Raw genomic sequence first — 132,145 nt, forward strand, 5'->3', positions numbered from 1 at the left:
TACATTCTTCTTCTTCCATGGTCTGTAAAATGATCCAGGCCGTCCACACACTGGACCTCACGTCAGATACGCTATGGCTCAAATCTTGATCCTAAATTTCCAATCCACAAACTTTGGTGGATTTACTCGTTCTTTTCTGATATCCATTTGTACAGGACCAAATGGACATTGAGGACCGTTTGATCTATCTCGATTTCTGTGGTGACTCATCCACGCTGGACCACTAGGAAGAGTATCGTGGTCATCAAGGAGGATTACTGAGTTTTCTGCTTTCGTGGAGTACCGTAATTTTCCTACGTATTTTTTTTGGGAAGATAATTAGTAGAATTAAAAAAGCCACTCATCCAACGGTTATCCGTGGTGACGGGGACACTTACCTTCATCCTCGTGTGGCTCACCTTGTGAACGGGATAGATGGAATATAAACATCGCAGTGGGCCCCAGAAAGGCTTCAATGGTGGGCGTCCCCATCCCTAATTCCCTGTGTTGTAGCCTAGTTGTGTTGTGGATCGGCCTGATTTTTCGATTAACGGCCTAAAATAAGATTTCTTAAATGATGAACGGAGAGGATTTCCGACACACATCAGGGTGGACTCCAAAGAAGGGATAGGGTTTGTTACGATTGACTGTGCATAAGCTTCCCGAAATTCCCATTTTCTGTACAGCGTTCCATATGTATAGGACATCCGAACCGTGCAGTAGGTCGGACCCATTAGAAAGATTAACTGAGGTGAGATCGGGCCAATTTCACTCCTCAGGTGTGCCACGATGTATGTCGGGTTAGATCATACGGCCTTCCATTGATTAGATGTTATGCCTCATGCGATCAGTGGGTCGGCATGATTTTCATTCTGGGTCCAACTCATTGCACGGTTCGATGTCCTACACATGTGGCCCTTTACCGGGACATTGGTACATGATCTGGACCATTCGTCGGGTGGGTCCCATCGTGCAGAACCCATGGTAGAAACATCTTTTATTAAACGAGATTAACCGTTCGATTGGTGGACCATATCTTTTCAGAACTGCACTGATTGGACCACATAAAAAGAAGCCCATCGACTGGATGATCTGGTGAGCACTAAAAGGCCTGCAAATCGACGGTTAGAATTAAAAGCCAACCTTGCTTGACTGCGGAGCACAATTTCTCACATGATACGCCGCAGTCAATCGACCATGCTCATTTTCAATTCTAGCCGTCCATTTTGGAACCACATTCTATCAAACGAATCTTTGAATCTCTTATCTTATCCCAAACCAGGCATCTAATATGGCTCATCCACAGTCCGTTCAGCTGAATAGTTCTAATCAGCAAGGGTGGACCGTTGGAAATGGCTGAGCGGCTACAATTTTATGTACTCGTGCGAGCTACCATAACATTAAAACACCCGCATTTTTCTCCGGTATATATAAACCCCATCCCCACCAGAAGCCGTTTCAAATGCCTCTCCGTCGGTATTTCTGTTTCTTTCTTCTCTTCCTTCCTGCGAAAATGCTGCAACCCTTCTCTCTCCAAACGCTTCCAATCTGATCATCTTCCATTCAAATCCCTATCAAAAATCAGATCCAGATTCGTATTCTCTCTACGGTAAGACTCGTCTCACCGTTTTCCAGTCTTCCTCTCCACCAGATCTCCATTTTCTTGAAAACTGTCGATTTTATTTCAAAATTTTCTGATTTTTGTGAATTTTTACGGATCTGATTAGATTGGACGGCGGGGAATAGAGGTGTAGGAGTAGGAGGAGGAGATATGGGCCACAGGATCGAGAACGAGTACGATTATCTCTTCAAGATCGTCCTGATCGGTGATTCTGGTGTGGGGAAATCGAACATTCTCTCGAGGTTCACGAGGAACGAGTTCTGCTTGGAGTCAAAATCCACAATCGGCGTTGAATTCGCCACGAGGACGTTACAGGTCGGTCCTGCTTGATCCTAGCCGTCCCTCTGCTATCTGATGATTTCCTTGTGGTCTTGTCCTGAAAAATCGATCATTTTTAGGGCAGGGCAGCCCAGGGCTGATCAGTTTTTAGGCCTGAAATTGAATTATGGCCTAGTTCCGAGCCAGAGCCTTTCACAGCCTTAAACAACCTGTAGCCGGGCTGCAACGTTGCCTGCACAGAAATGCTCTGAAACATTATCCCAGCCCACTTATGTGTCGGACCCTGAATTTAGGCTTGGGTCTGACCAACATGCCTAAAATGCATCCCAAGCATAGCCTGGCCCAGTCCTGCCCATCTGAGCCTGTCTTGGGCCATGCCCGGCCCAGCCCATCTTGGGTCAAGCCTGATGGCCCTATCGGCTGTCTAGGTGACAAACCTAGATTCAATTTTCTTGCAATTTATGATGATTATCTGTGTACTATCGATATTTTTTCATGCAAGAATTGAGATGAACTCTCAATTCGGATTTCAATATGTATTTATGTATGTGTGTATGTATGTATTTATACATTTTGAGATTATAGTAAGGCATTTTTAATCGATGCTCAATCAAGGGTTTAAAAAACGGCATTATGAGACGATGACAGTCAACCATTCTTACAATTATACAGCAGTAAATAATGGCCGTCATGAAATGTGAAAAAGGGACAACCGGGAAATGGGAAATCCAGGCCATGGAAAATAATGGGTGGTATTGCCGAAAAGGGTAATGATACAATACATGATGCTGTATTGTTATAGGTTAATCCACCAATCATTTTATGCCTCCGGATATTTTTTAAAATCTGGAAAGGGGGGAAAAAGCTGGATTTTTTTTTGAAAATTGATTTTGTATATTCGACTTGCCCATCACTGATTGCATTTTGCTATTTAATGCTGTTATGGAGAAGCCCCTGCCCCCTAGATTGCTTGGAATTTTCAATTGGTACAAGTGGTGCCGGTTATAGTGGTAAAATTCGTTCACTGTAATCAACCTATGTAATAGACTATTAGATAGCACTTTGATTGTAATCAACCAATGTAAGTCTGTTACATTGCGCCTATGGGAGTTTTATGTTCTCGTTGCCGGTCCCCAACCTAGATACAGGAGGAGGGTTATGTCAAGTTGGCAGCCGGCATCAAACTTATGCCAAAATTTCCAACATAGCCGACCCTAATTAGTTGGAATAAGGTTTAGATGATGATGACAAGTGGGACCCGTGGTTCAGTTATGCAACATGTTCATGTGGTTGGTCCCACCATTTATTATTAGTCATCCACAAAAATTCTCCCTCATTGGATTCTTTTTAACAGCTAGCCTTTGACGCTTTCTTCCGTCAAATGTAAACCATTGCTATATTTTCTCCCCTATTTTTCTGTTTCCAAGTCCCAAGTTGAAGGATTAGGATTTTCTCATCAGGGAAATTTTTGGCACATGGCACGTGGTTGGATGCTTGAGCTAGTTATGATGTTCTTTTAAGAACTTCGTCTCAATCCAAGCGTATCTATGGATTGCTTGGGGCTGGTTGGGCCCATGGTTTAATCTTGCAACATGTTCATGTGGTTGGTCCCACCAAGGATTAGTCATCTACAAAAGTTCTCTGATGAGGCATTTGCAGGAAGAGATCCCATGGTGTATGTTGTTTGCAAATGACATAGTTTTGATTGACAAGACAAAGGAAGGTGTAATCACAAAGCTAGATTTATGGATAGATGCTTTAGAATCTGAAAGATTTAAAATTACTTGGACTAAAACAGAGTATATGGAGTGCAATTTTAGTTATTAACTTATAATATGAGTGAAAACAAGGAACTAGATAAGATTGTTGACCAAGAAGTATCCCAAAATGACCACTTTTGATACATTGGATTAATAATTATGAGTGAAAACAAGGAACTAGATAAGATTGCTGACCAAGAAATTTCCCAAAATGACCACTTTTGATACCTTGGATTAATAATTATGAGAGAGGAGAGATTGTAAAGGATATTGCCTTTAGAATTCAAGTTGTATGGAAGCAATGGAGATCTGCCTCTAGGAGTTTTATTTGATCATGTCCCACTCAAACTGAAAGGGAAAATTTAAAGGATAGCTATAAGACCACCCATGCTTTATGGGATAGAATGTTGGGCAGTTAAAGAACAACGTGTTCATAAGATGAGTGTAGCTGTAATGAGGATGTTGAGATGGATGAGTGGCAAGATGAAGAAGGATAGAATCAGAAATGAATGCATTCGAGGGAACTAAGGAGTAGTAACAATAGGCAATAAGATAAGGGAAAGTAGACTTAGATGGTTTAATCATGTGCAATGGAGAGAGACCAAGAATCCCGCCGGTTACAAGAAGTGAGTTGGTACAAGTTAAAGGGATCTAAAATGGTAAGAGGAAAGCCAAAAAGGACGTAGATGGAGGTAGTAAGAAAAGACTTGATGGCCTATAGTCTAACTGAAGGTATGGCTCTTGGTAGAGTGAAATGGTGGAACAATATTCATGTACTCGACCCCAATTAATTGTGATAAGGCTTAGATGATAATGATGATGATTGGATTCTTTGGAATGGTGGACCTTAGGCCCTTTCTTGTGTTGAATGTAGACTATTGTTATATTTTCTCCCTTGTTTTTCTGTTTTCCAGGCCCAAACTGAAGGATTAGGAATTTCTCATCAGGGAGATTTTCGGCACATGGCTGATGGCTGGATGCCTGAACCAGTTACAATGTTCTTTTAAAAACTTTGGCTCAATCAGATTGTATCTTTTGATCACTTGGAATTTTCAATTGGTACAAGTTGGGGCCATGGTTCAGTAATGCAACACGTTCATGTGGTTGGTCCCACCATGGATTAGTCATCCACGATGATTTTATTTTATTGGATTCTCTGGAAACAGTGAACCTTTGGTCCTTTCTGCTGTTGAATGTAGACCATTGCTATATTTTCTCCCTTTTTTTTTTTTTTTTTTTGCTGTTTCCCAGCCCCAAACTGAAGGATTAGGATTTTCTCATTGGGGAGAGTTTCGGCACATGGCACATGGTTTGGATTCCTGAATCTGCACAAACTGAAAAACCTCAGCAGACAATGGATATTCTCGGGCTTAGCTGTATAATACCTGTTAAGTTAAGTGGACCATGTAAAGATTAGAGGCAGTTTTTGGTCTCAGGTATCTGTGATTTTTTAAAACCAATTCCTTTATTTTTCAGTATGTGAAAAGTGATTAAGATTTATTTTTTTTTTGGAAAAGTTTGGCATGTTTACAAAGGGGTGGTAATGAGTGGTGTTGGAAGTTGGAATAATTTTGCGCTTGATGTTTTAACTGATCTGGCGAGGTTTCTCAGCCCAGGCTTGGCCCATTGCTACCTCAAAAATGCATCCACACCAGAATAATCTATGTGCATGCCGAATCTTTTGTAAATTGCAGTTGAATTTGTTTTCTATGATTCATTCAATTGTGCTACATTCGGTGTTTGGCTGTAAATTATAGTTTGAAAATCAGGCTGGTCAACGTAGGGCTTACCCAAATCAACGAGGCTAGGAAATCAGGCTGTTTCTGGTTTCAGGAATTACCTGTTTTCGAAGAAGCAACAAAAGAAGACAAAATATGAACTGTCCACAAGAACTCGTGAAATGCTCACCTGAACACCAGTTCTCACGAGAACTCGTGAGAACTTTTTGAGAACTCATCTCACGTGATATGAGCACAAAATCTGAACCGTCCACGTGATGCGGCACCCCATGAGACCCCCAGGGCCCAACTTTCACCCTCATCCAAAACTCTGGTGGGCCATGGCAAAAGAAAATAGTTACCTCCCTTGATTTCTCCTCTCTCTTTGCTATATGGCCCACCAGAGTTTTGGATCAGGGTGAAAATTGGGCATTGAGGGTTTCATGGGGTGCCACATCACCTGGACTGTTCAGATTTTGTGCCCAGGACACGTATGCAAAGGTGCGCATGTAAAAAAGGTGCGCAGATGAGCATGAATCTCTCTCTCTCTCTCTCTCTCTCTCTCTCTCTCTCTATAATAATAATAATAATAATAATAATAATAATAAGAAAATGTAGTAAAGAATATTTTTCTTGATCCGCCTGGTTGACCCACCGGGTCTTGGGTCGACCAGACCTAGGAGCAATTGATTGAGTCCTGAGCCAAGTCCTAGTTTGCAGACTTACTATAAAATTAAATTCTTTAGTAATGATATAAATACAATTTGGCATCTACAATATACAAAATGGCATCTTATCTTACTGTGCTGTGTGCTAGACAATCTGATAGCTGATCGCCTACCACTGGTGAGAATATCGGGAAAATGGGAGATGAGAGGTGATGGTAGAAGATCAAGCTAGGGTAGGATTATTATTTTTATTTTTATTTTTTCTGATAGGTAACTGAGGGCTTGAATCTGAGACCTCAATTTTGAAATGCACTCTGTATGCCACTGAAATGCACTCAATTTTGTTTTAGCATTTTAGGTGCTACGTATCTTTAAAATCAGGGGCATAGAGATTGATTTATGCTTTTTTCAGTACTATGGAAGATGAAGGGTAGCTCCCAGTGGCCGTCAATTGGGATTAGGCACATAACATTCATTTTCTTTGTTGTTGACATCCTTAGAAGGAAATAGGAACAGTTGAGGAACTGTAGGTGAATTGTTTTGAAGTGAAGAACTTATCTAACTCGAAATTATCTTCAGAGTTGAATAGGCAGTTATAGTAGAAAATTAAGGGTGTTTAGTTGCTGGTTTTTATATTTCTCAGCTTAGTAATTCCTTAGTTTTACAGAAAACAAGCTTTGTTCACACATTTTGGTCAGTTTTCGCATTTCTAGGGAATTCTATTCCCCATATTTCCTGAAAGAACTTTTCCCAGCCAAAAAGCTGGGGTATGGAAAGCCTGTGGAATTAAAACAAAATTTTAGACTTTTCCCATATTCTCCAGAAAACCTGGTGTATCAACCAAAAAATTTAATCATTCTCCGAGAAAGATACTATGCCAACTCTAACATTCCCCGGGGAACATAAAAATGGGTGAATGAATTCCCCAGCAATCAAACAGGCTCCAAGTAATTGGCCTGCTTGCACAATTTGTTATGTGGGGAGGTAATTGGCCTGCTTACATAATTTCTATGGTGGATGGCCCATAGTAACACTTGAAATAATCAAGAAAAAAAAATGAAAACTGGATTTTTGAGATGATCTGCTGCTACATGTTATCTCAACTAAACAAACTGTTACTTTTGTGTCTCTAACCAGGTTTGTCAAGGCTGCATGTGCCTCCTAGAACTTTGATTCTTGAAGAAGAAATATATTATATGTTATGTGAACGACAGCTTCTGAATTGGAATTATCCATGTCTCATCAAGCACCATCTAATAGTTTATTATATATGTTGATTACAATTCACAAGCCATCCTTCACATGGACGGCTTGTTTTATTTTAATGGAATAGAAAAGATAATTTCTGCTCTATTGCTTTCCATCGTCTACAACTAGTGCAATTCAATGAAGTATATTTTGCATGATCGTTAAAAGAAGATCCAATTTTTTTTTCTTCACTACGTTGATGCATTTATCCATTTTGATGCTTTTACATGAGAAAGAATGTCCTGACTCCTGTGTTATGAATGATTCTTATACTTGTTTCATTTAGCGAATAAGTTTCCATCATCCACACAAAGATTTCCAATGATCTGCCACCCGCAATCAGACTGGTTGGCTCACTGGTTACCTGGTCAAACTGTGGATTCCACGTGTGCACAACTGATGTGGCACAAAGAGGAAATTGAATCTTAAGTGCTGGGGATTGATTCCTCCAATGGATTCTCCACATTTCTCAATAACGCCAAATTGCAGCAGTTAATAGATAAAATAATGAACGATGTGTGGAGCCTAAAGGAGTTGCACAAAAGGGGATCTAGAAGAATCACTCTTCTAGGCCTTGCATCCCATCACAGGAGACATAAGACCTAGTTTTATTCTAGTGAAATCATCATAATATCTGTCCCTAAGAGTTACATACTTGTGGCTTTATAGCCATGTTACAAAGTCCTACGCAAAATAAAAGAAGCAAAGGCTAAAAGCCTATTGACCCAATAAAATAGCCTTCCTAAACTGTAATCAAAGAGAGACATTAGAGGAAACTAAATAAAGTGTTCTAAACTTATTATATTTCTCTATATAACAACTGTATGCCATCTTACCCATTGTCCAATCAGTCAAAGTATTTTTTCCATCTGGTTGGACTTGTGGGCCCTGCAGTTCAGCTGGACATAAAGATCTCATCTAATTGATTTTATGGTGTTCACCAGTCAGTTGGTTGATTTTCCTTGTTATCTGGGGGCTAATCTGGGGACCCAATGGTGGTGATTAGGTGGTCTGGTATCATCTGTTCACATGTATGCACTATTCACATCTGTATGCATGCATGGCTTAGCATAATTTACAGGTTAGTTTCCCAGTTCTAAGTCATGTTTTTTATTTTTATTTTTATTTATTAAGAAACTATTTTTAGCAAAGTTAAGACAACTATGGTTATAATCAAAATTGGAAACAGTTGTAGGAAGAGCCTATGCACACAGGCTTGCATGTATTGAATAGACATCATCACCATCTAAGCCTTATCCCAGCTAATTGGGGACATGTTGAATATAAAAGGTTAGTTATTTTTTGAATAAAACTCATAATTTTACTTCATTGCTTGATGACTTTTTAGAATAGTAATTCTTCTACTTTCCTTCTAGAGGTGAGTATGTCCTAGAGGGCTGTTTTAGCCATTTCAACGGTCCTGATCATCTAATCCCTGTATTCCTTTGTTGTACTGAGTTCAAAGTGCTCTGGATATACACGAATGAGTACATGGTACACTACTTCAATATGTAGTACACCAGGGCCTGGATAATGTAGGTCTCTCCAATACATACACGGAGTATCTGCAATGTAGTTGTGTGTACAAACTAATATTGTTATTTATATATTAAATGGTTAATTTTGTTATTATAGATCCCGCAAGCATAACATTATATTTTCGCCCTTCGGAAGAGATCGATGGTTCTCCCCAACATGAGCAGTATGTGCATGCAAGATGCAGAGTCGGTAGACCACCTATTCATTCATTATCTGTTCGCCAAATCAATGTGGGAAGGTCTGTTCAATGTCTTTTAAGTGTCGTGGGTGTGTGGGGGACCATTGGAGGCTTATTTTTTGCATAGCACGGAGGCTGGTCTGGGAAAAAAGGACGGGAGATGGAGGCCTGCCTTGTTGGCTGGCCTTTGGGCCCTTTTGGTGGGGGGACGGCTGTTTTTGGGGAACCGCAGCGGATCCCCTTTGGAAGTTTTTAGGAGGGGAATTATCTTGTAGTGGAGTTTATAGTGGGCTTGTTGATTTTTTTGGTTTTCCTTTCATGCTTTGGCTTGTGTTTTGGATAGCTTTTTGCCCTTTGGGCTTCTTAGTAAATCTCACATATCTATATTCAAAATATAAATTTGCATACAACTTACTCAACACTAAGTGTATAGAACCATCATTTTGCGTCAGTAGTAGTGATCTGATTGTAAATGACCCGTAATCCAGATCCTGCGATTTGGAATTGAAATGTAAGAATATTTGGCTATGATGGTGGGTGTTATATGAATGCAAGTGATCATATGATTGATTTATTCTTTTCTCTTCTTCTTAGTTGAAGTTGTCTGCATAAGAGACATCACATTTATGCAACTAGTTTGATGTCTTAGCGCAAGGTGTTTGAGTGTGCTGCCAAATTGTGGTTGGTGGAGCTTCCCAGATGCAAGGTGTTGGATCTCTTAAAATGTGCTTGATGTTTGGGGCTGCATGGAATGTGCAACCTGCATAAGCAGGTTAACATTTTCCAACTAACCACAATTGGTAGATGAAAATGGGAATGTCTAGGCATCATATGTTATTGGGGTTGTCAACAATCTGGACTTGGGGTTGGCTTGGGCCTGATTTTGGAACTGGTCGCCAGACTCCAGCCTTGTTCAAAATTTTGGTTTTGCTTGGCTTGGACCTGGCCCTACTCAAAATTTGGCTTGGCTTTTCCCCGGCCTGATCCTATTGTAAAATGTTGATTTGCCTTGTCTTGGGCGTGGCTCATTGACAACCCTATAGGTTATAATGTACCAATGCAGTGGGCCAGCCCATCAAGCTGTTAGACTTTGCTGTTATGGGCAAAGCTTGGGTCTAGGCTCCTAGGCCTGTCAGATCTGGTTTAAAGGTACAGCTTGATTAGTAATTGGTCCATGCTGGGGTTAAGCTCATTAGTCTGTTGGTGTGGTTGGGTTAGGCCGAGTGTCGTCCATTATGGCTGGAAGGGTTTGATCACATCTTCATTGTGCCTTTTCATGTTGTAGTATGTGGAACCTAATTGACAGTTTGTATCAATTGAATGGCTTGTCCAAGTGTCCCAATGCAACTTGGAACAGTAACTTAAAAGTGCTTAGGAGCAGTTGAAGCACTGGATCATTTCATACATACATGTGCATTCTGCATCCATACCGAACATCTACATATGGCATATGATGATCTGGTCAATCACATCTGAGACAAGAAAGCTATGCATGCAACAAGGGGAAGCTATGTATGCACGTGAGCAATTAATTGCCTATAAAACAAACTTCTCATGTTATATAAGAGCCAATCTACTAATATAAAAAAAATTATCATTTTTCTCATTCTGTACGTATCATCGCTTGTTGTTGACATCTAGATATGCAAACAAATCTGTAATAACAGCCTAACTGGGCTACCCCATTAAGAGAGTCCCGTTGAGAGGCTTGCGTAGAGGGCATAATACACGAGGGAATAATGCACAAATAGTTACTTCTAGGAAACAAAGATTCAGAAATGGGGCAGAGGCCTTGTCCAATCAATCTGGGGTGGCCAGCAGGGTGGCTGGGTTGAGCTGGGAGTTGAGGGAGCTTTTGGGGGGATTGTAGTGGTTTGGGGATGCTGGAGTGTTGGCAAAATGAGATTTTTGGGCTGGAAAATTCTCTCTTATGGTTACTTCAGGAACATTTCTGAATGGGAAAGCTGGATGTCCCCATCTCTTTATAGGCCAAATGAGTTGAGCTTGAGGCAGGAACTGTGGGATGAACTTGGATCTTGCTGCCTGGCAAGTGGATCACACCCCCTGCTTTACCCAATTCCCTCGCGATAGGAATGGTCACAAATCTACCTCCTTCTGTATGAGACGTTTTTCTGATTGTATTTAGAGACATGTCGTGATTGACCTCCCCCTGGAAGGGTCAGCGTATGCCTGGTCTAACCATCAAGATTCCCCTGTCACATCTTGGATAGATTGGTTTCTTGTATCTGGAAGCTAGGCGGATATCTATCCTGAAGTTCTACAGCATGTTGCCCCTAAACCTGTATCCGACCATAGCCTGAACCTTCTATCTTCTAAATTGGATGGGTGTGGTCCAATTCCTTTCAGATTCAAGCTCATGCGGCTTGAAGAAGAATTTGTGTAGAACATCAAAGATTGGTGTAATGCTATGTATATTGCAGAAAGTGTGTGCAGAAAACTTGGTGAGGAGCTAAAAAGTCTTAAAAGCAGAATCAACGTATAGAATGGAGACAGAGACTCGGCAGGGTTGAAAGATTCGATGGCTGCAATCCTGGCTGAAAACGATGATATCAACCAAGGACTTTACAAAGCAGACTAATAAAGAAGAAATCATGTGGTGGGTATAAAGGTATAGGGCTCTTTAGCTGAAAGGAGAAAGGAATTATGCATTTTTTCATCACATGGTTAGTGCTCATTGAAGTGTAAATTAGATCCAGGCTTTGAATATCAATGGTGATGCAATGGAGGGTCCTCAGTTGATACGCTCCGAGATAGTGGAATTCTGTAGAAATTTGTTTTATAGAGACTCAGTCAGTTGGCTAGAGCTGGAAAGTTTAGTTTTCAACTTAATCAGTGAGGAAGAGGCAAATATGCTCTACAAGCTCGATTGAAGAAGATGAGAATTGGGCAGCGGTTCAGCAGCTCGGGTCGGATAAGTCTAGATGATTTCCCAATGGCATTCTAACTAGTCATTTTGGCAAGAAATTAAGGGGGATGTCATAGACTTCATTAATGACTTCTATGACAATGGTAGATTAGCAAAGGATCTAGGAGCATCCTTCATTGCTCTCATTCCTAAGAAAGAAGAGGTGAAAGATTTGGTGAATTTTAGGTCAATTAGCCTTATTATTGGTCCATATAAAAATCCTTGCCAAGGTGTTGGCCTCCAGGTTGAGAAGAGTGTTGGAGCATTATTTCTTTCTCCTAGGGTGCTGGTGTGAAAGGGCGACAGATCCTAGTTGGTGCCCTCATCACCCACAAATACATAGATCTTAGACTTAGAGAGTTCAAGCTTGGGGTATTTGCAAAATTGATTTGGAAAAGGCTTGTGACAATGTGGATTGGGGATTTTTAGATTATCCGCTTCACCAGATGGGCTTTGGTGTTAGGTGAAGCTAGATGTGAACACGTGTCTTGTATACCAGATATTCAATTTTGGTTAATGGGTTGCCGGATGGTTATTTTGAGAGCTCCGAATGGATTAGACAGGGGGCTACGCTCTCTCATTTCTTGTTTTCCACGACTGTAGAAGCCCTTAGTTGGATTCTGAATAAGGCTAGAGAGGGAGGGTTAATGAATGCATTCAATATTGGGTGAGCTATTCTCAAAGTTTTGCACTTGCAATTTGCTGATGGTACTATTATCTTTTGCATAGCCAAGAGGGATTATTTGTTAAGTTTAAGATGAATCCTGAGGTGTTTTGAGGTGTTGGGGCAGAGAGTGAAATGATGAGGATAGATCTGGTTGGTAATGCTGTTGAGGAGCTTGTGGCGATTTTGGGATGCAAGTTGGGATCTCTTGGGTTACCTCTTTGTATCATACCACAGTGAAAATGCTTTGGGATCTGGTGATTATTAGAATGGAAAAGATGCTAGCAGCTTCAAAAGGAATGTATCTTTCGTTGTAAGGGAGCATCACGTTGATCAAGGCGGTGATGTCAGCTATGGTGATATATTTCATGTCTCTATTTAAATGTCCAGCTAGTGTGTTGGCAAGGCTTCTTGAGGTCAGGGGCAGCTCAAAGGGGTAGGCAGGTGAGGCAGTCGCCCAAGGCCCTCTAATTATGAAGGCCGTATATTATAGCAAAATTAAAATTTCTTAATTATGAAGGTCCTATATTATAGTAAAATTAAAATTAAGAAGAAGAAAAAAAGCCTAAATTTTTTGAAATAAAACTTATTGAAAGGCCTACAAAACAGGAACATCTAAAAATTAGTTCACAAATTTGAAATTGAAAATAAAAAACAAATCCTAGAAACTAGCACTATCAATAATAACAGTTTAACTCTATCGTCTCTTTTCAAAATAATAGCATCATTCCCAATAAATTCTTCTCCTAAAACCTAGGACCACAACTACCTACTTTATTGCTAATTAAGTTTTCAAAAAATTAAATTCTAACGTCATTTTTCTAAATTAAATTCTAACTTCATTTTTCTAATAGTTAGGATTTATTTTCTGATTTAAAAGTTTTAAAAGAAGTTGCAAAAACAGAAATTAATGCTCAAATTGAAATACTTAATCTAAGAAAAGAACTAGATCGTTTTCCAAATTGTTTTATTGCATATAGAATACTACTTACCATACCTGTTACAGTTGCATCTGCAGAAAGAAGTTTTTCAAAACTAAAGATTATAAAAAATTATTTATGAACAATTATGTCTCAAGATAGATTAAACGGTTTAGCAATTTTATCTATTGAAATTGATTTAGTGGGTAAATTTGAATACAAAAGTTTAATTTGTAATTTTGCATCTAAAAAGGCAAGAAGCAAATTTATGGTTTAATTTTGAATTTTTTATTATTATTTTTTATTTTTTAAACTAAAAAGCCTCATTTTTATGACTTGCCTAAGGCCCAAATGTTGAGCCGCCCCTGCTTGTGGTGGGTGTCTGAGGTGAACCACAAATTCCATTGTTGTACTGGAAAGAAGTTTGTATGCCTACAAATCAGGGGGAGCTGGAATTAAGCCTTTAAAGTTGATGAATGATGCACTGCTTTGTGAGTGGATTTGGCAGTTTGTCACTAAAGTTTCAGCATTGTGGAGAAATGTGTTAGTCGCTGAATGCGGTATTTGAAATGATGGTAGAGGCATCTGTAAGACAACTAGGTATAGAAGGTCTAGGTGTTGGAAAGCAATTTTGTTTGTAGAGCCTACTAGTCTTCAAGGGATGACTCTTAAAATTGGCAACAGCTCATCGATGTTTTGGGACTTTTTCTGGTGCGGAAGTGAGATTTCTTGGTCTACAGGTTGGCGTGAAGTCAGATTTCTTGGTCTCCTGTTTTCAGGAGAAGTCTTTAAGAGATTGAGATTTGATTTCCTTAGTATGATGGGCTTGCTTGTGGCTGTGGTGATTGAGCAATCTAGGGAGGATAAGTTTATATGGTTATGGGATCCATCTTGGAAAATTTCAGTGAAGTCTTTGGTCCAAAAGCTTTTCAAATGTTGTAGAATCATGTGCTCCCACAGGTTGGATTAAGAAATTCTCCAAGGGTTATTGCATTTGTGAGGTTTGCAGTTGCAACCATATTCTGACAAATGATTGCCTTTGTCAAAGAAATTTCATTAGTTAATGGGTGCTTATATGTATTTGAAAGATGCGGAATGTGTGGATCACCTTCTCATCCACTGCCCTTTGTATTGGCAGTTTGGGATTGGTGTCTCTATCAGTTTAAAGTGGCATGGTCCATGCTGAAGTCCATCCAACACCCATGTGAAGCCCGTAGTTTGTTCTTTCTATTGTAAGGGAAGAGCTTTATTTATATATTTACTATTCTTAGGGCTATTCTGGAGGAAAGAAACAACGGCACTTTCAATAGTAAAAGTGATCTGTTCTGCTGTTATCTATCAAGTTAAACATCAATGCAATTCATTGGATCAAGTCTAGGTGTATCCTATGGAAGTCCACGAAATTGTGGACTTCCTTCTACCATGTTTTCAATTGGCTAATTCTAGGACAGATGTATTGGCCAAAGTAGTTAATTGGGAAGGCCATTTGGTCTCAGACATTAGATTGTCTCTGTTTGATCCCCATGAGTATGGGGTTTTAATAACATTAACTTGTCCAAATCAATGGACCTGACCTAAAAATTAGAGGGTCAGATTGACCCTCTATTAATGCACATGGGTTGGATCAACCCAGTGGGTCATTGGACCCAACTTGAAAACTAGAGGGTCTAGGTACAGAATTTAGACCCGTGGGTCAGGTTTGGGTCCAAAAATTTCGACCTGAACTGTTAAATAGGTCCGGTCTGAGTCCTCTCAATACCAACCCGGCCTGGACCCTGTTTTTAAAAGGGTCTGATTTGGGTCATACTAAAAGGGACCCAAATCCACAAAAATAAAATAAAAAAAAAGAAAAAGAAAAAGAAAAAAAGAAGAAAGAAAGTTGGTTTTGTATGTGGTGTAGATGGATATTGATTTACTAAATAGAAAGTCATGTTTACGACGATAGCCCATAGCTCCTTGCTTAACTCGTCATTACTCAATATACTTCAGGCTTTTTCCAAAAGAGTTTGATTCATACATACAACCACATCATTCTGCTTTGGTGTATGCCTCATGATCCACTCATATTTACTGTATTAATTAAACTCCCTATAAATATATTTTTCGCCGTTACCTTTCCTCATAATTTTCAACTTTCGCCCTATGTGCTTTTTAACCACTATCTTCGATGACTTGAAAGTAGTGAAAACATCATATCTATGCTTCATGAAACAAACTCAAACCTTTTTAGAGAAATCATCAATGAATGTAATAAAAATGAGGAGCCTCCTTCAGAAACAATGGGCAATAGCCCCCACACATCCAAATGTACATAATCGAGCCATCCTTTAATAACATGTTTCCTAGTTTTAAAACTCAACTTTGATTGTTTTCTGTATATGTAATACTTACATATATCTAAAAATATCTAAAAAAAAATAAAATTTAAAATAAGAAATTAAATTATAATTAAAAAAAAGGGATATTCATACCGCGCTCGCTCATGTGGCCTAAGCGTGAATGCTACACACGTGTTGATGTGAAATCTGCTGAAGACGCTGCAACTCTACCCGAAATGGAATTCTTGCTCGACCTGTAAAGGTTTCCACTCCTCTATGCCTTCATAACAGTGAGTGCCCGTTTAGAAACTTTTAGTACACCGTCGTAACCGGCAAATTTACATCTAAACGCATCTAGAGCTCCTAGTGAAAGACTTGTAAACTTGTGAGGTTGACCGTACACTTCAGTTTTGGTGTAGACATGTTCTCGACGGACTAGATCTACGAACCTTCATAATCATTTATTGGGCCCACTGATATATGGTTCACAAATCCATCCCATCCATTATGTGTTGGATGAGGGGTCATACCAAGTTTCAGCTGCATCCAAAACTCAGTTGTGCCCCACCAAGTGCTTTTATATATTTTAGGCATGTCTTTACGTGGTTTATATATATATATAGAGTCATGCTCCCCTGCGCACCTACGCACGTGCGCACCTTTGCACACGTGTCATGGGTGTCTAATCTGGACGGTCCATGTGATGCGGAATCCCATGAAACCTCACGTGAGAAATTTTCACCCTAATCTAAAATTCTGGTGGGCCATAGCAAAGAGAAATGCAAATCAAGGGAGGAAACTGTTTTAATTTTTCATGGCCTATCAAAGTTCTAGGTCAAAGTAAAACTTGGTCTTGGGGGGTTTCACGAGGTGCTGCTTCACATGAACGGTTTAGATTTTGGATCGACATCACATATGATGGGTTCTCAACAAAGTTTGTATGTAACAGGTACGAACTGGTTCGCAGGTGAGCGTTTCCGTGTGTGTGTGTGTGTGTGTGTGTGTGTGTGTGTGTGTGTGTATGGCATGACTGCATGTTTGAATATCTGTTGTCATGATTTTTTATTATTAAGAAAGTTTGTTAGATGCATAGTCCTGTTAATGGGTGGGATCCAGCGGTTGAAAATCCCATAGATGATGTTTAGGGCATTAATGGGTTTGGTTTATACATGACAAAATCCAAATTTCAAATGGATTCGGCACAAATCAATCCCATGTCTGACCCATTGACAGCCCTATGTATACATGTTAATGAAATTAGAGCGGCCAATTATGATATGTCAGAGCTTCATACACACTTGAATCATGATAGAGATGTCCAAGTTAGCCAAGAAAACACTTTGAACACCGAAAGATATTTTCTTCTCTTCCTTCTATTCTTCCCTATAATGAGTGAAAGAAACTGCAAATACATTCTATTTATATTTATATTAATAAAAATATTTTGTAAAATATATGATACTGTATAAAATTATTTGATATAGTATACCCTTACTCTAACAATCAGGTATACTCGTAAAGAATGCCTGACATTTAACTGATTGAACCACAAATTATAGTCACCCAATATATAGTTAGCCATAACTTCCCGGTATGTCGGATGTTGGGAGAACCGCGAAAGCACACAGAGATGAATCTAGAATAGCAATTCAAAAGCACTAAGCAAACAAGAGAAGAACACATCGATTTAACATGGAAAAATCCTTAAAATAAAAAATAAAAATCAGGGCACAAAGCAATAGATGATCACTATGAAAGTAGAAATTATAAAAAAAGAATGCAACTCAAATTGAACTAAACTCTTTATAATTGTTTTATACATGCCACATGTCCATTTATTTTGACAATTCAAAATTGAAGCATATCCAAAGCTCAAGTGGACCACACCACAAGAAACACGGTTGAAACCTTACTAGTGGCTACGATAATGTTTATTTGTCATCCAAACTTTTCATAAGGTCATACAAACCTAGCTGAAAAAGTGCTTATGCGAGCACAATAGCTTTTGTTTGCTGGCTTCAAAGCCTATTAGATGAATGGAAAACACAAATATCAGCTTGATCCAAAACTTTTGTGGCCACGAGAAGTTTTCAATTGTGTTCAATCCTCACTGTTCCTTGTGGTGATATGCTTTGATTTTGGGCTCGAGCCTTAAAATGAGCTGGCAAAACAGATGGACAACGTAGATAAAATTTGGGCTCATGCCTTAAAATTAGTTGGTAAAACCGATGGATGACGATAAAAAGAAATACATCACGGCGGATCCACAGAGTTCTGACACTTGGAATTTGAACATGTGCCACATGTATTTCAAAGAGAATATCCAATGGCCCACATTCAATATGTTGGGCCCATCTGCTGACTTGGCCGGATTTGGACTGATATGTAGGCTAAACTGTTATTTCCTTAGGACGTCCATGATAAAGGCTTGAACATGCACTTTGACATGGCCCAACCAACATGCAGTCATCTATATATAACTCCCTATTCTAAATTTTCTTTTTGAATTTGGTCCAAGTCCATCAAAAGTCAATCAGATGGCCAGCAATTGTATGGTTTTTGATTGCCTAAATCTCACTCTGGGTGAACTTCATGATGATGGGCCCACTTATTGTGTGGTTCGAAATGTCCTACACATGACACATGGTGAGAAAAGAGTGTCACCACCCAAAATTATCCTAGCAATTCGATTTAAGTTTATTTTTGAAAGTTAAAGATGGTGGTGGGCTGTCTACTGTGAATTTAATCCACACCATCAATTGATTTTCCTGCATGGTGGTGATACATACTCGAAGGCAGTTACTGCAATCAAAAGCTATGTGGGGCCCACCAAGCTGTTCAAAAAAATGAGGCAGATTCAAAACTTAAGTGAACCACACTATAGGAAATAGTGGGGATGGAAATGCCGGCCATTGAAACTTTCCTGGATTTTATATGTCATCCAAACCGTTCATAAGGTCAGCCTAACTGGGATGAACTAAAAACACAAATATTAGCCTAATAAACGCTTTGTGGACCTGTGATTAATACCCTAACATGAGCTGGAGAAATGGCTGGATGGGTTGGATTTCGCACAGACATCTTGGTGGGCCCGGCGTAGCTTCCCACTGTAGTGAATTCCTGTAGGTGGGGCAAAGGCAAGAAATAAATGATCAATATGAGATTCTCCTACTGATTTTCATGACATACCTGTTTCGGTTTTGGATGGGAATAAAAGGCTTGTGATATGCAAAACTCATATCTTTAATGTGATTTCTCCTGTTTTAATGTGATTTTGGCTTATAAAAGTATGATACATGTGATGGAATTCCACTACATCAAGAAAAGGTTGAGATGCATAGATATGTTACAGTTTCCAAAGGTGTGTGTGTGTATATGTATATATATATATATATATATATATATATATATATATATATTACTTCTCTCTTGATTATCATTGTTTAACATAATTATTTATTTGTTTGTGATTGAATAGTGTAAATTTACTCAAATAGCATTGAAATATTGGAGGAAACCAAAAATACAAAGTATAACTCATAACCTACAAACCAATAATGAATTTAGCAACTATTGGCATTGGGTAGTGGTGATTGATGTGATTGCAAGATTGATATAATAAAATAATAATAATACACAACATTGCTCCCTATTTTTCCTAAGATTAAAAGATTTGGTTTTTTAGGTCTCATTTCTTTTTCTTTTTTTTTTTTCTTTTTTTTTTTTTCTTTTTCTCTAGTTTTACTTTTTCTTATTATTCTTTTTTAAGGCGTTAGAAATTGCCGGCTAACACATCTGTGTTTATATAAAAAAAATTTTAAAATTATTTCTCTCAATTTTTTATTTCTGTAACTTTTTTTAAAAAATGTATGTTCATTTTATTTGCATGCAACACCGGTAAGCCTCAGTCATTTGATTGCCAGCTAGCATTCAATTGTTAAGTGGGTCACACCCATATAATTACACCTTAAACTTCTTGGTCTACATGACTTTTGATTTTTTAAATAATTATTTCATCATACTGAGGCACATCACACACACACACACACACACACACACACACACACACACACACCATGGTGGGACCTACACAAAACTTACGGTGGGTGTCCCATGCCAACTAATTCCTATGGATACACTTAGTGTCGGATCACAATGAGGTTTTTTGTTTTCTTTTGGGCTAGACTATAGCAATAGCTCACAACCTTTTTTCTAAAATGTGGTTACCATCACTACCTGTGACAATCTGGACCATGCAAGATGGAAAACATACCAAAAATCACACTAATTGAACTACCTCGACCATTTAATTTTACCTGTTGAATTTGGAGTGCCAGCCATTTTATTTTTACCATCTAAATTGATAACCACCACTAAGTGGATGGTATGGAATATTATTTTTGTGAAAACTCAATTGTAGTTTCTCTACTTGACCCAGACCTGACCCATACAGTAAATGAGGACCGAGACTCAACCCATTAAATTAATGAGTCTACTATTTTCTGACTTCAACCTGATCCATACCCTACTGAATTTTAATGGGTTGAGTTTTGGTTCAAAATTCTGACCTGATCTTAATGGGTTGGGTCCAGGGCGCCTATCGACCTGATCCATTTGCACCCTTACTAAACTTGACCAGGCTGTGTCTATCGGTAGCAGCTGACATAGTTTTGGCTGGGCCAGAATCCAATTTGAAGTCGGTGTTTTCAACGTCTGCATTCTGAGTTTCCACAATTCCTTGTATGAATGTAGATGGGTGTTCCCCATTTTATAGCAGCCTAGTATAGTAACGGTTTGTCTTTATAACAGGTAGATGGAAAGACGGTAAAAGCTCAGATATGGGATACTGCAGGGCAGGAGAGATATCGAGCCATTACCAGTGCTTATTACAGAGGTGCTGTGGGGGCGCTTCTGGTCTATGACATCACAAAGCGGCAAACATTTGACAATGTCCAGAGGTGGCTCCGTGAGTTGCGGGACCACGCGGACTCGAACATAGTCATCATGATGGCCGGCAACAAGTCCGACCTGAATCATCTGAGGGCCGTCCCAGAGGAGGACGCCCATGTCCTGGCCGAGAAAGAGGGGCTCTCGTTCCTCGAGACGTCTGCTTTGGAAGCTCTCAACGTCGAGAGGGCATTCCAGAACATCCTGACTGAGATCTATCACATTATAAGCAAGAAGGCGCTGGCTGCGCAGGAGGCAGCGTCCACACCCGGGCCTGGCCTAGGGACAACCATCAATGTTACAGATACTTCAGGGAATTTGTCAAAGAGGGCTTGTTGTTCTGCTTGAGGCCTCCTTTGAGAGGAAGAGAAAGAGACAGTGGAGGTATAACAGAGCCAACAGAATTCTTTAGGCTGTGTTTGGATGCACTATCAAATCGAAATGCAATTATTAGTCTAATAAAGCGGAAATAACCAGGTTGAATTTTCCTCCCTTAGCATTCATATCGAAGGGTGCTGCCTTCAAATTCCAATTATGTTTAACTAAGTTATACATGAAAGAGATGCAAGTGAATAGTAGGGAACACTGTCCAATTTTTTAAATCATTTCCTCTTGATTAAGCCAAATGTCGCAATCCGATTCACTTGTGCATCCAAACACAGCCATGTGCATCTGAAAGTGGGTGTGTAGATTATTTTCTCCACTTCTCCGAGGAGATGTGGTTGGGAGGCTGATTCGTGCACATTTCTTTATATCAGAACAGAATTTAATCAAATTGAAAAGATGGAACTGCAGTGTTGTAGGCTGTGGCTTTTCTCTTATCTCTTATTTGTTTTTTTTATGGAACTGACTTGTGATCAGGTGATGATAGGGCTCTCTCTCTCTCATTGTAAGTGTAGTGGTGTGTGTGGGTCTTCTATTGTTTTTTGAGCTCTCTTCCTAACTTCATAATAAAGAATCTGTTGTTGTTTTTTTTCCCCACATGAGAGTATCAGATTCATTTGACACGAAAATCCTATTATCCTTATTGGGTTGTTTGTTTGAATTGGGTCTATGTGGTGGTTCAGCTATCTAGACTGTTGATCTCATGGGTTTGCCTGAAAATGCCCCCTGTTGAAAGATTCTATCTGTCCAGTCTTGGTTCTCTCTCTGAATGCGGACCACGGCTGCTTAACTGTCTCCTTGGAGGCTAATAGTGTCAAAGGCGTTTTGGATTGCTCTATTGAGGAGATTCTTATCTCATGGTCCATCCACTAATATCTCCATGAGCCTCACATGCTTGAAAATGACTTTCAATACATTGAATTCTTCTTTTTGATTTGATGTTGTTGCATGGCCTTTGAAAAAAATAACCAAGACATATCAAGTCACAAATCCTCAATGCGAGATCTTTATGTGCTGTGTGATGGCTGACCCCACTCCTGACTAATGAGATCGATGGCTACGAGAATGAACTGTGTTTTCATCCGTCAAAGCTTCCACAGACCCAAAAGAAAGCAAAGCTGATACATGACAAGCCAACACTACCTTCTGTGTAGAAGTGGTCGGTACTGGTTGCAGTTTTAAAGATGCTTTTGCGCCGGGCAGCATTACGCCTATAGGACAGTGACAAGGAGCCCAAACAACAATCCAGATCACCCATCAATCAATCAGGCATTGCCTCACAAGGCGGCCTGCTTTATTATCGCCATCCAGTGAATCTAGTCACTTAAAAATCTTATCGTCACGTGTCTATTGGCATCTTTTAATTTCATCATGGATATGTTTTTTCTTTTGAAGTATTATGAGAACCAATTCACTTGCAACTAGGGTGTGTGACCTACACCTGATTCTACATAAGAGTTAGCAACCGCCCCTTTGGATCAGGACTGGACCCATTAGCTTGGCCTTGCATGTATGGCCTAATTATTTTTTGAACCAGACTTGGGTCAGGTCATTTTAACCCAACCTGGCCCGGTCGGATTTCAAATGCATGTGTTCTATACTACAAATATTACTTTCTGATCCTTGGTTAGGGAATGCATGTATCTTGCATATAGACGGCGGGTTTCATTTCTAAATCTCCTTTTCTTTGCATGGCCCACCTGATAAAGAGATACGAACCGGATGGATTAGGAGCTTAAACGTGTAAATTTTTGTTGGGCTGGAGCAGGTCGAGCCCTTGTCCAACTAATTTTTGTTGGGCTTCGATTGGGCCTTCTATGGTAGGCTCATTCTGGTCAAGCCTCAAGCCTTTGACCTTTACAGTGTCTTGCTAGTCCTAGCCTAACCCAAACCAAACCCAGCCCATTGCCACCCTATTATAGGTAAAAGGGTACAAGTCACCCAATCTGCAACCTGACCCGAATCGTATTCTAACCCGAGGTGCCCAAACTGAACCCAGTAATTATTTTTTGTTTCTTTAATTCAATTTCTTTTTTTAACCACCTCACTGTTTTTCTTTCAAGGATGTGGTAATTCAATGCATTAATTAAAACTTGATACTCTAGCCATGTAACACAGACTTCAACTTGATACACGTGATGTCTAGCCTTGCTTGATTTTGGACCACTGTAAATTTTTGGACTTTACACCCCCAAAAATAAATAAATAAATAAAGCAATGGTCGGATGTGTTGTGTAGACGTTCATCACGCGTTTGTGGCATTCGGTAAAGACTAACGACTCTTCTCTGATACTTAAGAGAAGGTTCTTCAAAATTAGCGGCGTTTACATTTCCCCTCCGAATCCTTTCAATTTCAGTCCTTCCTACTTTATGCTTTCAGATTGTATTAGTGCCACGAAAGATTCGACAATGTCTGATGGGCCGCTGTCACTCCTCCCGACTCCGATTCCGTCGGTGCTGGAAATGCTCTGTGGGCCCCACTATGATGTATGCGCAGCACTCGTCTATCCGTTTTTCAGCTCATTTTAGTTCACGAGTTCAAAACTGAGGTAGATCCAACTCTCAGGTGGACCACACCACAGTAAACAATAGTGATCGAATGTCCACCGTTAAAAACTTATTGGGGGGCAACCACAGTTTTTCAGTTTTGGATCAAACTGATATTTACGCTTTTCACATCCACGTTTTAATGGTAGCCATTCAATCACCAATTTTTCCTGTGGTGTGGTCCACCTAAGAATTGGATTCATGTCATTTTTCTGCTCGTGTCCTAAAGTGAACTGAAAAAAAGGATGGACGGCGTGGATAAAATACATACATCATGTTGGGGCCCACAGATTTTCCAGCGCCGTGATAGGTCGGTAATGGAGGGGTCCCTACCGAATCCGAGTCCCAGTACTAGTCGTTCTCATCCCTCATTAGCTGTAAAGCAAGCAACCTCCAATGTTTTATACCGTACATGTGGCATATATGGAAACCATGATTGATCTCTTCCCTGGTGTGAAGTGTCGGCAAATGGGCCATGAATAAGGGGGAAAAAAAAAGAAATCACACTGACCAGACAATCCTAACCGTGTAAAAGATGTTATAAGAAAAATCACTAACTGGGCTTTAGTAATTTTTGTATCCCGTTTAAAAATGGTTAGGATTGTGTGATCGTTGTATATTTTGGTGTACGACACATTAATGATCATCCCTGGATGATGGACGGTTTGGATCAGCACAAACATATGACACGTCCACAGTATAGAGAGAGAAGGATAACTTCACCATTGCAACTTGCATGCAATGTGGATGTATGATATCCAACCGTCCATCAGCGCCCATGATATGATGCCCATTGTTTGATAATCAATCCGATCCATAAATCAAGTGGGCCACACCATCATGACATGGAACAGTGGGGAGTGGACGGATGCCGACCGTAGGTTTGTGTGTGAGGCCACTGTGATGTTCATATGTCATACGACCGTTCATTATGCGTGCCATCTTATATGTAGGGACATAATAAAAATCAGCCATTTAAAAACTCAGGTAGGATTCTTAGTGGTTGTAGGCATGATTTAAAGGACGACGGATTGTGTGGTGAGACGGTCACCACCCTTTACCGTGGTGTGAAGACTCTGTGGGGCCCATGGTGATGTATGTGTTTTATCACACCGTCCATTCGTTTTTCCAAGCTCAAGTGGACCAAACAACAGGAAGGAAACAGTGGGAATTGAATGTTCACCGTTGAAAACTTACTGGGGCACACAAGTTCTGGAACGGACGCGGCGTCCGTCTCGAGCTGGGAACGGGCAGGAGCTTTGAGTGGCCACTGTGATGTATGGGTCTTATCCACACTGTCCGTTCATTTTTTAGTATCATTTTAGATAATAAACCCAAAAATGAGGCAGATCAAACTCTGAAGTGAACCACACCACATGAAGCAGCTGTCATAATGATTCTCACTGTTGAAACTTTTCTAGGGTCTACCGTGATGTTTATTTTCCATCCAACTTATTCGTAAAGTTACATAGACGTGGATGAAGAGAAAACACAAATATCAGCTCCATCTAAAACTTCTGTGGCCTCAAGAAATTTTCAACAGTAAGAGTTTAATCACCATTATGTAGTTCATTTGAGCCTTGGATCTACCTCATTTTTGGTCTTATACCCTAAAATTATACGAGAAAAATGAATGGACCGTGTGGATAAGACCCATACATCACGGTGGCCACTCAAAGCTCCTGCCCGTTCCCAGCAGTAAACGCGCGGGGTAGGACGCAACCCGCATCCATATTAAGTAATCCGAGGAACACTGTAGCAGTGTACTCTCTCTCTCTCTCTCTCTCTCTCTCTCTCTCTACACGTTTCCTAGGCCACACCACGCATGAGATTACAAAATCAGGACGAGGATTGTGCACTGAGTCGCTGACCACCCTTTACCGGGGTGTAAAGACTACGTGGGGCCCACTATGACGTATTTACTTCATCCGCATCGTCCATCTGCTTTCTCATCTTATTTGAAGGCATGAGACCAAAATTGAAGTATATCCACCGTTGAAACCTTGCCATGGCCCACAGTGATGTTTACGTATCATCCAACCTGTTCATAAGGGAAAACACAATAAATAAATAAATATATAGCTTGTTTGGGAAGGACGTGGATAGCGTCCTACCCTGCCGGTCTCCAGCTGGGAACCGGCAGGCGCTTTGAGTGGCCAGCGTGATGTATGGATATTATCCACACCGTCCATTAATGTTTTAGTATAATTTTAGGCTATTAACCTAAAAATGAGTCAGATATAATTCTCAATTGGACCACACAATGAGGATTAAAAATATTACCGTTGAAAACTTATTGGGGACACAGAAGTTTTAGATGGATCTGATACTGGTGTTTTCTCTTCATTCGGTTCTATGTAACTTTAGGAATAGGTTGGATGGAAAATAAACATTAAGTTGGCCCCTATAAAAGTTTCAACGGTAAGAATCATTATGAACGTTGTTTCACGTGGTGTGGTCCAATTTAGTCTTTGATCTGTAATTTTTGGGCTCATAAAAAATAATAAGAAAAAAATTGATAGACGGTGTGGATAAGACCCATACATCAGGGTGGCCACTCAAAGCTGGGAACGGGCTGGGTTAGGACGCAATCCGCGTGCACTTAATATCTGTATCCGCTCTAGCCTTTTCTGTCCTATCTAAAATGTCAACACTCAGATAAACCTTACAAAAGGCGATTCAAACCAGTATAGTGGTGGGTGGCACACGTGTGTAACACGTAGATCACTAATCAGTCGGGCCCACCATGATCATGGAAGTGCGTAAAAATCACGCTTGTCCATGAGCACAGAATATCGGAAAGCTGGTCGATCTTTTTATCTTGAAAATAAGCCATCTTCTTACAATGATAATGGTTTTGGTATAAAATTTAAATAAAATCGATAAAAAAAAATAATGTAATGTGAATTTTATTAATTTAAATATGAATGCAATATAATGAACAAAAGAAAAATAAAGAAAGAGAAGATATTACCAACAATAGCTTATGCTAATGAAATGACTTCGGTCTTGATAGTACTCCAAATTTAGATGATTATGAGATAGTCATGAAAAATGTTAATAGATGTCTTAAATTTGTAATTCAATAGTATGTTGATGACAGGTTCGATTAGGGGTGTACATTGGTCAGTTTGGTCCGATTTTAGGGTGAAATCGGAACCGAACTGTTCTTAACGGTTCTAGGATATTCGGAACCGGAACCTGACCATTAGCACCCTAGAATCGAACTGGAACCGGACCGTCAAAACCGGTTCGGTTCCACGGTTCTGGGCTTTTTATAATCTAGCCCAATTGCATGTTTTATTTTATAATCTAGCTCATGTTCATTCGTGTCGTGATCCATTTGATGAATAATTTAGATATTGTATAAGGTGTGCAAAAATATATTTATGAAAACAATCAAATGGTGCATTGTAAATCATAAATCATGAGTCAAATATGGAAACAATCAAAGGGTTTCTGGTTCAGTTCCACGGTTCGTTTCCGCAATTCGTATCCATGGTTTGGTTCTACGGATTGGTTTACGGTTTAGTTCGATTCTACATACCCCTAAATTGAAAATCGAACCGATGTAATTGGTTCTTTGATTTTTGGAACCGGAACCAGAACCGGTGCACTTTAGAACTGAACCAAACCGAACCGTTTGGTCGGTTCCGGTCCGCTTCCACAGTTCTACCGGTTCGATATGCACCCCTACGTTCGATGCTATCGAACAGGTTCAATGTCATTGAAGTTGGCTCGATGCCATCGAGGTTTTTCGAAATAAATTGATTTGGTTGCTGGACACTTTGGTGCCCTTTTCGATGTCATCGAAAGGTTGTTCGATACTATCAAAGGCATAGTCGATGTCATCGGTAATATCTGAATTTTGATGTCTAGTCACTAGAACGTTTTGGTATATTTTCGATGCCACTGAAGGTTAAGTTTCGATGATATTGAAGTGTGTTCGATGTTATCAAATGATTCCGCACAAATTTTTTCAAATTTGTAAATTTGCGGGATTTGTTTTCGATTTCAACTGTGATTCTCGTAGAGACTATATATTTAGGTGTAATTGGGATTCAGAGGTATTGAAGGCTTTTTAATTCGTTTATAGGATTTCAAGGGGTTGTAAAGGGAGATTCGAGGCTTGTTCGAATCGGATATTCTCTTTATCTCTTGTAATTTTTTGCTTTAATAGTGATATTTGTCGTTTTGTGCCGTAGTTTTTTTCCGCAATAGTTTATCTACATTAAATTCGAAATGTTTGCATTATACTTGCTTGATGCTATTAATTTAATCTACTTAATTCATATCTGTGTGCTTCCACGGTCCTCACGATAAAAAATACTAGATAGTTGTATTGTATGGTCAATAAATTGTGAATGAAAGATTATTTATTAAGTAGGGATTCATCAATTTAGGAATGCTGGACATAAGCAAGAACTAAACAATGCTACGATTAAAAGACTTTCAATTTGCCGTAATATTGTGATAGATAGAAGTGAAGGAAAACTAAAATTAAAAACTATTTTAAATAAAAGTGTATAAGAAAAATAAGTAATATAGAACTCAAAAATTATTTATAATTATATTAACGTGAGGCCTATTTTAATTAATTGTTGTAGCCAAAATTACAAAACTACTTTTCATGTGGTACTTACAGTTGAGCCAAATAATCAAACAGGCCATTATATACTGGGAAAGTGAAAATTTTATCCTAGTCTTATCATGTACGGCATGTGGCCGAATTCAACGGTTGAAATTATACCACTCAAAATAGATGTATAATGAACCAAAAAATACAGTAGATTTGATTATTTGACTTTCAGATTTGTGGACATTTATTTATTAGAGGGTTAAAATGAAAAAAATGGACAGTTCTTATTTCCAAAAATAAGTGTCAACGACAATAGAGTTTGGGATATTCCAACCAATCTGATTTTGGGATTGTCATCCGGGAACAGTGGGATGTCCAATCTAGTCGGTTTTATTTGAGTTTGTATGTGCCACGTGTACAGTTTTTGGGAGCATGCGTATCAAGCGTGGTACGCAGCCTGAGTATCATATCATATGAGAAGAGAAGTTACTAGTACGGCTCACGGTCGTTTAGTCTTTGATTGGCCCACCCTAAGGGCACTAAGGCCAGAAGCGGATTGCCTTCAGACTCGTCTCCATGGACATCTCTGTTGACCCAGCTCTGTGGGGGCCACTGTAATGGCTGTGTTTTATCTAAGCCGTCCATCCGTTTTTCCACTCATTTTAGGGAATTGACACAAAAAATGAGGCAGATCCAAAGCTCAGGTGGACCACACAGTGGGGATAATAATGCTTACCGTTGAAACATTCCTAGGGCTTACTATGATATTTATTTGCAATCGAACCTGTTTATAAGGTCACACAAACCTGCATGAAGAGAAAACAAAAATATCAGCTTTTTTGCAAACTTCCGTGGTCCCTAAGAAGCTTTCAACGGTAGCTATTCAATCCCCTCTGTTTCCTATGGCGTGGTCCACTTGATCCTTAGATCTACCTTATTTTTGGAGGTATATGCTAAAATTAGCTGAAAAATTGAATGGACGGCTTGGATAAAACAAAACATCATGGTGGGCCCCACAGACTTGGGTCAACATAAATATCCCTGGAGACGCGTCTCCAGCCAATTCGCTTCCACTAAGGCCTTTTTGATGCACTACCGGCCTAGAGGGTCGAACCCCAACTCGAGTTGGGTCCGACACATCTCTTTTGAGACAATGGCATGAGTGGGTGGTTGGTGCACAGTCACTCCCACTTTGAATGAAGATATTGTATCGTACAACCAGATAAACTATAATACTCTTATAAAGTGTGATGGATGATACACAGGCTTTTAGAAATTGCATGTTTAATATAATTAATTTAAATTAAATTGTCCAAACTGTGGGTCCTGATTTAGGTATATCATGACCCAAAAATTACCTACTTTTTTTTTTTTTTAACACAGGCACACACACCACCACACACTCACACCGTAATGGTTTTTCACAACCTATGATACTCGAACCTTGACCGGGTGTTGAAACTCCTGAGAGTCTACCACCCGTGCAAGAGCAAGGACCCAAAAATTACTCTTATTCCATCGTCAATGTACCAAAGGTTAGGATTATTCAATGAATATGATTTTGAGCCCTTGAGCAATTTCCCTAATTTACTCAGTTTAACTTGAATTCAATTATGCCATGTTTACATTTTCTAAGCGCATGTGTATCAAGTGTCATTCGCAGCCAGAGTATTATATAACTCCTCAAGCAGTTGTAAACCATAGCTGAATTTCCAGCGGGGGTGGCTAACATGGAGTGTGTGTACTGACATAGGTGTGACCTAACAAGCTAACCAAAAGAAAAAAACGAAAAAGCGATAGCTGAATTTTCTCTTTACCGTTCATTTATTTCTTCACGTGTGGCCAGGTTGATTATTATATCCAACTGATTTTTGACACATGAAATTTACGTAGAGTGGATTACAGGATGAACGGCTCGGATCTCTCTCACATGTTTGCCTTGTTTCCACGTGTGATGTGACGGCACTTTGAAAGCCATTAAAATTCTGAAGAGATTGATTGGCTGAAATCTCAATTTCTTGAAAATGACACTTTAATCCTGAAGATAAAAGGAATCTTGAGAATTTCATAATGGGCTGAAAAGTAAAATTTCCATCAGCCGTTGGAAGCCCCTCCTTTTGTAATGCTAGCATCTGAACTACCTTTCTTCTAATCACTTTTGTGATTCTCAACCACTCATAGCTTGATTGGACGGCGCTCCTTGTCTGTCCATCCACTCACGGTCGGATCCAACTCGATAACAATTTTACCATGGTCGCAAATCCAAGAAATGGAGAGATTGCAAGTAGGATAAGTTGGGTGCGCTTTGGATTTGGGGTCATCTTTCAATGTTCGAAACCATTTATATGATGGGCCCATATTGGATGAGGGAGGGATGAAAAATAAAATCTTAGATTGGAATTTTTAAAATTTTTTTTTTTTGTTAGCTTGTAAGTACACTCAGCGTTTGTTCGCACTTCATTGTTAGCTACCCCCACTAGGGAATCGATACCAAGACCTCAGTGTTGGAACATATCCACCCTCTGATTATTCTGTTGGGGATTTGAGCTGCGGAATCGCATAGATCTAGATCTAGGATAGTAATCCAATAACGTCAAGCAATCACAAAAGAACATAAAAATTTAACGTGGAAAACTTTTGCGGGAAAAAACCACAGCACAAAGCGACAGAAATCCACTATGAAATAGAAATTATAAGAGAGAGGACTTACTCGATTTGAACAACCTCGAATCTCACCCTTGTTACACCCTTTGATAACCCTAGAACCCTTTAGGAACCCTTGGGAAACTTTTAGAAAGCTTTAGAATACCTTAAAATAGCCCTAGGGACCCTTATTTATAGTTTAGGAAACTCTACTTACGCACCTAGTCCAGAAAAGTCCGGAAACCGCCTCAAATTTACACAATCCACGCAGGATCTGCGTAGCCTCGACTAGTCGAGCAGCCCGGACACCAAAAAACATAGGTCGCTGGACTTTGAGTCGAGCGGGTCTCGACTGGTCGAGTGGACCCTCGACCGGTCGAGCAAACCCCAAAAAACAAATATGTCAGATTTAAGACATGCTTCTGACAACAATCTCTACCATGTCTTCAATCTTCAACCGTGTAGCTTCTTGACCTCTTCTCTTATCTCTTCATCTCATCATATCTTCAATCAATGCTTCTCGTGCACACTCCGTCCCACTTTTACGTCATCGCTAAGCCCAGAGAAGTTGCACAAAACTTGAACTTCTCTGTAAGAATGACCTTGGTGAGCATGTCTGCTGGATTCACGTTGGTGTGAATCTTTTCTATTGCGACGCCTCCTTCCTCAAGCACCTATCAGATAAAGTGGTGACGAACATCAATGTGTTTAGTACGTAAGTAATAAACAAAAATTTTAGCCAAATTGATAGCGTTCTCGCTATCACAGTAAACCGGCACGGCCTCTTGCTGAAATCCCAACTGATTTATCATACCTCTGAGCCAAACACTTTCCTTAAATGCTTCCGTCACTGCCATATATTTTACTTCGGTCATGGAATGAGCCACCATGAACTGAAGCTTCAACATCCAACTAATTGCTCCACCTGATAGTACAAACGAGTATCCTGAAATAGACTTTCTGGAATTTATATTGTCTGCGTAGTCGGAATCCACATACCTTACCAACTTTGTTTCTGTTTTCTCAAAAGTTAAGACGTAGTCTTTCGTACCTCGAATGTATCGAAGTAGCCATTTCACCGCTTCCCAATATTCCTTGCCTGGGTTTGACATGTATCTGCTCACAACACTGACTGTCTGTGAAATATTTGATCTTGTATAGACTATGACATACATTAAACTGCTAACCGCATTCGAATAAGACACATGAGACATAACCTGCTTTTCCTCATCTGATTTAGGACATTATTCTGAGGAAAGCTTAAAGTGAGCCGCGTGGAAAATGCTCACCGGCTTTGCTTAGTCCATCTTATACTTGATCAGTACCTTTTCAAGGTAATCTGCCTATGATAACCAAAGTCTGCTCTTCTTCTTGTCTCTATAAATATTTATGTCGAGAACCCTCTTTGCAGCCCCCAGATCTTTCATCTTAAATATCCCTGATAATTGAGCCTTCAGTACGTTGATTTCAGACATATCATGACAGGCGATCAACATATCATCAACATACAGTACCAGGATGATGAATTTTTCATCATTCGATATCTTGTAATAGACACAGTAATCGTATTCACTCCGAGTAAATTTCTGACTTACTATGAAAGAATTAAAATTTTTATACTGCTGCCTAGACGATTGTTTCAGGCCGAACAACGACCTCATTAACATGCAAACATTTTTCTTTGCCCCTTTAACTTCGTAGCCCTTTGGTTGTTTCATGTACATCTGCTCTTCTGATTCTCCGTGCAAGAATGCAGTCTTCACATCCATCTGTTCTAGCTCGAGATTGTATTAGGCAACCAGTGCCAACACGAATATGATAGATACCTGCTTAACCACTGGTGCGAATATCTCTGTAAAGTTAATTCCTTTTCTCTGAGCATAACCCTCGTTACCAACCTTGCTTTGTATCTATTTTATTTCCTTTTGAATAACTACTTGCATTCGATCGCTTTTCGGCCCATGGGAAGCTCCACCAGCTCCCATGTGTGATTTTTGTGCAATGAGTCTATCTCATCGTTCATAGCCGCCTTCCACTTTTCTGCATCAGGCTCATTAAGAACATCCTGAATAGTAGACGGGTCCTCCTCATCTGTAATGAGGGCATATGCAATATTAGAGTCGTCCTTGTATCTTGTTGGTAACCTGCGATCACGCGACGGATTCTTTCTCACAGATGGCTGCTCCACCTGATCCTGTACCTCTGTCTTCGCATCTGTCTCTTCTTGAGTATTATCTATGTCAATCTGGACATCTACGATCACCCTTTCTGGTTTCTCTTGCTCATTTTGATCATTCTTACGAAATAAGGATCTTTCATCCAATCTGACGTTACGGCTAGTGATGACCTTGTGTATGACCTTGTCGAATAACCTGTAACCTTTCATACCAATGCCATAGCCAACAAAGATATACTTTTTGGCTTTATGGTCTAGCTTATCTCTCTCAACTGATGGTACATGAGAGTAAGCCTCACAACCAAATATGCGTAGATCTGAGTAGTCGATTTTTCACCGCTCCATACTTCCTCTGGGATTTTACATTCAATTGTCATTGAAGGATACCGGTTCACCAAATAATAAGCCGTGTTAACGGCCTCAGTCCATAAGTCCTTGCCCAACGCAGCATTACTTAATATGCATCTGGCCCTCTCTAGGAGAGTCCGATTCATTCGCTCAGCCACATCGTTTTGCTCGGGCATGTGAGGCACTATGTTGTGCCTGATAATCCCTTCATCCTTGCAATAATCATTAAATTCAGTAGAAGTAAATTCTCTACCATTGTTAATTTTTAAAACCTTTATTTTTTGCCCTGACTGTTTTTCTACCATTGCCTTCCATTTCTTGAATATGGTGAAAACTTCCGATTTATGTTTCATGAAGTAAACTCAAACTTTCCTGGAGTAGTCGTCAATAAATGAAACAAATCATGACGACCCCTAATAGAAACTTCTGGCGATGACCCCCATACATCAGAGTGCACATAATCAAGCACTCCCTTACAAACATGTTTTTCAGATTTAAAAGACAGTCTAGATTGTTTACTATATATACAATGCTCACTTATATCTAAATTAGAATTTTTAAAAGCTGGAATCAAACATCAATCAGAAAGTACCTTCATGCTTCGCTCGCTCATGTGGCCCAGACGAGCATGCCACATACGTAGAGACATGGAGTCTGTAATAGTTGCTGCTGTTTCACCTGCAGAAGTGCTCCCAATCAACCTGTAAAGGTTTCCGTGCCTCTGCGCTCTCATAACCACGAATGCCCCTTTTGAAATTTTAAGGACACCATCAATACCGGTGAACTTGTACCCTCTAGCCTCGAGTGCACCAAAAGAAATTAGACTTTTTTTCATATGAGAAACATGCCTGACATCATTCAGGGTATGCTTCATCCCATCAAACATCTTGATGCTCACCATACCAATAGCCACAACATTACAGGCATTGTCATTGCCCATAAAAACCTGTCCACCATTGCATTCCTTGTAACTGGTGAACTAATTCCGATGAAGAGTTATGTGATATGACGATCCCGTGTCTAGGATCCACTCATCTGCATGATTGTCGTGAATATGTCTGATCATGGACACAGACAGAACTTTATCACCACTTGTCTCTTCATCAGATGTGACCACATTGGCCTCATTGGAAGAAGCCGCTGAATTTTCTTTCTTCATTTTAGGATTTCTATAATCCTTCTTCATGTGTCCAGACAACCCACAATTTCAACACTTTAATTTTCCTTTGCCCTTGCTCCTGGATTTGGATCTAAGCCTTGAGGATCCTGTACTTCGCTCAGAATCTCTGTCCCTCGTAATCAGTATCTCGGGAGATGCCCCTATGTCACCGTTTAGCTTTCTCATAGCCTTCCCTTGAAGGGTTGAGATAACGGTGTCAACATTTAGGGTTTTATTTGTGGTGCACATCATGTCCTTAAAAGACTCATATGATGCAAGAAGAGAATTCAACAATATATATGCATGTTCCTCATCTTTGACCACTTCCTCCATATCCAACAACTTGCACATCAATTTATGAAAGTTGTTGATATGGGCTTCTAGATCTCCACCCTCTGTCATCTTAAAAGTATAACATTGTAGCTTCAAGTGTTAGTGATTTTCAGAGGACTTCTTTGTATAGATGTTCTCTAACTTCGCTCACAAACTAGCTGCAGTTTTCTCTCTCAAAACATTATAGAGAACCTCATCCGTGAGATATAAACGGATAGAGGTTAAAGCATTACTATCAAGGTTTTTCCATTCATCATCTTTCATGGTAGATTTTCACTCCTCAAGAGTCTTAATCTCGCCTTGCTTGGTTAACAGGCTAATCATCTTAACTTTCCATAACTCAAAATTATTTTTGCCCAAGTACTTCGCAATATCAAACTTGTCATTTTCCATTATTACTAATCCTGCAGATTCAGATCTGTGCCTCAATGATTGCTCTGATACCACTTGTTGGGGATTTGAGCTGCGGAATCACACAAATCTAGATCTAGGATAGCAATCCAATAATGTTAAGCAATCACATGAGAACACAAAGATTTAACGTGGAAAACCCTTGCAGGAAAAAATCACGGCAAAAAGCGACAGAAATCTACTATGAAATAGAAATTACAAGAGAGAGGACTTACCCGATTCGAACAACCTCGAATCTCACCCTTGCTACACCCTTTGATAACCTTAGAACCCTTTAGGAACTCTTGAAAAACTTTTAGAAAGCTTTAGAATACCTTAGAATAGCCCTAGGGACTCCTATTTATAGTATAAGAAACTCTACTTACGTATCTAGTCCGAAAAAGTCCGGAAACTACCTTAAATTTACGCAGTCTGCGCAGGATCTGTGTAGCCTCAACTAGTCGAAGGAGGGCCTTGACTAGTCGAGCAACTCACTCGACTGATCGAGCCATCCCCTCGACTGGTCGAGCAGCACAGACACCAAAAAATATAGGTCGCTGGACTTTGAGTCGAGCGGGTCTCGACCAGTCGAGTGGACCCTCGACCGGTCGAGCAAACCCCAAAAAACAAATATGTCAGATTTAAGACATTCTTTTGACAATATATTCAAGTATTTTCTTTTTAATGTGGACGATGTCCTCAACTTTCGAACAATTAAAAGGTTTTTATTTTTTTATACGGCCACCAACACCTAGAGCTGGGCATGTCTGACCTGATCCGACCAGATCCGACTTAATTCAAACCGAACCGACGGCCTGGATCGGGTCGGATCGAGTAGGCCCACTCAAATCCGACCGTACATCGAGTCAAGTTCGGATCAATGGCCAATTTGGACAGATCTGATTCGGAATCCGATCCGATTGGATCCGATCCGATCCGCACAATATTTATTCAACATTGTTTCCTATAATGTTGTCCACTTGAGATTAGGATATACCTCATTTTTTTAATACCATAAAATGATCTAGAAAAATAGATGGACAGCATGGATGAAATAAATACATCATGGTGCGGTCCACAGAGCACTGACCACTAGCCATTGGCTAGTGGCAGGGGGAGTAACCAATCAGTCCTCTCCTCTCAGGCAGCGCATGGCTCAAGGTGCATTAAGCATCAAGCTTGCTAGGCTGCCAGGGGGAGTAACCAATTAGTCCCCTTCAAATTTCAATGCAGTCATGCTCATGGGAACTTTCCCCGAGGTCGAGTTGTGTGGGCCCCACCGTGATGCGTGTCTAACATCAACACCGTGCATTTGATGGGTCCCCTTTAATTTATGGGATATCCCAAAAATCAGCCATATACGGAACTCAGGTGGGCCATACCATCTAAAATCATGTGAAGACATTCCTAAAACATATAAAAGCATTTGGTGGGGCCCACATAATAATTGGATGCATCTGAACCTTGGTATGACCCCTCATTCAAGTGGGACACACATAATGGATGGTTTAGATTTGTGAACCACACTCGGTGGGCCCAAAAAATGATTATTAATGTTTTAATGGAGGGTAACCTGTAACGTGACCCAACTTTTGAACGAGAAGTGAACTGGCAGGTGTACATGCTTGTGTATTGACATCAGCAAGTTATGTGGGTCTCATCATGAAGTATGTGTTATATCCAAACCGTCCATCCATTTGGCAGGCTCGTCTTAAGGCCTTAGTCGAAAAATAAGACAGATCTAAAGATCAAGTGGACCACACTATATATATATATATATATATATATATATATATATATATATATATATCTATATATATATATATATATATATATATATATATATATATATATATATATATATATATATATATAAGTTTCTAAATAATTGAGGGAATGGTCCCATGAAATTGATGCCCCAACAATCAAATGCTTTAATGGAAATGAGTCCGAGGACCCGGACTCGATCCCGGATCAGATCGAGTTCGGATCATGCATTGAAAGTTTCAGACTGAGTCGAGTTGGACCCAATCCGATCCAACTCGACTCGATCCCCACCTCTACCAACACCACACACACCGACATTACATGGGCACTCGATCCCATGTTCTCAGTGTTGAAACAGTTTGCCTATGACTTAGCCATGGAGCTGGATCCAATTAAAATATGGATTTAGGGTTATCTTTCAATGATCCAAACCATTTAGATGATGATACTCAAAGACAAAATAAATAAAATTCTTAAATTGAATTATTTCAACCCTTTGATCTTTCTCTCTTTTAATCTAAATGGGCAACATTCTTATCCTTTGAACAATTAAAAAGTTGAAATGTTTCAATTTGTGAGATTTTTTGAATCTCCATATAAATGGTTTGGGACACTGAAAGGTATGGCGATCCAATGGTTGAAGTCCCTGCATATTCTGTTGCTATATACCGGGATTTATTCTAGCAAACCTCAATGTTAGGCTGTATGCACAAAATGTACCAATGAAATTGTAATTTTTGTATCATTAATTATCGTATAATGTTAGTAATATGGAATGTAAAAGCATGTGTTTTTAGAGTGAACCTACCATCCATCCTCTACTTGTCATAAGAAGGAATTTTTTGTTTTCGTGTGTTGTGATTGGTCCACGTCATCACTAACATAGTCAACACTGCTACATTAAATGCAGTTTGTAGTGATGTGGTCCAATCACATTACAACAAATAGAATATCCATGCTCTTGGTGAGCTGAGGATCCAGACTCTTTTAGAGTATTTTATATATACTCTATTTCCTTTTAAGCCATGTTTGGTTGCCAATTACAATTGATTTCATCTGATTTTAGTTAACAATAATTATATATTCAAGATCATAAATTCTATAACCCATTTTTAGTTGCTACCAAATAGGTCCTAATATATTTCAAAAAAAAGTTTAAATATGAGTTTGACAAAATAAAAATTGAGAATGATATTATTATTAAAAACAACTTCTAACCTTAATTAGCAAGATGTTATTATTGGGATTGCCTAGGATTTCTTGGAAAATATAGCAATGTCCATGAGACTACATGCCATATGCCCAAAACCCACCCATGAAGCTGTTTTTCATCAAACCCAGCTTTGTTTTAAAGCTTGTTTAGTTTTCCAATATTTCATAGAATGAAAAATAAATGAGCTATTGTCATCATTTTCAGGTGTTTGTTTAAACATGAATGAATTATGGCTCATAAATTAAGAGTTGAATAAACTTGTACAGATAATACATAAAATAAGTTAAAATCATTACATTTTTTACATTACAAGACTTATTTTTTTTTCAGTAAGTTCTGGGTAAAGCAAACAATGTAGTAAAATTATCATTACAGTCAAATGTAAGTAATGCCACCACACAATTACAAGAATAAGTAGTTATTATCCATTTATAGTAATTTATTATTATAATTGAAAAATCAAACATGACTCATTTGTGCATAACTTTCAAAGGGGTTTTTCTACAATTTTCATCCAACAAAATTGGCCAACTCACCTATTTTTTTGCTCTTCGACGAATACTTTTTAGCGCCTGTATCAATGAGATCATAATCAGACAGGTTTCTGAAAGTGCATCCAAACGCATTATATTAATTGAGATGTGGCTCCAAGCCATGATTAGGCATTAAATCCCCACCTTAAGGATGCATCCGACCAGGCTCTTAAAAATGTTGGCCACCCAATTTTTGAGGTATGTTTTTTAGCGCTTGTATCAATGAGTTAACAATTAGATAGGGTTTGTGAAAGTGCATCCAAACACATTACATGAATTGAGATATGGCTCAAAACCATGGTTAGGTATTAAATCCACGCTTTAAGGGTGCATCCAAACAGGCCCTTAGAAATCTTGGCCACCCAGTTTTCACCCAATGAACAAAAGGTCTTCCACACATTTGCTAAAGCCTAGTTTTCGCCCACTTTGGAATCTCTCTCCTAGCCATATATGGAGTGCTCATTTCTCATTTCCATGCCATTGAAGATGGTCCAATGCAATAATTCTCTAGAATATTGTAAAGCAAAACCAGAGCCACATAAATTCTCCACTTACAACCCTTCATTCATGTCCTTCAAGAACATTTTAGATAAGTAATAAGTACAATGAAATGTCATGCAGCATATAATTGTCTAGGTTCTACTTTATTAAAGCTTTATGCCTATGAGAAAAAATAATAGGGAACATATGCATACGAGTCTTTTCCATCCCTATAGGACCACATGTGCATGATCTCAGCCTTTCATCTAGTTGAAAACATTGCTTAGATATTTTACCTTGAAAATTAAACCATTTCACACTTCAAGTGGGCCATAATGCACAATTAAACCGATAATTCAAACAAAAATTTCTACCCATATAGAAGATCTAAACATTGTAACCCACCTGATGGAAAGCTCAGATCTTGCACGTGTTTCATAATGGTACGTGTGCCTGCATTAAGACGTTGGATGGGCAGGTCTCCCACACACGTGTGGATTGAGCAAACCTCATATAACAGGGATGTGGATTGCGTCCTACCCCAATCCGTCCGGGCAGGACTCTGTGGGGCCCACCGTGATGTAAGTGTTTTATCCACACCGTTCAACAATTTTTTCAGATAATTTTAATACCTAGAACAAAAAATGAGATAAGTCCAAGGCTTAAGTGGACCACAAAGTGGGAATTGAACGTCCACAAAGCTGATATTTGTGTTTTCACTTCATCCACGGCTACATGAACTTGTGAATAGGTTGTATGGTATAAAAAAAAAACATCACGTTGGCCCTTTAAAAGGTTTCAACGGTGAGTGTCATTATCAATGTAGGTTCCCTTGGTGTGGTACACGTAAGCCTTGGACCTGCCTCATTTTTTGGTTCACATATTAAAATTATCTGAAAAAAGCATTGAACGGTGTGGATAAAATACTTACATCACAGTGGGCCCCACAGAGCCCTGCCTAAACAGATTACCGTCCGGGCGGGGGTAGGACGCAATCCGCGTTAGAGGTGGGCATCAGACCGAGTCGGATCAGATTGGGTTGAACCCGATTCGGTCCGAAATTTAGCTGGTCTGAGCCGAACCCGATCCAATCTGAGACCGAGTCTAGGACATAGGACTTGAACCGATCCAACACACGGTTGGCCTGACCTGAACCAAGTCCGACTCAGTCAGGGAAACCAAGTCGGATCGGATTGGGTGCGATTCAGATCAACTCTTTTAACGGTGAAAATCATTATCCTCGTTGCTATTTTCGGTGCAGTCCATTTGAGCTTTAGATATGATTCATTTTTTCCCAAATGATCTAAAATGATCATGAAAAATGGATAAAAAATATGGATATAATAAATACATCATTGTGGGGCTCATGTAATGTTGATATATTTGAGCCGGAGCTCGAGGCAATACAACTATGAACGTGCTGTGCACGACATCGGCCTGTAACGTGTTGTGCACGAAATGCCTGCTTTGACGTCAGCAAGTTTTATAGGTCTGATCATGGGATGTATGTTATATCCAAACCATCCATCCATTTGGCGAGCTCGTTTTAAGGCTTGAGACAAAAAATAAGATAGATCTAACTATCAAGTGGACCACACTGGAAAAGGCAGTGGGGATTGAACGTTTACCATTGAAAGCCTTTTTGGGGTCACAGTCTCACAGAAGTTTTGGATTAATTTGAAATTTGTTTTGCCTCTTAATTCAGGTCTTTGTGACCTTATGAACATATTGGATGCAAAATAAACATTATGGTAGGCACTACGAATTGTTTAACGGTGAAATTCATTCTCAGCTGCTATTTATGGTGTGGTCCAGATGATCTTTTGATATTATTTATTTTTTGGATAATACTCTATAATGATCTCTAAAACTATATGAATGGTGTAAATATAATAAATACATCATTGTGGGGCTCATATAACGTTGAACCCAAAATTGATGCATATCCAAAGCTCAAGTGGACCATACCACAGGAAAAAGTAAAATTATTGATAAAAACCACTCCGAATCGGGTTGGATCAAACCGGACCGGATCAATTCGGATCGGGTTTTCGGATCGAATCGGTCTGAATTGATCACGACCCGATCTCGAACCGAAAAGATATTGGATTTGAATGGCCCTACCCTATCCGCACCGATCCAGGCCGTCGGTTTGGTTCGGATCAGGTCTGATCGGGTCGGATCCACTTGATCGGGTTAGAAATGTCTAGCTCTAATCCGCGTCCATATAACAGGAAGCGGATTGTATGTGCACCACCAACCTTTGTATTGACGTCACCTATAGGCCACACGATGATTTATGTACTATCCATTCATTTTGGGGAATCATTTTAGAGCATGTGCCCAAAAATGAAGTAATTCAAAACTCAACTAGATCATACCCACCACTGAAACCTTCCTGGGCCCACCATAATATTTATTTTCCATCCAACCAGTTCATAAGATCACACAGACTTGGATGAAGGGAAACACAAATATGGGCTTGATCCAAAACTTCTTTGGGCCCTAAAAATGTTTCAAGGGTAGGTGTTAAATTCCCAATACTCTCTATGATGTGGCCCACTTGAGTTTTGGATCTAGTTCAGTCCGTGGCTTATATATGCCTTAAAATGATATAGCAAAATGGATGACCAAATGTTGATATAACACATATATTGTAGTGTCGCCCACATGAGAGTGACATCAACATACCACGGAGGCAATCCAATTTTCATATTTTCCATATAACATTAATAAACCTAAATGGATCGGTTTTCATAACTCGCTAGTAAATATACTTTGTTTCAACATTGGGATCATAGGATTCGGTACATGTGTGCTGTAAGTGTGTGTGGGTGCATAGGGTATGGCCCACATAAGATGGTGACATCAACACACTACTGACGCAATCCGTTTTCTATATAGCATTAAAGCTCAGTAGTAGATAGATTCTGTTTTAACATCAAGATCATGAGATTGAGTGCCCATGCGCCGGTGGGTGTGTGTGAGTGCGCGGGGTAGGAGTGTAGGTGTGTGTGAGTGCGCGGGTAGGAGTGTGGGTGTATGTAAAAAATTAAAAATAAAAATAAAATAACATTAACTTAAATGAATTTTCATGATAACACGACCACATTCCATTGATTTAATGGCACTACCACATCCCATTGATCTGATTGCTTAAAGGAAGTCGATAGATATATTTTTTTTAAAAGGCCCAATCAGTTAGTGATGGATGAGTAATCATGGGAGTTCAAACCCACATGATCTTACTAAATATGGAGAAAAATTAAATGGGTTATTTTAGGCCACTTGTTTTGATTGTCATTTCACTGCAAGTTAGATGAAGTGGGTGGGCCACTATTACATGTTCGGACCTCCGCAGTCACAAGCATTGCAATTTGATCTTGACTTGATTTCTAATGCGTGTGCATGCATTAATCCAATGGTGGCCCACCACTCGATAGAGGTGCATGGAAAGAAGACCCGTGATTAATCAGCGACGGATGGTTACTATCAAATCATGATTTGATGGTCATGTTGAATACACAACATGTGATCAGATTATAGAATTTATCACACAGATTATCCATTATTTGGTAGTTGAATTTGTTAAGGGAATGAGCACATTTACCACTCAAATCGTGTGGCAATTGCCATATGTTAGATCTGTATGGGCCCAATGTGATGTATATGTGGAATCTACACCGTGAAGTTGGTGTCTCTCCTTATGTTGTCTTTACATACCGAGAATCATTCAGATCCAAAGCTCAAGTGGGACACACCACACTCCCAGAGGGAGCCATGTATGATCACACCTAAAACTTATAAATTCCAGTTGTGTGACACACCTGAGTTTTAGTGTGTCCATTCATCTTATTGGGTCTCAGCTGGTGAATGGGCTTGGTGGGACACACAACAAGATGGACCCCACATTCGATCCGGACATTTCTATAGGGGAATGCCTTGCCAATTCCCCATCATTCCCTTTGGTGTGGCCCACCCGAATTATCCATTGAGATCTAGCCACATAGAATGGATGGATTAGATAGCACTCTGACATCACGTTGGGTCCCACATAACTCGAACGTAGTTTTCCAACGTGCCTGATCATTTCTCCTTTTGACAATATTTCTCTTCTTTTTCATGGTAACGTATTATTATTACAATAGATATTGAAACAATCGGAGTTTAGGGCTGTACACGAACGGAGTTAGCTCGGTTAACTCACTCGACTCGACTCGATTAGACTTGGTTCGAAACTAAGTTCGAGCCAACCAAGTTGATTTTTTGTGCTCGAATAAATTTTGAACTGAGTTTGAGCTTGCCCAAGCTTGGCTCGACTCGAATCAAACCCCACTTCGAATCGAATCGGATTGGTGACTCGGGTACTTTGATATTGGTGTTGCTCACCAAGCGTTTGATGAAATGAAGTGTCGGCTGGTGGCAAGGAAAGTATGTGTATGAAACAAATACCCTTGTTTCTTGATTTTGATGTTGCCTATAAGGTATTTGATGAAATACCTGTAAAACTGCTACTGCTATTTTACATGCGGTGAGAATTTGAAGGTGCTGGTGTTCGTGAAAATGCTGCATAGGCGAACTCAGCTCGAACTCAGCTTGAACTGGCCCGATCAGCTTGAACTTGCCCGATCTGCTGACTCGACTGAACCGAGCTGAGTGCGAGCTGGGGTCAGCTAGTGGCTGGGCCGAGTCGAGCTTGGTTCGTCTCATGTACACCGGGACCCACCCTATTGATGATATGGCCAGAACATCAGGCTACTCTACTATCGGTTAAGGCACCCATGTTCAAAAATATCAGATGGCCCGGAAAATTCACCCGTCAGGTGGCCCACACCATTGTTAAGGAGATTGAATTTTCATTTTTCCAGCAATAAATACCTGTAAATAGTTCATTATTACTTATTGTGCCCGGATGGGTGTTTCCATCTCCAAAACCAGTCCCAAAAGGTTGAGTTATATATATTGGCCCCGCCACAATGTATGTGACATAGCCATGCTGTCCATACGTTTTATTGAGCCCCACCATAATGTATGTAAGATCCACGCTGTCCATATGCAAAAATGAGACAGATCCAAAGCTCAAGCGAACCACGTCACAAGAAATAAGGATCATAAAACTTCTACCATTAAATGGTTTTTTCTTCCGTGGGCCCACAATATTGTTTATTTATCATTTAACCCATTCATAAGGTCATACAGACATGGATGAAATGGAAAACACAAATTTCAGTTTCATCCAAACTTCTATGCCCCTGTTAAGTTTTTAACTGTATGTGTTCAATCCCGACTATTTCCTATGGTGTGGTCCACCTGAGCTTTGGATTTACCTCGATTTTGGTCATGAATGGATCAGGTCAGTACCACAAGTCACCCTCCTACTCACATCCAACTCAGGTGAGTCAGAACTCAACTCAGAAGCCAAACCAGTTGGGGCGAGTCACTGAGTCAAGATACGATGGTTGGGACATGGGCAAAGCCTCCTGTAACCTTTTCAAATGTGTGGATGTGTATTAATTTACTGGATAACCTAGAAACTCATGTGCAAGATATGAGCTTTCTATCAGGTGGGCCACACTGATTGAATCTGCCGCCTCAAAAAGGCTATTCCACTCATAAGGTAGGCCACAGTGCACAAAACATATGAGTGGCTAAAACAAAAAAAACAGTCTTTTCACTCTTCAAGACATCATTTGTTCCACTGTGGCCCCAGATGAGTGAAGCGGCTAGAAGTAATTTGATAAGAGCTAAACACTGTGGCCCACCTCATCAAAGCTTGGATCATGCCCACTTGTGCTGACTCGTCCACTTGCATGTCAACGGCTGTGGATTTCCCACTTGTTCGAGCTGCATTCTGACTCATCAGACTCGACTCAAACTTGGTCAAGCTCGGTGATGTAGAGTGGGTCACAAATACTTTCATAGCAAAGATGGACTAGAGAAAGCCTGACCGGAAGCAGAAATGAACCAGATCATTAGAACCTTAAAACAGTCATTTCTCACAAATTGGAATGAGTTTTTCGACATATTATATAAGATTTTATAGGAGAAGCTACTTTAGCCTACCAACTCCGCTATGTTGGGTTGCCCACGCCAAATTCGTCAGATTCTATCAAATTGACGGTCAATAGTTTCTTTTAATTTTATTTTTACTATAAATAATATGTTTTAGTTATGAATAACTTTTGATCCTTTGAGTTGTAGGAGTCGTGTGCAACATGAAAAGGGCTTAGAAAAATTAAAAGATCAATATGGTTAGGTTAAATTGGACGCTTACAAAATCTGGCCGAAAACGATAAAATCAAGTAGGAACATTTACTGTCTATAAATAGGAAGTTGATTATTTATAGTAAGTTATATTTTTAGGGAATTTGAGTTTAAATTTAAGTTCATTATTTAAAGGATTTTAATTTTATTTTTTAATCATTAACTAATTTATTTCAAATTTATTAGAAATTATTTATATTCTTATCTCAGTGAGTTCATGGAAGCTCGAGTATAGAGAGTTCCATAAAATGCGGAGTAGTTATTCCCTGGTAAAGATGGTGGTTATCGACCTCATCACGTCCCTCCCTGCATCACTCTGTCTGGTCTATGGTGTCCAAGCACGACTCAACACTGAAAATATGCCCGACTCAACCCAACTCAAGTGAGTGCAAGCTCCACTTATGACTGAACGAGTCAGCACGAGTCGCCGAGTCCTGAAACCATGTTGAGACACGATTTCTCGGGTTTATAAATAAAATTTTTCAATAATAAAGGTATTATCTCCAAGAGCTTTGCTAAGCTCACACGCGTATACAAGTCAGCTAGTGCACACGCCATCATATATGCCAGCGTGGCAGACATGTGAAACATCCAAGCCATCCATCGTGTAGATATAACTGTGTAGATGCTACTGCATTAAGAAAAAGGTGGTCCACAAATAGGTGTGGCATGATATTAGAAATAAGTGTACGGATTAGAAAACTTTGGTGATTTCATATAACCGTGGCCCATCTGACTAGTGGACTGACCTGATTCTTTGGTTAGGGAATCAACATAGTGGTGCCTTTCTGATGGATGGCTTGGATATTACACGTGTCCCTCATGCAGCCACATGTGGTGGCGTGTGCATTAACTTACTTGAAAAGCTCTATCTCCATTTATCAATCTGGTGTCCCATCAGCCAAAAGCTAGTATTATCAGTATGGTCAGCATGAACTGAATGATCCTTGACCCAAGGACATGCAGACATGTTTTCATTTTTTTACTAAGTGGGGCCCACAATTCAGTGGTCCAGATCATGAGTCTTATTCCAAAAGATCTCTTACATTGGAAGATCTGTGACTGTGGACCACATATTGAAATGATAGGATTATCCCACCGAGGAGATTTTTAGGAAATTTCTCATCATCTATGGGTCCCAATAAAATAATGGGTCTGGATCATTGATCCAAGTGGCCCACCAGTAAAAGCTAAAATTCCAAAAATAACTATCCATCTTCACATACTAGAATCATATTATATGTCTTTACCTGAGATTGGGTGTGCATTCTCTTTCCATGACTAAAATGTGATGTTTTATTAAGGAGACAATCCAACATTGTGCTATCAATGTCCACAAAAAAAAAAAAAGATGTTTGCTAGGCCCCACATACAAGCTAAATTGGCACGTGAGTAGGACATTCGAGCCATTCGATCAAATCCAGAAATATATTAATATTTCTAGATCATCCTTTATTTTTTAACACATGTGGCCCACTTGGTAGTTGACCGGCCCAATTTTCTAACACGTGTTGGATTAGCACGTGGCGCACCAATTGTTGTTGCATACGGAGGCAGTGTGTCAGCCTGTTTAGGGTGTGGGGTTAGGTGGTATTGAATTCCATTAGATGGAATTAACATCATCATTACACAATTATTACGTGTCTGGAAATACATGGCATTTCTGACTATCGAATTGTGACATTGGAATTGTAATCATCGGACCAGATTTCACAACTGAAACTAGTTATATTCATATACAACTCAAGCGCCATGTGTAAAGGGCATATATAAATAAAACGGTGCGGCTTCGATGAGTACTTGGATCTATTGAGGTGGGTAGGATCCCTAATAGGAGGGCCATTGAGATGTTTGTTTCTTACATCCACGTTGTTCTTCAGTTTTGAAAACTCATTTTAGGATATGATTTTGAAAATGATGTAGATTGAAATCTCAAGTAGACCATAATATAGGAAAAATTAATAATCAACCATTAAAAGCTTCTCATAGGCCATAAAAGTTTTTTGATCAAGCTAATACTTATATGGTCTCTTCATTCAATTCCTTGTGGCTTTATCAATAGGTTAGATGACAAATAAACATTCCTATAACCCCCATTAAGTTTTTAATGGAGATGATTCAATTATGATTATGTATCGTGGTATGCTCCACCTAAGATTTGGATTTGCTTTTATTTTTGAAATCCTGCTTCATTTTTAGGATCATTCTCTAAAATGAATTATCAAAATAGATGGACAATGTTGATGTAAGGAACATGTAGTATAATGGGCCACATATAGAGCCCACAAATGTAATAGATTTCAAATTTCATAAGAAATTTCATTGTATCTATTGTTAAGACTAAGAAATCAAATACTTAAATTAATTAATTTTTTTTTGGTTAGCTTGTTAGTACACACCCATGTCAGTACACACACTTCATGTTAGCCACCCCCACTAGGGATCAATATCAAGACCTCAAGTGTTGAAACGAGGTATATCCGCTCAGTATGCCAGTTGAGCTATGGATCTGGCTGTACTTAAATTAAATTAATTCAATCAGTCCCACCTATCAAGCACACAATGAAATTTACATGAAACCAAATGCAATTCCATACTTATCTAAACCTGCATGCCAAAGAGGTTCACAGAATTAGACATGGCTTGGCTAGTGACGCTGCCACTAGCAAGGTGGCTAATGGTTAGTGCTGTGTGGGACCTACCATGATGTATGAATTTTATTCACACCATCCATCCATCCATTTTTTTCATATCATTTTAGGACTTTCCAAAAAATAGCAGATCTAAATCTAAGGTTAACGACACCATAAGAAAACAGTAGTAACTGGATGTCCATCATTAAAAACCTCCTAAAGCCCATTGTAATGTTTATTTGACATCCAATCTATTGATTAGGTCATACAAACCTAGATGAAGGGTTAAAACAAATATCAGCTTGATCCAAAACTTCCTGTGGCCTCCAAGAAATTTTTAATAGTGATTGTTCAATCAACACTTTTCATGTGATGTGGTCCAATTGAGATTCAGATTTTACCTAATTTTTAGTCTCCTATCATAAAATGATCTTTAAAAATGGATAAACGGCACAAATGAAACAATACATCATGGTAGGCCCACATAGCACAACCACTAGCCATTCACTAGTGGCAGGGTCACTAGCCAATCCGCGTCCCTCAAAAATCACCCCACACTGCTCCGTGTCGGTCGATACACGGTTTCTATCCAAAATAAAACAAGACCGGGCCCAGTTGGTGCGCGTTGTACTGGTTTTGGTTCCCAGGTGGGCCACACCACATAGCCATATTCAAATCCATGGTGTGGGCCATCAAAACTCTAATAGATAATGTTATCTTTATTTTATATTGTTTCCAAGCAATGAGGAGGTTTGATTAAAAGCACTATCAATGGTGATAGAACACCTTAATTAAATACCATTTTCCCTTACTTGGTGGTAATCGACTTCATCCAAGACTCCCTTACATCTTTTGTCGGTCAATAGCCTTTTTCTATTGAAGAAATGGGAGGATCCAACGGTCAAAGATCCAAAACAGATTTGCGGCTCACACGTGCCCAAGATCACTCGTGTTTGTGCATCCATATCATTGATTTTATAGGGTCCACCTTGATTATACCCACTAATAGAGAAATCGGTCTGGACCAATCAAAAAGCTTTTAAGTTGAATATAGACCGTCCATGATTTTCCACCTGTTGGGTATCATGTTGTTCAAATCAAGATTTTCAAATGAGGGAAAAGGTGAGTCTTTGACGTGGATTCCAAGGCGGTTTTCCAACGTATGAATGTTGAAATGATCACGTACGTTTAAACGTATATGAACGGTCTATAGTTAAAAAAAAAAAAACATTGCGAATAATCAAAGGTTTAGGACCGTTCAACGAATCCGATTGTGGGGTTATGACCTAACTACAGTGTGTCCCACAATATCAACGGTTCAATTTTAGCAACATTTATAAACAACGTGTAGAATTGCTAAGTGCACGTATAAGAACAATCACCCTCAGTTAAAGATGAAGGTCTTATAGAAATTTTGAAATGAAAGGATAGCCTTTGAATAATAAAGTGCCCTCAACCATGGCACGTGCAGCTCACGCACAGAAAAAAGAAAATGGAGAGAGAGATGGTACATCTACACCATGCGTGCCGCACGCAAAGACAGAGAGAGGGTCTAAGAATGGTTTCAACGGTGGTGGATGATCCATCACCACTTTTTCCGATCAAGTGGCCCACTTGATTTCTAAACTATTTCAATTTTAGGCTGACGTCCGGTACAGTTCATATTATAGATTTTTAAGGCTACACCTTTCCAAATCATAGGTTATTTGAGTCATACAACACCAATGAAAAATTGTCATATGGAGTACATTGCGATTAACGGTATCCATAGCTCAACTGGCAGACTGAGTGGAGACACCTCGTTTCAACACTTGAAGTCTTGGTATCGATCCCTAATGGGGGTGGCTAACATAGAGTGTGTGTACTGACATGGGTGTGTACTAACAAGCTAACCCAAAACAAAAAGCCCTGTGTTGAAGGCATATGAAATTTCAACATTGCCGAGTCTCATTGGTCCACATCATTTATGATGACTCAAGCTAACAAGATATGGCCTGGTTTTTCTCACCCAAATAAATTGCATGCTACACATCACAACTTTTAAAGGAGTAATTGTCCTATATTTTAGTTTGTTTATTTAGAAAAAATGAAATTATTTACAATCAATAACTACATATATAATTAATAAAATCATAAATACAAAAAATAAGATGTGTATTGAAATATAATAAACTAATGTAATAATGAAAATATTATCATTTATACACCTGACCAACCTAACCGAGCCCGCTTGGTTTAAGCTTGGATTGAGAATTCCCAACCCGAGGTTGGGCTGGACTGACTTAAAGTTGAGGTATAGGACCATTGGGTTAAGTTGGGTTAGGGTTGAGCGCCAACCTTACCCAACTTGCCTGACTTTCAACCTGAACTCGAACCCATAACTTATCATCTCAGTGTTGAGCCAGCGAATGAGCTATGAGTAGGTACCCAACTGGTTTATAATTAACTTGGTATATCGATCCCTAGCGGGGGTGGCTAACATGGAGTGTGTGTATTGACATGGGTGTGTACTAACAAGCTAACCCAAAAAATAATAATAATAATAAAGAGTACATTGCGATTGATGGAAAAATAAAATTAAAAAAAGTAAAGATTATGTACTTAAAATGACCGTTATGTCCTTTTTGCCATAGGCACACACCTGTACATGCGTGTGGGGAGCTTTATTAGGTCAGACGTGGGTGGGACCCTTGACATGTGAGGCCACTTCAATGCATGTGACTCCATCCATACCGTTCATCGCGTACTGGAAGCTCATTTTACGGTATGATCCAAAAAATGAAGAGTTCCATGTTTTGAAAAATGTTTTGATTAAAAATATTTATATTTATAAATATATAAAGTTTTTTTAAAAAAAACTTGGCTTTTTCATGTTTTGGGAATAATTGTGTCGCACTGGAACATACGTGTATTGAGTACTGGAACATACACATATGGGCACGGGCATGGGCATGGGCATGGGCATGGACATAGGCACGGGCTCGGTATGAGGGCATGGGCATATGAGTCAGTGTAGCTGTAGAGGCGTTGGTGGTGTACTTCTCACATGTACATCGTGTCGTATATGGGTCGCTTTCTTGCAACCTTATGTGAAGTAGTACGAGACAAGTGCGAGTCGTGGGACGATAGTGGCTATGGGTCTAGTGATTGGAGTGTTGTCATTAAGAGGTCTAAGATCAACCTGTATGCCTTATATAAGGGCTGAAACTAGTCGTTTAAGAGGCCTAGTGTAACTGCTCATACAGTTTTAAATCGGACCATGTAAAAATTATTGCATGTGGCTAGCCCAACAATTATCAATGACTAGCAACTAATTCTAAAGGTCTAGCATACAGCTGGTTTTTACATGCAAAATAGTCAAAAACTGCTAAATAACGGCTAATTTCTTACCAACAACCAAAAATAGTAATTTTGGAGTTATGACCTTGGACCAAAACGTCCAGCTACCCTAGCCTATATAAACATAAACTGAGCCTGGATGATTCATTTTATCATCACCAACCACTCGAATCACTATCTTATATGAACTAACTAGTAAAAGCTTAAGTATTCTCTGATTAAGCCAACAAGGTTCAATACGAACATTACCTAGCAAGTCCTCAAGAAATAAACTAATGTAGTAGTCTAAGCCAGCAATTTCTTTTCTGGCTTTCTCTTTGATTTAGGATTGTGTGCAGAGTTCCAGTAGCAGTTTCTTCGTGCTTACTAAATGCAGAACCACATACAGGTTAGCCGTATGCAAGAAGCTATTTTCCTACAACCTATCAATAATGTCAGTAGTCTCAATTATTTTGAGAAGGAGCGAATAACGCTTTAAGGACAATGTAATCAAACGTGTTTCAACTTGTCCTTAATATTTTCGATTTCTTTAATTATTTTATATAAATTACAAATATGTAATATGAACATATCAAGTTTTTGACATTCCAAATTTCAGATGGACCATAGTATAAGAGATAGTGGTGATTAGCCATTAAAAACTTCTTGTGGGCCACAAAAGCCAAGACGATATTTGTGGTCTCTTCATCTACGTGTTTGTGACCTTATCAATAGGTTGGATTAGCAAATGAACATTTTGGTGGAACCCATGAAGTTTTTAATGGTGAGGATTCAATCACGAGTATTTCCTATGGTGTGGTCCACCTAAGATTTGAGTTAGCTTCATTTTTTAGATCATGCCCTAAAATGAGCTTTCAAAATGGTTGGACGGTATGTGGATCTGGGGTCTCACTTAATCCACTCCCACGCTAGTAGGGCACTTTTTCATAAGCATTGGACTATTTTTGTCCAATACCTTATTGGAGGCAATCTATGACCCCTTGAAAGATCAAATACATGAGACCATTTGGATGGAAGTAAATAGAGGAGATTGAGAGTCAACAGAGGTAAATGGTATTCAAAGTATGCATAAAAATGAAATGAAATGGAAATAAATATGCATGTAAATGAAATCCTCTCTATGAGAGATGATTTGGAAGTAAATAGGGTGAAATGCCTTTTTAAGCTCCATTGGAAAGGCCTATGAGTAAATAAAGGTAGTGTTACACATACGTTCGCCATACACATAATATGTCAATGATACTCCAAAATAATATAATTACCTCCAACATTGTTAAAGTCACACTCATAGACTAATACAAATCGTTCAAGTTCAACCATCTAAATAGACAGTTAAAAAGCATTGGTACGTTGCTTGTTTGTGATTTTTACATTTGTGACCCAACCGAGGCTCAAAATTTACTATCTTTTGTCTAAATTATATATTTCAATAGGCTTATTACAATCATTATGTTAAAATCACAAATGTACACTAATTTGATATATTAAAGTTAATTTGGTATATAGCATATATTACTATAAATGTATTGAAAAATTCCAATGCAATCCAATTGCTCTCATTTACTCTTATCTAATAGAATATTTGGTTTCAAATATATTTCATTTACTCCTATCTAAACACTTTTTTTTTTTTTTGGGTTAGCTTGTTAGTACACCCACGGTCAGTTCACACTTCATTGTTAGCCACCCCTACTACGGAATCAATACCAAGACCTCGATGTTGAAACGAGGTATCTTTCACTGAGTCTACCACTTGAGCTATGGATCAGAGTGTAAACACTTATCCAAACACTTATTAACTCTTATCTAAATACTTATTAACCCATTTACTCTCAATTCATTTAATTCTGATTCTATTTTTCATTTACTTTAATTTACAAGCTTTCAAACGAGATTTGAGATGAAAATAGAAAAGGGTTTTTAGGCCATGGCATTTCTAAATCACAGGTCATTTGAATCATGCCTTGTGTGTGATCTAAAGAGATGTCTATGACAAACTCACTTTGTCCATCTATTTTGAAAGACCACAGTAGTAGTTTAAAAGTTTGAAAATTCAAAACTTTGGGCCACAAAAAACAAAACAATGTGCCTAGGGTTGTGTGCAATCCACAAATATGTCAGTGACAAATCCACTCCATTCATCTATTTTGAAATATCACGATAGGACAAGATTTTTAAAATGACGAAGATCCAAAAGGCCACATGAAACGAAACAGTGGGAACAGAAACATTCACTATTGAAACCTTCCTAGAGCTCACCATGATGCTTATATGCCATCCAAACTGTTCATTGGATTATTACCACTCAGATAAACTATAGGCACAAATATCATTCTGATACAAAACTTCTATCATCCCGAAGCATTCAATCCCCACTGTTTCGTGTGTATGACCCACATAAGTTTTGGATTGCTAGCTTTTTAGAATCCTGTTCTATAAAACAATTGGATAAAGTGGATTTGTCGCAGACATCTCTATGGACCCACACAACTTCGGGCATAAAATATCCCTACGCTTGGTGTCATAGACAATTTGCTTCCTGAAACAGGCGTGCATGTGGGTTTGCTATAATACATCCCAACATGTTCGGATAGGATATGCTTTGACCCCACCCTTTTGTTTTTTACACACGCACACACACCCCCACACACTCACGCTAGTGGAATTTCACCACCTATGGGTATTCGAACCCTTGACCAGGAGTTGAAACTCCTAAGAGTCTACCACCCGAGCAAGCTTTGACCCCACCTTTCATATAATGGCCTTAAATGGTTTTTAATTTTTATTTTTGGGTTATCCAATGCACATTGAGGCGCAGGATCTAATTCAACTTTAACACTTGGATAGGATGCATGGGATCAAATGCTAGAGTGGCCCATCCTATAAACAATACAGATTGTTTGAATATGACCGTAGATCCAAATAAGGTCCCAACATATCCTGTAAGAATACATCAGGATGTGCATGCAGCACTGAGTGTATAACATGCATTTCAAAGGCACATTTACCATGTATGAATCTTGAAATGATCACGTATGTTTCATCCTATGTGAGTGGTATGTAGTTAATGGAAAATGAATGAATGAAAAAAAAAAACATTGTGGATAATTTATTTAGGACCGTTCAATGAATTAATTAATTATTGTGTTATGACCTAACTACGGTGTGTCCTGCAATATTGACAGTTTAATTTTAGTGACGCGCAATGTCGATAGTTTAATTTCAGCGACATTTATATATATTTAGGACCGTTCATTAATGAATTTAATTAATTATAGTGTTATGACATAACTACTGTGTGTCCCGCAATATCGACGTACAGTTTAATTTTAGTGATGCGCAACAGCGATAGTTTTAATTTCTGCGACATTTACATATGAACTAAGTGCACTTGTATGAACCATCACCCTCAGTCAAAGATAAAGGTCTGATTGAAATGAAACGAAAGCTCTTTTAATAAGTGAACCGCCCTTGAGATTGGCACGTGCAATTAATATGAAAGGAATGGGGCAAACAGAAAAAGAACAGAGATAGAGGGTGCAGCTGCACATATGTTCCAACCACAGAGAAAAAGACTCTTAAAATGGTTTCAACCATCATGGATGATCCATTTCTAATTTTCCAGGAGATGCGTGGTTTACTTGAGTTTTAGATATATTTTCATTTTAGGCTGATGTCCTTATAAAGTTGCGGCAACATATTTATGAATTAGAATTTGACACATCCATTATCGTGGGCCACAAAAATACTCTCAATTAAAGGCCATATATATATATATATATATATATATATATATATATATATATATATATGAACGATCCATAATTCTTATCAGCATTAAGGTGTAATTGTGCTCTTAGTTGCATTGGGACACTTGGATAGCTTGATCGATCGATCTAAACTGTCTAACATCCATTTAATTGGCAACAATGAGAAAAAAACTAACAAGATGAGAATGTATGGTTATAATTCACCGACCAAAGTGATTCTTTGATGGTTCCCAAATAATTAAATGGATCGAATTTGATGATTAGGTCTATTTTCCCAAACAATTAGATGAATCAAACTGTAGGCACAAATATCATCCTGATACAAAACACCTATCACCCCTAAGAGGTTTTTTATTTTATTTTATTTTATCACCCCTCAGAGTTTAATCCCCATTATTTTGTGTGGTATGACCCACATAAGTTTTGGATCTGCATTATTTTTAGAATTCTATACAATTGTGGTCTTGAAAAAAAAAAAAAGAGAAGATGGTTGAGTGTATGACATGCATTTCCAAGGCAGCTTTCCCATATATGAATTTTGAAATGATCATGAATGTGAACGATCATAGTTAATAGAAAATGCACGCGCACACATTATGGATAATCTATTTAGAGCCGTTCAATGAATCCAATTATGGGGTTATGACCTAACTAAAGTGTGTCACACAATATCGACAGTGTAATTTTAGTGACACAATACCGACAGTTTAATTTTAGTGACACACAACATCAATAGGTTGATTTCAGCGACATTTATACATAACATGTACTAATATTAAGTGCACTTGTATGAACCATCACCCTCAATCAAAGATAAAGGCCTGATTGAAATGAAACAAAAGCCCTTTTAATAACTATAACACCCTCAAGCATAGCACCTGCAACCCACGTGAAAATAGTGAGCAAGGAGAAAAGGAGGAGGTGGGGAGAGAGAGGGTGCATCTACACACATCCCAGCCACAGAGAAAAAGACTCTTAAGATGTCCATTTTTACTTTTGGATGACCCATTTTCATTTTTTTTTTTAGGTAGTGTGGTTTAATCCAGTTTTAATATCTTCTTTTTAAATTGACGTTTTGATAAAAGTTGGGGGAACATACATACGAACTAGAGTTTCGCACAACCATCATAGTGGGCCACAACATTGCACTTAGTTGAAGGCCACACACACACACATATATATGGAAAAGGTTTTATACGGTCGAGTTTATGGGAACTCCCCATGAGGTTGAGCTGTGTGGGCCCACAATGATGTATGCTGAACATCTACCCCATCAGTCAGGTGCACCGTTACATAGTGGGCCTAGGACTTAAAAACCAAGTCAATCCGTGACTTGTGTGGGCCACACCACATACAAAAGTTGAGAGGGGTTACCCCGCATTAAAACAGTCATAATCAATTTTTGAGGGGTTGGACAAAGTTTCATACACATCCAAATTTTCAGGTGGGCCCCACCAAGTGCTTTTATATGTTTTAGGCATGTCTTCACATGATTTTAGATGGTATGGCCCACTGGAGTTCCATATATGGCTGATTTTTGGGATATCCCATAATTTAAAGGGAACCCATCAAATGCACGGTGTTGATGTTCGACATACATCATGGTGGGGCCCACACAGCTCGACCTCATGGGGAGTTCTCATGAGGTCGACCTGTGCGGGCCCCACCATGATATGTGTTGAACATCAACACCATTAGTCAAATGATCATGTATGTTTCATCCTATGTGAATGGTATATAGTTAATGGAAAATGAAACGAATGAAAAAAAAAAAAAAAAAAAAAAAAGATTGTGGATAATTTATTTAGGACCGTTCAATGAATTTAATTAATTATTGTGTTATGACCTAACTACGGTGTGTCCTGCAATATCGACAGTTTAATTTTAGTGACATGCAACGTCAATAGTTTAATTTCAGCGACATTCATATATTAGGACTGTTCAATGAATTTAATTAGTTATAGTGTTATGGCCTAACTACAGTGTCCCGCAATATTGACAGTTTAATTTTAGTGATGTGCAACAGTGGTAGTTTAATTTCGGCGGCATTTATATATGATATGTACTAATACTAAGTGCACTAGTATGAACCATCACCCTCAATAAAAAATAAAGGTCTGATTGAAATGAAACAAACGCTCTTTTAATGAGTGAAAGCACCCTCTAGATTGGCACGTGCAATTAATATGAAAGGAATGGGGCAAACACAAAAGGAACAGAGATAGAGAAAGAGGGTGCAGCTGCACATATGTTCCAACCACAGAGAAAAAGACTCTTAAAATGGTTTCAACCATTATGGATGATCCATTTCTAATTTCTCAGGAGATGTGTGGTTTACTCGTGTTTTAGCTATACTTTCTTTTTAGGCTGATATCCTAATATAAGTTGAGGCAACATATATATGAATTAGAATTTGACACGCCCATCATCATGGGCTACAAAAATACTCTCAATTAAAGGCCAGATATATATATATATATATCTTTCCTTATGCCCTTCACTTTGACTAATTGTAAGGGTAAAAACCAATTGCTCATCGCGGTGCATATATAGTATTGATGATCCATCATTCTTATCAGCATTAAGCTATAATTATGCTCTTAGTTGCACTGGAACACTTGGATAGCTTAATTGATCAATCTAAACCGTCTAACATTCATTTAATTGGCGACAATGAAAAAAACACAAACAAGATGAGAATGTATGGTTATAATTCACTAACCAAAGTGATTTTTTGATGGTTCCCAAGATGAAATTTGATGATTAGGTCTATTTTCCCAAACAACTAGATGGATCAAATTGTAGGCACAAATATCATCCTGATACAAAACATCTATCGCCCCCTAGGAGTTCAATCCCCACTATTTTGTGTGGTATGACCCACGTAAGTTTGGATCTGCCTTATTTTCAAAATCCTGTACTATTGTGGTCTCGAGAAACAGATGGACGAGTGTATGACATGTATTTCGAAGGCATCTTTCCCTTATATGAACTTTGAAATGATCATATATGTGAACGATCTGTAGTTAATAGAAAACGCGCACACACACATTGCGGATAATCTATTTAGAGCCATTCAATGAATCTAATTATGGGGTTATGACCTAACTACATTGTGTTGCGCAATATCAATGGTGTAATTTTAGTGACACAATACTGACAATTTAATTTCAATGACGCCGTGGGTCCTTACTCTTGCCTGGGTGGTAGTGTGTGTAAAAAAAAAAATTAAAAAAATCAGTGACATTTATACATTACGTGTACCGATACTAAGTGCACTTGTATGAACCATCACCCTCAATCAAAGATAAAAGGCCTGATTGAAATGGTACAAAAGCCCTTTTAATAACTACGACACCCTCAAGAATAGCACATGCAACCCACGTGAAAATAGTGAGCAAGGAAAAAAGGAGAAGAGATAGAGAGAGAGGGCCGGTGCACATCCCAGCCACAGAGAAAAAGACTCTTAAGATGGTCATTTTTACCTTTGGATGACCCTTTTTTTTTTTTTTGGTGGTGTGGTTTATTTATTTATTTTTATTTATTATTATTTTTTTAAATGCACGCACACACACCCCACACACTCACGCTGTTGAAACTCCAAAGAGTCTACCCCGATAGCAAAAGTGAGGACCCAACCATCGTAGTGGAATTTTAATCCAGTTTTAATATGTCTTCTTTTTAAATTGATGATTTAATATAAGTTGAGGGAACATAGGTACGAACTAGAGTTTCGCACAACCATCATAGTGGGCCACGACATTGCATTTAGTTGAAGGTGTGTGTGTATATGGGAAATGGTACTATGAGGTCAAGCTGTGCGGGCCCCACTGTGATGTATGTTGAACATCAACACAATTAGTCAGATGCATCATTTTATGGTGGGCTACATTCTTAAAAATCAAATCAATCCATGACTTTTGTGGGCCGCATCACATATAACAATTGAGAGGGGTTATCCTCCAATTAAAACATTCATAATCATTTATTTAGCCCACTGAGATGTGGTTCACAAATCCATACCATCCATTATGTGTGTCCACTTGGATGAGGGGTCATACTAAGGTTCAACAGTATATTAAACTCAAGTGCACCCCACCAAGTGGTTTTATATGCCTTAGGCATGTCTTTACATGATTTTAGATGGTATGGCCCACCTTTGTTCCATATTCGACTGATTTTTGGAATGTCCCATAAACTAAAGGGGACCCATCATATACAATGTGTTGATGATTGACACACATCACGGTGGGGCCCAACCTCATAGTACCATTCCCCCCCTTCCCATGAGGCCCCCCCCCCCCCCCCCCAAATACCTTTTAGTAAAAGAGTAAAATTGACCTATTTTCCATGAATGATCTGGGCCATCCATTTTATAAGCAGTAGATCACATGGTTAGAATAATCCGTCTGTCATTTTATTTTATGCCCATGAACTATGATAAATGGCTATCTAGATCAATCAAATCAATTGTCCAACTGTCCTGCAACTGGCTGCACTCAAACTCATAGTGCTCTAAGACCACTTAATCATTTCTACTCGTAAGATATCATTTATCTAATTTAAAAAGAAAAGTGCCCTAAATATAGCAAAAATGTCACTAAAATAATATGAAATTCACCAAAAACATAATCAGTACTATGAAATCAAGAGGCATGAAAATGGCCACTAAAATGAGAAAAAAAAAATAATTATCTTTTGAAAATGTGAGACACATGCCTTTGACTGTGTATGGGAAAGCTGCACTCCTCTAGTATTCTGCAACCCATCCACCATACACGTAGCAAACATCGACGCCGGTTTGTAACGAATGATTATGGCGACCAATGTATAGATTGAGCACAACCTGAAAATTACATTGATCAGAAGATCCTGGGCATCCAACTGTGACCATCGAATGACAGGGTCAGTGGTCCATATTCAATGCGTACAATCAGACGGTTAAAATCGTCTAACAGTGAGATCTTTGACCTCTATCTTTGAAGGGGCATGATTTTGGTTGGTCCGGATCTGTGTGCATGCATGCCACGTGTAAAGTAATTAATTTTTGCATGGGAGTGCTACCGGCAAGGAAGCACAGAGAGTTAATGACCGAATCCCAAGCGGATATAGATAGATTCGATACTCTAGCCTAACAGGATGTTTGGGGACACACGCACCACGAATTTGCACACAAGAAATATAAATTATCTAAATTTAACCGTCCAAACCGTGGGTCCCAGTTTAGATGGACAATATAAATGAAAATTACATTGATGTAATCTCCAAAATTGCTGATTGGTGAACATTTAATGCACGGTTAATGGTCCAAATTCAAAAGAAAATTTTCCATTAATCAATGGTTGAGATCGTTCGGTCGATATGATTTTTACCAAACGTGACGACATCTCCATTTCCACAAGGTTTCCTGTAATTAGGACGGTTTAATTTGATTTGGATATGCTGCGTGTACAGTTCCTGAGCGCCTGCCTATCAACCATCGGACTCTGTCAGAGTATCAATAAATCCCGCATTCATCCATCGTTAATTCACATCGTAAGCATGCACACGCGTTTAAATGGTGGCATGCATTTGCTGGGAAAGGAGGAAAAAAATAGCACTGTTGACTCCCTTCTTGTATGCTTTTTTTTTTTTTTTTTGGGACGCTAGAAAATTTAAGCTATTAAAGTGGATTTTTAAGTATTATGGTAGGATTTTGAACAAAAAACACCTCTATTTTTAAGAAAAAGGTTGAAAAAACGTAAGGATATCTTCATCTTTACAGGCTGATATACATAGATAAAGGTCTAATATAGTTAGATGGGTTTTGCTCTGATCAAATAGAAAAGGTAGGCAATACATCAGCTCTACATTAGAAAATTATCTGGCCTAGCGTGACTTAGAGATTGCATATTCGGAGTATGAATAATTCAAATTAAACCGTCCAAATAATGGGCCCCAGCTTTGATGTGTCATGAACTGAAAAGTGGACTTATTTGAGTTTGTGGCTATGGAATCGGTAGATCGCTATCGGACGGCTACAAGTGGAATATATCCAGTGGTCCTATTCCGTTCAACGAATCTTGTTTTGAGATGTTAACAACAAAGGGACCATCCTAGCCCTTATTCAGTGTCCTCAAGATGGCAACAAAAGTAAAAATTAGTCAACGGTTCAGATTCGGCAAAAAAATGTCCATTGATCTAACGGTTAGGATCATCCGATCAGTGTGAATTTACTAATTTCTCAGTTACAACCGGCACCCATGATTTGGATGGTTTGAATTGCATCATAAGCATGCCGCGTGTATATTGTGTTTTTGCAAGTCTATAACTAATTATTACTGCCTTCAGCTGCATGAACCTACGTAATACACCGTTTTCTTTGACATCCGAGCCGTACAAAAGGCTAGCCCTCATCATGATGATCACGTGACATGAAAATCAGGACGTTCTGTTTAGGGAAGGGTGATGATTACGGAAGCGGATTTGACTCGTGTGCCGCACATCATCAATCTGGCTGGTGTGTTGACGTCACTAAGTTCTATGGGTCCGATCATAAGGTATGTGTTATATCCAAACCGTCCTTACATTTGAAGAGTTCGTGGTAAGGATTAAGCTAAAAAATAAGACAGATCCAAAGATCCAGTAAACCACGCTGCAAAAAGTTGTCGAGGGATTGAATGTCTAGGAAGCGGATTGGCTGGTGTACCACACACCAGCTATATAGCTAGTGTAGATACGTGTCGTGAAGATGAGCGTCCAGCTCCTCGAGCTACGAGTTGTACGAATGGTTCAAAGGAGATCAAAGTTACATGGGCCCCACAGTTATGTATTTATTATATCCACACCGTTCATCCATTTTTCGAGATCATTTTAGAGCATTACACAAAAAATGAATCATATCTAAATCTCAAATGGACCGCACCAAAAATAACAGTGAGGATAATGATTTTCACTGTTAAAAAATTCGTAGGACCCACCATAACGTTTATTTTCCATCCAATCTATTACTAAGGTCACAAAAACATGGATGAAGAGGAAAAACAATTTTCATATTGATCTGAAACTTCTGTGATCTACAAAAGAGTTTCAATGGTATACATTCAATCTCATACTGCTTTTTGCAGTGTGGTCCAATTGATCTTTAGATCTGTCTTAATTTTCGGATCAAGTCTTAAAACGAGCTCTCCAAATGGATGGACAGTTTGGATATAACACATACCTCATGATGGAACCCACATAACTTGCTGACGTCAATACACCAGTTATATAGCTGGTGTGTGGTACACCAGCCAATCCGCTTGCAGGTGAGACCCACCGAGATGTTTATGATAAATCCACTCCATTCATCTGGTTCTCCGGATCATTTTAGGTCCAACCAAAGCCTTTCGCAAGCAATCCACGTCCTTCCGCTCATCAGGTGGGTCAAAAAATTAAAATCAACGGATGGCAAATGAGCTGACTGAGAATATAGGTCTGGCGTCCGAAGCTGTTTTTTTTTTTTTTTAATGTTTTTAGTGAGTGGTGACGTGGGCCAATGAGAATTAGGGTATCGGGAGTTCTCTGTTGACCTGATAACAGAGGATCCGGACTCAAAAATTAAAATCAACGGATGGCAAATGAGCTGACTGAGAATATAGGTCTTTGCCTACCTAATCAGTAGATTCGCATGACTTTCACGCCTGGCGATCAACACTGTGGGGCCGACCATTCACACAGCTCAGATGTCCGATACACGTGCCCAAGATTTCTAAGCACGTGCCGCAATGTCATGCGTACACAACCCTTGAAGAAAAAGAGGCAACCCACGAAGAGAGGTTTGCTAAAGGCCACACGCATGTGCAAGGTATCGCATCTACAAGCCACCACATGGGCCATCTCGGGATGCGGTGCAATATCCAAACCGTCCATCATGTGTGTCCGACTAGTGCATAAGCTGGGCTAAAAATCAGGACGGTCCGCTAATCAAGTTCCAAATGTTAGAGACAAGCGCATACCTTAGGCAAAAAAATAGCCTTTTTTTTTAGCTGTCCATTTCTTTTATAAACTGCAGCTTGCCTGATAATACGTTTGGCCTGATTTTTAGAAATGGAGATCTATATGGTGAGATCCTTTCAATGGACAGCTTGGATCTCTTACCTCTCCATCATGCAGGTACATATGAGGTAATGTAGATATGGTGCCTTATATATAGGGGTGTACGAACCGAGCTAGCTCAGTTAGCTCGCTCGATTCGCCTCGGTTCGAAGCTGAGTTCGAGCCGAGTCGAGCTCTTTTTTGTTTTTTGACATCGAAAATGAGTTCGAGCAGGCCCAGCTTAACTCGACTCAGATCGAATCGAACCAGTTTGGTGACTCGGTTACTATGTCATTGATGTTGCTCACCAACTGTCTGATAAAATGACTCAACCAAATGTGGCTGGTGACAAGGAAGGTTTGGCTAGTGGCAAGGAAGGTTTGGCCGGTGGCAAGTAAGGTATGTACATTAAACAAATACCTTTTTTCTCTTTTTTTTTTTGGTGTGTTTTTATGTTACTTAGAAGGTGTTTGATAAAACACCTGTAAAACCATTGTCTCTGTTTTACAAACAGTGGGATTGTGAAGTCGCAGTTCAAGTGTTTGTAGAAATGTCTCAATGACGAACTCAGCCCGAGCTATCCCAAGCCGTTGACCGAACCAAGCCGAGCTGGCCAGTCAGGCTCGAGGACCGAGCTGAGGTCAGCCAGTGTTCAACACTCGACTTGGTTCGACTTGATGTACACCCCTACTTATATAGGCTTGTGGACTTTGCAAAGCTCCTTAATCACATGTATCTTACAAAATCTTTGATACTCTGGCAGAGTGTGATGGGTGATAAGTGGACACTTAGAAGTTACTTATAAATTGCATTACTGGCATATAAATAATTCAAATTAAACTATCTAAATTATGGTTCCTATTTTAGATGGACTGGAAACAAAAAATTACACTTGTTTGACTATCCAACCATTGGATTGGTGAGCATTTATTAGACGGTTAAAATGAAAAATAATCAGTGGTGCAGGTTTGTGTTAATCCAACCAAATTGGCTCTGGGACTATGCCAACGCGATTTCCACAATTTAGCTGGTTTAATTTGAGGTAGTACATGCCAAGTGTGCCATTTTTTAGTGCCTGTGTATTAAGCACGATATGCAACCGGAGTATCAAATAACCCTTGTACAAAAATACCACCAAAATGTTATCTTATCAAAATGAAATAAAGGTCCAGATATTGTCTCATACATAGATAGCCCTTTATTTATTTACTGAAATCAGCGCAACAGATTTTCCACAAAAACCTATCTTTTAACCACGGTTTGAAAACAGACCTTAGTCGGCATATGACCACATCATTTTCTGCCCCTTCATGGATGCGATTCCCATCTATGCCTAACAAAGACATCTCTTCTTAGGTGGGCAAATGAATCTTTTCTACAAAGCAATCATACCCACAACAACATCCGTCTACATTAGAGAGAGAGAGAGAGAGAGAGAGAGAGAGAGGGAAGACTATATAAGTGGGTAGACCTAGTTCTTTCTATCATCATCTACTTGTGAGAGGTCTTATGCTATACTGAGGATACAGACATAACCCTCCTTTTCTTTTTCTTGCTACTTTCATAGATGGATAGAGAAATGGAGAGAGAGATTGAAAAGAAAGGGAGAGCAGAGTCCCAGGTTGATAAGGAGAAATGGGTGTGTGATTCTTCTGTTGATTATAGAGGAAAACCTCCTCTTAGAGCTTCAACTGGTGTTTGGAAAGCATCCCTCTTCATTATAGGTACTCTTTTCTTATTCTTGTTGTTGTTATTGTTGTTGATGATGTGTGTATTTTATTATTGTTGTGGTTATGGTTGTGTTCTTTTCCTATCACTTTTCTTAGGAAATTTGCTAATTATACACGCATTAGGTACATGTGCCAAAATGAAACATGTGTGTGAGATCTGAACTCTTCATCTGGTCTGAAATAATACTAAGATAAGGGTTTGTATGTAGAACACAAACCAATGGTTTCTATGTTGTGGCCCACCTGATGTGTGAATGGCCTTGATCTTTTGGACTGGAAGAGTAAACAGTGTGACCCACTTGATGGAAAGCTAGGATATCACACGTGTGCATACGGGGCTGTCTTTGTACGTGTGGATGTGTAGCGTTTTGGAATTAAAGGAACCTCATTTCACGGTTGGTTGGTCGGGTCTCTTTTGCTTTTTTTTTAAAAAAAACAAAACAAGTTGCTATGGAAAGACAGTTTTGTAATTGAAACTGATATTTACACCCACCCTGTTTATGGTACACCCTCTCCTTATACTTCTGTTAATACAACACCACAATTTCGAACTTTCCCTAAAGAGAGAGCTTCTTGTCTTGGATTTTTGGATGATTCCATATGCTTTGGAAAAACCATGCTCGGGAAAATAGGATCCTAACATATCTCAATTGAGAAATGTTTGGATGCCTCAACTTGCATTTTAATTTGTGTGTGAAAGGTGGTGGCTACATGTGGGCCACGCTGTGTTGTGTGTGATCCAAACCGTCCATCCAAAGTGCCCCAACAGTCAGGATGATCTAGTCATCAATTGGGCCACACCACAGAAACAAAAACCACACATATGAATATATACCTTTTATATGGTTGTTAATAGGTTTCGTAAGTTTTGTATGGTTATCATCAATGAAGGGCTGAGATGGAATTAATCACGTTGAAATTGGTGTGACTTGACATCATGAACGTCAGAACTGGTGTTTGTCATGATCACCACAGTTGACTACAGTACGATCAAGATTGGACGGCTGTGGTGATATATTTCCTTGACCTAGAATAATGTGCGGTTGATTGTCAGTCCTGAAAAGGTTTCCATGGTGCTGTGATGATAGCCGTTGACTAGTCAACGTCAACTTGCACTAAAATAAAAAAAGCCTTTTTAAAAAATTATTATCTGAAAAGTGTGGCAACTCGATTGGTTCTTCTTAAGCCGTACTGGGTCAGACACAATCGACTCAGTGAGTCAACTCGGTTTATTTTTCAAACACATTGTTACCTAACCTAGTACCTACGGAGCGTAAAAGACTTAATGTTTATGAAATCCACGCCGTTCATCAGGTACATCACATCTATTTTGGCCTTGATTTGTAAATTCATGCTGATTCAATAATCGCGTGGACACTTATACATTAACCTAAATTGTTTAAATTCATGTGCTATGGACCACCTAAGTTTTGGAATGCTTGAATATTTTGGTAATTTTTTCATCGTGGTGAGGTACATCAGATGAATGGATTGGATGGTATATAAGCAACACGATGAGCCGTACACAAAAGTAATGGTGGCCGTTACATTCCAACTGTTTCTTATGTTTTGGCCCACCTCAGTTTTGGGTTCAACGGTTAACATGAAGTACCGTACCTGATGGATGGAGTAGATCTAATGAAAGTTTAACTTACATGGCTCTTGTTATGTGAAAGTTACCTTGGTAGGTATCCAGCTATAGCACAGTTCTTCTACCACCACCGATATTTGTGACCATTCAGATCAACGGCCTAGATCACCAAATCATGGACTCCAACAGTAATAAATAAGCATATCACGCATTCAAGATTTCTGGACCATCCATCCATTTTGTGAACCGTAGGTCATGGTGTTCTGGTGTTTGTCGGACTATGTTTTAATGGTGCTCTCTAATCTGAGTTCTTTCTTTTGGTCAGCAATCGAGTTCAGTGAACGGCTGAGCTACTTCGGCATAGCAACAAACCTAATCATATACCTCACCAAAATCCTTCATCAAGATCTCAAGACAGCAGCCAAAAATGTGAATTACTGGGCCGGAGTCACCACCATGATGCCGCTGATCGGAGGGTTCCTAGCCGATGCTTACTTGGGGCGATTCTCAGCCGTTCTTATCTCTTCCATCATCTATCTTATGGTAATCTCTTTTTTTTTAAGGCCATCTTAACATTTTAACGGTTGATATAACGTGTCCTGGGACAATGATCCAAGTCCAATTCTTCTTTCTTTTATTAAAGGGTAAATCCCTCTGTGGGCCCAGATCAGCCCACTTATGATCAAAAGACGGTTGGAGAAGGAGGGATCAACCGCTGATGTACATGGCTCCAAAACCACCTTCATTGGATGATCATCCAGGCCGTCAGATTAAGCGAATGCTTACCGTCCATTTTTCATTCCCTTCATCGGATGGCTTGAATCATCTAATCATGGCGAACTTGCGGCCAGGTGCAATCCTCATTTGGACCCACCACGCAACCATCCATCATAATCTTTGGTGGGCCCACAGAAATTCTCCACGTAATAAGGCAAGAGGACTTGGTACCGGATCATGGTTCACGTGTCCTTTCCAACAGACGGCTGTTATTTAAAAGTCGCACGTGACATCTAGGGAATCACGTATATAACGGTCATGCACGCCACCATAGCATGTATGATTGATCCAATCCGTTCATCAGGGTCCACATACAAAATGAACGTGTTCGGCCATTTTCTTCCAATCGTCCATCTCTACTCGGAAATGTATGACCACCTGATGAACCATCCAGCACGATGCCAGAACTAGTGCATTCCAAGCGGCGGGGCCCACCTGATGAATGGGTTAGATCTCTCATACGTGTGACATGTTTCCACGGGAGTGGCAAAGTAGTGGAAAAGTGCACGATTAGCAGGGACCTCATTATTTTTGGGAAAAAACCCTTCCGACTAGGAAGGGTTGGGAATTTGGGATTACTTTTAGCTGTCATTTTCCTTCAAAAGAGGTAGCAGCGTTCACATCGCCATTTCTAGTAGTGCTATAATGTGGGGCCCACCGAAGTGTCTTTGTCAATTTGCAATATCGTGGTGGGACCGTCTAATCATGGGAGCGAATTTCAGGCCAGGCTAGCACTGAAATCCATCGTACTGTAGAATTCAAATATGGCATCTGACACTACTTGTGCGATCCAAATTAAATTGCAGCTATCAGAATTTTTCTGCTTGTGGCAAGTTGGAGATCCGAATTTTGGACAGTAACATGGTGTCATTTCATTGACCCATGGCTTAGTAGAACCACGCCTGCCAACTTTAGAAGAAGGATAGATTGGGAGTGGGTTAGGTGTTACCCAAGTAATGGCTTGGTGGATGTTACTGTTACTGTAGGGTCCACTTTGATGATTAGTCATATATCCACACCATTAATCCATTTTTTCAATCCATTTTTGGATGTCCCAATAAATTAAGCGGATCCAAATCTCAGGTGGACCACACCACATGAAAGAGCAGTGATTGAACTCCCACCGTTAAAAAGTTCCTAGGACCCACCATAATGCTTATTTGCTATTCAACCTATTCATAAGTTCAACTAGACTTGAATGGAGGGAAAATATAAACATTAGCTTGATCCAAAACTTTTGTGGCCCATAAGAAGTTTTTAATGATCATTCACCACTGTTCCCAGGGGTGTGGTTCACTTGAGATTTAGGTATGCTTAAGTTTTGAGATCATTTTATAAAAATGGATGAATGGCCGTGGATATACAGAACATTAATCAAGGTGGGCCCCAGAGACTGAGGGTCCCTTATAACACCTAATCCACTCCCAAATAAGTAGGCTTTTGTGGATCACAAGGTGGATTAGATATTACCTGAGTAACACCAGCTAAGGTAAGACTGAATAAGGTGTTATCCCTGACATGGCAGTATATCATTGGCCGACAGAAGCCTATCTTAAAAGGATTAAGTAAAAAGTTGTTGGCCCCACTCCGACAGCTGCTTCCTGCCAATGAGATGCTACCACGTGGGTGTTACTTGAGTGACACCAAATCCTTTCCCACTGAGGGTCAGTGGATCCCTGACTGGGAGCCCACCATCACATATGTGCCCGAAAACCGCCCATCCTCCGTTTCCACAGCCTTTTTTAAGGGCACGATCTTTAAAAAAATGAAGCAATCCAAATATTAAGTGGACCACAATGCAGGAAACAGTGTGATTGAAGACCCAACATTAAAAACTTCTTGAAGTCACTGTAATGTTTATTTTCCATCCAACCTATTGATAAGTTCACAAAGACCTCGAAGAGACCACGCAAATATTAGATTGATACAGAAACTTTCGTGGCTCACAAGAAAGTTTTAATAGTTAATCAATGGGTGTACTATTTTTAAGAAATGGCCTTAGATTTTAGGACCAGGTCTAGCCAATGGGTGTACTATTTTGGTCCACGCCCACATCAAAGCTAGCAAGAAGACACAGAAGACTGTGTGCCTGTCTGGCCATTAACTGCCCTAGCCGTCATAGTGCGGCCCAACAGCTGCAACCAAAATCGTTGACATCATGCTGGTGGTGCCCACACGGCGCTTTTCTCTCTCTCTCTCTCTCTCTAGAGATCTTAAAATCTTCAATCCGAGGGTTTTTATATTTGTAGAAGTGTTGACCTTGGTAGAACAATCAAGATCGTTGTTCTTCTGATGGGCCCCACAAACGAACGATGTCAAATAATCCGGCCTAATGTTGAAATGGATAGTATCAAGGAAAACGGATTGGCTACTCCCCCTGCCACCAGCCCGGCCGCTGGTGGTTGGTGCTCTGTGGACCCACCATGATGTATGTGTTTCATCCATTCCGTTCATCTATCCTAAAAATGAGAGGGATATAAATCTCAGGTGGACCATAACAGTGGAAAATAAATACTGATTGGATATCCACCATTAAAACCCTCCTAAGGCTCACTGTACTGTTTAACATCCAATCTGTTAATTATGTCATAGAGACCTAGATGAAGGGGAAAAAACAAAAATCGATCGAAAACTTTTATGGCCCAGAAGGTTTTTAATTGTCGATCATTCAACACTGTTTCCTATAATGTGGTCAACTTGAGATTGTGATATACCTTTTTTTTGGTCTCATACCCTAAAATGATCTAGAAAAATAGATGGACAGCATGGATGAAACGTAAACATCATGGTGGGGCCCACAGAGCACCAACCATCAGCCATTGGCTGGTGGCAGGGGAGTAGCCAATCCGTTTCTAGTATGAAGTGGCCGTAGCAGCTAGCTTTATGACCCTTACGTTATAGGCTGTAATAGATGAAATGTTTAAAATATATGAAGGATGAAAGATCTTAAGATATGGACCATCCAAAATGAGGCCCATCAGATCTATATCATGTATACCATACAAAATGTTAGTTACATCAAATGATTTTTTATTTTTTTGAAACAGGGCTTGGGTCTCTTAACAATGTCACAGTTCATCCCAGCCCTTAAACCCTGCACTGCGGACACATGTCACAGATCAACGAAGCTACACGAAGTAATCTTTTTCATGGCCATGTACTTGATCACTGTTGGCACTGGGGGCCACAAACCATCACTAGAGAGCTTTGGAGCCGACCAATTCGACGATGATCATGATGAAGAGAGGAGAAAGAAGATGTCCTACTTCAATTGGTGGAACTCAGCCCTCTGCGCTGGCCTGGTGCTCGGTGTCACCATCATTGTATACGTGCAAGACAATGTCAGCTGGGGTGTCGCTGATTTAATCCTGACCGTCATCATGGCCATCACAATCGTCATCTTCCTTCTAGGCCGTCCATTCTATCGCTACCGGGCCCCGAAGGGAAGCCCATTAACACCCATGTTGCAGGTTTTGGTTGCTGCAGTGGCTAAGCGAAATCTACCATATCCGTCCAGCCCCACTCAGTTGTATGAATTACCCAAATCTAGAAATGCCACTCACCGCTTCCTGAGCCATACAAATAAGCTAAGGTAAGTGCTTCGAATGTCGATCCAGCCATCTGATTAAGTGGGCCCGTACTGGGCCAGGACCAAGATTGATACTAGAAGTTACTGTAAAAACTGTTGGAGAACCACAAAAGCACATAGAGACGAATTAAACAAAGTATTCAAAATGGTATAACCAAGCTCAAACAAGAATAATCCGAATTTTACGGGAAAAAACTCTTACACGAAAAACCACAACATAAAGCAAAGAATAATACACTATGAAACCAGAAATACAAGAGATAAAGTATTATGAATTTGAACAAGCCTCAAATTTACTTTACAAGTCTTACCTATACCCTTGAAGTCTTTATTAACGAATTAGAAAATCCTAGAACACCTTCTCTCTTGTATTTCTACTTTCATAGTGCATTACTCATCACTTTGTGTTGTAGTTTTTTCTAGAAAGATTTTTTCCCATAAAATTCGAATTGTTCTTGGGCCTTAATTATATGATTGAGAGTACTTTGCTTGATTTGTCTCTATTAGAGGTGTACACGAGCGGAACCGAGTCGAGCTTTGCCAAGCTCGACTCGACTCGGCCACTTGCTGACCCCATCTCGAACTCGGATTGGCTCAATCCTTGAGCCTGACTGGCCAGCTCAGCTCGGTTCGATCAGCAGCTCGGGCCAATTCGAGCTGAGTTCACCTGTGCAGCATTTTCACAAACACATGGTCTACACCTTTAAAATCTCACTGTATATAAGAAACAATTGTTTCACAAGTATTTTATCAAACACCATATAAGCAACATAAAAATCAAGAAAAAAATGATATTTGTTCCATATAAATAACTTCCTTGCCATACTTCATTGAGTCATTTCATCAAACATTTGGTGAGCAATAGCAATATCAAAATAACTGAGTCACCGAATTGGTTCGATCTGAGTTCGATTCCAATTGGGTTTGATCCGAGTCAAGTCGAGCTTGTCAAGTCGAGCTCGTGCAAGCTCGAACTCAATTTGAAATTTTTTTGAGCTTAAAAAATCAGCTTGACTCGGCTAAAACTTAGTTTCGAACCAAGTCAAATTGAACTTTTTCGAGTCGACTAGAGCGAACTAACGGAACTAACCCTGCTTGTGTACAGCCCTAGTCTCTATGTACTTTAGCGGTTCACCAACAAAAACTCACTCAAACTGATATCCATCTGGACGAGTGGACTCAACAGCTGGACTCGATATTTTTGGGCCAGTACTCTAAGTTGGATGGACCACCTAGCCCACTACAGCTCTAAGATTAAAAGCTGTCCATTTTAATTTCTTGGTCCATCTATGCTGATTCATTTTGATTGTAGGTTTCTTGATAAAGCGGCTGTGATCGAATCTGACGGTGTAGATATCGAGACCCAATCAGGCTATAAACAAAACCCATGGCGATTAGCGACTTTGACCAATGTTGAGGAGACGAAGCTGGTATTGAACATGGTCCCGATATGGATTACATCTCTACCGTTCGGTATATGCATCGCTCAAACATCTACATTTTTCATCAAGCAAGGAAGCACGATGGAAAGGAGGGTGGCCGGGAATTTCGTGCTCCCTCCGGCGAGCATTTACTGTTTTGCGGCCTTCGCGATGATCACGACCGTCTGCATATACGACAAAGTCCTCGTACCCATCCTAAGGCGGGCCACAGGAAACGAGAGGGGGATTAGCATCCTCCAGCGGATTGGGATCGGCATGACGATTTGTACGGTTGGGATGGTGGCAGCAGCGATCGTGGAACACAAGCGGTTGGGTGTTGCCCATAGGGAGGTAGGGCCCACTGGAACGGTGGCGATGAGTGTTTTCTGGCTGGCCCCACAGTTCATGATACTAGGGATAGGAGATGGGTTTGCATTGGTGGGCCTACAGGAGTATTTCTATGATCAAGGGCCAGATTCGATGAGGAGTATGGGCATAGCTTTCTATCTGAGTGTGATCGGGGCCGCTAATTTCCTGAGTAGTCTCTTGATAACGATTGCTGACCGTTTAACTGAGAAGAATGGAAGCAGTGGGTGGTTTGCAAAGGGCTTGAATAAGAGCCACTTGGACTATTTTTATTGGTTGCTAGCAGCCATGGGTGGGGCCAACCTATGTGTGTATGCCTACTTTGCTAGTAGGTTTCCTTATAAGAATGTAGAGAAGAGGGTGGTCGATGCTGATGGGTATCAACGGAAGGGTGTGGGGCCCACTTCTTGAGTGATGGACGGTTGGGGGTGAAGGGCCCACCTTTGTGTTGGAGTATATATATATATATATATATATATATATATATATGAATATAGTGTAAGGTTCATGTAGGTGGGCAGATTGTAATGACATTGGGTACTTGCACGTGCCGTATTTTGTATTATTCAGCAACTAAGGATAAGAAGTTTTCATGACTCTCTCTCGCTCTCACTATCTCGAGCTCTGTTAAGCTCACGCGTGTGTACAAGGCAGTTCGTGTGTAGGTCACACGTGTGCCTTTATAGTATACATGTGTGAGATCAGATGGGTACTAGAAAGTGGATGCCCTGGTCTACTATTTAGGTCGTCCACTAATATCAGTTGTGAAAAACTGGCTGCTGATTTCTAAACCGCGTACCTATTTTTAATATCATGGATTAGCGATGGCTGGGATTAACTGTCATCTTTAAATCTTTCAAGTTCCAAGCACCAGGATCACATATGAATAGACCTTGGTAGACTTCACCAGACTCACATTTGTGATTGTTAATTGTAGAATAATGGATCCGCATTCATTAATCATGAAAATTGAGAAATCATACTATCTTGAGAAGTTATTTGATCTTTCACACACTTTGTGCTCTTTATATAAATTTGCAATGGGACTAAATTTCAACATATATGCATGATAACAAAACTAATATATATATATTGAAAAAAGGGCTTGGAATAAATGAGCCCATCACATCTCCCAAGTCTTCAAAGGAGACAATCCATGTCCATTTAAATACTATGTGAATAGGGAGCACAGTCCAAGAGTGCTATACCAAACCTATTTGTAGTGATCATGACCTGATATGTTCAATTCATATAATCCAATGTTCTGATTTAAACCGGTGATCATATGAAACATATTTAATAAAATTCTTACGTTTTTTCACTTGGGAAAAAAATTAGAACTTATTAATGGGTACCCATTAATTTTAAAAAATACCATCATTGGATAATATGAGCAATGTTCCTTAGATCTAGTCCATCTAGACCATAATTTTTAGATCGTGATAGTCATTACAACATCTAGTTTTTCCAAAGTGAGATAAATCATAGTGTTGAATACTAATAACATTAATAATGGATATTAAAATTGCACATTTAATGCGCTCATATATACCTATCTCCAAATGGTTCTCTAGCTCTATTAATAGTTTTTTGCGTCTCCAACCAAACACAACCTCAAGTCCGCCATATATATATATATATATATATATATATATATATATATATATATATATATATATATATCTATCTGTGCAGATCATATTAAAATTGAGCTCACATTAATCAAATACATATTTGGAATTTACAACTCTTGTTTTTTTGTATTCTCAATGTTAAGCATGGTTGAGTTCGAGTCCTTACCTCAGTGGTAGGCTCCGAGGAGTTTCAACATGAGGTATCGGGTTTGAGACCCATAGGTGGTGAAATCCCACTACGGCGTGCGTGGTGTGTGTTGGGTGCGTGTGTAAGGAAAAAAAAAAAAAATTTGTTAAACATGACACTCTTTATTGTTTTGAAAATCAAGTGTTTTATAATCTTTAGAAACATTTCTTGGACTTAACCCAAATCTTATAATGAGCTTAAGATAGTTTAGAAGGCTCTTTCTCTTTTAAGGTGAGATTTAAGTCCAAATAACCGAGGTCTATTTCAATAAATATTGCTCTTTTTAATTGATATTATTTAACCCAACTAATAAAATATAGTGTTATATATCTTGGGTTGAAATGTTGGAAAGACTTGTAGTTGAATATTAAAAATTACTATACTCACATTAATCAATAAACACGTTCCATTTAAGTATTGTATGAACATAAATTAAATGTTATTAATTGATCATTCAATTGATTGAGATCTTCAATTAAATTATATAGAATGATAATAGGCCTGTCATTGGCTCATGACTAAGCCTTAAGAGGAAACTTTGGAAACACTTAGGCCCACCCTCGTGTTTGTGGGGCTACTACTTATAGGTTGGAGCCTGAACCACCCATATTTGGGCTTGGGTCAACAATTGATGGGCCCACCTTGCCCATGCCATGACATTATGGCATGATAGATTAGGGCAAGAAGACCACATTAGCCATGGTTGCCCTACAATGGTGTGGGTTAAACTAAAAAGATCAATACTCCATGAGCCACTTATCAGATGGTTGGGATCATTCTCTTGATGTGACTTTTATCAGAAAAGATTTGGATCTTGCGCGTCCGATCCAATCAGCTCAGCAATGATCCAAATACAAATTGGCTAGGGCTGTAAATGGACCAGGCCTGGGGTCATTTCGGGTCGTAGAGCTGCTCGGGTGGGCGCAAATCGGCAAATATTATTAAAAATATAAATTGATTATGTTGGGGCCCAAAACCAGCACTTAAAACACTATAAATTAAAGAACTACAAAATGATGGATTATAATACTAATAATGTAATTAAGCTTAACCAAAACTACATATCACATGTTCCATTAAAGCTCTTCATCAATTCAAACAAAAACATGTTTATTTCTCTTAAATCGACGCCGTTGAAGCCCGATTTTTGGATCAACGATAAGTGAAACGGGTAAAGAGAAAGATCGGGCTCCTGACCTTGTGTTTGCCATCAGACCACACCAGCGAACCAGACACCGTCGCATCCGTTGGTAATTCTCCAACGACCGTCACAACGAAATCTTGCTTCTCACTTGACGATTTGAAAGATAGAACAGTTGGAACAACAGTGACCTTTATAGCTTTCAATTTGGACGTAACGGTCGCTTTGTATGTGGAATTCGCCGGGCCAACGTTCGTGACCGTTCTTGAAAATTTTATAGTGACTGGCGAGCCATCTTTGATGAAAGCCGTCATCAAAGGGTAGTTGAAATCTCTCACAGTGATGTTGGATACATCAGGACGATGGCTATTATCGCCGGATATGAGTTTGATTTTATCTGAGTTGTAGCCTTGAGCACATAACATTTTTATGTAGTCAGCTTCATCCGCATCGTAAACTAGACCAGGATCAACGGCCCTCAGCGGATTGATCTGGCCCGCCCTGTAGGCGAATTCGCCATATGGGTTTTTAGTAGAATTCAAGGGAGAAGCTATGGAAGCAAGGACAAAAATAATGTAGGTTAGAATAATAATGTAAAAGCATTGAGATTTTATGTCACGCCCTGAAATTTGGTGTCCGAGTTGGCCAGGCCCGAGCCCGAATTCCAGGACTGTGAGTTGACTTTAAACAAATATACACAACAACCCACATTATTTTCATGATTTTTACGACAATCAGAGTAACTAAAAGAAGTCAAAGTAATTATCATTAAATAACATCAACAAATTAATCATTGAATATTTAATTACATTGATATAAAAAATAATAATAATAATATGCATTGAACTTTAATTAATTTCTAAATAAAGAAGGGAAAAAAATCTTCAATCTTGCCTAACTAATTCTTTATGTACAAACCCTGCAAAATAATCTATACGGGTATGAGCGCGACGGCTCATATGGTCACATCATTCCCAAAATTGAAAATTCTACGTTAACACCAATACAACTCAATAAATAAATATGATCAATTACGAGTATTGAATCGGCATTTTACATGACAACAATAACAATTTGTTTTTCATAATAACAAAATAAGATAATACAGTCATCTAAAATCATTTCTGATTTAATCCAGGGCAGAGCACCCGTGTATGTTGATCCTTTTAGGGAATGACCCTCGGCAAAGCACCGGTGTTAATCCTTTTAGAGAATGACCCTCGGCAGAGCACCTGGTGAATAAACTTTTACGGTAAATACCCAGGCCAGAGCACCCGTGTGTGTTGATCATTTTATGGAATCACCCAGGACAGAGCACCCGTGCCGATCCTTTCGGGAATGACTCTAGGCAAAGCACACGTATCAAAATAATATAATGTTCCTTTTAGGGCAGAGCACCCATAATATAATTAAAAGTATTTAACAATAATCAAATGAATTTATTCCACATATTAGAAATCAAATAAATGCATTCTACATCAAGTAAAACCAAAATTAAATGTCTTAAATCAGCAATACGAAATAAATAATTAATGAAATGAAAGTATATAATAATGTAGTCATTTTAATCGGAAAAATCACCTACCTGATTTAGTGTGACAGATCCCATGTATGATGGCTGGAAATTACGTGTAGACAATCTGACTCGGTTCTAATACGAAGTTTAACATACTTTTACAAAAGGCGACTCGGTGTATCCGTTGATGTCTTCCAATACTAAGATGTAAGTTGAATATGAGGCTATGAAACGGTGGAGATCAAAAGCCATTATGGAGAAGGAAGGTTGTGCCTGTGAAAACGGAACAAGTTTTCGCTTCGAAAGGAACTTGCGTTGGATGCTCAAGTTTTCAATTTTGATGGATAGGCTAGGCAAGGTCCACTAGTGATGGTTAGAGAGATCTAAGTTGTTCATCAGCTTTGCAAGATAATGATAGATTGTGAACTTAAAAATGAAGAAGATCTGAATCTTTAGTGGCCCGCATCAAAGGTTTTTAGGCAAAAGATTTCAAGGGCTAGGGTTACTCGAGGGTCCAAATCTATTGGATAGTTTAGATTGAGGAGTAGGTCCCACCATGATGATGGCATGCATGGTGGATGGGTTCATGTTCGCAACTGTACGGCGAAGAAGAGGGAAAGAGAGAGAGAGAAAGTCGTGGAGAAGAGGTTTGGTTGTGGGGTGACATGCGTCAGCACGTCGCTTGTTGTTTTGGTTTTTTTTTATGCATGGTGGGCCCCATAAGGATGACATGACAAATCCACTCTGTCCATTTATTTTTCCAAATTAAGTTAAGGCATTAGCCTAAAAATGAGGCTGATCCAAGGTTCAAGTGGGCCACATCATAGGGAACAGTGGAACCCACCGTTAAAAAAAATGGAGTGTTATATTTTACCCCCTTAATAAAATTTCGTCCCTAAAATTTACTAGACTAATGTTTGTCATCGAATCTCATGAAGTGTATGCAATTGGCGGTGCTTGCGTTGGCTTTTTCTCTAGTTTTGTCATTCTCTTAAATGGTGGCTGACATACCTGAGTGTTGAAATTTGCTCCTACTTTGGTGGTGTGGTAATGTATCATTGAGCTGACGTGAGTGTCGTGAAGACCTATGATGTTGCCATTGTTGCCATTGTTGATGTAGTTGTTGAGATTGTCAATGTGGTAATGTAGCCTCGTAAAGTTGAATTATATTGTTTAAAGGTTGTGTCGTGGTCAAGTGTATACATGGGTTTGAGGTCGTGGCGCATGGCTCCTTGGACATGTCTATTAATGCCAGGTGGTCTAACTTGTTGATGTGGCTGCTGAGGTGGTCTTAGAATATCCTGTGGATGGCCCTTGCTATTGTAACCACGGTGGAGGTCGTTGATGTAATTCTCAAAATCGTTGCGGCAATCCCTGTGGATACAATGGAGATGAGCTCAAGGAATGGTTGTGCTGAAGAGTAAAGTGGAGATTGTCTGTGCATGGATGGTGGTACATGCTATGGAGGTGGCTGGTAGATTTGTTGAGGCGTGGGTTCTTGACTTAGTGGTTAACAGAGACGAGGCGATTATTGACGTTGAGGCGCAAATGCTCCTTGAGTCTCTAAATATAACGGTTATCGGGGTAAAAATGAAAATCATACTGGTACTGGAATTGAGGCGTTCGGCATAGATGTGCAATGTGATCTTCATATCTTTAGTTGTAGTAGACTACCATGTTATCTCGGTCAGGTCTAACTCTTTTACTAAATCTATCATACCTAATAATCTACCAAGGCTTAAGAATCTCTTAAGGCTTACTTAGTTACTCTTAGCTACTTACTCGCAATTAATTTGTTCCCAAGGGTATCGGGTATAGGTGTTTATGATGGAATGTTGTGACTCGATCGTATCGCTCAAATATAATCTACCATTAATTGGACAAGAATTTTTTTATTTTTAATAATAATAAGTACGTTGAAGATTTTGTAGCATTGCAAGGAAGAGTAGATAGTCTAAAAGACTTACACATGAAGATCAAGAGAATAAGAGCTGTGATATGTACTAATGTTGTAGTGTAAAAAATTCAGATTATGAGGATATCGTTCCTGCTAATGTTTCTAGTATTTGTAAGTATTGGATTGGTCTAAAACTTTTTAAATCGATGTATCTATTAGTCTATTATACCTCTATAAAATTTCAGCTGAATCCAAAGTTTATAAAAAATCCTAAAATTCAGAAAATTAGGTCTATCCGGAAGCGAACGATTTTTAACTAGTATACATATAAATTAAAATCGGTATAGGAGAAACCTAGATTTATATTTTTGTATTATTTTTCTATAAAACTACACTTGTTAATCTATGACTAACATTTTGAATCGCCTTAAAGAAGTTATAATTAATTAGTTATGATTTTTATAATTTACATGTTTTATACTTATTATTGTTGTCCAACTCCTCGTACTAGGCTAAAAATTCTTTAAAATTTTCTTAGAGTCCAGTTTTGGGCTATTAGTTCAATGTCAAGCCTAATTAATATCATATTTGATATCACACAGATACATAGGTTTTTTAAGTTTATATTTTATTTTTATTTTCATTTTATTTTTTATCACAAAAGCAAAAAATCTTATATTTAGATCTCTAATTCAATCTCTATCATAGGTCCTCAAATTAATTCTAGCCTAGGCTTAATCTAACCATTAGTGTAACATATATCAAAGGTCCTCGTGAGAATCTAAAACCTAAGCTCTGATACCAATCTATCATACCCCGAAATTCGATACCCAAGTTGGTCAGGCCTAAACCCAAATTCCTGGACTGTGAGTTGACTTTAAACAAAATATACACTACAACTCACATTATTTTCATAATTTTTACGGCAATCAGAGTAACTAAAACGATTTAAAGTAATTATCATTAAATAACATCCACAAATTAATCATTAAATATTTAATTACATTGATATTAAAATAATAATAATAATATACATTAAACTTTAATTAATTTCTAAATAAAGAAGGGAAAAAAATCTTCTATCTTGCCCAACTGATTTTTCATGTACAAACCTTGCAAAATAATCTATACGGGTGTGAACGCGATGGCTCGTAGGATCACATCATTCCCAAAATTGAAAATTTTACGTTAATACTAATATAACTTAATAAAATAAATAGGATTAATTACGAGTATTGAATCAGCATTTTACATGATAACAATAACAATTTATTTTTCATAATAACAAAATAAGATAATAAAGTCATCTAACATCCTTTCTGGTTCAATCCAAGGCAGAGCACTCGTGTGTGTTGATCCTTTTATGGAATGACCCTCAGCAGAGCACCGATGTTAATCCTTTTAGGGAATGACCCTCGGCAAAGCACCTGGTGAATAAACTTTTAGGGTAAATACCCAGGGCAAAGCACCCGTGTGTGTTGATTGTTTTAGGGAATCGCCCAGGGCAGAGCACCCATGCCGATCCTTTCAAGAATGACCTTGGAAAGAGCACCCGTACCAAGTTGATCTTTTCGGGAATGACCCTGGGCAGAGCACCCATATCAAAATAACATAATGGTCCTTTCAGGATAGAGCACCCATAATAGAATTAAAAGTATTTAACAATAATCAAATGAATTTATTCCACATATTAGAATTAAATAAATGCATTCTACATCATGTAAAACTAAAATTAAATGTCTTAAATCAGCAATACAAAATAAATAATTAATGAAATGAAAGTATATAATAATGTAGTCTTTTCAATCAGGAAAATCACCTACCTGATTTAGTGTGACAGCTCCCATGTATGATGGCTAGAAATTACATGTAGACAGTCGATTCAGTTTTAGTTATACAAAGTTTAACATACTTGTACAAGAGGCGACTCGGTGTATCCGTTGATGTCTTCCAATACTAAGATGTAAGTTGAATCTGAGGCTATGAAACCATGAAGATCAAAAGCCATTATGGAGAAGGAAGGTTGTGCCTGCGAAAACGAAACGAGTTTCCGCTTTGAACGGAACTTGCGTTGGATGCTCAAGTTTTCAGTTTTAATGGCTAGGCTAGGCAGGGTCTACTAATGATGGTTAGAGAGGTCTAAGTTGTTTACCAGTTTTGCAAAATAAGGATAGATTGTGAACTTAAAAATGAAGAAGATCCGAATCTTTAGTGGGCCGCATTAAAGGTTTTTAGGCAAAAGATTTCAAGGGCTAAGGTTTTACTCGAGAGTCCAAATCTATTGGGCGGTTTAGATTGAGGAGTGGGTCCCACCATGATGATAGCGTGCATGGTGGATGGGTTCATGTGTGCAACTGTACAGTGAAGAAGAAGGAAAGAGAGAGAGTGAGAGTCATGGAGAAAAGGTTTAGTTATGGGGTGACGTGTGTTGTTTTGGTTTTTTTTAATGCACGATGGGCCCCACAGGGATGACATGACAAATCTACTCCATCCATTTATTTTTCCAGATCAAGTTAGGGCATTAGCCCAAAAATGAGGCTGATCCAATGTTCAAGTGGGCCACATCGTCGAACCCACCGTTTAAAATAAAATAAAATAAAATAAAAAAGGAGTGTTACATTTTAAGACAATGTGACTCGGACTGACTCATCTAGTCATAAGTCGAATCGTAACTCAACTGAGTCGATGTGTAGCTCAACTGTTTCAGGTCGAATTACGCTCTATTTCTCAACCTTACTCATGGGTCTGAGCTAAATCAAACTCCACCGAGTCCGAGTCGACGCCGGATCATCCGAACCGTTCGATCATTGTAGCACATTCGATCGACGTCGTGAATCTTATAACTCAATACAATAAGGATTTATAGCTAATGGGCCATCAGAATGATCACCTGTAGTCATCAGAGCAGATCGAATAGCATCAGGAGACCATTTTGGATGAAACGATTTTACATAGGCAGCTACACCAGTTGCATGTGCACAAGCAACGGACGACCCGGATGACATGTTATACTTCACCGAGCGTGGATCAAGGCCGTATTCTGACATTGGCGCTTTCGGGGACCATGCTGCCAAGATGTCGACCCCTGGAGCGGTTAGATCTGTCGGCAATGAAGGGACCGAAACGAACATCAATGTATTGTACATGAATCGAAGTATGTCCGTATGTATATTATCAGCATTGATGGTTGATGGGCCATGCTAACCTATCATGGGCCAGGCCTAGCTCGCTGTGATCTAGGCTTTCTCTATTTTCAAGCCTGTTGAACTAGAATACTAAATGATTCAAAGAGCACTCGTAGCTAGAGCTGTGCACGGAATGACTCGACTCGTCAGACTTGACTCGGCAGACTCATTTAAACCTGACTTAACCCGAACCGAGTGGGTGAGTTGATCCGAACCAAGTAGACTTCGTCCAATACGAACTCAAACCAGGTCAAGTTCGGGTCACTCTGTAATCAACTCAACTCGATCCGAAACCCGACCCATGTGTGTACCCGACTCGACCTGAACCGAGTGGGTGAGTCAATCCAAACCGAGTAGACTTTGTCCAATCCGAACTCCAAACAGGTCGAGTTCAAGTCACCCAGTAACTTGACTTGACTCGATCCAAAACCCGACCCATGTGTGTGTAACCACATATTTGATGTTTCAGATTTGAGATGCCGTTTAGGTCATGAAGAGGCTGCAATTTCAACAAGTGCACCTGGGTTTTGAATTGTGATTTCAGCCCGTGGATGCTCGTTGCACTTGACCTGACTCGATGCTGGCTCAACCTGACTTGGTACCTGTGACCGGGTCGAACTTAGTCTGGATTAGTCCAGGCCAGACCCAGACTTGGATCAGGTCAGACATGACACTTGGTACTGTGTCAGGTTGAGTTCAGGTTAGGTCTGTTTCAAAGCCCGATCGAAACGGGTCAGCCCTAATTCGGTCTGACTCTCCATGCCTAGCTCTACTCTTAGCTTAGTGTGCCCGATTAATAAAGGCTTAACATGTAGGCGTGGGCTCGACCCTCAGACCTAGTAGTCTAGCCCAAGAACTGGACAGGCCAGGCCTGAAGACTAGATAGGCCCGTTCCATTGACTACCCTACCAGGACGTGGGCCCACATACTATACCTGATTAATACATGGGCCATGCATGGGACTGTTGTAAGGCCTGTCTATATGTGTGTGAACTTTCAAATTTCAATGGGTAGGTGTGGCCCATCTCTACCTTGAGAATTTCCGGTGTGACGAAGTTCGGTCCTCTGCCCGACATCCAAGTAACGAAGGGAGCCGTAGGATCGAAAGCCCCTTTAGATGTGCTGATCTTGGCCACCGGATTTCTATTCAAAATCCATAAACAAGATGCTATTATCATTATTATGAATGAAAGAAAATAATTTTAAAAAATAAATAAATAAATAAACGAGTGTCGTATGCACATATACACCTCCTATTTGTCCAAATCCAGATAGCGGGAATCCCGTTGCATATTTTGAAATGGGATTTCAAAATCTCCTTCTGTAATATGTTTTGGAAGGTTTGCTAAGCCCACACGCGTGTGCAATAAAGCTCATGTACGTGCCACACATGTGGGATATGTTGAGATCCAATTCATCCATTAGAACCGCACCAACATATTGACTATTTCATTGAGTGATCAGATGGGCCACAAGTTTCAAAAAAATGTACGGCTCTAAAACTTGGCTGAAGTTTTCTAACCCATCCATCTATTTCGATATTGGGGCCCACATGCTGATTGGTTCAGATTTAATTTTTTGAAAAACATGTAGAATGTGGAACCATCTTGATGGATGGATTAGATCTTGTACGTATTTGCCATTCTGGCACGTGTGGCGTGTACACGACCTTTATTGCAAACGCGTGAGCTCTTAGCAAAGCTCCTAGACGTCCAGAGATGGAAGCGGATCCTGTCCCTGTTGTCGGAAGCTGTGGGGCCCATAGAGATGCCTGTGATAAATCCACTCCGTCCACCAGTTTTTCAAGGCCACAATACGACAGGATTCTAAAAACGTGCAGATCCAAAACTCATGTGAGCCATTTTACATAAAACAGAAGGGATTGAACAACCACCATTAGAAACTTTGTGTGGGCCAGATAATTTGTTTTTTCCGGAAGAAATTTGTATCTACAGTTTATCTGAGTGTTAATAACCCTATGAACGGTTTGGATGGCATATGAAGATCATGGTCAGCTCCGGTAAGGTTTTAACGATGGACATTCCGTTCCCACTTTCTTGTTTGGTGTGTCCCACATGAGATTTAGATCTTCCTGAATTTTAATTTCCTATAATTACATGGTATTTCAAAACTGATGGTCGGAGTGGATTTGTCAAGGAAATCTCTGTGGGCCCAACACCGTCCATCAGTTTAGAAAACCCTCCAGGAGGTGACCATGATGTTTATATACCATCCAACGCGATCATAGCGTTATTACCGCTCAGATAAACTGTATGCACAAATATCATCTTCATACGAAACTTTCGTGGCCCCCACAAAGTTTCTAACGGTGGGCGTTCAATCCCTGATGTCTTGTTTCGCCCCACCTGATTTTTGAATCCCCTGATTTTTAGATTCCTGCTCTATTGTGATCTTGAAAAACTGATGGACGGAGTGGATTTTTCACGGGACTCTCTTTGAGCCCTACACAGCTTCCGACAACAAGGGGCACAGTCAATCCGCGTCGGATAGGGATATAGTGTACGCACACTCACTACACAAACTATCCGTCCATTAGGTTGAAAATAAACCTTCAATCTCAATTCTAAACTTGGTAAAATATTGGAAATCGGGACTGTTCATCAGGTGGGCCCCACTACAAACATTCACTGGCCTAAGAATCTCAATCATCTAAAGTGGAGAATTGGCCATTTCCTTTCACATTGTTCATTTTCTCTTGTAACATACGCGGCCCACTTTTGGTTGGTGGATCGGCATCCTTATGGGATTATTTATGATGGGCCCCACCTTATATATGAACGGACCTGATCTCAGAGAAAAATCTGGAAAAGGCTCAATCTAGAATTTAGAAGCTTACTTGGTCGTCATCAAGTACTGCTTGACCTTATGGTTGTCCTCCTCGCTGATCTGGGCCGTTGGGAGAGGAAAAGAGAAGGCAACATCAGGGAAGAAATTGTTCATCAGCATCGGGATATCGCCTTTGACGGCATGATCACAGACGAGGATCTTGCCCTTTACCAGTTTTCTTTCCAACGGTACGATACGATACGTGATAATCCACAATTCAAATTCAGTACTAGGAATACATTTTGGAACCGTGGATCTGTGACCCAGAAATCAAATTTTATTTATTCAATATTGGACGGACCGGATTGAACGTGCATGTGAATGAAAATATGCAATGAAATTTCAAGAATCCATTTTGAGAATTTTACAAAGATATGAAATTTACATTTTGATACTCCTTTTGAAAAAAAAAAAAAAGTGTACAAGATCACCCTCCAATCTAATTATTCGTGTGACATCTAGTGGTTATAGTGGATTTCCTAAAATCACCATGGTGGGGCTTTCGAAAATAAAGGGTGAATGTCTCTCCCCCAACTATTTTCTTTGGTGTGGTCCACTTGAATTAAAAGTCATCTTAATATTTTAAATCTATGCCTAAATCAGGATTCAACAATTAATGGCCAGAGTAAATGTTACTTAAACATCATGGCAGGCCCCACACAAAATTAAAATGACATGACACTCTGCCTTGGATTTTGATGAGGACTACCATTAGGGGTGTACATCGAGTTGAACCGAGTGGAGCTGACCTCAGCTTGACTTGGCTCGGCCACTAGCTGACCTAGCTCAAACTTGGCTCGGTTCGGTCCATGAGCCTAACTGGCCAGCTCGGCTCAGCTCGATTTAGTCAGCAGCTTGGGCTTATTCGAGCCAAGTTCGACCATGCAGCATTTTCACAAACACATAGACTGAACCTTCAAAATCTCATTATATGTAAAATAGCAATAGTGGTTTTATAGGTATTTTATCAAACACCCCTCTAAGCAACATAAAAATCAAGAAAACAAAAAAAGAAAAAGGCATTTATTTCATATACATACCTTCCTTTGCACCAGCCACACTTAGTCAAGTCATTTCATCAAACACTTGATGAGCAACATCAATATCAAAGTAACTGAGTCACCCAATTGGTTCGATCCAAGTTTGATTCGAGTTGGATTTGATCCGAGTCGAGTCGAGCTGGGGCCAGCTCGAACTCGACTCGAACTCATTTTCGAGCTCAAAAAATCATTCGAATCGAGCTTTTTCGAGTCAAGTCGAGCGAGCCCATTAACCCAGGTTATGCCACTAATGCAGTTGAGTCTGATTATGTTTGAGCCGTAAAGCTGGTTTGCCCATTTGTACTTGACGACTGTCTGTACGGGTCGTGTGACGCAAAAATCTGAAACTTTGGGAGGGCATAGGCCTCATCGAGCTTGTTGTCCATCGTGGACGACGAACTCAAACGACGCCTGGAAGCAGACGATTCGCGCCGTCCAGTCAGCACTTGTAAAGTGCAACTCGCCCTAACTTTGGCCAAAAATCTGAAATTTCAAAACAAATGGCCCCGCCACTTAGGATAGTAATTTGGGCATTTCAGCCGTCGGATCTCATCCAAATTGGCACCAAGTGTCAAAGGTATTTCCTTGCCTTCGTCCACCAAATCTGACCCTTAATCAAGTAACGGCGACCGTTGATCGCAAATCGAACCCCTGCAACCAATTGCCGTATCCGTTTGCCACCAAACTTCGGACAACCCCTCATCAGGCTATGGGACACCTATCTTATGGCATAGACGGTCCAGGGGGCTACTAAGACCACCCCAAACACTAAAAGTACCCCCACCAAGGGTATAATTATTTGGACTAGCATACCCAGGGTCAAATGGACCAATTTCCAGGCTTTATAAGCCCAAAAACCTCCTTCCCTCACTCCCATACGAATTTCAGCAAAGGGAGAGAGAGAAGAGAGAGTAGAGAGAGTGTGTAGAAGAGGAAGTGCCCAAGGAGAGCTGAAACCTTGAAGGAACCCCTCTCACCTACTCCAACCACACACCTGGGATCGCAACTCCACCGCCATAGCAGCGGTTGTTGCTCATTGGGAAGTAACCACCCAACTCTCCCGTAGTTTTTCTTATATTCTAAGCCACTTGCATGTGTCCTAACATGCAAACTCAATTGGCACAGGACCCCGGCGCATCAACTCACGAGTTTGGTACCCTTAGGACGACTTCACAAGCCCTCAACGACCCCTAGGTGCGGACCATTATCTTTATGTGACCAATTATAAAACCTAGGCTGAAGTTAATGATTGTAGTTGTTGAAATTGCTGCGCATGAGTGATTTGTAGGAAATCCATTAATGAATTCTCCTTGTGGGCCGCTTAAACATGCATAGGGAAATCAATGCTCAACCCCAAGTCAAATAGACTAGGCTGAATTGAACATTGCCTTCCACCCATAATTTTCCTTCTTATCATGAAAGATTGAAGTTGGAACATCCCCAATTTTGATTGAACTTAGAATTTGTGCTGCATGTTTATCTATGCATCTAATTTTACTCGAATGTTTGCCGTTTGATACATGCATGACTAAATTTCATGCAAATAAGGTAACATGTGATCCTTTCTTTATCATTAGGAAATATAACCCTGTATGCATGAATGTCTAGTTACTGCCATTAGAAGTAGCTCACAACTTCTGTTATGTTACCTTGCAACCTAAGTCATGATTATATGCATGCTTTGAATTCTTTTGTAATTGAGAATAGTTCATAATTGTCTTTAAATGTTAAGAGGTATAACCCCTATCTCTAGGTTGGCCAATGAAACTACAAGATCATGTGAGCAGCCTTGCTGGTTGGGTTGTCCCATGGCCAAACTGACCAATTTGGGGCGAACACCAATAGACGACAGTAGTAGGACTACGTGGGATGCTCGTACCCAATGTCGTGCATTCCGTGCTCGCTTGAATTGGACGGATTGGTCCACTAACTGACCAACCATGTTCATTAACCATGTTTGATCATGCCTATTTGGAATCTGAATCACACCACGCTCATGGACGCATACTGACAACCGTTAAAAAATGATCGACAAGCCTCGTGAGCCGGGCATGGTGGAATGAGACACTATACCCGAGCTGCTGGCCTACGCTGGGGTGGTGAGCCTCCCTATACTGACCACGAGTGAACCCACCTTCCTAGCACTCCTCGTGTGCATTCATTGGGAGTGAGGAACCTGATGGGATCAAGGACCGTGAGGCCTAAGCCTCACAAATTGATAAGGGCATTGACTTCGTCGTGGTGTTACAGTTTCGCCAATTTGTTGGATGAATGAACATAACTAAACACCTGGCTAACATGTTCATGATCGCAACGCATTAGCTAGGTTGGCGACTCGGCAGTTGAAGTCACAATGAGAGAGTGTTTGTCATATGCGAACGTTAGACGAAGTCGCTCGATGGAGTGTTGTTGATGAGAGCATGCATCATTCCATAATACATGCATACACACTAAAAAGAGTAGTTAGGAATCTATGCTTATATGCTTTTCATTAACATCGCCTTTGGAATTGATATCTTGTGTAACTCATTGATAATGGCACCCACGGAGTTGATCACTCATTCCCACTCTGGGATGGTGTTTTAAAACACCAACCAGACCTTTCTTTAGATGCAGGTGTCACCGAGCTCGACGCGCTGGACGGGTCGAGCATAGATGAGGAAGAGGAGCTTTCCTATTTCTAGCTTTTAGGCGGATCTCCATATACCGCTTAGGGTTAACGATGGGTCATTGGGTGAGGGGATAGTTGCATACCAGTTTTGGACTTTGTATTTTGTATATTTTGTTGGGGCGTCGCCTCGTGCGTCCCGTATGATATTTCCTTTGTTGGATTTGTACCTACTTAGCTGTGTTTTATTTCAGTGACTTAGGTGTGGGTTGCGTTTCATGATTCATTTGACCCCTCTACTGCTCATTTCGTTGACTATACCTGAAATTACTAACCCTTAAGATATAAGTGGCACCCAGGAACTTGGGAGTCGAGTATTGCTCGACCCCCAAATTTCAAGGTGTTATACACACACGCAACCATACTATTTCCACTCCTACATCAGATTTGTTGAGATTTGGTTTTTTGAAAAAAAATATTTCAAATATTTCAAAATTATAGGATTTTGCCGCCAAAACGATTTTTAGGAATTTCAAATGGAAAAGTGCGGTGTGTGCTTTTATCCCACAGTGGAAATGATAGGAGAAGATTTAGGGTTTATATGTGGATGTGTGTGTAGTATTCTTACTTGAAGCTTTGGAGATTGAGACGCTTGGGTTGTGGGCTCGGGTGTGAGTAGTGTGGCTGTAGTGGCGCTAGTTGGTGCACTTTGCACATGGACATCGTGTCGCCCCTCATAACCTTATGCGAGATGGTGCGAGTGATCTAGTAAGAGCCTAGGTGCTGAAAACGGATGGACCATAATGATCTAACGGTCAAATCTTCCGATCCGACGACCAGAAATGGCTGAAATTAATGATCAACGGTCAAAAACGTTTTTCAAACGTTCTGAACCATTGATGGCCACCAAGCAACAATCCACTCCCTAATGCCTATATAAACTATACCATTCCAGTCCAAATTTTATCATCTCAAAGTTACATCTCTCCTCATCCATCAGATCTTAAGGATTGCATCTCCATTTTAGAATAATGTTACATTATCATTTTGATTTTGCCAGAAGATTTGATACGTTAAAATTATTCCTAAGTGGACCCTTCGTGATTGCTAAACGCATGATCCAAACAGGCTTATCTTATCCTAGAAGTAATTCATCTATTCCCATCAGCAATTTGATAAGAGTGTGAATCACACTTCAAGGATAGCATATATTTAATGCGATTCCCCGTGGTGAAAGAAAATAAATAACTTTATTTTATTTTATTTTTTAGTATTTCCAACACATTTTCCAACAAATTCTACTCCTCTCTTTTTAGTTCTGGCCAGCCCTAAGCTGCTGTAACGTATCGGCCGATATCTTGAAAACCTTAGTGAGCACTTCATCCGGTATGTTAGACCCGAAGAGAGCCAAAGGCAGGGCGAGCGTGTCGGCATTCGAGCTAGCAAAGGCCGACATGCCGCAGGCCTTTTTCGTCTTATCAAAGTTCGCTTGGTAGTGAGACAATCCCTTAGGGCGTGTTTGGGCACTGGGATTAGAAGGGATTGGGTGGGATGGAATTGCATCTGGTCCCGTGCCAATTCCACTCCATGTTTGGGGAGGATGGAAAAGCTGTCCATGGAATTGCATTGGGTCCGATGCCAATTTCACTCAATGTTAGCAAGTTGTGTAGGTCCCACTATGATGTGTAGGTTAGATCCACACCGTCCACCCATTTTTTGAGATTATTTTAGAGCATGGGCCAAAAAATCTGGTTAATCTAAAGCTCAGGTGGACCCCACCATAGAAAGCAATGGAGATTGAATACTTACCATTGAAAACTTCAATGGGGCTATATAAGTTTTGGATCTACCTCATTTTTAGGCCCATGCCATAAAATGAGGTTACAAAACAAATGAACGGTCTAGATATAACACATGTGTGTTATTCTCAATAATTTCGAATGATGGTTAGTATATCCATTCAATGTATCACCGGATTACCAACAAAGCATGGAATTATTCTTATCCCATGGCAACAGGGTAATTATGTTTTTTGAATTCCATCCCACCGAATCCCTTCCAATCCCAACGCCCAAACACGCCCTTAGGAAACACGAACACATCGCCCTTTTGTAGAACATTCTTGTAGAGCTTTCCATTACCGTCCGACACACCGACTGTAAGCACACCGTCCATCACGAAAAGGATCTCGGCCCCCCTTGGGTGCGTGTGGGGTGCATTCACAGAACCTGGTGGGAACTCGAGTAGCTCCAACGACAGCCCCATGCCATTGAGGGCTGGGAATTCATGGACGGATATGATCTTCTGGCCTACGGCGCCATTCGATGAGGGTGCACCTCCACGTAGGCCAGTGTACGTGAAGAAGCCACCATCGATCTTATTCTCATCCACACCATCAGGGACCGCGAAGTCTTCGAGGAGCTCAGGGTCCGCCGCACGGATCTCGATGAAAAACAACAGTGCAAGGATTGCGAGGATGGATTTTGGGTGGGCCATTTGATTACTGAAGTGTGTGAGACGTTTGAGGGTGTTTTGGGTATTTATAGGGAGGTTACGTTGCTGGATTTGGGCATGCATTTTTTTCATGATCAAGTGAGATAAGTGCATGGGACTCTTCTCGTGCAAGTAGTTGTATGTGGACTTGCCTGCTACCACATCGGCTATCTGGACCGTCCATTAGGTCCAGTCTGATCTCTTCCCCACTGTATGCAGTCGGATTCTTCTCAATATCTGTGATTATCAGACCAATCTTCTACAAAATATATGTATCGTGATACCACTGGATGGTTATGATCATCTGATCGGTATGATTCTTTAAAGTCAGGCTATGAAGAGTTGGTCGAGCTTAATGGACGGTCAAGATATGTGATACGGATAACTTCGAGCTTAATGGACGGTCAAGATATGTGATACGGAAGATTAGTAGATATCAACCGTTGGTAGATATCATCCATGGGTAGTTCGGACGCAGATTGCGTGGGACCCCAACATCACGTGGCTACGCGGTGCAAGGACTCTGTGGGACCGACTGTGATGCATGTGTCTTATCCACGCCGTCCATCCATTTTCCTAGTTCATTTTAATATATGAGCCCGAAATTGAATGATATCCAACGCTAAAGTGTACCACACCATAGGAAACAGTGGGGATTGAATGCTCACCGATGGAAACTTCTTGAAGAGACCTCGGAAGTTTTAGATGAAGCTGATATTTGTGTTTTCCATTAATCTAGGTTTGTGTGACCTTATGAACAGATTGGACAACAAATAAATATCGGTGTGGGCCCTAGAAAGGTTTCAGCTGTGGACGTCATTATCCCCACTTTTTCCTATGGTGTGGGCTACTTGAGATTTGGATATGTTCCAATTTAGGTATCATGCCCTTAAATGATCTGTCCAAAAAGATGGACGGCATGGATAAAATACATACATTATGGTGGGCCCCACATTGTGCTGACACCACGTAGATACGTGATGTTGGGGTCATCATTCCATCCGATCATTAAGTGGGCCGCACGTGCATGAAGCCATAGACATTTGTATATATGAAAACAACGGTCTTACATGCGAGATGCGTGTGTTGTCCAATTGAGTTTGGAACGGCATATTTTGTAGGAAAGAACATACGTACGGATGAAGTGGACCCGAGCTTGGGTCAGGCTAAGATGACTTGAACCACAGCCCGGCCCACAAATTCACCTGGCCCACAGGTTGAGGTAATAGGTCCAAACCCTCTCCAAAGCTGGGCCAGGTGGCCCGTTTGGGCCGTTGCCTCCACTATATACAATGTCATCCTGTGGTGGATAATGCACATAGATAGATCAACGGTACATGTGGCTTTTGTTTTAATCCTGATGGTCTAAATTGACGGCCCACCTCATGGGAGCTGACCATGAGGTCGAGCTGTGTGGGCCCCACTGTGATGTGTGTCGAACATCTACCCCATCACCCAGATGCACCATTCCATGATGGGCCACAGGCTTAAAAATCAAATCAATCTATGACTTGGGTGGGCCACACCACATACAACAGTGGAGAGGGCTTACCCTCTTGTTAAAAAATTCATAATCATTTATTGGGCCTACTGAGATGTGGTTCACAAATCAAGCCCATCTATTGTGTGTGTCCCACTTGGATGAGGGGTCAGACCAAGTTTCAGCCGCTTCCAAAACTCAGGTGGACTCCACCAAGTGCTTTTATATGTTTTATGAATGTTTTGTATGATTTTAAATGGTACGACCCACCCAACCTGTGTACGTCTGTCATAGGATGGGCTTGGGCTTAATTTCAGGTCCAAAAATTAAACGGGCCATGCTAGGCTGACATCAACCCAGACCGAGCTTTCCGCACAACAGCCCCAGCAGAAAGATAAAATAATTGAAGATCCTTATCCTGATTATGGTCAACTTAGAGATGATCTATGGGAGGCCAAGCCAACGGCTTGGATCCAACCTTCAATTTCAAATATTTCTATATCAAAGACGTAATTACGTATTTACAACATGGTCAGATAGAAACTTGTGGCTATCCCTTCCAAATCTAACGGGTCATCGGACTGGATTTTGAATTATTTAGCCGGGTCCATCAGATCAGGCCTGTCCAAAAAACTGATATATGTGGACAATCATCAATTGATCCACAGTACATATGTGGCCCATCTGATGTGTTGATCATCTGATTTCTGCAATAGTCTAAGCTTCCGCTCAAGCTAAACCCTTTGGACGGGTTGGATGTCGTATACACATGACACAGTTGCAACCATCTGTACGTGCTAGTTGGAACGTTTCTTAGCCGTCTAACACGTGAGATTTCCCAACATTTTTAAGTTTGGTTGAACAAGATTTCTAAATCGTGTTTGATTTGGTTGAAAAATACTCACACGTGTTTTGGTTGGTGAAGGTTTACTTGTAAGTTGGGCTGGACTTGGAATAATTTAAATGGAAATGGAATTCTTAGTCTCTTTTAGGTAGGACACGGTTTGAAATTGGCCATTCAGTCCTCCTACTCTTATTCATTTACATACGTATTGACTTAATTACTTTAATTTTTCCTACGTGGGTGTGTGTTAGGGAAAGGTCATATGATGTCGACCTCACGGAAGCTTCTCATAAATTTGCGTTATGTGGGCCCCACTATGATGTATGTTGAACATCATGGTGTGCATTTGGTGGGTCCCTTCTATGTTATGTGACGTCTCAAAGATCAACTGTATGGGAACTCTTGTGGTCTATACAATTTGAAACCACGTGAAATCATGCCTAAAATATCTAAATGCATTTGGTGGGGGAACACCTGAGTTATATGATGTTGACCTCACGGGAGCTTTTGATAAATTCACGCTGTGTGGGCCCCACTATAATGTATGTTGAATATCATGGTGTGCATTTGGTGGGTCCCCTCTATGTTATGGGACGTCCTAAAATTTAATTTATTGGAACTGTTGTGAGCTATAGAATTTGAAACTATATGAAATCATGCCTAAAGCATCTAAATGCATTCGGTGGGGAGCACTAGAGTTCTGAAATGACCGAAAATTTAGTGTGACCCCTCATCCAAATGTGACACACATAATGAATTGTTGGATGTCTGAACCACATCTAAGTGGGCCCTATAAACAATCAGACAAATTTCAATGGATGGGCATATGCTTTCAACTATTATCTATGGTGTGACCCACGAAAAATAAAAGGCCTAATTTTTAGGCTCATTACTCGGAAAGGATGCATCTAATTGATGGTGTGAATATCTGATACGCATTAAGGTGGGACTCACAGAACTCCACCTCATGGGAAGTCATGGGGACTTCCATGCAGGTCGAGTTCTGCCGGCCCACTATATATACGTGTTGGACATTCACACCATCAATTATATGCACCCTTCTATGGTGGGTCATTGGCCTAAAAATCAGACCAATCAACATATGTGGGCCACATAATAGACAACCATTGAGAGTGGATGTCCACCCATTGAAACCTTATTGTTTATATGGCCCATGGAGATGTGGGGCATGGTTTAAGACTCGGATGAGTAGGGCATGGTTTAAGACTAAAATGAGTCTTCTGTGACCAGCCCAAGTTCGACTTACACTCAGTTAGACCCCACCAGTTTGATGCCACAAGTCACACCCAACTTGGCTGAGTTGGGCCAATTCAAACCTAGCTCTGAGTGAGTCCCAACTCAACTTAGGTTGGGTATGGTCTAAGAGGATCCATGTAATTTAGGTATAAAAATACTGTGGGTTTGCACTCGTACTATCTTTAAACATAACACGGCTCAATAAATATATGTTGAATGTACGGGTCGGTCTCAGCTGGGTTTGGACCTAGTCCTGGTCTAGGTCAGGTTTGGGTTGAGTCGTTGGTTTGGTCCAAATTGGACCCATTCAAAATTGGGAATGCAGTAGGTCGGATCAGGGTCATGGTGAGGTTGATTTTGGAAGGCAGCCATCCTAACAATTTAGTAATTAGGGTGAACTTTCGGATACTTTCTCCAATGAGTCGAACTTGAGATCCATACCCATTTATTGCCCAGTCAGGTATCATGACATGTCAGGTCAAACCAACCCATCTGCCTCTATTTGTATGTATAGATGAAAAAAGGTTTCAAGCTTTATGGGACCATCCCAAATTCCCACGTGGGCTACCCCACCAATACCTACCTAGAGACAGATGGTCCTGTGGAGGGCGCTGCAGTTGGGCATGAGACCAAAATGGAGGTAGATTAAAGGTTTAAGTCGGCCACACCACAAGAAGCAATGGGGATTAAAAGTTTGTCATTGAAAACCTCTTTGGTTGCACAGAAGTTTTGGATCAACTTGATAATTATATTTTCCCTTCATATAGGTCTATGTGTTCTTATGAATAGTATGGATGGCAAATAAACATCACAGTGGGCCTAGGAAGTTTTCAATGGTAGGAATTCAATCCTTATTGCTTCCTTGGTGTAGTCCTCTTGAGCCTTCAATCTGCCTCTTTTTTGGGCTCGAGCCTTAAAATGATATTTCAAAATGGATAAACAGCGTTGATAAAACATATGTCATGGTAGGCTCCACAGTTCCAATCAATTTACTACTGAAATATTTAAATATGCACAAAATAAGGTGAAAGATTCATAGAACACATGTGGGGCATTTTGGAAAGTGCATACATAGAGTTGTCAGGTACATACATGCCACGTCTTTAAGGTGTTTGAGCATTGAATCAAACCACACCAATATTGGAAAAGATATAAAATAGAAAAAAAAAATATAAATAATTGATAAAATTATATAATTTTATTTGCTATTTAATAATATAAATACTGTTGACGCAGAAATCTGGTCGATCGTGCCTCACTTCCTGTTAGCTGGAGTACCTGCGATTTATTAGAAAATAAGAGAAGATATTAGAGGCGCCGGTTAAGGTTGGAGACCCTCTGATGCCTAAGTCAGGTAATTTTACAGGAGTAGTAGAAGAATCGGGATATTTGTTGTATACAAGGTTGTATGTACCTTTCACCTTTAAAAGTGTTTCTCTTTATAGTTGAAGAGGGGCGGTGGTGTACATGGAGATATCCCTACTTAGTAGGAACATATTGTACAAGGAGTTGTATCTCAAAGGCACTGCGGATATCTATCTGAGATCTTCGCTGAGATCTCGGACAGATCTCTTCCTTAGAATCTGAGTGGTCAGAATTGCGGTACATGGTCGAGGTTGAGCATACAAGGCGGCCTACAAGGCCGTCCCAAGAAGCGGTTTGCCGACTTGGATTCTGTAGTAAGCCATGGTTGAGTATTTCCTGAGCATATGATAGATGTCCGACTTGCCGACCTACCCTTGGAGGTCAGGTCAAAGGGTGGAGGTCAAGCTCATTTCCTTAGTAGAACGCAGGTGAGGTAGGGATAACCGTCCTCTTCTCCTTACTTATACGAAAGGGGGGCCCTTTCGAATGTAGCGGCTCAGAAATGGATGGGATCGTTGAAGGGCTCGGCATTTGATGGACACGGAGATACTTCATCTTCTGGTGGCTAAGCTCATAGGGCAGGCATCTCTCTCCAATAATGGGTTGCTGCTTTTCTGGTTGTTGAAGAACTCCTTGGTCGTGGCTGGCACTGACTGACCATACGACGAGTACATATGACTGAGCTGACCTCATACTTATAACCAGCTTATTTTCACCCATAACAAATACAATATAATTTAATGAATTTTTCTTTAATAGCTGAAAATAGAACATAGATTATGTAAATAACTTAGGTTGAATGGTCTTAAAGACCATCTACTAACCAGTCATATAGGTTTTATTGGTTGTGATTAATTTTCGATGGTTTAACTTATTTTGATAACTGATTGGACTCAAGGAGTTTGTTTGTCTACTATAAGTTTTTTATATATATCATTTTGTATTAGTTCTCCTCCTTTTGTAATTAATTTATTCATTGTTGAAATAGTATTAAGTATGGTGACGCAAAGTTGGCGATCAAAAGCTACTTATGTGGCTTAACCGTCCAACATGTCATTGATGAGATTGATTTGGGGTTAATGGTTAGCCTATTTGAATTTAACAGTATCTTTCCTAACAAGAGTATGGTTGTACCCTGTTTCTTGTAATTTCTTTCATTTGCAAAGCCTGAGGAACCATCAGGTTAGAAAACTCGGACATCATGGCTACGAGTTTATTCATTGATGAAGAATATAAAATTTGGTTAAATTATAATGATGGAATCATCACTCAAGAATTGTCCGAAGAAGTTGTCTATTTATTCACTTTAATAATACAATTGCATCATCTTATGAACAAAATTTAATATGAAGTTACCAATTAGTGGGTTCCAAACAGCTTGAATAGGTGGATTCACTTTAGATTGGTCATGTACTCAAAATCATATTAATTAACGACGACTCATTCAAGTGCTACAAGGTTAACTACATTTTGACTATGACTCATGGTAGCAAATTGGATTATAATTAACTTACTTTTCTTTTTCTCTTTTTCACACACGCACCATCACACCCACACACATCACATGTGCACTTAAACTAGGGCTAACGGTTGGGCAACTTCAACCCGACTGACCTGTAACCGACTTGACATTAGGTTGGAATCTGACAGGATGTATCAAGTTTAGTCTTAGGCTTGGGCTATACAAACATTAACTCGATAAAACTTTGGTTGGGCTCAGGTTGAGGTCTCGGGTTGCCAAACCCAACCCGAACCCGATAGATATAAGTTATAAATTATAATTGAATGTGGATTGTTTGTGTTAAAGGCACATGAAATTTTATTGTGGTCGGGTCTCATTGGTCTACGTCATTTATGATTACTCAAGCTAACAAGATACACCGGATTTTTCTTTCCCAAATGGATTGCATGCTACACAACACAACTTTTAAAGTAGTTGTCTTATTTTTTAGCTTGCTTGTTTTTAAAAAAAAAAAAATGAAATTTTTTATAACAAATAATTACATATATAATTAATAAAATCATAAATACAAAAATAAGACATGTATTGAAATATAATAGACTAATGTAATAATGAAAATATTATAATTTATCCACTTGATAAACCCAACCGAGCCCCTTGGTATGGGCTTGGAATGAGAATTCCTAATCTGAGGTTGGATTGGGTTAGAGTTGATGTATATTAACATTGGGTTAGGTTAGGGTTGAGCACTGACCTAACCTAACTTGCCTAACTTTCAGCCCTAACTTGAACCTATAACCCATCATTTCAGTGTTAAGTCTGCGACTGAGCTATGAATAGGGACCCAACTGGATTATAATTAAGTCTAAGCAGTGTTGGATTAGTCATGCCCATGGTTTAGAAAGCCAAATTCTAAACTCAGTCCATATCCAGCTAGGTCGAATCAACCACTCAATAAAGAGTCTATTTCAATTTTCTCAATATCTAATTAAATTAAAAATATTCATTTAAAATACTTAGACTTAGGTAAAATGAAAAAAAAAAAAAAAACACTTTGGATTGTTCCATTAGGTGGCCCACCGATGGCCCCACCATCATACCACATTGGGCTTCTCAGTCGGAGAGAATAGATAGGTGGACGTTCCCGGTAAGAATGTTAATCTAACGGCTAGCATTGCCCCATTGGCTGTGTTCTTCCTAACTGAGTCATGGACCATAAGATGGACGGTTGTCATGCCTTCATTCATCACGCGGGTTCGGTGGGCCTTTTACTTCCCTGAAACACGAGATTCACGAGGGCTTCATTTTCAACGCTGACGTGTCCTTCACCGCACGCCCCGAGTAACGACTGCCCGTAGGTTACCCCCACCATGTCGGCATTTTTCTTTCGAGGACTGGAATATTCCACATCACCTGTTCTACACGCTTGCGTAGAACACCCAGGTCTGTGGGGCCCACAATGTTGTAAGTGTGAAATCCACTCCGTCTATCAAGTTCCACCCTAGATTTTAGACCCTGATACCAAAATCAGATAGGTCCAAGAGCCAGATGGGCCGTACAACATTGAACAATGGGATGATATGTCAACCATAGATTTTCTTGTGAGCCCAGCATGGTATTTGTCTTTCATCACACCGGCTAATCACGTGTGACTAGCTGCCTGATTAAAAAAACTCTGGCGGGCTATACCAATTGGAACTTAGCGGTTTTTGGAGTAATTTCACAATGTTCCTACGAGTGTGGGCCATATAATATTTTAATTGAGCTTATCTTCTTCTTGTACGGTCAAAATAGTGTTAATCGACTGATGGACGGAGTGGATTTACATATAAGACATGGTGGACTCCACAGAGCCTGAGTGTTTTTGAGCACTAAAAGACAGGTGTTGTTGGCGATTGCTTTCCTCCTTTCGATTCTCACGCGGCGTTTTCACACAGCTTGGAAGAAAGGTCCCCGGCGACGCCAATTGCGTCCTGCCCTGCCTGGACAGACTCGGTCCAGCCGTCCTCTTGGGGCCCACCATGATGTATGTGATCTATCCACACCGTTCATCCCTTTTTTAAGATCATTTTACGTTTTGATCCCGAAAATAAGGTAGATCCAAGGATCAATTGCGTCCTGCCCTGCCTGGACAGACTCGCTCCAGGTATAGGCTCCTGGGGCCCACCATGATGTGTGTGATTTATCCACACCGTTCATTTAAAGATCATTTTACATTATGATCCCGAAAATAAGGTAGATCCAAGGCTCAAGTGGACTACCACCATTAAAAACCTTCTGCGAGCAGTAGAAGTTTTGATTATTTGTATTTTCCCTTCATCCAGGTCTATGTGACCTTATGAACGGGTTGGATGGAAAATAAATCTCAGATGGCCCTTAAGAAAATTTCAACGGTGAGAATTAGGAGGCTTCGATCTGCTTATGTCCTAAAATGATTTTTAAAAATTGATGGACGGCTTTTATAAAACACATAAAGATTCCCTGCCTGAATCAAGTTAGTACAGGCAGGGCAGTACGCAATCAGCGTCGAGACCCAGGGGCGTTCTTGTCTTTTGTGGGGTGTTCTCCCACCTGTTGCATGTGATGTCGAGCCTCTCCATCTACACACGCACATTTACACGCGTCAAACGTGTAAAAATTTACATACGTTGAAAATCAGATCAGTGAATATGACGGATCTTACTATCGATATCATGTGGATCAAAATTCATGATGTTTCTATCAATCACACGGGCCATGATTTCAAGATAAATAAGGACCGTGCGTAGGTCCTTACGAACCGTCCATTTTTTTTTGTACAAGATGAATCTTCTTATACCTTTCACAGCCGTTAATTTTTGGGCCAGATCATCTTCATGGTGGGCCCATCTCATTCAGAGATGCAATACCCATAACACGTGGCACATACGCAAACCTACCGCGTGTAATGTTGCGTGGCAAATTTCTGAGTGGCGGTATCTAGAGAGAATATTCGACAGAAGGTCTTTCAAGCGGAAATAACACGTGGGATATTCCCACGGGAGGAATGACAGGGTTCTGTTCACCCGCAAAAAATTACAAGCTGCTGTATCTCGTGATCTGGTACATTTGGACCATTCGTTTGAAATTAAGACCGTTGATGTGATTTTTTATGACTCTGATGGAATTTTAATTAAAAGAAACGTCACATTAAAAGATCTTAGATTTCGATAAATGGCCAACAAAAGTACGATAGTATGACGGACTATATTCATGTTAAAGTCGTTTCCTGATGAAAGGTTTCGGGATATTTTATATATTAATTTTTTATTTTTCATCCATCCAAGGTGTGTCCCATCATATAAACGGTTTAGATCATTGATACGTATTATCAAATATCCAGAATACTGCGCGTCAGCAAACAGTACGTTTGCTGATGAGCAGTACCCAAATTCCCCTCCTCCCCGTCGGTTTGATTGCGTAGTCCTAAGGTTACTGGGTACCTAATCTCTCCTCTAATGCAAGTATCGTGTGCCGGGAGTACACGGAAAAAAGTGTCCCGCGGACGATTTCACAGCATTTGGGAACCCAACCAAATTAACTGTATTTAATGGGCCCACCATTAATGGACTAGGTTACAGAAGTTGCATATATCAGATGGCCTTAATCACCTAATTGGTGGGCCATCTCCACCGTACAATGCCGAGCTATTGGTGATCCTACCCGTTCACATGATTATCCAAACGGACCAAAGTGGTTGGCCTAGGTGCAATGGATTGTGTGTCATACGTTTGTATACTCAAGTGCAGCTATGAAAAGGAATATGGTATGGCCATATTTCTACGCCACATGGCAGGGTAATCTGTCAATCAGAACCGTCCGTTTAAAGGGACCTGATGTGGATAGAAATTGATCCAAACTATGTATAGAGTGGATGATCCTTGCCATATCATCAATGGTCTCCAAACCGATGGTAGAAAACAAAAATCCTGACTGGAACGGTTAGAATTGTATAATAAGTTTTAGATTCGGAGAATGGCTATTCATGGGAGTCGGAATAGATGGATGGTCCGTGAGTTGACGGTTGAGATCATCGCGCCGTTGCCCATCGGGCTACATCTAAAAGTGGGTAGCCCATTGCGTACTGAGTAAGTAAACTATGTGGGGTCCAAAGACATGTATTCGTCTTATCCACACCGTCCATTGGTTTTAACATGTTCTTTTAGGACACTATTCCAAAATTGAAGCATATCCAATACTCAAGGGGACCACACTAAAGGAAATAGTGTGAAATGAACGCCTACCGTTGAAAACTTCTTGGTGGACACAAATTTTTTGAATGAAGCTTATATTTGTGATTTCCCTCTATCAGTGTCTGTTTGTCTTTTCATAAGGCTTGGATGACAAACAAACATCGGTGGATCTTGGGTTTCAATGGTGGACGTCATTATAGCCACTGATTCCTGTGTTATGGTTTGGATATGCTTCAAACCTTTTTAATCTGTTACAATAAAATAATCCGTAAAAACGGATGGACGGATTAGATAAGACACATACATCAAAGGTGGGCCCCACAGAGTTTACTCAGTACGCAATCCGCTTCATGTGCGGAACAGAATTTGGGGTTCGCCCGCCTGACACGAAAGCAATCTTACGCAACAATAGAGAGAGAGAGATATTTACCTACAATTAATATAAACAACCACTTTTTATCTTCCATAAACTACTACCCTGTCATAACACTTAAACAGGCATGGAATTTGGAGCTACGCTACTCTATACACAGTTATATGTGAGAGATCTGAACTGTCCATCTGGTTGGAAATAATTATTAAATATTTTTCCTAAAAAATCATACCGTTTTACACATCAGGTGGGTCATAATCTACAAAGTAAATCAACGGTTAAAAAACTTGTTACAGCCATCCAATTCTCTCATATACTACGACCCACCTAAGCTGTTAAATGTCATGATTTTTAAGGAAATAAGATCTACAATTTCACTACGCTTGATAGAAAGATCAGATCTTTCGTACGTGTTACATACTAGCACGTGTGAGTGAGAGTGGATGGGCAGGCCTTCCAAACTCGTGTAGAATTTAGTGCAAGTAAATAAAAAGAGAGGATATAAACATTAGTTCCATTTAAAATAATAATAAAAATAATAAAACCCTTTGTATCATCTTTTCCTCCGAACCCTCTCTTTCATACAAAAAACCCTTCACGAGAGAAATCAAAATCCCTCAATTTCTCGGAAGAAGCTGTTATGCTTCTTCTTTCTAGGGTTTTTCTAGGGTTGCAAATTCCAGTCGAAGACAGAGAAGGGCACGGAGAATACGAACAGTCCATGCCCTTTTTCTAGGGTTTCAAAGATCTATATATATAGAGAGAGAGGGGGGGGGAGAAGGAGAGAGAGAGAGAGAGTAGAGAGACAGAAATGCAGACGGAAGCTCGGGTCGGAGTCGTAGTCGGCGGTGGCGAAGGCGGAGGAGGACAGAGAGCTCTGAATTCCGTCCATGGAGCGGCAGCTGTTGATAGCGGCATACGTAAATACTCGCAGCAGCATCAGCAGCAGCAGCAGCAGCAACAACGGCAGCAATCGCTGCACCAGCAGTCGCAGATCGGGACGGTCTCGCAGCTCCTGGCGGGAGGCATTGCGGGGGCTGTCAGCAAGACTTGCACGGCCCCGCTTGCTCGCCTCACCATCCTCTTCCAGGTCGGGCCACGAAAACTCCCCCTTATTTCGATTTTTTCCCCTTCGTCTGTAAAAATTGTAGAAGTCGGTTCCTGTGAAAAGATTGCATCTTTCAATGGTTACATAGAGTTATTGTTGAATTGTAAAGGATTTTTCTGTGAATTGTTGTTAGGATTTGTGGTCTTTTGCAAATTAGGGCGTGTTTGCAGTTAACGAGGACAATGCTTTGTGCTAGTGTGGAGTTGTCGTTGAGGGGCAAAAGCAGGGAAATTGTAGGCTGGGTTAATGTAGGCTGTAGTGTAATGTTGTTCCAAATGCTATTGGATTGGGTTCGCTTGGGAACAGGCATGCAGTTGAGATAGAGGATCCTAGGACGGATGATATGTATAGTATCCTTGGTTGAAGGCTGTAAAAGAGCAAGGGGAAGGCCCAAAAGGACTGGGGGGATATGGTCCTTGATAGAGCGGAATGGCGGAACAGGATTCATGTAGCCAACCCCAATTAGTTGGGATAAGGCATAGATGATGACGACGATGACACTAGTTCTTTTGTATAGGAGTTGAGAATTACGATTCCAGTTTGGTAAAAGTAGCTGACTGCAAATCCAGTACATTCTCGGTTAGGTCTCTATACAACCTTTTGGACAGCTATTCTTCCTTCAAAGAAGAATCATTGACAAATCAGATTTGGAAATATCCGGTCCATCCTAAGATTGCATCCTTTGGATGGCTGGTCAGAAAGAAGAAGATACTCGCTGTCGACAATTTGAGAAAAAGGGGTTTGATTATAGTTAATGTGTGTCTATGTTACATGGCGGACGAAGAATCGGTTAATCATCTTCCTGTTCACTGCTCCTTTATCAACCAAATCTGGTCAGAATTTTTAAGGCGCTTTAGTATTAATTGGTCTTTTCCTGATTCGGTGGGTCAACTCCTAAAGGCGTGGCATGGTGTCAGACTAGGCAAGCATATGACTTTGTTATGGAGAATGACTCTTCTGACTGTTTGGTGGTCTGTTTTGGAAGATAGAAACGGGAGATGCTTCAGGGATGTTTCCAATTCTGTGGAGTCTATAGTTAGTAGAGTAAAACGTCGAATGGTAGAGTAGGCTTCAAATGTAGATTATCTTAAGGGCTGTGATTTTCTCTTTCTTGGAGCCTAGGTGGTCCGCTTCCTCAGCGGTCCTGCTCTCTGTTTGTTTTCCTTTCTTATCATATTAATTTAAATCTCGTGATCTTTCAAAAAAAAAAAGCTGACTGCAAATGGCCAATCATTCAGATTGCATGTTCAATATCATACAACGCCATCGTAAGCTACCACTCTCGAGTTTTGATTTTCCAATTATTTATGGTTATCTAGTGTCTACTGCTTTTGGGGCTCAGCAGGGGTGAGGGAAAAAACAGGAAAGTCCTCCCAAGTTCATATTTCTCTCTCTTGATATGGGTTCAAAACACCAGAGGGGCAATTACTTTTGCCTTGGGTCAACATGGGCCACAGGCAATGTCTGTGCAACTAGGTGATCATCTAATCAAATGCCAAAGACCCCTAAAGCCTAAGAAACTTTAACATAGTCAGTAGATACCTTTGTAAAATTCTGGACAGCATTGCCCATTCTCCGATGCTTTGTCAATATAAAGAATCTTGTAGCACATTTTCTAGTTCCAAGCTTACCTTACCCTTAGGACTTGCTCATCTACTAAGATTCAGCTACTTTAGACATAAAAGAACTTGAGAAATACATTTAAAAAAAGTTTAGGACCTTCTAAAGGGACACAAGCCTCCTTATTGGAGTATTTGCACCAGGGGGACCTACATAAGCTACTCGTACGGTCGTACCTGCCATGATTATCTTTAACCATGCGGCGGACACTTGAAGGCCCAAAGTTATGGATACAACATTTCAAATTCCAGCTAAAGCTAAGATTATGGTTATAGCATATGTCAAATTGAGCTTGAGGAAATTATCTTTTGATTCCTTTGTCAAGTTACAATTGATTGATGGACAAACCATTTTGTAAAATTGAGTATGTTCTAAGTTGCCATCACACCTGTTTTAGCTGGTGTCCAACCTCACAACAAAACATATTCATCATAGGGTCCTCCAGGCCTGGTGGCCATACCACCTAAGGAACGTCAAGAGTATTTTTGCTAACTACTTGTGCACAATGCACTGATTATCCTCAAAGAGGTGATGGATTCCTACATGTCATGCGTGTTGAGGCTTGTCACAACCGTTGCCCTTGAAGCCAAGCGTTGGTCATTAAAGAGCATGAGGTAGGTGCTACCCTTCATGTGACCTGTGAAGTCTACTCACTTCATTAACTTGATGCCTGGTACATGGCATTGCCATCCTCCAGTTCTGGCAAGCCACCTCACCCTACCATTCTAGTGAAGGATCAAAATACACCCTGCCTGACAATTAGGTGATTCCTTGAGAAGCAGCTCAAGCCAGTTGTGTGAGTTGTTTGTGTGGCATGCACACAAGGGCTACTGGTGTCTGGTGATGTTTTCATCATTGGCTAGGCCTCTGCTTTAGTGGGGTGACCTATCTCCATGCCTGGACTGCCCAACACAATCCCCCATTATCTTCTTGGGGATCCTCAAAGTCCACAACCCTCACCAGTCCCAGGCATGCATGACTAGGATTCGAGTTTGTGGGGACGAGCCCTTTGGTGCAGCTGTGACCTTTAGCCCGCAATGGTCAGTGCAAGGGCATACACACGTACACATAGGATTGGAATCAGGTCTTCACCCTTTTCTGCAAGCTGTCAATAAAGGAGTAGAGTGCTCTCCTCCTTCCAGGGGTCCCAGATTTGATAATCTCTGTTTTAGTGGGTTTGTTGATCTTTTGGTGAAGAAGGCATTTGAGCAAAATACAGGATATGGCCGTTATTCTCTAACTTCCCAACATTCTGTCCCATAAAACATGGCTGGTCTTATAGCTACTACCTTATAAGATTTTCCTTTCGGTTTGAGCAGTAAATGACCACTCAGAGTGAAAAGGAAAATTTATAGGATAGCTATAAGACCATCATTTATGGGACAAAATGTTGGGCAGTTAAGGAACAACATGTTTATAGGATGAGCATAGCTGAAATGGGGATGTTGAGATGGATGAGTGGCAAGACAAGGAAGGATAGAATTAAAAATAAATGCATTCAAGGGACCTTAGGAGTAGAACCGATAGGTAATAAGATGAGGGACAGTAGACTTAGATGGTTTGGTCATGTGTAATAGAGAACAAGAAATGCTCCGGTTAGAAGGGTGAGCTAGTACAAGTTGAAGGCTCTAAAAGGGCAAGGGGAAGGCCCAAAAGGATGTAGTGGAGGTAGTAAGTAAATACTTGACGACCTATGGTCTAATTGAAATTATGGTCCTTGATAGAGCGCAATGGTGGAAAAAGGATTCATGTATCTGGCCTGTTAGTTGGGATAAGACTTAAGATGATGATGATGATGGCAGGATAAGGCTTAAGGCAAGAGGCAGCCATTTAGTCCTATTCCTGAAGCTCCATTATATGCTTCTAGGAACATCGGCAGACCTTGTTCTATTAGACAGAGGATAGCTCAGCATCCCATTTCTTTGATTAAAGTGGTACCCGGTATCCGCTTCATGCGGTGTTTGTAGAATATTTGTAGAATATTTGTGGGTCAAAGTTGCATACTCCAGTTACTATTTCCTCCTTGCTTTAATTGTTGATTATTTGTGCACTTATCTGTGCGGTGAAACGTGAGCATCATTCTGTATGCCTTTGTATGGTTAATTCTGTATAGCCTTTATAGGATTTAGGTACATATGTGGAAACTTGAAGACTACATCCTAAATAGTTTGTCTGAAGGGGCAGGGGTGTTTGTTCTATTGGTATACAAATCGGCTTCATCTTTCTTATTAGGGCACACCTCATAGCTCCGGTGCACACCATCACCTGCAGTCATTCTCCTTTTACCATTTGGCCAGGCATCCTCCACTTTGTACTGGGTCAGGGTGAATTGAGTATCCATCACTGCTTTTTTAGCAAACGCTATTTTCACCAGTTTGTTTTCTATGAAAAGCCTTGATTCTACAAGCGGAACCTCTTTAGATGCATATCATGTATCCATATTCTTAGGTGTTGCTAGTTTGTCTTGCCTGAAAATGCTTTCTTTGTGATGAATGGTGCTTTCCAGTTGTGCTGAATTTTCCTGATGGTTTAGGAATGAGGGAACGTTTTACTAGGAAATAAGTTTCCAGGTCTGTTGCTAGGCTTAACATAAGTTCTTCCCTTTCAAATGTTTTTTAAAACAGCTGTTTATTTTTAAACCTAATTCCTTGTTTCAGCTGTTAGTGTAACACCATCTCACTTTTTTAGGTACAAGGCATGCACTCTGATGTTGCGACATTGCGGAAGGCTAGCATATGGCGTGAGGCTTCACGTATTGCGTATGAAGAAGGGTTTAGAGCGTTCTGGAAAGGGAATTTGGTTACAATTGCACATCGTCTTCCCTATTCTTCAATAAGTTTTTATGCTTATGACCGCTACAAGAATGTCAGTACAATATTTCCTTGGACGAGTCTTTATCTGCAGTTCAAATGAACTGGTGCAGTTATCCTTAATGTTTTCTATTTATTGATGTCCATTATCCTTTTATTTCTTGCAGTTACTACAGTTGATCCCTGTACTGGACAGGCATCAAGACAATGTCAGCGCAGATCTTTGTGTACGACTCATAGGTGGTGGTTTGTCAGGGATAACAGCTGCATCTATTACATACCCACTGGATCTTGTGCGGACCCGGCTTGCAGCTCAGGTAATCCTGACATTCCTTTAGTGAAGATTTACATTAATTGTGATGATTTTTAAGCCAATTGAAACAATTTGAAAGCTTTTGAGCCAACCACCTTTGAGAAGAGGAGTGTCTTCTAGGGTCGTGAAAAAAAAAAAGAAAGAAAGAAAAATGGAACTAAGTAAAGAATTTGAAATGCTGTATCCTTTTTTCCCTTTTTCTCATGAAGAAGATTTCACCTAGAAGTTCTAGAGGCAGTGGCACTCGTTAGTCCCTTGGCTGCCTACTTCAAAAATATTCTTCCAGAAACTTAGTATCATGCTTTCTAGCCAACCACCTTTGGCATGACTAGTTTCTTCCGGTGGCATAGAGAAACAGAAATAGAAAAAAAGGAAACTAGGCATAGAATCTGAAATGTTTATTCATTGTGATGTTTTCTTCTTCTTCTTCTTCTTTTTTCATAAAGAAGATTTCTACTAGAAGTCCTATTGGCATTTTTTTATGGCAAGGATATTAAAATATCTGGAAAATTATTTTTTGAATATTCAGTCAAGCAACTAATGAGTGCCTTTGCAAGTATCCTCATATGTGTAAGCAATTATCTTCTCATTTTATTTGGGCTACGTCATTCTAAGATTATTTTCCATTTAAATCACCTCCACTGTTGTTCTTTGACCTTCCGTGGAATCTTCAATTCTCTATAACAGTATTCAGAAGTTAAGACTCAAATGTTCTATTGTCTCATCTATTGAGTAGATCCAATTTATAATGAATTTAGTTTCCTTTCTCTATTTTTATAGTTATTTGTTCTATCATCATCCTTTCTTTCCAATTCCTCCACATGTAACCACCAAACTTGGCAGTTCCCATCAAGGTTAGTTGTTTGTCATTCACTTTGGTATGTGGTGCGGGAACGGGCATGCAGCATGATACCTCCTCCAATGTGTGGTATGCTAGGGGTGGGATGATGTGGGTTGCTCAAGCACATAAACTATGTATATGTGGTGTAGTTTTATATATGAATTGTTATTGCAATTTATATATTAAATAATGAATATTATTATTATAGGTCCATAGGCATAATATTGTACATATACACTCTTTTTTCTTTACTTTTTTTTTTTTTTTTTAATGGAAAAATTGACGAGATTTTATGAAAGAGAGCACATGGCTCAACAAGCAGAACTAACAAAGTAAACTATTGACACCTCATTTAGGATGAACCATTCATTTGGGTTATAATCCTCTATACAAGAAACCCAATTCAGTACATTCATTTTGGCCCTTGTACATATGAATATTGTTGCGCAAATCAAAGTATAAACCTCTTATGTTCAAAATGTAGATTTATAACTCAATCTACAATAATAGTATAGAACCATAATTTTAGATTGATAAAAATAGCAATCCCAATTGCAAATGACCCATAATCCAGATTGTGGCATTTGGACTGGAAAAAGTAGAGTGGTCAGCAATTTGTGTGAAACTGGTTCCCACATCATTTGAAAAGGTCAAATAGTTCGAGTGGGTCAAGTTTAAGGCTTGATGGACAAGTCACTTGGAATCCTAGATGGGTACAACTACATACCTATGCCCTTGGCATAAATTCTTGTTTGAATATATATTTCCAACTGAAAATGGTTGCTAGAGGTAATGATAAAGCAATAGAGTTCCTTCTAGCCTAAAAGATTTCAAGTCATGCTTGTTGGGATCATCATTGTTGCCTATGGGGCTGTCAATGGGTCAGGTCCTAGAGTACTCATACGCGGGCTGATCAGTTGTGGATCTTGCTGGGTTCAAGACTCATTTTTTAGAATCCAGACCCAGATCTGGGTTTGGGCAACCATTGGATCTTTTGATGTTGGCTTTGAGTTGGGTTCAAGCTGTGTCCATGTCCAGTCTGGGTCAAATATGGGCATTTACATGTTGGGTCCACTCAGTGGATGGATCAGATTGCACATAGGTGCACCACTTTGACATGTGTCATTTTTAAATGGGCGTCTCTCTTACGTGTGCATAGCTTACCAAACCTCATTCCTTTGTTAGAATAATTATCATATATTTAATATATGATATTGTTGTTAAAATTAACAAGATCTATCTCAATGTGACTTCTAAATGGTTCCAAGAAATGGGACTTGGATCTGCTGAAATTGGGTCAGGTCCATTGGGTACCTGCAGGTTCAGGTACCCATTGAGAGCTGTATGCCTTAAGGAGGTCCTAGTGTAGATGTTCCCATCACAAATGAAGTTTGGATTACCTTGGATCAGTCTTCCACATGCCAATTGTAGGCAAGAGCACATCCCACATTGCAAGGCACCATCTAAAGAAATGGAACATGACAACCATGTACCTCGACAGCTATAGAAATTTTCTTAACAGGTGGTTTGCAAACATTCCATCAAAAAGACAAAAGTTGCGCTTGTCTACAGGTGCTTTGAGTTAATTGTACATACTTTGCAGGTCATTCTCCTACATTCACATGGTTTATAGCTTGGTTGCTTCAAGAGGAACTTCATTCTGAAATCCAGTTTCTCAGGACACTTGACTGAAATAAAATTCTAACTCACTGAAACAGAACATGTGATGATCTTGTATTCAAAACCTTCAACTCTGTCTTTGAAGTGTTCTCAGCACTGCTCACTCTTTTTTAGAGCCTGAACAATCACAGTGGGACATCAAGCCAAATCATTTTTGTGGAAGAACTATCCGAATGCAACCCCCTGAGCACGAAAAAAAAAAAAAAAAACCAAAGTTTACCTCTCCCTCCCTCCCACTGTGGAACTAAATTCCGCCATCATATTCATTGTATTTAGAAACAAACCATGATATGCTGTTGATGTAATGCAGCCCCACAAGACTGCCACTTCACATACTGGTACATAGCAATCATTATATAATTAGAAATAGATTAATTCATGCACATAATAATTAATTAGAGTAAGCTTGATCTACAACGTGCCACTTTAGAATTCGTAAATTCTGTTTATTTCAAGATAGGGAGCCTACTGGAGGTGACATACGCGCTGAGGATAGGGCCTTCAGATAGGAAAGATTGATTAATGGAATTTGTAAAGCAGCCCCAAAGAGTATCGACAAGGCTGTGATTGTGCTGATTGTGTTATGTGCTTTGAAAAGAAAAAATGTTGATTTTTATCGATGATTATAGTATTTTTTTTTAATTTTTTTTTTAAATTTATTTATCGGCAAGCGAAATTATTGAACCAAACAATCTGATGACGAATTAACCTTACCCCAAGATACTGGTTCACTCAAATATCGGACCAGAACTGCAAATCTAGATCTATATCAAGCACACCATTGAACGTGGTAAATACAGACTTGCACCTTTTCTTTTGATATGGACTCTTGCCTGCCAATACTAAGTTTGCTCTGATCCTTCATGAGCTGCAAACTGATTTCATGTAGTCAGCGAAAATATACTGTTTTAGTTATAATTCGACTAGAAACGTAGCATATACTGCAAACTAAGAATGAACTGATTGACAAGGAAACTATTCTTGTCATCCTCGATAATAATTGATGTTCATTGAGCAGGCACAGTCTATGTTTGTAAATTTCTTCCCGTTCATGTTATTGTGCCCTTCCCTTCATTTCTTATATGTAGATTGCTTCTCAGATTTGTTTATATGCTGGTTCCCATCATTTTGTGCTTTCATATTTGAGAGAACCTTTTTCTCATAATGTAGTGAACCTACGCCTCAATGGTAACATTGCACTTTTGTGGATCATGTTTAGAGTGGCATGGAATTCACAGTTTGTTTCGATACAATGTGTAAACCACTTGATCTGAATCTTTGCAGAGAAATGTGATGTATTATAGAGGCATTTCACATGCGCTCCGTACCATTTGCAGAGATGAGGGTATTAAGGGGCTGTATAAAGGTCTTGGGGCTACATTGTTGGTATGTTTCTCTCTTTATCATTTTTTTTTTCGGTTGTCCGTTGGGCATCTTGTAAATGATTTTTTTTTTCCCTGAAAGGTTTCTTGTGGATGATATTCCTAACAAGTGATGTGATACAATTGGTGTGTTGCAGGGGGTTGGACCTAGTATAGCAATCAGCTTTTCCGTGTATGAAACCCTGAGATCTTCTTGGCAGATGCAGAGGTGGTGGTGACTTCTTTGTTATTGGATTGAACTAATTAAATGTTTCAAACCAAGATCTTTCTATTGTCTTTTTCTCTGTTCTCAACACTACTTACATTTTTGTTCTTTGGACATCAGGCCGCATGATTCCACTGTCCTAGTTAGCTTAGCATGTGGCAGTCTTTCGGGCGTTGCATCATCAACAGGTAAATGATAGATGATTTAGTATGAACTCAAATCGCTGAAAAATGGGTTGCTCCTTTTTCTTGCTGCTGTTTTGAGTCCAGACCAAGGCTTAAAATTGGTGTATCAGGTATTGTATCACTCACCACCTATACAACCCTGTATTGCCCCTATATCAGGCTGTTTCGGGCTGATACAGCTGTACCATTCATGAATGATATTGGTACGTGTCGTGTGATACATACCAGTTTCGGACAATACTTCAAAACCTTGGTCCAGACAGGAAGCTATGTTTAATATGGCATGTGAGAATTGTTGCCTGGCACCATGTTGTTTATCCACTGATTTTCAGTCTTCTTTGTTCTTGTTTGTGGTAACATGAAAATAGTCCCAACCTCAAGTCGCCGAGGTTGGGACTATTTATATGTGATTACAAACAAAGAAGAACGCATCACTTGGACATGGACAGTCCGGCACATGTGTTGTTGTCGGACACCAACACAAGGTTATGGTATGTGGTGATATCAATATTTTCTGCTCATAGTTTCACATCTGTGCATGATACTGGCACCTGTTCCTGCTGACACTCCTTTCTGTTGCAGCAACGTTCCCTCTGGACCTTGTGCGGCGGCGGATGCAGTTGGAAGGTGTCGGTGGCCGAGCTCGAGTCTACAAATCAGGCCTTTTTGGGACATTCAGGCATATAATCCGGACTGAAGGCTTCCGTGGCTTGTATAGGGGAATTCTGCCTGAGTACTACAAAGTCGTTCCCAGTGTCGGCATAGTCTTCATGACATACGAGTCAGTCAAGATGCTTCTTTCTGAGATGCCTGCTGATGAGTAGCAGCGCTTCCTCTTTGGCTTGCTGTAGTTTCAGGTCCGTCACACCTGCCATTTATGACTGTGGTTGGGATTTTTAATAGGAAGGTAGATGAGTTTTTGTAGCATTCCAAGGAATCATCCCATGGTGGTAAGTTTTGCCATTGCCGCCGTGAAAGAAAACCGTATTTTCTCCAATGTATAGATAGAAGCATTGAATCTCAAGTGTAATCCATAGTGCTTATTAGTGCTCACAATCACTATTCATTTATGATCATTGTCATCTTTTAACAGTTTCCCTATCCATGGTTGCTTTCATGAGAGAGAGAGAGAGAGAGAGAGAGAGAGAGAGAGAGAGAGGTGTGCCATCATCAGTTGGACTTGTTTAAATGGTGTGTGATGAATTTCCAACAATTGAGGTGGGACTCTTGCCATTGAAGGATGGGCCCACCTCATATTGGTTTTCGGCAGAGCATGATCCGCAGGTGGGACATCATAGTTGGGCATTAGGTGGGCTCTGTGCAGACGCTATAGCCTGAAAATCCAGCTGGTCGGCACGTGGCCCACCTACGTTCAGAATCATTGCATGGCTTAGAAACAATTGCTAACTTTCCCATTCATCATTCCTTTTTACCATTGCACGCTGGCTTAAGTTCTGGGCCAGGTCATGTATACCATTGCACACTTCTGTTGCACGGCAAGGATGTCCCAGTTGCACAGGTACTGATGCTGAGTTGTGTGTGTGTGGCCCCCATGTGAGCTTAGGGAAACTAGCTTCTAATTTCGTAGGCTGTCCATCATGTCCTATGGTGTGCGGATTTTGGGTAGATTGAAAGCCCACCGTAGATGTATTTGATAGTTAATTCTGGAAAGATTGAAACTCAGCACCAGAGGATATCATAGAAGGCGAGCTTTCTGATGACAGCGCTTCCAAAACCCAGTAAATTAAAGCTTTTGTAGCCATGATCAGACTACTGGTTTTGTGTCCATGAACAGATGAATATGCAATGTGTGCTAGATCTGGGTTTCAGAATGGTGTTGTGAAGAACTTCGGAGATTAAAGATCTGAAAGTTAATGGAGTGTTTGATTAGAGCAGCAGTATGCAGGGAGAGGGATGACTCTAGAAAACAGGCCTTACAGTGTTCAGGTATCAAACAAATTCTCTGATGTAATCCAATGTTAGAGTTTGAATCAAGAACAAAAATAGCTATTTGTAATAGCAAATATAATTCTCATTATCATCAGCATCTTCATTGCCTTCACATCATCTTGAAGGTGGATGGGATTTATGCTGTCGAATGAACTCCAGATGCAGGTTGATCATCTAAATCTTAAGTAAATCCAATCTCATAACTAAGACAATCATGTTGGTTGTCTAAATAAGGACCCTCCAATCGTTTGATTTTCAGATCATTTCGTCATCCAGCAGTGGCACATGATTTGGATGGTATGTATTAGCATGCATGTCTGCGCACAATTTCCATTGAATCAGGGTGAGTTGCTCATTAATGAAAATCAAATAAAATGTAGTCAATTGTCAAGGAAAAACAAAAATAAAATCGAACAGTGTTGAACGTCAATGAAAAATCAAATTGAATCCAATGATAAGATTTCAGGATGTCCTTCCGGACATCCAATCGTAGGGTTGTGTTAATGTGGGAAGTGATGAAATCTTTGCATCACAAAGACTTTCCAAGACTTATAGATTATCATCTATTCTTTCTTTGTTGTCCATTTAAATACAAACGATTAAAAGATTATGGTTGTCCAATTAAGGAGATCTTTCAGGCATGGTTCACGATTTATCTCACAATTTGGTAGTGGCATCCAGGTACAGATCTACTGCAATTGCATTTCTTTTGATCTTTGAGTAACATTGTTAGTTGAGCCAATACAAGAGTTGAGTTAGCTCGGTCAGCTTGCTCAACTCGACTCGCCTCATCTTGAAATTGGATTCAGACAAAGTTGAGCTGGTTTTTGGAGCTCGAAAAAATTTCAGGTCGAGTTCGAGCTTACCTGACCTTGACTCGACTCAGCTCGAACTCCAACTCGAGTCGACTTTGATCGAATCGGCTTGGTGACTCGGTTATTTTGATCTTAATGTTGCTCACTGATTAAATGACTTAATGAAGTGTTATTTTTTGGACTACCCTTGTATTAGGGTATTATTGAAATGAGCATTCGAGGGAAGATTGAATAAACAAATCACAAAAAACAAAAAAAAAGTAAAAAATCTTTACATTGCAAGTCTATCCTCATATCTTGATCTTGATACTACACTCATATCTTGATCTTGATACTACACGCGGAGTGTTTCATGAAATGAGTGTTGTTATTGTTTTACATTATGTGGAATATTGAAGATGTATTCAATGTGTTTGAAAAAATATTGCATAGGCTTGAACTGGCCCTAGCTATTGACTGAATTGAGCCGATCTGGCCAGTCAAGCTCGAAGACCGAGCCAAGACAAGTTCATGCTATGGTTGGCTGCTGCCGAGTCGTGCCAAGTTATGCCAAGCTCGACTAGTGTACAATTCTAATTATTAGAACTAGAATATGGTAAAGCAAATTCTCCATGGTAATCAGGTCTATCCATCTCATTGTCCTACTTTGAATGAAAGGGTTGGATCTGATGCACAATTGATGTGCCCCACAACAACCCCACACCACCACAAATTGCGGGTGGCATTGATACCATTTGAGTGCACCTCGTAATTTTGAAGCCAGCTCTGTCCCAACAGGTCCAAATTCAGATCCAGATTTAGACTCATTAATTGTTAAGCCTGTCCAGCAACCTAACCCAACCCAACCTAAAGATGACCCAACCTGCAATCCGACTCAATCCGAATTCCTATACTAATCCAGAAACTGACCTGATCCAAATACATGTGAACCCTGACAACCCGACCCAACCCAACTGAACTTGGGTTGGGTAAGTCAGGTGCAGGTTGAGCCGAATCCAAATTGCACCGTATGTCCATGCATTTTAAATATTGCGACATTGGAGCAACTGCACAAATGCAATGAGTGACAAATGAATGTATATTTGTGAAGATTGAGTGTCATTCATTTCCCTTATTCTGAGAATAGAATATATCTTACAAAAGATGATACAGACATCTTGTTACCATTCAATCACTTGTTTTTGTTCACTTCCCATCTCTAAATAGAAAATAAAGGCGGAGAATCTGTTTAAAACAAAATACTGAAAGAAAGAGATTCCAGTGAGAAAGGAGTGACAAGGAATTCTTAATATAGGTATAAAAAGCACATAGCTTTTTTTTTTCATGTATGAGTTGTACTATTCAAGTTGGTGATCGTCTACATGTGGTACATGTACATAGAATTCCGACCATGCAAATTGTGGGGCCCATTTTGGATTGATCATACCCCAAAGATCATGCTTATGAAATGATCCTAACCATGTGATGGTAGTACATCAATTTGATGGCTACATGGAAAATGGTCAGTTGGTCCACATTCAATGGTTAAGATTGTCTGATCAGTGTGATTTTTTTATGAATCCACCATTTTGACTGTCCTGATTGGCAGGCACACGACCATATATAAAAGATGGAAAACTCACAGACTAGTGTAGCTCTTTTTGTATACTCACAGACTAGTGTAGCTCTTTTTGTATACAAGTGCTATGTAATCAGATAGGGAAAATATTGTTCGTTCCTCCTTTGCTGCATACGAGATTTTGCATCAAACCTCTCCAACCGTCCATTGAGCATGGATGGGATCTCCATGCAAATTTCTTGCCCAAATTTTGAGAAGTTTCAGTAATTAAAATTTGGGTGTGCATGGAATTCCCTCCCACCACCAATGGACGGTGGAGATCTTTTACAAGATCTCATTTGTAGCCACGGGACCACGTGAATCTAAGTGCTCCAGCATCATCACCTGCATTTCGTATCTTCCTTTTAAAGACAGACAACAACACATCACCATCTATTCAAAGATCCCCACACTATCATTGGTTGGTGACAGAACAAAGCCAATGATTGTGTGGTCGAGAGCACCTTATCTTGGTGGGCCCCACCTAATGGTACTCGTGCGAATGAGATGCTAAAGGCGCCTTACCATTTGTGCAAGATCCGATCCATTCATTAGGTAGCTAGAAACCAATGTGAACGTGCCACGACCCAAAAATCCGGACGGTCCATGATTCAGTGTGGCTGTGAACCACACATGTATGAGAAAGATGGACGATTAAGAAAAACAAAAAATATCAACAGTCCACATCGTACATCAATCACATTCACCACACCAACCCCTTTATTGTGGAGAATCATCCATCCACCTTTACAAAGCATTATAAATTGCACCTCCATTGCACTGATGAGTGATGTCCCAATCCATTTCTTGTAGAAACCACCATACAACTATGAAGATATTTAGATTTGGTGGGGCCCATCGATCAGACGGCGATCAGCCGTCGCAACATTCTGGCCATGATAATTGAAGATATTGTGTTAGGAATAGGTTAATCTGCATCCTGAGGTTTATATTACCATAATCTAAGCCTCTGGTTGCAGGTTAACTCTTCCTTACTATCAATACAATAGCAATGCTGATGGCTTGCCTGAGACAGTTTATGGCCCGTTTGGATGCACTATCAAGTCAAATTGCAATAACTAGTTCGATAGAGTGGGATATCCACCATCTTTGGATTCATCATGGAGTAGTAGCAATTGTTTTTTAGATTCTCTGACTCGGGCCGACTCAGTTCAGTCCCGAGTCGACTTGGATGAAGCGTAAAATGCAATCTGGTTAGTTCCACTGTACTGTTGTCACGATTCAATTTGATTGTGCATCCAAACATGGCTTTGGTTTTATTTTAGAGTCTGAGGAAGTTTATGATTTTATTATCTAACATGCTATTTGCAGTGCACTTGCCAGTTATATATCCAAATGCATGTTTTAGGAGCTAGCTAAGCTGTTGATTAGATCCACACCGTTCATCATGTGTTCATGTCTACAAATTTCAAACATGTGTCAGCGCATGTAAGATGGGATGCAGTTGTGTCATGCAATTGGATGGGACTGGAGAAGAAACTCATCAAGATCAACATGCAATTCAAAGTTTCTAAATTGGAGGGAATTTATCCAAGAATTATGTATATTTAAAATTTTCAAAAATTCATAGTTTTTCGACTGTTTTGGAAATTTATCATTTTACTTTAACAGACATATTTAAAATATTTAAATAATCATGGTATCTCTCTTTCACAACTCACCTTGAGTTGAAGAGTTTTACACACAATGTGTTAATAGTATCAGATATTAACAAAAATTTATTATCCGTAAGCTAGATAGCTAATGACTACCTTTTTACGTTTGAAATCTGATTGAATAGATTTCTGATAAAGAACAAGGAGTTAAGAGCAGTGATAGCAATGGGCTGTAGATGAAGTGATTTGTACATTTTGCGACCAAAGAATGAGGTGTTCTTCTCAACTAGATTTCGCATAGCCAACAACGATGTGTAGCATCAACAACTTGGCCACCCTCACATGCTAGTTGTTGATTATTTACGAAGGAATAAACTCATTTATAGTAGCTCATGGAATTGGCATCAATTGTCAAATGGCCAAGGCATGTAGATTATCATTTATTAATTATTTTTGAGAATTTTTGTGATGAACCTCTAGTCAAGATTAATTGTGATTTGTGTGGGCCGCCCCAATAATTTCTTATCAAAGGTATTGATATTATGTTATTTTTATTGATGAATATACCCGTTATACGAGCTAGGTACTTTCTTTTTCGTCACAAGTCTGAGTTTAAATCGTGCTTTATTGCCATTAACAAATTTGTTCAAAATGATCAGTTTGTTAAAAATATATGAATTTTTCAATTTGACGGAGGAGTTGAGTTTTAAAAGCTTGCCTTGTTGCCAAAGGGTTTTATCAAGTTCCGGCAATTGATTTTGTAGAAACTCTCTCTCTCTCTCTCTCATAATCAAATCTGCTACCATACGCATGGTGCTCTCAATTGCCTTGATTTACAATTGGCCCATTCACCATATGGGCGTGAAAAACACATTCCTTCATGGCTATCTTATTTTAGCCTGTTTACATGCAACAACCATCTGGATCCAAAGACCTATCACGATCCACTCATGTTTGCAGGCTTCATTGGGCTCTTTGTGATTTGCGTCAAGCCCCACAAGCTTGGTTTGATTGGTTTAACACATTCCTTCTCTCATTGGGTTCTTCTATAGCACTGTAGATTCCTCATTGTTTATGTGTCAAATCACGCAACGCTCTATGGCTGGTTTATGCACCTATTTAGGTGGAAATTATTTCTCTTAGAGTGCAAAGAAACAACCCACAGTGGCCTGTTCCAGTGCTGAAGCAGAATACCAGGCTCGTGCATCAACTGCTGCCGAGTTAACTTATTATTTATTCTACATGATATTGGTGTGCACCTCACTCAGCCTCCAATGTTATATTTTGTGATAATATCTCAGCCCTTCATTTCACTTTCAATTCAATTTTTCATTCAAGGACAAAGCATATTGAACTTGATTATCATTTTGTTTGTGAAAAAGTTGATATTGGCTCTTCAGGTTGCAGATATCTTCACAAAAGCACTTTTGCAAAAATCTTTCAAGCCCTTTCGACGAGCTTGCTTCCAAACCTAGTTTGAGGGAGAGTGTAGAAGAAACTCATCAAAATCAACATAAGATATTTATCTCTCACAACTCACCTTGAGTTGAAGAGTTTTACACCCAATGTGTTTGGTTTCTATCTGTCATTTGGGACTATTCATTATCAACCAGTAAAAATGCTTATCAATATATAACTAGAAAACAACCCATTCATTTTTAAGCCATTCTCCCCTTCAACGTATACTATGATATGATTGAATTAAATAATTACGACCAACTATTCTTGCATACAACGTCTAACTAGTTGGCTTGTGGGATCGGCCATGGTGTTTGTATGACATCTCGTTTGTCCAACAAGGTTGTCCCACCATGAAATGTGATGTCCTGAAAATCAAGTCAATCCAACCATCAGATGCACCCACCTGAGTGTATAGTTTTTTGGGTAGTTGTTCATTGTTTTCTATGATGTGCCCCATTTGATAGTTGTTTCGACCTCATTTATAGGGCATTCCATTTTGACTATGGATGTCATACAAACACCATGGTGGAGCACCTCAGCTAGTTGGATGTACAACTAGTTGTATGTGAGTATTTCTAACATAATTTATCAAAATTTAATTAGAGAGAAACTCCAGTGCTCTCAAAGAACACCACCAAGTTAGTGCTCTTACTTGCATTTGGACATAGTCCAAATCTAGACTGTTCATTAGGTCCGACCCACATTTCATGGGCTATCGTGCAAATATGCCAAAGAACACCACCAAGTTAGTGCTCTTACTTGCATTTGGACATAGTCCAAATCTAGACTGTTCATTAGGTCCGACCCACATTTCATGGGCTATCGTGCAAATATGCCACCAATCTGACAAATATTAACAATTTGATCAATGGAATTTAAAATGGACGGTTAGACTTGTTGATGCAAAATAGGTTCAATCAATTGTCTGGTTTATCTACTCAAGCATATCATAGATTGCTTATGATTCCAAAGAATCACTTTCATTAGGAAATCTTAGCCATGCCATCCAAGGACTGATGGGAAATCACTTTAATTGTTTTGGGTCAGGTCACAGGATAATGAGTCACGGGCTCGGTTGGGACCGAAGTCTTGGCCCGTTTGGACTGATTCGATCCGACCGAACCCGACCTTTGAAAACTCTCTTTGGCGGGGCAAAAAATCCATTTTCTGTGTGGGCCGCAGTGGACTGCGACATACGCTGAATTGTGTGTCGCATTACTTTGGAACGTAGCTATGGGAACGGATTGGCTACTCCCGCTGCCACCTGCCCCGTGGCTTGTGGTCGGTGCTCTGTGGGCCCTATCATAATGTATATGTTTCATCCATTCCGTTCATCCATTTTTAAAGATCATTTTAGGGCTTGATCCAAAAAATTAGAGGTATATAAATCTCAGGTAGTCCACACCACATGAAAAAAATAGTGATTGGATATCCACCATTAAAATCCTCCTAAGGCCCACTGTATTGTTTATTTGATATCCATTCCATTGATTAGGTCATAAAGGCCCAGATGAAGGGAAAAAACAAATATCAGCTTGATCCAAATCTTTTGTGCCCCTAAAATGTTTTTAATGGTGGACTCTCATTCAACACTGTTTCCTGTAATGTGTTTTGAGATTGGGATATACGTCATTTTTGGTCTCAGAAGGTAAAATGATATATAAATGGATGAAACACATACATCATGGTGGGGCCCACAGAGCACCGACCACCAGCCATTGGCTGGTGTCGGGGGAGTAGCCAATCCGTTTCCGTTGTAATGGCTTCCACGTCTTTTGATACGGTCGCGGATTGACGTCTTTTGATACGGTCGCGGATTGCGTTCTGACAGCTTCAGTAGCGAGGTGGCTACTGACAGTGATCTGTGGGCCCGTATGATATATATATCCAATCTGTAAATCTATTTCTTCAAATCATTATAGATTATAAGACAAAAAATTAGGGAGATCCAAATATCTAGTGGACCACACAACAAAAAGTAGTGGAGATTGAATTCTTATCATTAAAAACTTCCCAGGGATCACTTTAATGTTTATTTGTCATCCAACCTGTCGATTAGGTCAAGCACTTCTGGATGAAGAGAAAACAGAAATATCAGCCTAATTCAAAACTTTTGTGGACCCTAACACGATTTAACGGTGAGTGTTCAGTCACCACTCTTGCCTGTGGTGTGGTCCATATGAGATTTACATATGCCTTTTTTTGGCGTGGTTAGGATACATCCATCACGATGGGCCCACATAGCACTGCCAGTAGCCACCTCGCTACTGACACTGTCAGGACGCAGCCCGCCTCCCTTTGGATAATGCCCGACTTTTTAGTCTTCTTTACTGAATTTACTGAATTTTCCTAATTCCACGCGCGTGTGGGGCGTACACAATATATTTAGCTATAAAAATAAGACTGTTTCATATTTCAGATGGGCCATAGCATATCAAATGAAATGAATGGCTACAAAAATAAATTTTTAATTGTCGATTTACTTTGTAACTTACGTCCCACCTGAAATGTAGAATTGTCTGCTTAGTTAGGAAAATGATCTAAGTAGTATTTCCAACCCCATGGAATGCTCAGATCTATCACACGTGTTTTATGTTTAAACATTTACTCCTGAGTGGATGTGCACGGGTCCTACGCGCGTGTGGAATTAGCAAACCTCAGGCTTACTATTTTGAGTACATGCACACAGCACTTACCTGCGTGTGAGGACTGAGGGGAAGGCTGAGAACGGATTGGCTACTCCCCCAGCCACCAGCCCGGTGGCTGGTGGTCGGTGCTCTGTGGGCCCTATGTGTTTCATCGATTCCGTTCATCCACTTTTACAGATCATTTTGTGGTTTGTTGCCAAGATTTAGAGGGATATAAATCTCAAGTGGACGACACCACAGGAAAACAATATTGATTGGATATCTACCATTAAAATCCTCCTAAGGACAACTGTACTGTTTATTTGACATCCAATCTGTTGATTAGGTCATACAGACCCAGATGAAGGGAAAAAACAAATATCTGCTTGATCCAAAACTTTCGTGGCCCCCAAAAAGCTTTTAATGGTCTGAGTTCATTCAACACTGTTTCCTGTAATGTGGTCCACTTGAGATTGGGATGTACCTCATTTTTTGTCTCATGTCATGAAATGATCTATAAAGATAGATGGACAGCATGGATGAAACACATACAGCATGGTAGGGCCCACGGAGCACAGACCACCAGCCATTGGCTGGTGGCAGGGGGAGTAGCCAATCCGTTTCCGGGAAGGCTTCACTCTATTGGGACCTTTCATCAGGAGGGGCCTACCTTGAACATGCGACCATCCATCATCAGGCGGGTCCACTCATCACGTACGGCTCGCGTTGAACAAAGATACATCAACCATTCTTTCCTTAACCATCAGATTTCTAACCCAACCAAGTGGAGCAGGGCATTGATCACCGAGGTCCCACCTAATAAGTGGCCCTGATCTTGCACACGTTTTCCTCTCCATCTCACGAAACAGACCGTGTTACAACACGAAGAAAAGGGTCGTCAGCGATTACGTGGTGGACCTGATTGTATTGCGTCTGGGTCAAGAACTTTCAGACCTGTTGGAAGTTGATCGGTCTCAAATAATATATATAACAGAGTCGTGTCCGGTTGTTTCTATTAATATAATAGGTCGTAAATCCAGCCATTGTACCGTAAGGTACCGTCCACTGAGTGGACAACTTCCAACCTGTCATTTTTATATAAAATTCAAGCGTCCAATGATTTTTTCCCATCATCAGGATAACCTTGTGAAAAAATCAGCTACATCTGCTCATCGGTCGACCACACACATAATTTATTATTTATTAGCAACTAGACGTTTTTTGTTATGATATGACTCACCCATGAGTGGATGTGGCTGATTTTCTTACAAAATAATCCTTGTGGTTGGGCCAACCTATTGACAAGATTAGATTTCTCATGCACATGATATTGGAAGTTACATTTTCGGTGGACGGTAACTTGTGGTCCAACGAGTTGGACTTGATGAGACCTCATTAAATACTAATTAGTTTAGCATGAATTCATGATTGAAAATAGAGCGGGGCACAAACCGACCCGATCTGAAGGCCTGGATCGATACGGTTCAAGTTGGATCAGTTAGATTTGACCGTTCATTGGATTGTGGTCAATCCGGACCAATCCGAACCAAATGGATCCGATCCGATCCGGAGTAGGGTTGTACACGAACCGGGCTAGCCCGATTAACTCGTTCAACTCAGCTCAAAAAAGTTTAACTTGACCCGACCCGGATCTGAGTTCGGTCCGGGACAAGCCATTTTCTTTAACTCGAAACTGAATTCGGTCCAAGTTCGAACAAGTCCCAGTTCAGCCCAACTTGGTCCGAAACCCGACTCGACCCAACCCGGCCTGACTCAGCTATATATATATATATATATATATATATATATATCTATATATATATATATATATATATATATATATATATATATATATATATATATATTTCTAAATCTTTACCCTAACCATTTGAGGCAGAGAAGTGAGAACGCTGCCCAACCCTAAATCCTAAAACTCTCTCTCTCTCTCTCTCTCTCTCTCTCTCTCTCTCTCTCTCTCTCTCTACTTCTGGGATAGTTCACCGTTCATCTTTAAAGTGACAGTGACTCATCCACTTCACAGGTGTCATAGATTTACAGCAATTTAGGCTGTCCAAATCGTGGGTCCCTTTACAGATAGAGCAGGTCCGAAACTGGCCCGAACTCGCCCGATTGCTAACCGAGCTGAGTTCGGGCTGGACATGTTGGCCTGGTGACCTGGTCGGGCTGACTTTGACTGGTGACCGGGCCGGGTTGAGCCTAATTCGACTCGGTTCGGCCCGATGTACACGCCTAATCCGAAGTGATTCTTATGAATATTTATCACATATATTTATTTTATGAACAAGTTGGATGACAAATAAACATCACTGGGGCCTTATAAATTTTTTAATGGTGGAAATCAATACTTCTACTTTTTCCTGCGGTATAGTTCACTTGAGCTTTGGATATGCATCAATTTTAGGTTCAACCATTAAATGATCTGGAAAAATGAATGGACGGTGTGGATAAATCACATGCATTCACAGTGGGCCCCAACAGAGTTTACTCAATACGATAAGAGCCCACTGAGTTACACTAGCCTTACACACAATGCAATTTCATGCACATCACGTCAACACAGTAGCTTACAGTTGGTGTAGATACGTGTCGTGCAAAGACGAGTGGAGATACGCCTCAAGCTTTGAGTTGCACGAATCGCTCAAATTAGATCAAAATTACATGGGCCCCACAATGATGTATTTATTATATCCATACCGTTTATCTATTTTTCGTGATCATTTTAGAGTATTTGAAAAAAAAAAAAAAAAGAATCATATCCAAAGCTCAAATGGACCACACCGAAAATAGCAGCGAGGATAATGATTTTCACCGTTAAAAAATTCATAGGGCACACCATAACGTTTTTTTTTCCATCTAATCTGTTAATAAGATTAAAAATACATGGATGAAGAGGAAAAACAAATTTCATATTAATCTAAAACTTCCGTGATCTCCAAAAGGGTTTCAATGGTAAACGTTCAATCCCTCACTGTTTTTTGCAGTGTGGTCCAATTGATCTTTAGATCTATCTTATTTTTCGGCTCAAGCCTTAAGATGAACTCTCCAAATGGATGGACGGTTTGGATATAACACATACCTCATATTTTGACCCACGGACCTAACCCAATCCAAACTATACCCAACCCGATCCGACTTGGTTTCCCTGACCGAGTCGGAATCAGTTCAGGTCAGGGCAAACATGCATCGGATCAGTTCGAGTCAGATGTCCCGAACTCGATCCCGGATCAGATCGATTTCGGGTCAGCCCATGTAGATTTCGGACCGAGTCGAGTTGGACCCAATTCAATCCAACTTGGTCCGATGCCCAGCTTTAATTGCAAAGGGACGCGGACTGGGTGTACCTACACCAGGACCTAGGTAGAGATGGACAGTCCTTGCAGGGGCTCTGTGTAACCCACCGTAATGTATGTATTTTATCCTTGCCGTCCATCCAATTGGAGATATAACTTTAGGGTATTGGCCCAAAAAGTAAGTAAATCAAAGGCTCAAGTGGGCCACACCATAGGAAGCAGTGGGGATTGAATGCTTAATGTTGAAAACTTCTCAGGGCCCCATAAGCTTTGGATCAAGTTGATATTTGTGTTTTCCCTTCATCCAGGTATATGTGACCTTATCAACAGGTTGGATGGAAAAGAAACATCACGGTGGGCCCTAGCAAAGTTTCAACGGTAGGCATTTAATCCCCACTGCTTCCTGTAGTGTGGTCCACCGAGATGGACGGTCTTAGTAGGGGCTCTCTGTGGCTCACCGTGATGTATGTCTTTTATCCCCGCCGTCCATCTATTTTGACATATCATTTTAGGGGATTAGACCAACATGGACGTAGATCAAAGGTTCAAGTGGACCACATCATAGGAAGCAGTGGGGATTGAATGGTTAATGTCGAAAATTTCTTAGGGGCCGCAGAAGCTTTGGATCAAGCTGATATTTATGTTTTCCCTTTGTCCAGGTCTATGTGATCTTATGAACAGGTTGGATGAAAATTAAACATCACGGTGAGCCCTAGTAAGGTTTTAACTCATAAGCATTTAATCCCCACTGCTTCCTGTACTATGGTCCATTTGGGCCTTCCATCGGCCTCATGCACTAAAATGATCTGCCAAAATGGAAGGACTGTGTGGATAAAACACATACATCACGGTGGGCCCCATGGAGCCCCTGCCTGGGATCGGATTGGCTACTCCCCCCGACACCAGCCAATGGCTGGCGGTCGGTGCTCTGTGAGCCCCACCATGATGTATGTGTTTCATCTATGTTGTTCATCTATTTTGAAAGATCATTTTACGGCATGAGACCAAAAATAAGGTATATCCCAATCTGAAATGGACCACATTACAGGAAACAGTGTTGAATGAGTGCCAACCATTAAAAACATTTTGAAGGCCATAAAAGTTTTGGATCGAGATGATATTTGTTTTTCCCCTTCATCTGGGCCTATATGACCTAATAAACAGATTGGATGTCAAATAAACAGTACAATGGGCCTTAGGAGGGTTGTAATGATGGATATCCAATCACTATTGTTTTCATGTGGTGTGGTCCACCTGAGATTTATATAACTCTCATTTTTGGAATAAATCCCTAAAATGATCTTTAAAAATGGATGAACATAATGGATGAAATCCATACATCATGGTGGGGCCCACAGAGCACCAACCACCAGCCACGGGGCTGGTGTCAGGGGGAGTAGCCAATCCGTTTCCCCCCTGCCTGGTGTGGGTTGTACCCAATCCGTGTACATTGCAAAGCTACACATTTAAGAGACACCCATTGCACTTCACATACCAGGCACGCGTCAAAAGAGGTTCACATGTGTGCAATCTAATCCATCCATCGGTAGTTGGGTATCTGATGGGTATCTGGACAAGGTCGGATCTAAGGCTAGTTAAAAAAATTAAAACGAGATGACGAACATGAAAGGACCAGGACCCGATCAGCGAGGGACCCGAATACGTTGACAGAAGTCAAACATCTTCGATGAAGTTACCAACGTGCCTTCGTACTCTCTTCGTATGATTTTTGGCGGATATGTGAATAAGGAATTATCAGATACAGCCCCACACGTATGCTAATCTTACTATGCTGCACCACTTTACTGCCATGGTGTTATGTACGTGGGACATCTGAGCCGTTCAAAAGGTGGGAACTATCATGAAGATCGTCTCACACCAAAATCAGGGCGATCTATTCATTCAGTGGTATGTTGTATCAGATCAACGGACGTCTATTGAATTGAAATACTGTGGCCCACGTGATGGATCGATGGGCCTGATTTTCATACCGGATGATCTTAATGACGGGTCCATGTTTTGAACGGTTGTAATGTCCTGCAAATGGAACACTTTTGCGGGATAAACGGTGCAGCATGGTAAGCTTATAATGCATTGCGGAACATAAAAAAACAGCCCAAGTTTTGTTTATAATATCGAGATTGCCCTCAGTCTTGAGAAAAATAGGAAAATTAGACATACTATCGGGTGCAGGAAAAACATGCGTACCCGCACAACACAAATGGACGGTGGAGATTTTTCGTATACGATAGCATGTGTACAAATTCACACATGTGGTCTGAGCCATAGTTGTTGTCCTGGGGCACACAGAAAACTCAGTGTCTCTTGATCAAGAACCGTAGACCTAGTACATGTATTACATTGGACCGTTGATTCGGTGGGGAAATTGTGGATAGCTCAGGTAAGTCTCAAAACCATTCCGATTGGTGGTTTCTGAATTGACGGTTAATAACAATATGAGCAATGATCCTCCTTGAACGGGCAACGGACCTTTGATTTAAAGGTGAGGATTGCTGATCTTTATATGCCTTTTTTTCTTTAAAGGATTTTTACCCATTCACCTTGGCACCCACTGGCTGAACCGTCCAGATGACATGTGTGGCACACATATTTCTTACACTTGTCCTCACTGGCAAGCATAAATTTCGTGGATACACAATTCGATATGCATAGGACAGTAGCTCTGTGATCCAAACCGTGGTGGGAGATTGTCCCAAAAATCTCCTGGTCTATCCCTTGCTCACTGCATTTTTTTTGTTGAATGTGGACCACTGCTTCATTTCTTCCAAAACTGTCTATCTATGGGTGGAGCTAGGCATCGGACTGAGTCAGATTAGATTGGGTCCAATTCAAATTGATCCGAAATCTACATGGCTTGACCCAAACTCGATCCGATCCGGGACCGAGTCCGGGTCACCTGACACGAACCGATCCGAAATCTACATGACCTGATCCAATCTGAGTCCGACTCAGGCAAGAAAACCAAGTCAGATCGGATTGGGCAAGGTTCAGATCAATCCAAATTTAAACTACCTCCATAAATAAATAAATATATAACTAATAAACTTACCTGATTGAGCTTAGAGGGCCAGCCAAGAAGGTGGGCAGTTTCAGAGTTCGGATTGGGCGCTCTCGAGCTGTTAGAGGAAAGGGTTAGGGTTTAGAGAAGAGGGTTAGGGTAAAAGAAATAAAAAAATCAACATTACTTGCCCGATTCGAGTTGGGCAGGTAGGGACGACCGGACGAGTGAAATACAGTTGGGCAGGCAACAGCTGGTGGGTTCGGATCGACCTTTGAAAAGGAAGAGGAGAGGAATCCGGGCAAGCAGGCAGCGCTCGCTTGTACGTTCGAGCGGGAGAGGGTAGGGTAAGAAAGAGAGGTTAAAACGATTGGGTGAGTAATTTTTTAGGGTAAAAATTATATATATAATACGTGACTACCCGCTCCGGATCGGGTTGGATCGGATCCATTCGGATCGGGTTTCGGATTAGATCGGTTCGAATTGACCATGATCCGAACTCGATCCGAAAATTATTCGGATCTGAATGACCCAACTTGATCCGCACCGATCTAGGCTATCGGTTCGGTTCGGATCGGGTTAGATTGGGTCAGATCCACCAGATTAGATCAGACATGCCCAACTCTATCTGCGGGTCATAGATCAAACGGTCCACTATGAGGCCACTAAATAAACGGTTGTGATCACCGAACCATGGTCCTATAGTACATTCTACTTTTTGTTCTTATCTTTATTTCATTTTTCATTTTAGAGAGCTAAGATAAACATGAAGGGGCACACCTGATGGACAGATTGGATGTCAAGCACACACCACACCATTGACAGCCCTGACATGTAGAAATGTAATATGTCTGATCAAACGGGCCAGGCCTGGGGTAAGTCTTGGCCCTAATTTTGAACTGTTTTGGGCTGGGTTGGGCCGTGGGGCTGGCCCTATTCAAAATTCTAATTTTTAAGGCCCGAACCTGGCACATTGAGATCTCTACGTGGAAAGAGTAAGGTTGCAGGGGAGGGAAAAGGGTCTGTGCTAGTTATAAGCAAAGATGGAGAAAAGGGTGTTGCAAGAGGCTATTCATATGCAATTAAAGACATTTTAAATAATATAAATATCCTCATTTACATTTTAAATTCCTTCCATTGTCTTTTTAAATCTTATTCTCCTAACTAAAGACTAGTTGCATAGGTAAAATTGTCCATAACTACTAGTAACATATATAGTGAAGATTATTGGTTATTAATATTGTTTTATCACCAACCTGGAAAAATATAAACTCTAACACATAATTAGAGTCAACTAAAATTAGATGAATCCATTTTTAAGTGGCAACCAAACAGTCCTTCAATCTGTTATCAAGATGCATTGGAAAAAATCTAATATAAATTTTTTTTTAAACAAAAACATAAAAAAAATAAGAAATTTTAAAAATAATACATGATCATAATAGTTTTGGGTGTCCAAAATCTTAGGACATTGCCACATCGGATGGCAACGGGGCAATTTTGGGATCGCTAGGCTCAACACTTAAAACTCAACCAGCTAGCCTATAAAAGATTGGTTGGGCCTGGCTTGGTCCAATGTGGCTCCAATTGGCCTAAAAAAAAATAAAATTTCTATTTTTCACCTGAATGTTTCTAATTAACCTATTGCTCTAAGTAGGCAAAAAAATAAAAAATAATAAAAGAAAAGAAGAAAAGAAGAAAATATATTAGAGGACTAAAAACCAATCATGTATATTCAAAATGGATGGTTGAGATGAAGCATAACTCGAAAATTGATTTAGCCATGCATGTAAGCCCAACCTTGACTCATGGACCGTGTAATAGGTCTAAGCCCAGCCCATAGCTGGGTCCCCGCCCCATTGCAACTTGCGATGACGTTACATAGGGCTGTCAATGGGCCGGGCATGGTGATGGTGTTGGCCCAGGTTTTGAACTGTTTCGGGCAAGGCCACCAGGCCGGACCTATTCAAAAATTTGATTTTACAGTGCCGACCCGGCCCATTGGCACCCCTGACGGATTAGCTGTTACCGAGCAATAGCTTAGCGGGTGTTACCCTTACTGTGTGGGGCCCACTTTGATGAATTTATTTCATATCCATGCCGCCGGACATTATCCCAAAAATTAAGCAAATCCAAATCTTTGGTGGACCACAGTATTGGAAAAAGTGATGGTCATTCATTAAAATCTTTTTATAGGCCACAAATGTTTGGATAAAGCCTTCATCCAGTTCTGTTTGACCTTATCAAGGGTTTGGATGGCAAATCAACATTGTAAATCTTCTTACAATGGGTGTTGGGAAGTTTTTATGGTGAGCATTCAATCATCACTGTTTCTTATGGTGTGGTCCACCTTAGATTTATATATGCTTAATATTTGGGAACGGTCCTAAATTGGACTGGAAAAACGGATGGACGGAGTGAATATATAACATATCGTTGGCTTCGGTTGACTATACTACTTTTGTGTTGCCCTAACAAGGTTAGAGAGAACGCATGACACATCGCCAAAATAGTTGTGCCGTGCGGTTAAATCCATGCCCTAAATGACTCTAGATGCTCGGCTCGATCTCCGGTTCCAGAATAAGGAGTAATTTGTGGCATCTACAATCTCGGCTGGAGTGGAGATGCCATAATGTTGTTAGTGAATAGTGGCTTTGTTTCCTCCAACATAGGCTCAACTGAGGTCGGGATCAAAGCTCTGTATGCTTGTCGAATGTCGCCAATTTGACCCCATATCTCCCTGAGTTCGGCCTCCCAAGAGACCTTGCTCTCTGCGATCACCTCGAGAGCCTTTACACGCATTTTTTTTTTAAAAAATCTAGCGTCTAGTACAAGTCGGGGTCAATGATTGTGGTAGTTCTTATGGTGGGGCCTGGTGCCTAGTTATGCTATCCCAACTGTTGTTTAGTTTCGTGCGAATCATGGGGAGCCTGATGAGGTCGATATTGCTTGGTAGCTGCACTTGCTTCTGTTTCGTGTTCAGGAGGAGGATTCTGCCTCTTCAGTGTCTACATTATACAGTTCATGTTGTCAGTTAAGGCCTTGACCTAATTCTCCAAGAAAACTAGTCAGCCTCCTCGATTGCGAGACCTTTGTACGGGCGCCGCAGGGGCGAAATCAGCTTGGTGTTGTGAGGGTGGACTTTGAGGGTTTGTTGACTGCTCGAGCTCAGCTAGCACGGGAGCAGTTGCAGCAATAGCGGCCAAAACCCTC

At 40.1% G+C, this 132,145-nt stretch overlaps 5 protein-coding genes across 5 annotated transcripts; 3 read left to right on the forward strand and 2 right to left on the reverse strand.

Moving 5' to 3' along the window:
* The first annotated feature begins 1,448 nt into the window (after positions 1-1,448).
* LOC131252741 (ras-related protein Rab2BV-like) lies at positions 1,449-21,746 on the forward strand. The gene is made up of 3 exons (XM_058253417.1): positions 1,449-1,588; positions 1,707-1,915; positions 20,628-21,746. Exons 2-3 carry the CDS (start codon positions 1,751-1,753, stop codon positions 21,111-21,113), a joined length of 651 nt encoding a protein of 216 aa, XP_058109400.1. The 5' UTR covers positions 1,449-1,588; positions 1,707-1,750; the 3' UTR covers positions 21,114-21,746.
* A 43,059-nt stretch (positions 21,747-64,805) lies between these two features.
* LOC131252742 (protein NRT1/ PTR FAMILY 5.6-like) lies at positions 64,806-73,464 on the forward strand. The gene is made up of 4 exons (XM_058253418.1): positions 64,806-65,102; positions 67,025-67,242; positions 70,524-71,068; positions 72,378-73,464. Exons 1-4 carry the CDS (start codon positions 64,946-64,948, stop codon positions 73,261-73,263), a joined length of 1,806 nt encoding a protein of 601 aa, XP_058109401.1. The 5' UTR covers positions 64,806-64,945; the 3' UTR covers positions 73,264-73,464.
* A 2,361-nt stretch (positions 73,465-75,825) lies between these two features.
* On the reverse strand, positions 75,826-82,373 carry LOC131253816 (subtilisin-like protease SBT4.3). The gene is made up of 2 exons (XM_058254952.1): positions 82,118-82,373; positions 75,826-76,364 (listed from the first exon to the last, which is right to left on the reverse strand). The coding sequence occupies exons 1-2, from the start codon at positions 82,371-82,373 to the stop codon at positions 75,826-75,828; spliced, it is 795 nt and encodes a 264-aa protein (XP_058110935.1).
* Positions 82,374-85,265: 2,892 nt separating this feature from the next.
* On the reverse strand, positions 85,266-91,403 carry LOC131253817 (germin-like protein 9-3). Its single transcript, XM_058254953.1, has 2 exons — positions 91,006-91,403; positions 85,266-85,515 (listed from the first exon to the last, which is right to left on the reverse strand). The coding sequence occupies exons 1-2, from the start codon at positions 91,401-91,403 to the stop codon at positions 85,266-85,268; spliced, it is 648 nt and encodes a 215-aa protein (XP_058110936.1).
* Positions 91,404-102,930: 11,527 nt separating this feature from the next.
* Positions 102,931-113,628, forward strand: LOC131252743 (uncharacterized). Its single transcript, XM_058253419.1, has 7 exons — positions 102,931-103,482; positions 107,809-107,985; positions 108,098-108,247; positions 112,049-112,150; positions 112,284-112,354; positions 112,472-112,539; positions 113,119-113,628. Exons 1-7 carry the CDS (start codon positions 103,204-103,206, stop codon positions 113,358-113,360), a joined length of 1,089 nt encoding a protein of 362 aa, XP_058109402.1. The 5' UTR covers positions 102,931-103,203; the 3' UTR covers positions 113,361-113,628.
* Positions 113,629-132,145: the final 18,517 nt, after the last annotated feature.

Source organism: Magnolia sinica, chromosome 8 (genome assembly GCF_029962835.1).
Source record: "Magnolia sinica isolate HGM2019 chromosome 8, MsV1, whole genome shotgun sequence".
NCBI lineage: Eukaryota > Viridiplantae > Streptophyta > Magnoliopsida > Magnoliales > Magnoliaceae > Magnolia > Magnolia sinica.

Excerpts from the sequence above, each read along its gene's own strand:
- LOC131252741 (XM_058253417.1), top strand. The coding sequence starts at position 1,751 with ATGGGCCACAGGATCGAGAACGAGTACGATTATCTCTTCAAGATCGTC. Across the intron at positions 1,916-20,627 it reads TCGCCACGAGGACGTTACAG|GTAGATGGAAAGACGGTAAA; the intron begins GTCGGTCCTGCT and ends TCTTTATAACAG.
- LOC131252742 (XM_058253418.1), top strand. The coding sequence starts at position 64,946 with ATGGATAGAGAAATGGAGAGAGAGATTGAAAAGAAAGGGAGAGCAGAG. Across the intron at positions 65,103-67,024 it reads AGCATCCCTCTTCATTATAG|CAATCGAGTTCAGTGAACGG; the intron begins GTACTCTTTTCT and ends TCTTTTGGTCAG. Across the intron at positions 71,069-72,377 it reads AGCCATACAAATAAGCTAAG|GTTTCTTGATAAAGCGGCTG; the intron begins GTAAGTGCTTCG and ends TTTTGATTGTAG.
- LOC131253816 (XM_058254952.1), bottom strand. The coding sequence starts at position 82,373 with ATGTACAATACATTGATGTTCGTTTCGGTCCCTTCATTGCCGACAGAT. Across the intron at positions 76,365-82,117 it reads ATCTGCTCTGATGACTACAG|CTTCTCCCTTGAATTCTACT; the intron begins GTGATCATTCTG and ends TTGCTTCCATAG.
- LOC131253817 (XM_058254953.1), bottom strand. The coding sequence starts at position 91,403 with ATGGCCCACCCAAAATCCATCCTCGCAATCCTTGCACTGTTGTTTTTC. Across the intron at positions 85,516-91,005 it reads GTTCTACAAAAGGGCGATGT|ATCCACGGTTCCAAAATGTA; the intron begins GTTCGTGTTTCC and ends TCTGGGTCACAG.
- LOC131252743 (XM_058253419.1), top strand. The coding sequence starts at position 103,204 with ATGCAGACGGAAGCTCGGGTCGGAGTCGTAGTCGGCGGTGGCGAAGGC. Across the intron at positions 112,151-112,283 it reads GTCTTGGGGCTACATTGTTG|GGGGTTGGACCTAGTATAGC; the intron begins GTATGTTTCTCT and ends GGTGTGTTGCAG. Across the intron at positions 112,540-113,118 it reads GGGCGTTGCATCATCAACAG|CAACGTTCCCTCTGGACCTT; the intron begins GTAAATGATAGA and ends TTTCTGTTGCAG.